General features: G+C 37.9%; 1 protein-coding gene across 1 annotated transcript; it reads right to left on the bottom strand.

The window, feature by feature from the left end:
• Window positions 1-41,415: 41,415 nt before the first annotated feature.
• On the bottom strand, window positions 41,416-141,023 carry SUPT3H (SPT3 homolog, SAGA and STAGA complex component). Its single transcript, XM_075707748.1, has 11 exons — window positions 140,857-141,023; window positions 131,039-131,065; window positions 129,114-129,198; window positions 80,254-80,340; window positions 78,952-79,042; window positions 76,914-77,050; window positions 50,350-50,425; window positions 48,142-48,254; window positions 47,412-47,519; window positions 44,365-44,475; window positions 41,416-41,505 (listed from the first exon to the last, which is right to left on the bottom strand). Exons 1-11 carry the CDS (start codon window positions 141,021-141,023, stop codon window positions 41,416-41,418), a joined length of 1,092 nt encoding a protein of 363 aa, XP_075563863.1.
• Window positions 141,024-144,179: the final 3,156 nt, after the last annotated feature.

The raw sequence follows: 144,179 nt of genomic DNA, 5'->3' as shown, positions 1-144,179 counted from the left end.
AGAAATATACTATTTCAATCAAAGTCTGAAATTTGTAGAAGTGGTTTTGGTCTCAATATAGAAAAAATATTTATCCAAGAAACTCCTACTCGGGTGCGAACATCCTACTTCTAGTGGGATTTTGTTTGGCAAAGTGCTGTGAAAGAGTGGAAGCTAATACAGAGCATGTCTATAAACAAATATATTTATTTAGTACAGATTGACACATTCACTAGAGTATTCCAGTGATTACACGTGTAAAACTATTTCCTATAGTGGTTTCCTTTTGTGATTCTGCTAATTTATTCAATCCACCCCATTTTCATGCATTCACTGTTATGAGCCATTTCAGCCACCCAGACTGAAATGCACGTTTGGAGACTACATGCCTGTTTTTTCATTTCATCATCTACACATAATTATTTGGTGATATTAGGAATTCGAGCTCAAATGGAAGCCAACCAACATTTTAATAGCTTAAAAATCATACAAAATGGTCTGCCCTGAGGTTAATGAATAAGAGCCAAATCTTGAGGCTCTCGCTCAGTTTTTACTCCTTATTCAGGCAAAAGTTGAATCAATTGTAGTTGGACTGATTAAAACCAGAAGAACATATATTTGGACCTTTCTCTCAGGTAAAACTGAATAAATTACCTAGGATTAGGCTGCAGAATGGCATCCAATCGATCTTTCACCTGTATTTCTGCAACACGCTGGAGAAGAAAATCCAAGCGCTGAAGCAGTCTAACCAGTTAAAACAATACAGTAGCAGCAGAATAAATTATTATACACTACCAGGTTTTATGACATTTATATTAGAAATAGCCCCGAATCAAAATTTCTGGTTCTCTGGTCCCTCCTGAACTTCTGAAGACCAGGATCAAATCCAAACTTAAAAAATGTTCCACGAAGTGAAAGCCAAATGCCCTTCACCTTCAAAACAAAGCTCCATCCCTAATTTGTGCTTTAACCCAGGCATCTATTGATACAGTTATTTGATTTTTGATGAAGGGAAGCATTTATAATTTAGGAAATTAGAGGTTATTCTTTAATTATATGCAAGCTGTCCTATTCCTTATGCAAGGAATGAAATGTGCCTGTAAAAAATATAAAGCAGAGCAGTTAATTCCTTTGAACAGTTAACACTTTACTTTTAATTGGTGATAATCACAGGAAGATGCTCCTCCCTTAAATAACGATCCATTTTAGTATTGGCCAGCCATGTCAAAGTAATGACACATTTATTCCATTCAGGCAAGATCTAAGCATGAGGATGTGGAAAAGAAAGTAGTATGAGGAACAGATTTCTTCAGTATAAATAAAGTGAATAAGAGAAGGAAAACAATCGGTAACAGGAATGATCTGGTCATCTGTGAACAATACCAGATCCCCTGCCTTGGTCTGTGTGACAGTGGCCCTGCTCACTATCTCCTGACAGCCTGCAGTTTGGATCTCAACGCCGAAACATGCCGAGCATATGAAGAGCTCGGCTGTGGGTGGCTTCATGTGTAAACGAGCAAGTGGGGACACGTAAAGAGGGCGGTCTCCTCCGAATCACCACTTACGCTGCAGAGACCGGTCCTGCTGCCCCAGGACCTGGGTCTCTCCCCAGCAGCTCCTCACAGCAGCTACCTGCAGGACAGACAGACTCCTTCACATATTTAGACAGGGGTCTGACAAGCACTAACAGCGCTAATGGCATGTTGGCCAGCACGTGAAGACTGCTCAAAGCCTTGCAGGCTCCTGCAGCCTGTACAGAAAAGAGCCCTTGTTGCACCTTCAGAGAGCTTCTGGCAAGTTATGAGCTGCAAGGATGTACCAAGAAACTTGGGGTCTTAATGAAGGACAGGCTTTTTTTTTACATTATACTTTTTAAATGACATTATATCCACAATCTTACGTTGGAAAAGCTGGTTAACAAGGCGAGATGGACTTCTAGTCTCTCGAACATGTGGCTCGAGTTATCCATAATTTTTCCAAATGTCTTTCTGTCCGTCTGTTCCTTATCTACCTAATATCCTGGCAAAATGGGCCATCCCAGAGACACCGGACGGTTGCTGAGAATAGCAGAATTCCAAAATGTCCTTCCTAGAATTCACTAAAAATTCCTTTTGGTCATTTCTGATTCATCGGTCTGTGGAGGGGGCAATAATATTTACTTAGTGAAGAAAATGAAATAACTAGGCGGACTCTGAACTTTCATACTGTACTTCCTCTCCATAGACCCACTTACACACATTACTTGCTATGGCACACTTCATTCAAATGAAACGTATTTTGAAATGCTAGGACAGACCAATGCCATTAGCAATATCTCGGCGGTCTGAACTATCACATCAAACTCTCTCTTCTCCAGTACTGAATCTCATCTTCTTCTTTTGTATCCAGTTTTACAGAAGACATACATTTATATGCACACCTATAAAACTGGTACTTGTCTGAAAACTAACTGGCCAGGCCATGAGATTCTTCTGGCTGATTGCCATTGTTCAGTCATTAAATATAGGCTTATGAATAGGGAGATGGATTACCCGCTTGTAACTCCATCAAGGGCTTTTTGTGATATCACAGCCCATATTTTTTTAATAACATTGAGGAATATTTAAATCCTGTATGAAAGTTTTTTCATAAGTACTTCTTTGATGTTAGAACATTTTGATTTGTGTGCATGCTGACACCAGAACAGCTCGATTACTGCATGTTCATTTATCAAAGAGTGCAGGGTCGATCCCGTTCGGATGTGCAACTATTGCATCAAACAGATAACAAGCGCTAATCGTGCTGACAGCAACACCCCCACTTCCGATGGCTGGAAATACAAGAACAGTAAATAATTACTGTAAATGAAGAGTTAGTTAGGTCTCATTAAATGCTATTGTTACTAAAGCAATAAAAGAGTTTATATTAAAAAAAGCAGAAAGGTGGTAGGGGAATTACTGAGCCCCAAACCTAGAACACATTGCAGTTCCTGGTCTTAAAGCTAATGGGACCCAGTGGATCAGGGCTTCAGCAAAGAGAGAGCGTGTTGTCTCAGTCACATTATTTATTGTAATGGTGTAACTCCCTTTTTCTTTGTTTCTCCTCTTCCCCCCAGCAGAATGGCTGTTGGTAAGATGGGAATGTCAAATCCAGGTTTTCAGCTCTCCAGTAGCTCTGAATTTCCTGCCTTTTGTGGACTGAAATCAGACCCTTAATGTCGCTTATGTGCATTTTGTTTTGGGTAATTGACATTAATTTTTAGGTTGCATCACCAACATCAATCAGCGCTGTTCTCAGAGGACTAGAGTTAAAGGGCCACAATAAAAGGGCATGATATTGTTTCTTTTGTTTTATTTTTGGAGCACTTTGACTACTCTATACTTTTCCAGTTGATGTTACATTCTTTTTGTGTGAGACAGTGTAAACATTACTGCCTGTCTTGTTTAAAAGAATACTTTGGTATTACGGTAAACAGCTCTAGAGGCTGGGACAGTCAACCCTGGTAAAAATTCAAGTTGATACCTTTTGTCTATGTTAACACTTTGAAGAAAGTATGAAACAGCAACACATTTCTTTAGAGAGAGTTAAGTTGCCCGTTACAGATGTTTTCCATATGGTAAGTGGAAGGTCGGCCCCTTCCCCCTCCACTCATCAGTGTTCTCACATCGTAGAAGGCATCTACAAAGACAACACGGCTGTAAATGATATTGCCCAGAAGCCTCCATCAGCACGTACTGTAAATGAACAAGCTGATTTTCATTGTACAGGGCAGGAACCATTGTAGCCCATTTATGGCAAAGGATTTTGACTCTTCATCTTCCCATTTTACCAGTATACTGAACAAATACTCTGGGGTAAGTAGTCAAGAGAAGCCAGACTAGGCTTCAGATGGTAAGATGATGAAATGGAAAAAAGAGACTAAATTAGTAGACATTACTGCAGATTATCATGCTGCATCAACTGGTGGGTTCAACACCTTCTCCCTCAAAACCTTATGGGTGGGAAGGAAAATTCTCTCTCACACAAGATCATGATTTTAAGGGGAGAAGAATCTGAGGCACCTCAATGAGTCTAAGACCTATTTTTTAGACATTGGTACACAGTCATATACACAGGATCACAGGTGTACACCTTTGTAACAGATAGCCTTTGGGTGAAGAATTGATCTGTTGCCCCATATTTTGTGTTGCTCCTATCAAGAGATAATAACACCTATGGACTTAGAAGCACAGCTGGACTTTTAAGAGAGCAGAGTTGTATTTCCAAATGTTCAGCACCTGTAATGGGAATCGTGTCTTCAAAAGATCTTAGAGCTCCAAAGCACCGTTTTGTCATGCTTACAGTCTGGTTCAAAAGAGTTCATAACCCTAGGCATACTCAGGATGTTTTATCCTTTCATAAATCCTGATACTTTTTTCAGAGCCGGAGCTATTCTAACACTTGAGTCTTGAATGCAGGTGTGACTTTCCAAAAGTTCAGTGTGTAATGGAGGCATTTCCTCATCTCAATCACTCCTTTCCCAAAGTGCATAATTATCTTATCTCAAAATCGGTAAACTTCAGAATAAAAAAGAACCCAAACAAACACAGAATTTGTGTTAAAAAAGAAAATCCTTTTTGCCTATTTCCCTATGCTTTTGGTTTTAGGCAAGGCATGGAACCACCTATGTTAGTCTATATTTAATTTGTAACTAGACCATTATGTTTCTTCATGCTAGCCACTCTTTGTAACATATACAGATGCTAGTTTGTATATTTTGCCATTAGTTATTAAATATTATTGCATAATAGTAATATAATCTCTAACATCTCTACAAAACAAACTCTAATGTTGAGATTTTGAAAGCCAACTAGTCGTCTTGGCTATTTCCCTCCTGGTCATTTCACCAGGAGCTATGTGGCTAAAACTTTAAGTAGGCTCAGAAATAAACCCTAAATGATATCTACTTAAAGTTTTCTTCTTTCTTCTTTGCTTTTTCATCCTTATTTCCCTCTCAGTTTTCTAAAATGTGCACCACCATTGACTCATTTCTTAGAATCTACAAGATATTCTGCAGTAACCGGAAATCTTTTCATTTCCTTCTTTCAACATATTTTCCTGTTCACCTTTTTCTGCTCCTCATGACAGCATTTTTTCCTAATTCCTTATTACCAACTCTATTCTCTTTAACCTTAATTAAATTTTCCTTCTATTTATCTCTGCCTTTGCCCCTCAGTTCAGCTTATCCACCCCTTGCTTCCCAGCCCACTCTCCCATCTTTCCGTAAGTCATCACTCTCACTCACTTTTGCCCAGCATCTCTCTCTCTCTCCCCCCCGCCTCCTGTTTTTCTTTCCAACCTTATTTCTGCAGGTCCTTGTCTCTTACTGACATCATCTCCTCTGTAAAGAAGTGAAGGGCTTCTCTGTCTTGATATAATTCCATCCAAAACTTACTTCATCCTCTCCCAACCACCTTTTGGCTCTACAACTGTATTAGCAGTCATTGCAGAAACTACAGAAAACTGGATCTACTGCTTATGATAGCTGTAGGACAGAAGAAGAGTTTTTGGCAATGCCAAAGGGGGTGTTGGGCATGCAAGAGAAATTCAGTGTTTGTGTATAGGAGCAGGAGGATCATTAACACCAATTTGGAGTAGCCAGCAGTTGGCATCCAGGACACAGAGCCCTCAAAATCTTGAGGGAGTTTTGGTACTTCCCACAAGCTTAAGTTCAATCTTGGATATTAAATATATATGAAGCATGCAGTTTTCTTTTTTTTGGCTGTAATTATTCAGTTTGCTTAAGGAAAAGAAAGCAAGAAGGAGAGGGGAAAAAAAGGGCATACGTCAGCTTCGTATGAAAGAGAAGCATGTTCGTGCCTAGTCCATTGAAGAAATTGCTCAAAACTATTTCACCTTTGTGGAAATATTCCCCTTGTGAAAGGCTGGGGATTCTGCCCCAGAAATCGTGGCCCCTAGCTTTGCACTGCTCTGAGACTGGATGAACTCACAAGCTGTAATTTCGAGCAAGCTTCTATTTTTGCTTGATAAATTGGTGTCACTTAATTGCTGTAATATTTCCTCCCTTTGTCTTTAGCTGGGCATGAGTCAACTGAAAATGCATGACTAAGTCTCACACAGCTCTTCGCAAATGCAGAGATATTATGGAGCAGAGTGTGTTTTGGGCTGATACTTATTCCTCAGGGGGAGCTGTTGATGGGGTGAACCACTGATCCTGGCTCTCTGGAGGGGGATGAAATTCATCCATCCCCAAGGAAACCACCCTTCTTTGCTATGTTACATGTAGTGCTTATGACAGGTGTTACAGAGAACAAAACTGGGGACAACAAAACATAAGCACGTCCTCACTGCAGAATAAAACATCTTGGTCCTGATCTGGAAGAGAATACAGCAAAGACAGCTGCTGATTCAGCTTTGGCTTTCGAAGCGACTGGCCAGGGTGCCAAATGGGGGTGGCATTTTTGTCTTGTGGGCAAATTTTAATCAGGCACCAGGCAGAGTCAACCAACTAATTACTCACAGGCCACTTGCCCAGTATGAAAAGGGAACAATTTTCAGTCTTTGACAGATTGGATTTGAATAGGCAACAGAAGTGAAAGCATCTATTGTCCATTATCCAGTCCAGCCCCAAGACTTCCAATTTCTCAGTTACCATGTAGCCTGTTCAGAAAAGGTTTGTCAAGCAACAGCCTCTCTAAACAAATTACATCAAAATTCCTTATGCTATGCCACATATTCAACTTGCCTTTCCAAAAAGAGCCACATAATAAGCTTCTAACAAGGACACTGGTTATTAAAGCACTCTAGATTTTCTAGGTCAAAGAGGTGAAAGGCAAAGTCAAAATAACTGAAATAAAATATTCTATAAATCATGTGTGTTTACTTACATATACCAAAAAGCAAGACATGAAGAGACCTGCTGCTATACTAACCAAAATTCAGTTAACTATTTGAATTACCATCTTCTTGATGAAAGCAAGATTTAAGGCACCAGAGTTGGTTTTTGGAAATACCCAAACAGTTCAAAACCAAAGAGAGCTTAGTAGAACCTGGATCCTTCTTTCTTTTCCCACTCCTTCTTCCAAAATGTATAAGACAGACAGAGCAAAGAAATATACTGGTAATGCATGTTGTTCCTTTTTGTACAATTAAAGCCCAAAAGTAGATACCTTTTTTCACATATACTCTTGCTTAGGTAACCCAGGGATCTAAACTGAGAAGTGTAAAATTTTTTAATGCATTTACAATGAGGAAATTTTTTAAAATTGCCGTCTGTATCTCCTGCTTCCTAGAAACATTAAGAACTGAGATTTCAGGAAAGAACTTTGTATCATTTCAGTATATTTTGAGACATGCTTTTTCACAGTGCTGCATCTTTGTATTAGTAGGTAGGAAGAGAAAAACATTTTTGCTGCAGTTTTCTTCTTTAGGAGACACCCCTTATTTTTCTACTTCTCAAATGTGTTCAAACCAATACTTACTGTGAAGACTAGAGCCATTTATCAATTTTTCAAGGAATATGCTTTGTCAAGAATACAGTTAAAAACATCTCCCATTTCCTAATTTTCCAAGTTTTTATCTATAATGATGTTTTTGCAGTGGTTGAGTGAAACTCATTGAGTACGGATGTGTATGCGTTTTATTAACTAAGGTTAATAAAATGTTGATTTAAAGAAAAAAAGAAAAAACATGAAGACTCAGATTGAGGGTCTAAAATGGGTGCAAAGGAGCTGCAACCTACCTTCTAATACAGGGCATGGACCAGCCCAGTACAAGTGAAACAGTGAAGTGAGAAGGAAGTGGCTGAGAACAGCAGTGGATGTTCTCGTTCAGTAAAGACTCGGAGCAGTCTCTGTTGGTGGGCTCCATGGACCCCCAGATGTAATCCTGCCCCCACCCCACACTTCCTGGCAAAAAAAAGAAAACAGTTGGGGTGGGCTGTGGTACCACTTGCCTGCCTTCTGGGTGAATCCAGAGGAGGAAGGGATCAGGATAAATTATAGGTCCCTGCAAAAGCTCTGTGTGTTTATGATCACGCCATCTGGAAACAGTGATAACTGCACTATTAATGGAGGCGTTACTACAGAAGATCTGCTGTGTCTATTAAAACCAGCCATGCTGTGTGCTGGCTCATGATCCATGTTTGCTCTAATTTCCTCCCTGACATTTCATTCCTAAAGCTGTCAATAACCCCTTAACCTTCCTGGCACTGAAACTCTAAAACAAAGTCCTGTTTCAGTTCTGATTTGAATCCGAATTGTGATAAGCAAAACCAAAGGCTAAGTTTACAATACACAGTTGCCCCAATCTAAATCATGCTATAGGTGGTGGGTTTTTTTCCCTTGCTTACACAAAGCTCTTTGCATCATAAACCAGGATACAACAATGTGATATCCTACAATTAATTTCTTAATTTGATGGCAGAATAGGAAATGTTCTTTAGTGGTAACTGACAGCTCGATCCTGCAGTTTTCAATGTCCAGAAGTGTCCTGTAATCAGGGGAATTGCTCACATTCATACAGTTTAAAGCCAGAAGGGAAAATTAGATCATCTAGTCTGACCTCCTGCGTACCACAGACCACAGAATTTCAGCCAGTAGCCCCTATTTTGGGCCAGTAACCAGTTTAACAAAAGCATATTTTCCAGAAGTTCATTTGACCTCCATTTGGAGTCATCAGGAACTAGACAATGCAGAACTTCAGTTGGTAGTTTGTTCCATTGTTAATTTCCTTGTGCCTTATTTCTAACTTGAATTTCTCTGGTATTACTTTTCTACATAAATACAAGTTGTAAGAACAGCAATTATGACTGTCTCCACAATAATGGTAACATTAATGTGCAAAGAACATGTCCAATCGGGACGTTGAGAAGCCTTTTGGCCACAGGCACAGAAATATTTAAGCACCGGCTGATCCAGATAAGGCCATTACTGGATTTACTGACATGTCTCAGTCAGGTACAAAAGGACACATCTATGGAAGCGTTTTAGTTTGGATCAGGGGTGCAGTTTTGAAACAAATCTCCCATTCATCCCCACTTACTGCACTTCAGTGTGCACCATGGCATGATTTCAGAGCACACTAACTGGACTCGTTTTGGATAAAACCAAATCAACAGATGCACTCCACCCACTAAAAGGCATTCAGTCAACGCGACCAGACTGGACCTAGTGCTAGAGGGAAAGTACACCCCACTGAAATGCTCATCGTGTGCATGTCAGGTCAGCATCAACTATCTGTCTTCTACACATCTGCTCCTATTTGTACTACTTGCAAAGCAGTCACAGCCTAATTCACCCTGACTTTAAAGAACCTTGTGCCAGCAGCAGCAGAGAATAGAAAATCAAGATTTAGCAAATCATTTCAGGAGAACAGTAGTTGGAGGAATCAATTTAGTTGAACAATAGCTGGGTATTAATCCATAATCTGAAGACCAATGGCAGTGATCAGAAGGTAGCACAGCCAATAGAGTTCCTTTTTTCAGTGGTATCCTTATGTTTAGGAAATAACAAATATTGTAGACTGATTCACCTGGCTCATCCTGAAAAGACCAAGTCAGAAACAAAGGGCTTCTAGGAGAACTGCTGGAAAAGATAAGGGGAGACACTGACATGGAAAAAGGACAACAAATCTGACCTAATAAATAACAGAATTCAAGATTCAGAAATGGGTATTCCACAAAATTTCAGAGACAATTAGGATACTTGGTTTAATTCTTTGTTTCCAGTCAGTGACCTTCAATATACTGTCCAAGGGAAGAAGAATAGGCATACATCTTCGAACTTGCATCCATTTACCCAGTCCAGAGATATAGGTCAATTAAGCATTTTATGCTAAAGGAGACTTAAAATGAGACATGCAATTCTACACAAGACCACTTAAGAAAGTTGTTTTTTGTGGCTGCCAGACCAGCAGTGCCATTCTCAGAAATAAGTGTTTCTGTGTGGGACAGAAACTACCAAGAAATGAGCAAAGAGCAGAAAGAAGATGGCTAGATCAACGGCCACTTCAAAATATTTTTTTTATTTTTGTTGAATAAACTTCCTGGAGAGTATAAAGGTCAATGCATGGTGATCATGGCAAACCAAGATTTATTACAGAGATCTTTAGGGAAGTGACTGACAAAGGAGAAGTAAGAACTATTTCAGTCTTAGTTCACCACAGTTTTCTCCATCTTTCAAATCATATTTCCTGTAAGTATTCACTTTCAGGAGTTGAAAGGCAGAAGAGCTATCAGATTGGCCAGTATGACCTCTTCGATACCACAGTTCCTAATTATCCCATCTTTTCAGAACACAATAGCAGCATATAACTTTTAAAAAGGGAAAACCAGTCACTAGAAATTTCAGCATGCACTTTCAGAAGAGCATAAACCTCTCAGTGTTTTCATAAAAAAAACCCCATACCCTCCTCTTTTTGCTTCTAATGTTTTCAACTTTCCAAGGGATTGATTTATTTTTTATTTCTTTTGTTTTTGTGATTTCTCCTTTCTGGGATGAAGAACTAAAGTACTGAAATATTACAAAAACAATGAAAATATTTGTTCCAACCAGTGCCAAGTACCAACAAAAAACACACAAAAGCTTTGCTCTTAGCCTCCCAGCAAAGGTCTGTCAATCCAGAAGTCTGAAATACACTGCAGAAAAGAGCAGAGTTCATGCTGATCTAATCAATGACATTTTGGGATGTCCAAGACTGGAAATAGGTGTGAAATTAAAATGAAATTTTAGGTTTTGGACTATTTGGGAAGGTACCCAATATCTACAAGAACTTTTCAAAAGATAAACTCAGTCTTTGAATTTCAGATACAACTGAAAGAAAAAAGAAATTCCCAACAAAAGGGGGAATCTGAAAAGAATAACAAGGTGATTTTGAAAACCTTGTAAAGTTCCGAGAAGTCTCTTTGGTCTTTGACTCTTTGGCTGGTGATGCTGGATATATGCAAGCAGTAATCAGTTCCAGGCCTGCAGTAGCAGTGCTCACTCATAATAGAATAAAATTATAGCTTACATAGGAACTCAGAATTGAGAAAATCTCTGACTATTTGGCAAAGAAAAGTATCAGGGAAGCAGAGGGGTGGAGAGGGAAAGGTTGTAAGGAATAAGAAAAGAAAATTATACTGTTCAGCCAAATTACACAACATAGGAGACAAGAGGGGCAGAAGGACAGCAACAGCAGAAGGATCACAAAGCAAGCTCAAGAATAAATGGACATGGCACAAGTCAAAGAATTTGATAACAGGTACGTTCAAGGAACCCGGTCCACATATCATTATCCGTGAAGAAATGTCCTTGCCACCGCAGTTAGTTTTCACCAGCATATCAACACATTCTCTGATGGACTGGCACACCTACATGACAGTCTTCAATATGAAATTCAATATACTCCTGTCCCCACTGGAAACCTCACCTTCTTACCCAGTCCCTGCTAATGTAACCAGTTGGGCCTGGAAAGATGCCATATGTGATCATCTCCTGTATTACAGCTTTCTTTGTCGATGCTGGAAATGAAACCTCAGGCATGATAATACCAAGAGTTAACACACACCAGCACTGGTATGCCAGCTCAAACCAGTTACATTTTTCTGACTCTGTGGTGGTTTTGAGTTTTCCTTCTCTCCTTCCCCCTCCTCTGATCAAGGACACACATGGCTACCCAAAAGCAGCAAAGCCTTTCTACCAAAATTACTCTCCTTTAGTAACAAGACCGCAAAAGACTGAAACACACAACACTGTCTGCCACCACCCTATTCTCGTTGATTGTCTTTTAATAGCTACAATAAAGTTGTGCAAAGGAATAATATTCCACATCCTCGACTCTCCCGGGCAGTATATGGACAATCCCAAAGGAAAGTGTGCCTTAGCTGAATCTGCTACTTTATGAGTAAAACAGGAAGTTCAGTCCCGTTTTATTGTACCTTTTTATTTTTGAAAGGCTGCCCAAACAGTTCCAAGTTGAGTTGAAGCAAAGTTATTGATGTCAAGAAGCCAAGATCTTTCGCCATGGCTTGCTGAATGAGGAAGGAAGAAAACTGTTTGTACTCAGCTGTCCTTTGCTTCTCCAGGCTAGCTCTGAGCCAAAGAAGCAGGAAGAGGAGAAAGATGAATAAGTGAAAAGGGATAATGTTTATCTTTTAACAAAATCACAATGTTCTGCTCCTAGCTCTAGCAGCCAAGACTCGCTGTTGCATCTTTAAGACAGATAGTCTCTTCTCTGAGAGACGACAGGCTAATTATAGTGCTCCTGCCAGAGGGAACTCACACATGCAAACCATTATGTAAAATATAATTTTTTTCTTTAAGAATGCTCAAGATCATTAGACATGGTTTTTTCAATGCTAGAAAATCAAGCCAAAAATGAAAATAAACAGTTTCAAGTATTTGCAACATAATTCCCTCATGCATTTATGGAAATATAGTAAAAAGTGCCTTAAAAATGTGGTTTGACATTTCATGCTGCTCTGTTTTTCTGTTTTTCCAGTTCTCAACATTTGCCCTCTTGTCCTGTATCATTTCAGTTCCACTGCAGTTTGGAAGAGATGATAGTGGTAGCCTTTGTCAATTCTACAGTGCTTTTTACTCTTCAGCTTGTTTCAACTGATGGGTGACAGAAAGCATCACAAGGACTTGCCATAAATGATAGAAATGCTTTATAAATTCTATTCTGCATAAAACAAATGTAAACTCACTTTATGCAAACACGATAGAACCGTTCACCAAGATAACTGCACGTGCAGCATTGCTTCCCTAACGATGTGTTTTGGTAAGTTAAGGCTAAAGTGATGATCTGCCTCATTTAACACAGCAATACCACCCCTTTTTCTGAGCTCCCCTTCCTTTAGAAGAAGGGGTTTGTTTCATAGACTACCACCATCAAGAGCAATCCTCACTTTAAGACAAATATGGAACAAATTCACTAAGTTTGGCTATGACGATGATGTAAAATTGCTTAATCTCTGTTTTATGTAGAGAATTGAACTCCCGCCTATCTCAACTAATTGGTATTTTAAAGGTTTTGTCTAGTTTATAAAGCATGGGACTATTGACAAACCAAACACCATGGTCTAATGGATTAAGCAAGCAACTGCATGCCACAAATTCCTCAGTTTTAATCCAGACTCTCTTGGTGCTCACCTTCTTGTTCCATAAAATTGAGATAATATTTATCCTCTACTTCATGAGGGTGTGTGAGAGTGAGTAAATGTTTGGACAGCTCTTCAAAAGGTCAGGTCCTAAGCAGGCACCTGTATTTTACTGAGGTAAACTGTTTCCTCAGATTCCCATGATATGATCATGGTCCCCTTCTCCAGAGCCTCTCAGAGCAGTTCATAATAACCATCCACATGCATAAAGTTAGGCACTGATTTGGGGTTTCAGAGTGATTTCACCTGTAAACTCATTATACATATAAATTATCCCCCTACCACAGGAATAATTCAGAAAACATAAGTGCTAAGAAACTGTTATTTTATTACTGATCTTAAGGCAGAAGCATGACAACTCCCAATGTGTTGGTAAATTGTCATTTAATGTCTGAATTGCATAAAAACATAAAGTGGAAGAAAAATTTATTTTATACAAAATGTTTTTAGAACCACTTTCTTCTAGATACTTCAGCAATTGATGCTCTATAAAGGTGTAAAATAAAAGCTTTAAAAACCCATGCTTTATTAGATGGGCAATTCCAGAGACTCGACACACTGTATAATCCCATCAGTGGTTAGTTCTCAACAAACAAGTCACACATATGGAAAAAAGACTCCAGACCAAGGCAGGAGGCAAAAAGAGGTTAAATCGGTTACAACCAGGTTTTTTCTCAGTTTTAACTCATAAGTGATGACATAAAACCCAGAAAAAACAGCTCCAACTTGAAAATGATTTAAATTTGCCAGCTCCAGTCATTTCTGGAAGTGAGCCAGCCTTAATTTGGATTTAGGCTTCTCAAAGTTTGCACAGCTCTAACTTTAACCTGCTGCAGCCTAAAAAGTCGACCTGGTTAAGAGACACAAAAAATATTCCACGTAATTCAACACAAGTGACAGTCTGTTCTCTCCAGGTACCCAAGCGCGGGATCAAAATGTTTTAGTTGCTTCGTTCCAGGAGAGGGTGGTGCCGTGTCTTTATGAGCAAAGCTGTCCACCTTAGAAATGCCTTCTGTACCGATCTAACGCTGCATAAGGATAATGCTCGCAAGAGGGAATATGACTTGTTTTCCAGGAGGGAATATTTTCAGAGTCAAGCTTGTAATTTGTATTTGCAAATCTCCAAATTCAACAATTTTTCAGCCTCTATAAACTTGCAGATGGAAAGATCCTGTATTTGGAATAAATAATGTCTAAGCTTCACCTTCATTACAGGTCATTTTCTGTCAGAAGAGTGCTACATCCTGACTCCTGGAACACACAGAAGACCTTTGTAGTAAAGCTATCGCACTGGGCTGTTCCAAGGGTGCAGCTAAGGAGGTTAGCATTAATAGTACCATAGAAGGACTGGGTAAAAAAAAAAGAAAAGAAAATATCCCGACAAGCATTGATTGGGAATGCCAATAGGTCTCTCAGGATCCTGCCCGAAATTCAAGGGTATTTTTTATTTTAATACATAGAAATGAACTTTTGTACTTGTTAAAAAAAAAAATCACAACATTGAAACATAAGTACATTTATCTTTTTACTATTTTTCCAGCCCTTTTCCCAAAATCTGCTGGTTATTAAAACATTGCTGTGTAAATAAAAAAGGTTCTGCTTTATAACTTGCCTTCTCTTTTCCCTGCTTACACACACAATGTGATCATTGTTTGCTAGATTACGCTCATTCTCATAGCAACAGGCTTTGATGTCACACAGCAAGTGCTATGACTTCATTATAGGTATACAGAACACAGAAGGATTGTGTGAAATCGTTACGAGTCTACACAATACACATCCAGTGCCTGAATCAAAAACCAACAGAAGCTTTGGAGCAGGTCCCTGACCATGAGGAACATATGGCAAATATACAGACCACATTGGGGTACGCAAGAATACCAGTTACAGCTATACAGGGTTTGATTGGAGGATCGCAAAGCATGGTTTGACGTCTGTCCTCTCAATGGCATTAAAGAAGGTAAAAGATATCCTTACAGGAAAACAAAATGGAACAAAATATGACTTGTTCGTATTCTACTTGTCATCAGCAAGTTGACATCATCATCAACATCATCTTCACAGAACCCTGAGCTAAGCGGTAGTGATACCTGCAGTGTGCAGTGAGACAGGGCAACTTTCTATAACGCTGAAGCCTACAATATGAGAGACAACGATATTCTTCTTATTGCTATTATTAATCAGCATCATATAAAAAGATGCATCAGATACTGAATGCTGTTGAAGGGGATTAACATAACAGGGTTGTGCAGTTCTTAAAGATGACTGCATTTTCTATACTTTAATAGTTAATGATGACTTATTTATAAAACACAATTGACCGCATAGAGTCACTGAGTGGAAGGCATCCTTTTTCGTAGATCAAACAGCATTCGGTAACACCACGAAGACTGCGCATGTGCCTGCTCTGAGGGCCAGGGTTTAAGACTTCAGCTTTAGAGCAGCCACCGACACTAAAACTTGACCTCAAGTTAAAACAGTCTCAGGGAATATTCCTGGGCTCTCAAAAAACCCCTTTACACTTAAATTATTCAACTAGCCCCAGGAATGCTTTTGGCACAGGGTAACTACCATTCCCCAATGCCGAGACACAGCTCAGAGGTACGTGGGGGCCACAAACCATTCTCAGGAGGCGGTCTGGAGACGGCCACCCTACTTTGGAGGACAAGAAAATTGAATAATATGGACACAGGCCATTCCATGCTTGTTAGACTCAGTGTCAGAGAGCACAGACACAGTTAATCTCCTGGTACAGACACAGCTTTATGCAGGCAACTCCCTAGGCTCCTCTGAAAACCTCAGTCCAGATAGCTGGAAAAGTGTCCTAATTGAGTAGTTAATAACTGCAGTGCAAGCAAGCATGCTTTCTAACTTAAAAGCTATTATTTTAATATCCACACGAGAAATATGCTTTGTTGAGGAAGTCGAATATGAGGCAAAACAGGTATCTTTGTGTTGCCATGCAGGCTGTGTTTATACGCTGATAAGGTCTTGTTCCACTAACGAGGGGCAAAAAATAGCCTTCACTTTCAGAAAAGCTAACTGCTTTATCCGACACAGCCTCCCAGAAAAGCAGTGTCCTTGTGCATTAGAATGGGAAGCCTGCCAGCTTGAGCTAAATTGCCTACAAGGAAGAAGACATAATATTACAGTTAATATCGGAAAACATTGTAATTTGCTTTTTGCTTGCAATTTTATCTGACAAAAACAAGGTGGTTGGGGAAAAAGAAACAACATAAGGTGTGCCTGGCTGCCAGCAACTCCTTAACCCTATCTAGCGGGGAATGCTTTGCTTGATTCAGAGCAAACTATCATAGGGCAGATAAAGACAGGATCAATAAAAACATTAGGCTGAGAAATCTGTTTGTTGGGATGAGAGCAAGAACAGCCCAGGATGGCAGAGTTTAGGGAATGGATGAATAGCAGAAAAAGGCAGAGAGAGGGTACACAGCGATCTCCTATTTCGTCTCTCATGTCAGAAAAGATGGGAGAATAAATAAATAATGCTGTTTAATCCTATCGCTGAGACAGCTTAATACAGGTATTTATATGAACACTTAGATCAGATATAGTTCTGTTACAGGAAAACCTCTTCCCGTGAAGTGTGACTTAGAGAAACACAGTCGTCATTGTACTGGAGTTATAGTTATTATTTATTCTTCCTTTCATTTTCTCTGTTCATTCTTGAATGCTATTTGTGACATTCTCTACACTTCATTGCTATAATTATAACCCATATTTGAGTGTTTCAAAGCATATGGGACTCTTCAGGGATCCAACACAGAGCCCAAATAACCCATTCAGACATGGCAGAGTCACAAAAGAGGAACAGCCAAAAAGAAAGGAAAAGAGAGTGAAGTCAAAGATGACGATAATGAGATCATTAAACACAGAGGCAAATGTCATTGCGAACTACCAAGGACTTTCTGGAGCTGTTCTGGATGGGTAGGTAAATTCTCTCTTCAGCATGGAAGAACACATTGAACTTTTCCATATTTAGATTTTTTTTTTAAAAAAAAAAAAAACATGGACATCACATTACCTGGTTAAATTGTATATTTTAGGTATATGTGTAATGTACTGAATATTTTGGTTTAAGCTGTAATTCGCAACAGGCAGTGCATTTCTGGACGATTATAACATGTCTCTGGTAGTGTTTTGAGGCATGAAGCCAAAAGGCCGGATGACTTAAACTACCCGAGATGTGCAATAATCCCCCGGAAATGCTCTGGATTGTCTTACAGCTATTATACAACGTGATATTTATATTATGCATATAAATAAGAACAGTTATGGCTGTGTATTTAGTAAGCCTTACTCACATCAGTACAGCCTACTAGCAGTAAACCTAAATGTTCAATTCTGTCAGAAATTTCTTTCAGTTTAACAGCTGCCACCTCTACAACTCTCAATCACCTTCACCAAGATGCATAAAGGTGGCTTCATGCTCAAAACTAATGGGTACACTTGTGGCCTACTTGTCCTAGTTTATTTAGCTGCTTTGGATACGGTCAGTTGTATATCCTTAAAACCACAGCTTCCTTTAGCAGTCATGACTTTATCCTCTCCCCACTCACCTTCCACTTCTCCTCATCCCTTTAGGATCTCCCTTTAAGAGACCTATTTCTTCAGTCCTTTTCTCTGGGACCTACAGTAATTCAGCCGCCTTCTATTTATCTTCTATGTTATTTTTAGGTAATTTCTGTGCCGGCTTGAGCTAATGACATGTGCACCAATAGTGCTTACATCTGCCTTTGGACTGCTCTCTCATGTCTTCTGTCTGATTCTGCCTCTCCATCATTGTCCTTGACAGCTCCAACTAACTATTTCTCATTTTAATCCACTTCACACATCTAAAACAAGACTTGCATTCATACACTGCTTAGCTCTATGAGGTTTCAAGTTCCAATTAAGAGCCTTAGGGTGTGATTTTAACAAACATGACAAAAAATGACAGAAATCTCCAACAGTATCATGAAGTTTCAAATCCATCAATTACGTCGAACTTCTAGGTGCCATGTTTTTCTATATTTGGGTATTTGCCTTGCAAGTAAATATCTGTCTATTCATAACACCAAATTTGATTCATATTAAGCATACATTTAAAATGCAGTTCTTTTCCTATCTAATTCTTGACACATAACTTGTTTAAAGGGATAGGATGTAATAACATTGCATAGAACTGCTGCTGTTAAGTAATTTTTGTAAAAAACTTTGAAAACTCTACATAGAATATTTTATGTTTCTAAGTATATTGTATGAATTTTTAAATACTATTAACATGAGATGGAAAAACGCAACAGAAAAATCAAGTTCTATCTTAAAACATTTTTGCTAATTACTGTCATAAGCAAGATCTCTCATAGCTGCAACTGAGAGACTATTCACTGAGAATAGAAAGAAAATATATTTGCCCAGAGAGGTGGTAGAGGCCCCATCCCTGGCAACATTCAAGGTCAGGTTGGACGGGGCTCTGAGCACCCTGATCTGGTTAAAGCTGTCCCTGCTCACTGCAGGGGGGTTGGACTGGATGACCTCTAAAGGTCCCTTCCAACCCAAAGCATTCTATGATTCTATATTTACATAATTAATCAAATGTGACTATAAAACCGTGAGGAAATTCAGATGCATAATGGATACCAAAACCGCTTTTAAGATGACTAATAAGTACTGAGATGCAACATAAATATGAAAATAGTATTCTGAATATAAAAATGGCATGAATTATTAATATTTTAGGCTTAATAAAACAAATATAATTTGTACTGTATCTAGCAATCCTATCATTAACTCATTACAGTGCTGTCTAACATCACCATCTATATGAATTAAAAGACATGCCAAAATCTTTTCTGCTTATTTAAGGTGCGTTCATCTCAATTAACTTTTTTCATTTTAGACCACAGACATCTCTCAATCTGAGCTACTCACCCCCACCTCCATTCGTAGTCAGTGCTGTGAAATATGCTGTTTAGAAGCACATGCATCTCTGAAAGTGCATTCTCCTATACGCCTGCATTTGGCAAGATGAATTCCGATCTCATTGTTTTGGAAAATCTGAACTTCTTTAGTCTGACCATATAAAACCCCACAATTTATCTGATTATTCATGTTATTTTAACCATGTTAGCCATATAAAGTTGAGCTTTCTCAAAAAAAGAGTGGCTAATCACGAACATTTTCATCAAATGATAAATTATTACTCGCTTCCTTTAAATATCAAGCCAGTTGTCAACAAATCAGACTGTTAACTGAAACTCCTGAAACTGTAGTTGCTTTTTTTCAATGACTGTAAAGTTCAGTAAGCAATATTCTTAAAGAGTGACTTGCCATACAAGCAACCCTCCCAGCTTACTGCACCTCAAAGATAGGAGTTTACAATATGAAAACAACAGTGCACAGATCGCTTTTTACAAACAGGAGAAATTAAGTTCCCAGAGTATAACTGTTCTGAATTTACACACCTTACAAACTGGAAAGTGAACAGTTCAGAAAAGCACACACCTTTCAGTCATGTGTAGGATGACAAAAACATTACATTTATAAAGCTTGAGGGTATAATAAGAATGCAGAGAACCATCCTTCTGGCTTTCTTAGACCACACAATAGTATAATCAAGTTGAGGCACTGGACTGCATCCTCTGCAAGTGCATCCTACAACACTTTGCTACCCCCCAAATATTGTTGTTTTTTAAAACGTATGTAACATTTAAATTAGCTGCAGCAGTACCCTCCTGTAACACGAGCCAACTGGAACAGTTGCAGCCATCTGGGTCCCTGCTGAGCCAGAGCATGTGGGTAGCCCCGCAGCCTGGTCCAGTTTAGCACTCAACACTCAACAGCGCACAATTTGGGGATGTGTTTCTGGATGGATGAGCTACCATGTCTTCTCAGGATAAGCAACGCACCTTATAGTTCAGAAAATGCCATTTTCAGCATTCTCCTCTGACAGTCCTAGGATTGGTATGAGTAGCATATGAAGACCCCAAATTAATCTGAGAATAATGACTTTCAGATAGAATCTTGAATTATTATTCCTCCCACTTTTCTGGGGAAGGCAGATAGAGAAGATATATTCTATTAATGAAGCCTGGGCCTAGAAAAGTGTACAACTAAATGTTAATGCCTTTTAGTTTGGTTTAGAAAGAAGTGACAAGCAGATAACCAAGTTGGTTCTGAAATATTTAATCCAGAAAAGATATCTCAGAAAATAACCTTGAAGCCATAAAACAACTGTTTTCCAAGCCTTGCTCCACTTTGTTATTATCACATTGACTCAGTGCTAAATTAAGAAACACGCCTCGACAAGGAGCAGGCCATACGATATGTTATCAGGTTGTAATGAAGCAACAGGCATATCTAGCCACCAGGAACAACAACCTCTTACGAAACTCACTCAGAAAAACATGTCTCAAGTTTTTAGTTTTGTAAAGGCTCACTTCTGACTGATCTTTTCTGAAACACAAACTCCTGGCAGAAGGACTGACTAAACTCTTTGTTGACCATGGATGCCTGGTAATGAAACCATGGTATGTTTTATGCTGCCTTTATAGAGTCTCTTCGTTAACGTGAATCACATCGAGGGCACTCCAGTAAGTCACCTATTGGCAAGGTTTGAAAAGTAGAAAATGACAGCAAATTCAGCCTTTTGCACGTTGGCTTGAATTTCAGACTCCATAAAAACCTATAGTTCTGAAAGGAGAGGATCATCTTAACCACATTTTGAGACCAGATGATGACAGACTAGCTGAGCTTCCGGTGAAGTCCTATCAACACTTTGGTGGTTGGCAGCACAGTTACTGTGATCAATTAGGTTAATTAAAACTATATGGCATGCAGGCTTCATGTGCAATTCCTAACATGGTTAGAAGAGAGGCAAATGTGTTACAGCGTGATTTTAACTGTAATGGGTACATCTATAAGCCTTTTGAATGCAGGTCTTGAATTCAGAGAATGAGAAGACAGAACTTGGATCTATACAATCCCTAAACATGTTCACAACAACATTGCAATTCACAGACTCATTGAGGCTGGAAGGCACCTCTAGAGATTGTCTAGTCCAACGCCCTGCTCAAAACAGGATCACCTAGAGCAGGTTGCTCAGGGATGTGTTCACTTGGGTTTGGAATACCTTCAAGGATGGAGACACCACAGCCTCCCTGGGCAGCCTGTTCCCACATTTGATCACCCTCACAGTGAAAAAGTTTTTTCTTTTTAAGCGCAACTTCTTCACTCCCCCCTAATCAAGTATTTATACAACTAAATTCCCCCTGAGGCTTCTCTTTTGGCTGAACTGTCCCAGCTGTCTCTGTCTCTCCTCATACGAGAGATGCTCCAGTACCCCAATCTTAGTGGCCCTTCACTGGACTCGCTCCATTATGTCCATGTCTCTCTTGAGCTGAGAAGCCCAGCAGCAGTGGACCCAGCACTCCAGATGGGTCTGTCCGACGCTGAGCAGAGGGGAAGGATCACCTCCCTCGATCTGCTGGCAACACCCTGCCTCATGGAGCCCAGGGTGCTGTTGGCCTTCTTTGCCACAAGGGCACAGTGCTGGCACACGGTCAACTCTGTGTCCACCAGGACCCCCTGGACCTTTCCTGCAAAGCTCCTTTTTCAGATGCTTCCCTGTGGAAAGACCCCACGTGACACGCAACAACAGAGTCCAACATAGGTTGAAAACCTGAATATAAGCCACCCTGAGGACAGTATCATGCCCCACCAACCAGGTGTCTCTAGCCCAAACAAGTAAGTGAATGGAATACGGAAAAGAGAGGGCACCATGCTGCAGACTTTTCTAACAAACTCTATCTGCCAACATAAACACAGCCACACACAATGGGATCAATATTTGCAGGCCAGTAAGAAAAGGTAGCAGACTTTCTAATCCTCACAAAAAATATATATAAGAAAAAAGAAGATGGAAGAATACCTGCATAAGAATTAGGCCAAAAAGCAAAACCCTGGGCCAGATATCTCTGAACTTGTGGAAACATCAGACACAGGAGTGAAACAGCATGACTCGCATGTCACCCAAACTAAAACTTAAACCCAGCTGCTCCAGGATTTGACGAAAGAAGGGTTTCATAGGCAGAGCTAAGCGTGCAGTGCATCAAATGGAACATTCCTCAGAATACGGAGGAAACTGGGTTCCACAGCTCAGCACTTCCTGCAAACAGAAAGCTTAGAAGTGAGGTTAAAGGCAAGAGCATGGGGACAGAGGTCTGCAATGATTCCACATACTCAGTGTTGTAAGAAATCACACACACTGAGACCGGACCTAGCAAGACGAAAGAGTTCTCCTTCATGTCAGGACCAGGATTGTTGATATTTTATTTTGATCTTGGTAAGACACACCAAAGACGAAGCTACAAATATTAGAGATTAACTTGGTTTTCCTGGCTCAAGGTTTAGTTTTCACATTGCTTATATAAAAGTATCTATTACTAACTGATCTTAATTTAAATTGCTGCTTTATGACATTTATAATTATTTATTTTAATGCAGAGCTGAGCCCATACTCACAGCCCATGACCCTGTTTTCTTAAGTACAAGAGGAATATTAAACAAAATAAAACTTCTTCCTCAGATGTTAACAATCTTCACATACAGTCAAAAGGTACACACAGAAAAAAAAAAAAAAAAGGCAATGCAAATTAAAAAATGTTCACCAGCATGAGTGATGTAAGCATGGTAGAAAAAAGGAGTGTTTTGAAGGAAGTATTTGAAGGATGGTAAGATAGTTTTGTATATATTTATCACATCTGCATGAGCATGAGGGCCTCAACATGGCATAAAGGTTCTTGTTTGGCTGTTGTTTTTTTCAAAAAGTAGTATAAGTAGACAAGCAATACTGCAACAATTAGAATAAAAGGTCAGAAAAAACCTGTCTCCCTTTTACAAGAAAATAATTCTATACACAGATTTTCCCATATACATAAATTAGTAAGGAAGGGGATGTGTGTGGGGAGGAAACAGGTCCCTACTAATTTGTTGCACTCCCATCGTCGTCACAAAATTTGGTGTATACTTTACAGACTTTTTTTTGGTGACCATTCAAGGCTTTCATCAGTGGAGACATGAAGTATGAGGTTCAGCAAGTACATCTTTGACAACTGGTCTGTTCACCTCAAATTATGGAGAAATTTGAAAATCTTTCTGGTTGTACCATTTCCTAAAGCAGTCATGGCCATCATGCTACCTGCAACAAGCAGGTGTTTGAATCCCTCCTCCTCCTCTGCCACAAATCCATCCCAGCTGGTTAGCACGGAAGACAAAATGAGGTTTAAACTAAGAGATCATCTTGTTACCTCTCCCGGTGCGGGAATATCTATCATTTTTCAGAAATGCAGCATACAATTGCTGATGTGATGGAATTTAATGTTGTTTATATACCCATTTTAGATCTACTTGCTCAATTTGAGTAAGAGAAGATTTTGGCAAATACAGAGTGAAAATACATGTATGTGCTCAGTATATTTAGCATTTACATCTATTCATAAAAAAATAATCCATGATATTAGAAAATAACACTGAGCCAAAATGGTAATGTAGTCTCTTCCACATGCCAAAAACTTGTGTGGGTATATGCATAAAGAATGTACATACTCCGAGAGAGACACTAACATCTTGTAATGCAATATGTTTCTGTTATACACACTCCAGACTTCCTAACAGCTGCATATTTTAATATACATAAACCCATACTTGAAAAATAATAAAATGTATTAGTTTTCCACATTAGGCATTTATGACCTAATTTAGGAGAGTATTACATCTTTATAACTTTTAAAAGACCCATTTTGATAAAACATCCTCATAAACAGACTGAGAAAATCAGGGTAACAAGCATCTGTTGCTGCGTTGTTTTCTTAATGGGGTAATAAAATAATAACACATTTTTATAACTTTTCACAACAATATAAAGTATTAAAATTGAAACTGATATTGAAAAATGTTCTCATGGTCCATTTTATTTTATTTTTCCACTATGTAAAGTTATAGTACTTACCATATTAATATTAATATATCTTAATTATGTTGGCATATGGAAATTTGCCAAAGACATTCAAAGAATGGAAATATCTTGTTATTTCCACTACTCTAATTAAGGCGGTGTATTTAGCCCATTTTATCCACAATATAAGAAAATATGAATATTTATAAGAATGTATAGGGATACCGCATATAGGAACGATGACCAAAATTTTCTGAGGGTTTGAAAAAAGGGTTATTCCATTTGCTTTTAAGAGCAATGTGGATTTTTTCTAATCTACCTGTTCTAATAATGAATTTTCAAAATTCTATTTCTAAAAACAAATGTCACAATTACGTAACGAATAGCTTCTTCCCAAAATCTTATGTTACATGGTTGTATTGTTTATTTTTTTAGAAAAAAGATCAGACTATGTTGTGTAACACAGAACTAATGAAAAGGTATTGAAAATTGTAACTCTGAAGTGAAATTGCTCTATTTAGAAAGGCAAATTACCACAACTTTTGCAAATTATTTCCTCTGAAACTATGCACCTGAACATCAGGAATTCAAATTGGGTAAGCTGCTGACCTGCATTCAAAGTGGATTTTCACATTTACAGTTTACTGAAGCACCAGCAAACCATGGTTCATAGCCCTTAGGGACAGAAAGGACCATCTGATCTAACTTGCTGCATAACACAACCCACAGTCTTCTTGAATCAGTTCTCCAGATCCAATAGCTGTGGCTGAACTTGAGCATAGCTTTTACAGAAACATCTCACCTTGATTTTAAAATTTCCAGTCATGGACAATCTGTCACAATCATTGGTTGTTATTTCAGCACTTAGTTACGTTGTTAAAGATATATATGCCTTATTTCTAGTTTGAATTTGTCTAGCTTAAATGTCCAGTTGCATACCAGGAGAAGGAGTCCACTCGCCTAACCTAGAGCTCTCCAATGTCAGTATCTACACACATCATCCTGTCAAGGTAGAGAAAAAGGCACTTCCACAGTGTGGTTCATTTGACCCCTTTTAAACATTTACCTTAGGAAGAGACAAATCACAGCCCAGAAATGCTTCTTTCTCTCAACTGACTAATAAAGGAAATCTAGTCATTGTGCTCAGGTACAGATGTTTGTATCTAGCCAGAGGAATCCCACCCTGAATATCCTTATAACTTTGAATGCTAGGACTGAAAAACCCTAAACCATGAGATTTTTCTTCTTTAGTGGGCTCTTAAAGAGTGACTCCACAACACTTTCTTCAGTTTGATAAACTCCACAGATGAAGCACTGTGTGTGTCTCCATGTCAGTATTTTCTTGTCTTTCACAATTTCCCCTAGATCTCTGAGCCCTCTCTAATTGCTGAGTTTTTTACTAAAACACAAACACCCAAAATGGAATGATATTTTAGCTGTGCTTGCCCCAGTACAGCAGAAAACTCTTCTATTTCCTATTCCCCTGCTTGCCTGCCCAAGGACTGCATCAACCCCTAGAGCTACAGAGCTGCACTGGCCCCGTCACGTTCAACTGATTCCTCAAGACTCCAGGACACTCTTTCAAAATCATGACTTTGCAAGATACAGCCCCAGAGCCTGTAAAGACTGCCCATTTTCTTAATTCACAAATGAAATACTTAACATCTGGCTCCTCTGGAATGAAAATAGTTTGCTTACACTTCATTTGTCAAATGGTAACTCAGTAACTCTCTGTCGCTAACTTGTCCTCTTCATTACTTTACAATCCCCAATTAACTTTTTTCCAAAAATATTTGACAAGGAAACCAGACCCTAAATAAACTACATTTGGAGAACTGGAAAGTTTAACAGTTTGCAATGCCAATTTTCCAAACCTGCAACACTCACTGTGCATGCAGAGCTCCAGCCACTCCGCCTGTATCTATGTTATAAAATACAGCAGCATCAGGGACTTTTCAGACCAACCAGCAACGCCTTATTGCCTTGACGTTACACTGCACTTGACTAAAGATTTCTTCTGCACCCTGACAAGGTATCCAAAGGTCCTAAGACAGAATATTATTCTGTGTGTCTGCTTCAAGTCAAAGTATCTATAATGATGCTGGGGCTGCCCTACCAGAATCGCATCTCATAGCATGAAATGGAGGGTGTGTGTTGAATTCAGTTGATACGTGGCTTAAAAATACATGATGCTGTTTGCACGTGCAAGGCTTCCTGGCACAGTGTTAAAGAACTACAAAGATGAGGATACCTAAACCTGGATAGCCTGGGTTTGTCCCTCCGGGAAAAGTTTCTCTGACTTGACATTAAAATGTCAGTCTTAGTTATAATGGTGAAAGTCAGTATTTCCCAATGTCTAGCACTATTCTTGGGGTATATGTCAATAAGTACTAAAGCCAAAAGGTTGCTACTGACTACAGGCAACTGAATGCTGTCACATCAGTTTAAAATGAAATATTACTTTTTTGGAAAAAGACATTATTAGAAACCTTGAACCTCGATTTCTTAAAAATAAAGTTTATGAAGTTGGGAATGAATTCTTTCCATGAAAAAATAAGAAATATAGGGGGTTGCTTCAGCACCCTAAAGGAAATTGTGCTTTGATGAATTGGGAAGTGTGTAATAAATTAGAGGAAGCAAATAATACTACGCATTGTAACCTTCGCTCACAGACATGGCAGTAAGTGTTTCTTACCCTATAATACAGACGATAAAGATTCTTGGCTGAATAATTCAGGGCTAGTTAGCTTTTCATGCCCCTCTGAGAGCTCTCATGTCAAGCTGCCAGCTCAGGCTAAATGTGGATAAACTGGAATTCCTCATCTTCTGCCTATTCCAAATCCTCCGTTTCTGTTCATCAAGAACTTTGTGACCACCACCACCATCAGGCTGTATAACGTGGGTGTCATCTCTGATACTGCATGCTTTTTATGTTCATGCTTGGACTGCAGCTATATTTTACCTTTTTCTTTCCAGATAACAATCCTAGTGGCATATAACTGCCTTCCTCACCCTTCGTCCAGATTCTGATCTTCTCACTGAGGAAGTTACAGAAACACTTATCAACCTAGCTTTGAAAAAAACCAACATTTTCTTGTTTGTAACAAAGTCATAAGGCTCCTGCCAAGCTCATTTCTCCTGCCCATCACTTCTAATCCTCCTCGCAGCTGCATGCATTACAAGCTAGCTTTCACTTCCCTTCACGACGTCTCCTCATCCTGTGCAGCAGCGCATCTACCACCAAATGTCAGATTCCAACCTGGATCAGTGCATTTGCCATCCTTTGCTGTGCATGCACCAAATGTTCAAGCCAGCCCACCTTCTGCCTCATCTTTTTGGTAGGAACAAGCAAACAGCAGACTAACTTCATCACGCACTGTCCTTTAATTCTTGAAACTCTTCTGTGCTATGACTCCTACAGAAAAATATCTTATACTAACTGGATAATTTATGTACTGAGACCATTTCTGCACAAGCTAAACAACACTATCTCCCTTTTACTCCCCCGTTTATCTTATCAAATCTTGTCATTTGTCTTTTTTATATATATACACATATATTGCAAAATCTGTTGAGCCATCATTAACTTCTGGTTTGCATTTGTGTATTACAAATAATATACAAATACAGAGGAGTCCTGGATCTCGACTAACGTTCTTACATTGAAAAGCATTAGTAATAAGATTTTTTCCCGCTTTTCTAAACTTAAATGACATTTTACTTCTGTTTTGGAAGTTGAGACTCCAGAAAAAATCCCACTTGCAGGAAATGCAATCTTTAAAAAAACACAATAAAACCAGTACTCTTTCACGTATTTCAGGCTAAGCATTCAAAATGTCTAGTCACTTTGATATTTTTGAACTAGTTATAAAATTATGTTACAAAATTAAGATTCCTTGATCACATGAATGGCTTTCAACATGTTTTAAAGAGCCGTGATTAATATCTTTTTATCAATTCGTTGAGCCATGCAGTTTCTTTGTTTTGTACCTAGTTATCTCTTTTTATCACCTAAGTATTACTGTAGTAAATTATGGACAAAGATGGACTTCATTTACCTAGTAAGCTATTAAATCCCAAATTTCTTAAAGTGGCAACAAGTATATACCTGTCTTCTGTACCATAAGCTTCTTTTTTTAAAAAAAACCTCCATGCACAATGGTGAGATTGTTTAAACTTTCTTATTAACAGATGCAGAAGGAGCCATATGCTTTTTCTCAGAAGCACCTAATCTACACTCCGAATATACACTATATCTTCTGATAGTAATTTAAGTATTGCGTCTAAACATCAATTAGAACTACAGTCTTCTTGATGGTAAATATTAAGAATTTGTCCCTCTTCTTGCAAGGAAAAAAAAAATACCCAAACCCTTCACCACCAACAAAATTAACCCAGTGAAATTAACATGTCTCACTTCCAGGCCATTTGTATTGCAATAATTCTGCATGAAGACTGCTTGCTTCCAGCAGTTTTACCACCTTCTGCAGTAAAACTTACACATGTAGATCTCTAGAGAGTCTTTTTTTTTTCCTGTTGTCTCAATTCTTTACCATCAAAAATGACAATCCTGTCAGCACATCACCACATTTAAAGACTGCCCTGTGCCAGTACACAGCCTGAAATGGTGCATTAGTACAATTTCTCCAGGCTGGACACCAGCCTCTTCCCCACCTACCTGTCATGCCAGTGTTTGCAACCCTATGCAAACAGTTATTGTGTGATTTTTTCTTATTTTGGTCTTATTCTTTATTATTATTCTTATTATTTCTTGTTCTTATTATTCTCCTAGCATTACTGGAATTTAAATTATGTGAAATTGGAGGCATATAATTCTTAGGCAGAGCTCTTAGCTGTGTAATTCACTCCAAATTGGTAAAACAGAACAGGATGGTTTTTACCCACTCAGGTATATCCCAGGTTCCATAGTCATTCAGCAACTGAAGCCTGAAGGAAACCACCTATTTGACACATGTTCTCAGGGCTTTGCAGAATAGCTCAGGATCTTTATGAAAGACCAATACATTACATTTTTATCCATGCACATGTTAATTAACATAAATACTTACAGAGACAGAAGAGTGTCTCACCAAGGAAACATCCCTTCTCATATCCTCTCTCCTGTATCCAAGTGACACGGAGGAAAGGGTACAACTTCTACCAATAAATAACTAAAGAATGTAACCACTGAGAAGGGAACTGAATTATCCAGGGTGATATAACTAGGAGTAAGAAGCTCTTGGTTTAAAAGCAAGAAAACCATCCTGACTGTGAAATTTTGTCACGGTAGAACAGTAGATACAAGAGATGTACTTGAAATCCCTGGCTGAACCTTAATAGTAAATTGGGTATCACAGTCACAAATATAAGTACAGTAGTACACAGCACTGAAAACATGACTGATACCTGATTAACTTCTTTCATTTTCTAGAGTCTGACATTCCTTTGAAGAATTTCATTTCATGATTTTTCTCTGGTTCTGCTAACAATGCAATATTGACCCAGTGCTGCATCCCATTTAAGTTTAAATCCTTTAAGTATCTTCCAAAACCTTCCAGTGAGGCAAATTATTACAAGGCCAGAAAAAGGATCCAATCTTAATTTCATCCCATTTTATGCTTATTGCTAGTACTTTCTAAGGACCCTTAGCCATCTTTTCTTATTCTGGCACCTAACTTTACAGTACACACAGATGCATAATTTGCACTTCCAGAGCTGAGCAGTATCCGTGCTTATTTTCAGAAATGGAACACAGAAAAAATAACTGAATCTCAAATTTCAGTCCATCTCTTGCTTAAACTATTCTCTCTCTCCACTAAATATATTTTTGAAACATTCTACCTTTCATCCCAGCAGGAGAAATGCCAGGATCTTGTCGTCTTCATCAAATCTACTACTGGTGCCTTTAAGGTCACCATCACTGACAAAAGAACTACAGTAAACTGGAAGTCCAGAGAAACCAAGGTGCCAGGAAGAATCACTTTATGTACAAATAAAAAACACTAAAGCTTTTTGCATGCCAAGGACTATTTTCTTAGTTTTGGTTACTAACATACATTCAGATGTAGATATATTTAAAACTATAAACGTATATTTCTCTGCATCTCTGTTTACACCTCTGAAAATCCTTTCCTCCTACAATCATCTTCCTCCACCTTTTTCTCCTGTGTGCAATAAATTTTCAAAAAGAATGTTGAAATAACAGATGAATCAAAACATGTATTACTAATAAGACTGAAAGCCTCGATTTACCATGCGCTCTTGTCAGACTGAAGGTATAGTTTAAAAATTAAGCAGATGATTGCTTTGCTGAATTGAGGTTTACACGACCTTGAAGTTAAAGTCAGAAAGCTGGAATAATGCAAAACCTCAAGGAAGGGAAGAAATACAGAAAGCCCAAACTGAAATTCATAAAATGTGTTCAGTTGCCTCAAGCCTGGTGTTTTCGTTTGATTCAGCTGGAGAAATATTTGCAAGCACTACCAAGGGTGCAGTCAGGCTCCCTGAAACGGGTCTAGTTTGGAGAAAAGGAGAACGTAGGTGTTAAAGAGATTTTCTCGGAACCGTATAGCAGTGTTGCCTTTTGCTGACTGGAGGCATATCAGAGGGACCAGGGGAGAACGAGCATCATTGCCGTGGGGGATAGAGAGCAGAGGACACAAACCAGAGGAAATGAAGATCATTTGTACCACTGTTCGCTAAACAGCTTTTTTTTGCTGTCAGTGGTATCAAAGATTTGAATGAGAACTGACACCTCACTGTGTGGGGCACGATAAATGGACAGAAACAAAACACTTAAGTCCCTGTTTAAACTTCAGAAATCTTTCACCTTCTCCCGTGTGCAACGTCTAGCTCAACAGGTGCTCAGGTTTAAGTATTATTATAGGACTTCATGAACAAGAGAGTAGGCAACTAGAATGGAAAATAACAGATAATAAAAGCTGTAAAAACTGTTTCCATTCGGTCCTGGTGTACCCAGATTATTATTTCTTCTTTTCCAGAGTTACCCTGTTAGAGGTTTTACATTCTTTGTTTTCAAAGCGCCAAGTCAGTGATGCCAGAGATGTCCACAGGTATAGCTTCTATCCAAGCTCAATACAATAGGACAAGTCTGTCAAGGGTTAGTGGTAGAAACAACATCTAAAATGGAGATCCTGTTGACGAGGAATTAAGTTCCATGCAATTTTCTTCAACCATAGATTAATTCCAACTCAGTTATATTACATGATCCTAAAGTTCTCATAATGTTTCATCTAGACAGCTCACATCCTGTCCTACAAAGCTGCGCAGCAACAGTGCAGACTTACACAGCTGCTGCATTTCACATCTGAGCTGGCTCAGTCCCTGCGATAGGTAAACTGACAGATAGGAGCAGTTTTAGTTCATAAAACACGTTTAAATCTTTCAGGGAGAAAAACATGAATGAACGCTCATTTTCAAGGGAAACCTGAAAGAATTGTACAGAATATAACTACAACAACCCATCTTGCATTATAAAATGGCATAAGTACATAATATTGTCCAAAATCTAACAGACTCACAAGAACATGAAACCTGCAGGGAGCTGCACTATTAGTCTGTGTCATGACAGGTACGAAAAAAACTGCATTGTTCTTAAGAGTCTTCAGTTTTGTTCTTAAGATTCTTCAATTATCAAGTGTCTGCTTACTAAGCTTTGTACCAGAATGCACATGCTACACGGATGCAATGTCACTATCTTTACAAAAATTAATGTAAATTATTGAGCATGGGCATGTTTATATATCTTCCCTTTGTGTAATATCTTGGAACCCTCAGTTACGTTACCTTTTTTCCCTAGTATCTGCCATAGAATTATACTTGCTCACCTTACCCTTGAAATACCTATTTACGTAGCTGTATTACATGTTAGAATGCCTTGAAGCTGTACCAGAAGTCAGATTCTCATTTACACTAAGGTCTTTTAAGCCTCTCAGGAGGCATATAAGAACGCACGCTTCATTTATTTAAAAAGTAATGTATTCTTACCCTTGGATCCTTTTACATCAGCACAACTGTGTGCAAAGTGTCTCCAGTATGTATTTGAGTCTGGCCATATAGTGAGAAAAAAATAATTACATAAGGCTTACGAGATTAGGAGTTGCTTTGTTTTATATGAGAGATTCAGCTGATTGCAAACTTCATAGCTTACTTATCTCCTCACTAACAGAGCCAGTAAATTCACTTGCTAAATCAGAATTTTTTTAATTATTAGATATGAGAAGTAATAAAATCTTACACTGTGATTCAGCAAGATGCACATGTTTCTTTTAGTACTTCCAGCGGAACATGCTTAAACAGGCAGCAACACAATGGAGTAGCAACCCTCCATGCGGTTGTGCAAACTACATTAGCAGAGTCATTTCGTGCCAGTATCTCCTACCTCAACAGAACCACATCTATACTGCCTGCAAGCCTCGCGCGCTGCTTGCAACAATTCATGTACTGTGTTGTGTAGTAAGACACTGATGTATGTGCAATCCAAGAATTTTAAATGTCCCCACAGGATATCAAATACTATCCAGACCGTTTGTAAATACTTTCCCAGTGCTCTGCAGAAAATGAGCCAGTTCTTTTCAAACCTACTTAAATGACATTTTTGTCTTATCTAAAAATCTATGTTCCTGTTTAATAAAATCATCTGGGCAACTTACTGTTTCATCAGTACTGCAAGCTTATGCCTTCATTAATAAATTCTGTTTGAGCGTTAAGATTACCCCCAGTAGAGACAGCTGGAAAACTGCAATATAAAGTCAAGCAGTACATTTAATGACCAGCGAACTTCTGCAAACTTAGTCCAAAATGATACATCATTGTGTCAGACACTCTTAAGCAATATGCAGCTTGGTCTCCCTCTTTAGAAACATGAAACCCCCTGAAACCGCTACCACAAATTGTGAACCTTTTAAATTACTGCCAAGCCACCTGCCTTTCTCCAGGAAACTTCATAAAACTCTCCAAATTAGTAATGTCATTAAGTAAAGCTTACAGAACTGTTGTTATTCTGAAGGAGTATTAGCTGTTTAGTTTAAGGAAACCAATGGGGATTTTTATCACGGAAAGAACTGTCATATACATTGTATAATCTATTCCAAATGAAATGCTTTGAAATATTTTAAAAAATGCTATTCTTTCATATTTTCACCTTTCTGGGAGAAAACTGTATAACCATATTCTCAGGATTAAACTCATATGATGAAGTTCAGTTCAGGAGAGGGTATGCGAAAGATTCTCAAACAGTTTATGTGTCTTCAGATGGTATTAAGAGCTATATAAATCAAACGTCCAATTTTGCATTTTTAAATAGCAGTGGAAGAAATAGTGCTCAGATCGAAGGGGGAGCCCGATTTCCCCTGTTCATTCTCTTTTTTGAATGGTTCTACACAGAGTGGGCAAGCATGGATTATAGGAATGCCTTCTGTCGAGGAGTCGGCCAAAACCGTACCATCTCATCTTGGAGTAATTTATCCAATAAGATGATTTAGAGGACAGTTCAGTGGCACCATTTTTGGAAGGCAAAAGCAGAGGGGAAGGAATATAAATCAAAGGTGACTGGCAGGTAAAGGATATATGCAGCAATCAGCCAAACCATGTGCACACTGGCACAAATTCAACAAGATCATTTATAAAAATTTTAAGTCAGGAGTACACAAAAGGGGGTCTGGTGCTAACTAAATCCACAGATAGATTACACGCCACTGAAATAAACACTTCCAGATGCTGGCATACAAAACCCTTTTACAGAAAGAAATGTTTTCTTTCATAAATCTGAAAGGAGGAACCTTGGGTTGGGGGTTGGGAGAGAAGGGAACAAGATTTCCAAACTGAGATTTGACTTCCTACTGGTTTTATAGAATAATAACTCATATTTTTCAAATGCACAGTGTTAACACTGTAGAATAACAAATAACTACAGACAATAGCTTCAAGTATAGACAAAGACATCATAAGTATACAACTATTTAATGAAATAAAATGCTTTTTTTTTTCTTTCAAAATGAGAAGAAACAATAAAAATGTCAGTTTGACTTTTTCTATATCAGAAAGTGAGTGTGTAATTGAAGGAAAAGTTTTCAAATGCCTTTTGACATAAATACATACATTTCATTTTTGAAAACCGATTAAGAATGAAACTCTGACTTCTTCAAAATTGGTGTCAAATGATTTTGAGTATCAGTAGGGGCAGTATATAATATACAGGACCCTCAATATCAGAGATCTTCTATTTGGTTTCTATGTACCTAATTTATTTCAGAAACAGCATTCAAAATTTTCATTCATCATTCAAGTGCTTTAGAAAAATTTAGATGTAATGTATCCACATTGTGTATACTGAAGCAATTATTGAAGATTGTATCCTAGAACTTCTCACTACTATTTTGGTCTGAAATATGCAGAAAGAAATTTCTTTTGGGTAAGACGACTAAGTTGCAGAGCAAATGTGAAGCTGAATTTTTCTTGAAGTTTAAGGCACCTAAACCAAACAGCTTGCTTTTCAAAATGTTCTGTTTTGTTCTCCACAAATATAATACTGCCACACTATCCTTTATATTTTCAAAGTTTCCTTCTCTTCTTTCCACTCCCAGAATCTGCTGGTTTAGTCTCTCACAAGCTCAGCTTTGCCAGGTCTTCAGCTACTAGTCCACAACTTTTGTTTTCTAGGGGACATCAGCAGAGTCAATATCATCTTTATTAAATTGAAATTACTAAAGGTTTATGATGAACTTCCATATTTTTCGCAACAGAAATGGATTTAAGCATTTGCATAAAAGCTGAGCTCAATCAGGATCAATAATGAGCGCTTTTAAAACATCAGAATTGAAAGCTCTTGACTAAGTATATAATTTGATTGTGAAACTATTATTTACATGTACATCTAATGTATTGAGGTCTACATGGAATACTTCCATTTATTATTTAAAAACCTATAAGAGTAGAGGCAGGGCTGTACAAGGCCCAAATAATGTAGTCTCTGCCAAATAGCATTCTCTGGTGTTACGTGTTCTTCATGCAGGGAATGTCACAAGCAGTATCATAAACATGGTTTTGTAAATATTCATTGTTTTATGATGCTTAGGCAATTTTATGGGACTGAAATGTTTAACAAGAGAAGGTTTAGACTAGCAAGTCTTTTCATACCGAAATGACTTGGAGCCTGAAGGAGCATTCTCCCCAACAAGTAAATACCCAAACAAAAGTTGGTTATACCCTCTGTTCATTCAATATGCTCCATTTACACACGCATACGCTGCTGAACAATGGCCACTGTCTTCCTCAGGTCTGTGCAGAATTATAATTTACATTTATAAACTCAGTTTCTCTTTAAGTAAACATCTAAAACATTTCATTTCAGAAGTGGCATAAACTAGAGCAGACAAAGAATCTGTTTTGGAAACATTTTCCTTTTCTTTTTGCCTGTGGTCTTCCACTGTTGTAGCTGACCACTTTGTTTTTCATTTCAGGTTAGAGGGTGCTAGCTGTATTTTTTACTAGAGTTGCTCTCTCATGCTCACAAGTACTTCTTACAAACTGTTCATGTACTGCTTACAACTGTTCATACCAAGGTTTCAGGTAATCACTATATATTGACCACAGAATAAACATTTTTAAAGAATTATTTATTGGTTGTTACTCCAACTGTTAGAAATACAATCAATTTAAATAACTTAAAATAAATTCTCTGGAGACATTATGCTTGTATTCCTGGTAAGAAATATCCATCTGAAATTTTTGTGAACACCTTGGCATAATAAATACTATTATTTAGAATAACATTCGGATTACTATTAGGATTATACCTATAGGCCCGGTCAAGACTGCAGATCAATTTCACTATGCGCTTTACAGATATGAACTTTTTAGATTAATCCAAATCTAACATATTATTGTTATTTTACTTTTTTAGCCAGTCTGTAGAAAGACTGAGCTTGTTATAATTTGGTTTGGTATTGATTTTGATCACATTTAAATCCTGAATCTTATTGAAATCAATGATGCTGCCATGTTGTAAAGTAAGAGCCCAGAACCAATGTTTCATTAAGAAAAAGGGATGTACCCAGGTCATGCGACAAGATATGGCAATTTGCTCTTTCTCAAAATGACTTTCCACGGTTATAGTCTCCATGTAAAGAGTTGTAATGCCAATACTTGAGACCCTGGGATAGACTGAGGTGATGTTTAATGACTGGGCATTCAGGATTATTCTACTCCTTGACTATCTAAACAAATAATAAGAAAAAGAACATGTCTAGAAGAGTACAATTACAAACAGATGTTATAGAAAAACATTAGAATATTCATGTATACTAATTTTATATCCAAATACAAATTCATCTCTCAGTATAAAAAGTCTGTTAAATTTATGGAGAAAAATTTCCCATTTTCTTTGACCAAGGAAGCAAGATTTAGCCTGCAATGAATTAACGCACATACCATGTCTCACTTCCTTAACTTAAATGCACAGAGCACAGAGAAATAGATTCAGGTACAGCACATGGAATTGCATCATCCCACATGATGAAGAGTTACATATTTCCCATTCCTGTCTTGCAAATTTATATGGCACTATTTTTTAAATCAATTACTTATTTCTCTGCTCTTTGAAAGTCTGGACTATGCTTTAAAGTAGGCAATACTGAGTACCACCCAATACTGTTAGTAGAGAATATATAGATAGAATACATGTCTAGACTACCTTAGACATGATACAATGCAGAATAATCTAGAGTACACTTGCTGCTTTCCATTGTGGCTTGCACTTGGAGACAAAACCTAAATGCTCTAATTAGGTTAGTCATTTTGACATAGCTATTAAGGTCAAAATAAATGCAAACGGATCATTTTCACTAGTTTAATGTTAGTTCTCATTTACCGTATGATTATAAAACTTTCAAAGTGCTCTTTTTGTCCAAACCAACATCCATCAAATGCTGCTAAAGAATAAATTACACAGCTTAACTCTTCTTCCAAAACTGCCCTATTAGGAACACTTATCACCAAATCAGACGGAAGAGAGGGACAATCATGATGAAACAGCAAAAAAGGGAAAGATGTCAGAAAATATTGCTGTTCATTCTTTACAAATACATATTAACCATCTTAAGAAAATATTCCCAAAAGAATATGTATTTTTTTAATAAAATATTCGGCTATATTTGCTTTTTAAACAGAAATAAAATCTAAATTCTATATATAGGACTGAGTTTTTCAGTAGCAAAGGATAAAACTTGTACTATATTCAGGTTTTCCATTTTAGAAGTAACACTAGTATTTTGAAGTGTTCTACAAAATGGAAGTTCTTCACATGATTTCCTTCAGAAATCTAGTCATTTTGGAAAGAAAGCATGCTTGCATCTGGCAACTGAAACTGATGGGATTCATCTCAGTTCCATCAAGGTTCAACCAGTCAAACCCAGCAAGATTCAGTGAAATGAAAAATAAAACATGAATCACATCAGTACAACTCAGCAATAGCAGGGTTCTAGCATGTATGCCTCAAACTGCAGTGGAATGCAAAATCATTTTGAACATTTGAATATAGGTCAACCTAGGTCAACTCTTTCTCAAAGCTGAAAGAATGAAACTGGCAGGAGTCCTATCTGGGTGAGGATGGTGAGACACTGGAAGAGGTTGTCCAGAGAAGTTGTGGATGTCCCATAGTTGGAAGTGTTCAAGGTCAGGCTGGATGGGGCTTTGGGCAACCTCATCTAGTAGAAGATGTCCCTGTCCATGGCAGGAAGGATGGACTAGATGATCTTTAAATGTCCCTACCAACCCAAACCTTTCTATGATTCTATGATTAATATCCTGGTGGGGAGCCTAGAAACTGTGGAATCCCCACATTGGACATAATCTCCAAATTCCTTTTTATATATGCAGAAGCCTGGAGTCAGAGAACATCCATTATCCCATAATGTGCTTTGGTTTCCTCACTACCAGAATCAGTCAGCATGACCTGCCAGCTGGCGTGCAAGTCCATGAGCCACAGGTTCTATGAGGAATTCTGTATGGCAAGGGTTTCTCACAGTCAATAAGCATCCTGGGATGCATATTCAAAGAAATTTTGCTTTGTTTCTGCTCTTGCTTTTCCTTTGTGCCTCATTCTGGTGTCACAGATTTAAGATACTATACATTGCAATTCTTTCAGAGAAAATTGCCAAACACAGCATGTCAGATATTATCCCATTAATATCAAGAGCATGTTTCAATGGATGTTACCAGCAAAAAGTTTGCAGTTTGAGATGTCCATAACAAAGGTGTTATAAAAATCCAAGTGTAATGGCAATTATTATTGCTACTTGTGCTGTTCACCTCTATAATTGGTTTAATGCTTGAAAATACTCAGTATCTCTATTTCTGTAAAAAACAGCCATCGAACAAAACTAATAGTTACCTAACTGTCTTGAAATATTTATTCATTCACTTAGAACAATATACATTATTCTCAGATAGTGACATAACTGGTTCTGGGCTAAACAGTCACCGGCCCACTATGACTGCATTTAGGTAACACACCTCCATTCTTTTGGGAAACCTATTCACACAAGGAAGCAAAGCACACCAGGACACAATGCAATAAGTGTAATCTTAGATTCATACCCAGTAAAACACTGGATGCTGAGTTCAAAATGACTTGATGTATTCAGGAATAGCTCCTTCCTAAAGTACTGAGAAGCCATTACAATTCCCTGTCACGTGGATTCTTAGCCATAATTGGGTTTTTTTTTTTTTGCATTGGCTAAACTGTCACAAAAGCCCTTTGTTTCTTTCCTCCTGGGAGTCTGAAAAAAACTGAGAAAAGACAGGCAGAAGGGAAAATATACAACCAAAATATATGTAAATCCATTACATTACAGAGAAAATTAAACTCTCCTCCTTCAAGGGCTTACTTCCTGGCATATTCACACAGTGCATGACTCTAGCAACACAGTTCTCTATCCAGACATACAAGTACACCTTTGAGTTTTCATGCAATAACAATGACCACTGTGTCTTAATTTGGTAAAAATGTAGATAGAGCACTGAGTAGCACCCTGCAATCTATATTAAAAAAGACTTCCACAACAAATACGCTTCAATGATGCCGAGGTCTGGTGGCATGTGTCTAACCAAACGTGGAGGAGATATATTAACAATCTTACAGCAGATCTTTTTAGAACGAGGTTTGGCCATTTCAGATCTCAGTAATAGGAACTATTTGACATAGGCTATGTTTATTTTCTAGGCAGTGCAAAACCTTGATATAACTTTAGATGGAAGTCTGAGCTATTCTCTATGGTACCTGAGGGAAAATCTGTATCAGAAGGATCTAAACCCTCCCCTAATATCTTTGAAGCCACCAGAAGGGGTATTTTTATGGATTAATGTAATAACCAACAGCCTGGAAGTTGTCAAGGGTCTGCTGTATTCAGAAAGTTAGTATTTGAACCAAAACTGCTAGGGGATGAGTTTTCAAACTAGAGGAAAGAAATGTAACAGTCATGCGTTATCATGCACTGAAAAAACATCCAAGGATGGGAGATGTGGAGAGAGAGCCACCAACTGCACCCCAACGTTACTCATGGAAAATCTTTCACCATTTTAAAGTTACAGACTTGAAGAATGAAAAACTTTAGTTTTCTCTATTCATTTGACTAAAATCACTTCCTTTAACCCTCTGGAGCAGTAGTGTGTAAGAAATGGAGCTAAGCAATGAGAACTCCAACACTGCAAACTACGTGGTGCCCAAGCTGTGAGATGGCATAAGGAAGACTGAGATAACTTGTCTTCGTGAATCCCACATGAGGACCTGGAACATAAGGCAAGATCTCTGTCAGACAGTTTCACTAGAGAAACATATCTGAGAGGGATCCTGGATATGAACTACTGCTTTCTTGTTTACATCTAAAATGGGAAGGTTGACTTTGGAAGTTCTTGGAATGGAATCAACCTATGAGATCCACTCACTTGGTCTCCTCCAACATCAAGCTTCAATATGAGACCATGACTGATGGTGCTCAGGGAAGAAAGCCTCCACCCAGGTGAACCTCATATTGAATGCATCCATCCCAAAGTCAGTCCCCCATACATGGAAATTTCTTGATGAAAACACCACTTTGCTGCCAAGAGAAGATTAGAGCCAATGCCTACATGTGTAAGGTTCTCATGGTCCTCTGATCTGGTGTATCTGGTCGTTCTGCTGTCAACAAAGAATGACCTTGAGAATGGAAAAATGGTCTAAGGAAAAGCCAAACAACCCCACAATGAAAGCTGCGTACTGGTAGGATAAATACAAGACCAGAAGATGACTCTCCTATCAGTTCATATCCTCTCGTGAACTGTGCCAAGGAAACAAATACATTTGATTCAGTTGAGCAGAATCAAGGCCTCATACATCATGGTCTCCATGGCAAGTGATTCAAACAGAGAGGCTATTCTGGGGAGTTAATTTTAGGTGTGGATGGGCAAGTATCTGGGTCAAATATGAACGAGTCATCACTGTAAAACATGTTAATCAAGTCTTAAAGCAAGGCAGATCCCTTCCTGTAACCCCACAGAAGAGAAGGTAGGGGAGCTTTTGGAAACCAAATAAAAAATCTCTGATATTTAGGAGACACACACACATTTTTGGAGTGTGATGTTGAATCTCGAGAAAACAAGGATGGTTTCCCAGCTGGCAATCTAGTCACGTTATCTACACCTTCATCTGTCTCTGCAATTATGTATGGGTCTTGCCACTACTGAGGCTGTTTCCAGACAGTGCAGAAATTAGTTTTAGTCTAAGAACTGAGAAGTCCTGGCTCACCAGAGGTGAGAAACGATAAGAAGGTGAGAAAAAAAAGAAGATTAAAGACTATAATGCGGGGCGGGGGGGTGTGGGGAAGAAGGGAATTGACAAAATCTGTATTTTAATATCAAGGGCAGTTAGAAAATTCTTGTCTGGTTTTGGTTTAAAATGCAATTATCCACATGGGAGTTTTCATACAAAGAACATGGATTTTATAGTATCTCACAATTTTAAGTGGGGAAATATTATCAGATCCTTTGCTGGTCCAGATTTTTATTCATTTCTCCAGATGTACTGCTGATTTAAACTCAATCCATTTGTACAGATGACAAGTCTTTCAAAAATCGACGTTCTTAAGGCACAAGCATTAAAAATGATACACAGCAAATTTTGGGGAGACTACTGAATGCCTCACACTAGGCAGCATGGCAAAAAGCCAAAAAACCAACTCTAGCTAAATTAAAAATAAGCTCCCAAATGAAAAAGAAAATGTTTGCTCTCTGCCTTGTATGACTGGCTGGAATGAGATGGAAATTATTTAAATTGAAAAAATAGTCCAGAGCTGTCCATTATTTCTTATTAATTTACAGCAAGGGTAAAAATCTTCTGTAAATCCTCCTTACTGCTGCTTAAGTCACATAACCAAGAAAATTTCAGAATAGCATAGGCCTAGAAAATGAAAATAATTTATTAAGTTCCACTAACTGTACTGTGCTAAAGTTTGTGTAATATTACTTTGGAAGACAGGAAAGCATTTAAAGTGATTCTTTTCCTTTCCCCGATCTTTTCTCAATGGTCAGCAGTCAAGAGCGGTAACATGCTCTTGCTTTCAAAAAACTGTTGTTGAAGACTTTGGATAACATATTTTGCCTGTTACTCCTTGTATGAGATTTCCTGTATGTGCCTAACATGTCATGTTATTTGGGATAGTTATGTACACTGTTAGGTTTCTAGGACTGATTCTACATTCTTCTTGTACAAGTATCATAAACTTATAATGGAGTAACATGGAATTTTGGCATTAGCAGACTCGCACTTTTTTCTTGTTAGTATTGTAAGAATGTAGAACTATGGCTTTTACTTAAAGTTCAGTCTAATTATACATTTTAGGGACTGAATTGAACATGTATATAGCTCACAAAAATGGTAGCTTCTTCAGTGATCTATATTCATTCTTTTCCTTGCTTCTGTAGTAGGACTGTTAACATGAATGGTAAACTGCCGTCAGAAAAGTTTAAATAAAATATCTGGACATGCAGAAGAATCCTTCCTCCCTACCTACAGCAGACTTTGTGAGGGCACCTACTGACTACAAATCAGAGCTGATGTGGAAGAATGATCAAAAGGCTTAAGAGGAATAGAAAAGACGATGTGCAAATGTATACTCCCAACTTCTCTACATGACCTTTAGGTTAGTTTTAAGGGTGGAAACAGCTGAAAGCATGACTTCACTAAATCTAAAGACAGATACCCACTCAATATTTCTCTCCCTGCAGTTTTTAAAGTGTCGCTACAGAATCACAACAAGCACATTGAGTAAAGCCAACTTTCCTCCTGGTTCTGTCATCCTAGGAGGTCATGCAGATACATAAAGAAACTATTGTGAAAGCAGTGGCAATAGGAGAAAGAAGAAGTCATGCAAAAGAAGCGTTGCCACAGTACTGTTCAAAATGCCTGGAGTTAATATTTTAAATACAACAGTGTGACAGTCTTCAATACGAAAAGGTAGGGTCAAAGGAAGCATCAATCTACCTTTGTGCTTTCCGCACCTGTAAGAAACTTACAGAAAGTTTGGGGTACTTTCATTTTGGACAACTGTGATAGTAATGTTCATCCCCAAAACTGCCAACGAAGGCACTGACAGGAAAAGTGGGCAGACTGACAGACCTAAATGCATGCTGTATAGTATCACTCAAAATGCTTTTCCTGAACTTTCTCATTAAAAAAGGAATCGTATTACAGCTCTACAACATCTCTATGCATCTAGAAGACGACCCAAGATTCCCTCTCTCTTTCTTGGCTTGTTTAGAGGGAACAAGATCTGCTCATCTCATCAACTACATTGACAGTAGGTAATGTCAACAAATTAAACTGCTCAGTTAGTTGCACTGTTTGGGAAGCTCACAAGACTGCAGGACATTAAAAAAAACACAGAGCATTTTATTTGTATCTTGCGGTTGCAGAGAAATTTCAAACTTTGGTTAATAATTAACCAAACCACTTTTAGTGAGGGTCAAGGAAGGAAGACTGACCTCTCTGTAATTGTTTATGTGAGCTCTTTACTTCTTTATAATAAAATTAAGTACATTTTCTGCTTTGAGAACCTATTGCCATGTTCTTAGCTACATTTCTTAGCAAACTTCTGTTAAAGGCACTTCTCTGTTTTGGACTAGAAATTCTATTCTACACTTTACAAGATACTAATCTAGCATTTGTGAGTGGCAGAAGAGGGACGTAAATTATGTAAAGATAAATCATTGCAAATATGTATCAAATATCATTAATAAACCAAACATTTACTGCCATTTCTAAAAGCATTGATCAGTTTTGACACTAGGAAAATTATAACTTCACATACTCATTTACTCTTTTTTTTTTCCTGTTCCTCACTTCTGAGGTCAAGTCCCACTATTTACTTGATATTTATGAACCTCATATGCTTCTATATAATTTTTATGTAGACGAATTTCCTCCAAATTCAGAATAATTTTCCTTTCCTAAAATCTCTCCAAAAATGGACAATTTTTTCCTGATTTTTAGGAGCTCAGATCTAGTTTGGTGGGTTTTGCTTTTTTTTTCCCTATAATGATTTCTTTGACATTCATTCTTTCCTAAATGTAGATATTCTGAGGTAAGCAAGGATATATGCCACACAGAACAGCAGATCAGAAGAAAATGACCCCAATTTATGACACTGGAGACAGACTACTTTCACATTTTTATCAGCTGAGAAAATTAAATAAAGAATTTGTTTGGCTGCTCTGAACAATGGATTTGCAATTTGCATAGAAAAAACGATGGCAAAACCTCATAACCCATCAGCGTTTTACCACAAGCTCAGTTCTATTACATTTTAGTGGAGGTTCAAAGTTGTCTAAAGAAACCATTCTCTTCTTTCTCCAACCGTAAATGTGTCACTTGAGAGTTCAACTTCCAATAGGAGCAGTATCGGACACACAACTAATTTTAGAATATAAAGTGCTCCTCACCATATTGGAATACATATAATTTAAAATAACTGTAAACCTAAACTTTGCAAAAACAGAAAATTCAAGCACTAACAAAAAAGCATAATTTGTAATTGAAAGAAAATAATATTTAAAAGAAAAAAAAACTTTTTTGTCTTTCCAAAAAGAGACAGAAATTACTAAGTTTTATTTCCCAAGAGAATTATGCCACTTTTATAAAGAAAATTACAGTCACCACAAATTGCTCTCAACAATTCCAAAGCTTCTTCATTTGACCACTTGAAAATCAAAGTTCTTTAAGATTATAAATATAACTTTTTATAACTCTGTTATTACGTACTGTGAATGGGGAAAGGGGGCCAATCTTGTGGCCATAGCGTCGAATGGCCTCTCTGATGTGGCTGGGCTGGATGGCATCGCTTTGAGCCTCTATACCACAGGCTGCAGTGCTCTGCAACAGAAAAACACATAAATTGTTACTAAATCAAAAACACACAACAGACCTACAGTGCATAAAGTATGAAAATAAACCTTTATAAAATGGACCAATTTTTTTTTTCCTGAGGATACAGATCATTGCTGCCACACACTACATTAGAGAAAAAAAGCTATTAACAAATCAAAGAGGACTTTTACATGAACTTTGCTTAAGAGACCCAAAGAACACCATATTTGTCCTCTTAAATCTTTCACCTAGTGCTGCTGTATGTTGCAATTGAAAAGAGCAGAAAATGTTCAAACTAAAATGAAAGGGTCATATAAGTCATGCTGCAATAACCACAGAAACTATTTTTAAAACATTTCAGGCTCTCATTATGATGTCAAGGGGTGGGGAAAATATTGAACAAGTACCCAAAGTGGAAAGCAATTTGACACCAAAATCACCTTGAGTAATATCAGATTGAAATTGGAAGATGAAACACGTGACATAATGGTGTTAGAGGGACGCAGAAATATTTTAATTAGCTCAAACTGGAATGTTTTCAAATTTCCAATGACTTTTTGGATTAAGGACCCTAAATAGGAAAAACAAGAATTCAGTGCTACTGGTCCACTGATTTTACAAAAATATCCCCAGGATTTTAAAAGAAAAAGTTACTCTTTTCTCTTTGTTAGTCAAACTGAAATGTGTCCATCTAGACACAGCTGCTTGCCAGAATTCAGATGACTTATCAGAATTACGGCTGCTTGCTAATAAATCAATGAAAACCATATTAGTAAAAGTACTAACAATGACAAAAACTTAAATTGTACGCTGAAATTTAAAGTATACACATACACAGCCCCCTCACACATTTACACTATATATTAATGCTTTTGAACTTCAGCTATTTTTTACAAAATGTTTTATTTTCAAGAGTGCTGCGTCCACTGGAGCCTGTGTGTGTACACACAGAATTATTCATAATACGATGGCAGATTCTTCCCTTGCTGATTGACATTCATAAAGGGAATGCGAAACTCAAATATTTTCAGCTGGACTGGGCCTTCATGGACTGAGAATAACATTCTTCACCAAGTTAACTCGTTTGTCTCAATGCCTCCGTTATAACCAGTTATATAACCAAATTGGATAAGTCATGGGAACGTTTCATTAAAATGGTGCACTTTTTAGAATATAATTATTTCAAAAGGCATTAAGTCAAACACTAGGAATTTAAAATAAACTCACAAAACTAGTGAAATATAATGTATCAAGAACTACATCTCCAGCTAAATTCTTGTTCCTAGGAACTATTACGGAAATCAGACACAGAAAAAAAAACATAATCAAATGTAATATAAAAGAAGAGGAAAAAGCAAAAACCTTCAGAGAGCTTTTTAGGATTCACTAAAGACTTTCTAAAGGAATATAATACGGGCAGAGAGAAAGTTGAATGTATTAGAATATCTACAGTACTGATGACACTAGAAGGAGAAAATACATCTTTTTCTATCTGTCATTGTAAAAATCACTGGTTAAACTCTGTGAAAAATGAGTATTTGTTGTAGGAGAATAACACACGAGAAAATCACAAGTCACCCCATTTGCCTTGCAGCAAAATAAGTACTGCTATCGCATTTTTTCAAAAAAGCCCTAAATGACTAACACAGTGCTTCCTATCCACTGTATTTCATCAAATCTACTTCCCTTGTGGTTTTAAGGTACATATATCTCTCTCAGATAGAATACGAAGGATCTACAACAGGAATTGTAATATTTACATTTCACACGAGACCGCCATAATTTACGCAAAGTAAACAAATATTTAGATTGAATGCAACCAACTGACATAAAAATAAAGCAGGTCAGGCAACGTTGATAGAGGCAAAGAAGACAGTCACCTATGGCTGCTGGGAGCAGGAAAATCACAACCACCTCTTTGCCTACTTTGCCTACTCTTTGACCCTCAAAACCTGTGCTAGCTGGTACTGTCAGAGAAGGGGATGATTATTTGGTGTGGTGTCCACTGCTTTGGCTGTAGAGGAGCAGCTCATCCTAGAAGCAGCAGTTGTCACCTCAACAAAATTCAGTTTGCAGGCATTACTGAGAAGATTTAGCCTAGTTCTGATAGAAAGAACACCAAACCACACATTTGGCCCTACCAAAACACTGGTATTTAACATGTGATATAGATTAAAATTAATATTTAAAAAGAGACACGTTGTTTCCTGAAGATGTTTTGGTTTCTTCTTTTTTTTCAGGCTTGTGCACCAAATACCTTTTTTCTTTTCCTTTGTTTGGATTTGGTAGAGTCCTGTCCAATTCCACCATTCCCCAGGACTCCTGATGGGGTTTTCCCAAGATGTTGCTGTCCTGCTGATGCTGGGGGTGTGGGTGTAGGAGGTGGTGTGTTTTCAGGAGAGTCAAGACTGGTCTTCACACTTGTAGATTGCCCTAAGAGATGTGGCTATAAAAGCAAGATGTCAAACAGCTTTTATATAATCAAATCACCAAAAAAAAAAAAAAAAAAAAAAAAAAAAAATATTGCCTTCTTAGATTTACTGTTAGAAGAGATGTAATACAGAATTAAATTTGCTCATTTTAGAGGTTACTATAATATCTGTATCACAGCAATGCATGCAATACAGCACTTATTGCACTTGCCATTGTTGACAACTTTAATCTCCCAGTCTGCAACAGAGAGCACCTTCAGAGAGAAGGAATTTCCACCCAAGAAAAGAGGATTTACATTTAAATATAAAGATGCTGCTAACAATTTAACATTTGGAGCTATAATTTAATGTCTTTCTGTCTAAATTGATAACTTCAATGCTCATAAACTGTATAACAGAAGTCTATATCAATACCGGATTCAACAACATCTACTTTGAAAGCAACAAACTACCAAATACATGTAAAAGTAAAACATAAAATGCATCAATATGTGAAAAAGCAAGACTCACCTCAGTAGAGTTGTGATACTGTATGAAGGTAGCAGATATGGCATGACTGAACGGGTCACCAGCTTTGGGAGCCATGTCCTGCTTAACCAAAAGGGCCAAGTCCACCAACTGGAGGGGCAAAACCAGCCGATAAACAGGTAGGTTTACTGACATGGTACTTACTACAAATGCCATTGTAACAATGAAGAGAGATAGGAGTTGTGGGTTGAGGCAGATTACTCTTAGTGTTTCTCAGTTGAAAACAAAATTATTCAGAGATATTTGAGCCTAAGGAACCTTTCTTTTCCACTTCTGTAAATATGTGGAGTAATCTATCTACCCAAGAGGGCTCGGCTTGGCACTAAGGTAACATTTTGTTTTCCAGGAAATCCTGCTTTTTAATCCAATTGTGCAATGGGGTTGAATGAGCCTCAGCGCACTGCCAAAGGTCACATAGCGAAGTATGTGGTTTCAGTTTGGACTTGAATAAAGTTCATGCTGGACTCCACTCTCCTCTGTAACCATTATAAAACATTTCTATTTGTGCATCAGATGGAGGGATACGGTATAGCACACATCTGCCATACAGTAAATTGAATGACAGACAGGAATCCAGTTAGCTTGGTTAGCTGAAGTAGTGACTGCATGCTTCTGAAGGGGCTTACAACACAGTCACCTGAGGCTGGAGTACATCCAAGTACTAATTCATTTTGTTTAGCTAGAGTTCAAACATTAGAGTATGCTCCCTTACCTGTGCCACAGTCTCATATGCTAAATATGCCAAAATCTCCATTGCAACTGCATTTGGCTTTATTTCCATACTGCTACAATCCAACCAGTCACGAAACTTGGATGCTTTCTTTGCTGTCAGTTAAAATCGTAAGGGGAAAAGGAGAAGTTAACAACAGGTAGGTCAAAATAATGCATTTTTTCTGGTCATAAAAAATACTGCAAATGTGAAACAAGGAGTGTGAATGTGATTTGATTGGCCAAGAAAGGAATTATCAAAATGGAATTGAGACTGTTATTTCATATACAACATTTTGGAGACCCACCAGCATCACAGAGTAAAAAGAAAAACACACAATCAATCACATGGGAGATTTCAGAACAAGAAAGGGTCCACCTCAGAGGACCATAGATGGGACAAACCTGATTTTGAATATATTACTGTAAAAGAAATAATATGATTGCATCACATATTTGATGAATGAGAGAAAGCACTAGAAGAAATTGACACAAATCTGGGCCCAAGTAAAATGATATAATTGTGTTAGCAACAGTGAAGACAAATGAAGAAGGAGAGAAGAACTAGGAAGTCCTTGTGTTAACCATGAAGGGATTAGGTGCTGACAAGCTGGCCAAAATGATTTGTAGATCAGTGCTTTTAAAATGTGCTTTGGATATAAAGAAATAAGGATAGACGTAGATCTGCAAATGATCAACATTCATATGAGAACTTCACGCTGCTAATGGATGAGATCACTTAGGAGAAAGTACAAAGAAAAATATGGGACAAAGAAACACGATATTTGCTGAGAGAGAAAAAGGAGGAACGAGAGATATCAAAGTGGAACTGAAAAAGTATTGTGGAAATTCAGGGAGAACCAAAAAATGGACAATCTTAGGTCAGTGGTGGTCAAGCTGATCACAGAAAGCTGTGCAATTGAATTTGTGCATGAGTCTCTCTTGTTACCATTTTCTAAGCACTGTAATTCTCTTCTTCTTTAATGACATTAAATTCAGTGAAAAGAACTGTATAGACATGGTCATTTAAAAACACTGCGAAAATACTGTTGAGACTTGTTCATAGATCACAATCCCCTGGTCAGCAACATTCAATTTTATTTTGCAAATTTAGGATTTCTATTTGTTCTGTCTCCAGATGATAATTTTTGGGTTTTAAAAATGACTTTATCACAAACCTCTCATTTGCTGAAGTCACCCTAATCTGAAGTATCATTTATCTAATGGCTCACAGATGTGTGATGCCAAATTAGAACTAAGCTTACAAAACATATTGAATTAGGAAAAGAAATGCTTACAAAACATGTTTTCCTACGTTTGCTGACATTTGCTGATACAGAACAGTATTTCAAATGTGTCGTTTATTTGCCATAAATGAGTCACTCTTTCTTTGAATTTAAAAGGAAGAACGAGATAAGGTCTCTCATTTAAAGACACCATTGTGTTCAAGCCTGTGTTGTTGGATCATGTGCTGTTTTGTCATGATTTTTACTGGCTCCTTCACCTCACTTTCTCTGACATTTGACCTAAAACCTTAGTCATCACTTAACTGCTTCTGTAATGATGTTTTGCTACATGATCAAGCCCATTAATTTACAGCTCATTATAGTTGTGGTCCACAAGTACTTCTAGTAAGTTGGTTTTCAGTGCTAGTAAAGCCCTAATTCTGTCATCATGTTATTAGTGTTGGAATGGCGTATACTGACGAATTTGGCTAATGTTGAATAAATTCCACAGCAGGAGCTTACAGCTTAAAATAGAAAAGACTCTTTAGTAAGTTCTTTGTGTCTCTGCGGATAGGGAAATAAAAGCAAAACTTGCTGCTCTTCTCTAATTTTAGATGCATTCCGAAAAACCTTCAACCATGAAACTTTTCTAATATGCTGACTATAACACCACCATGACAGACTTCAGGCAAGTTATGGGTGTTTTAATCCATTAACTCTTTACCAGTTCTATCTCTGCAGTCGTCCCCACCAGCACAGTATTTGAGCATATAGAAAGCTTGGTAAATATTCAAATAAAATACTCTGCCTGACAGCTGAAACTATGCTAAATTAACTGTTCCCAGGAGTTATGTGGACAAAGAATTTAAAGTTTTATTATTGTGGATGAAACAAAAATGCTTTCAAAAACCATGAGCTTCTGCTGTGTTCTCTATTACATGAAAGAATTGAACATCTTAATACAGTGCAGCTATTATAATACTTACAAAAACTCAGTTGCCGACTTTCACAAAATTCTGCATACTGGACTGAGTCCATCATTCGTGTTTGTCTTTCTGCTCTCTGAGAAAAGAGTAGAAGTACATGATGTACCTTATTCCAACAAGAACTGCATTTCACAACAGAAATTATAGCAGCAAAGCACTCCTGCCATAACCTTGAAGTAACCCCCCCAAATAAAACACGCATTGAACCAGTTAAGATGCAGAAATATAAACCACAGATTGACTATTAGTCTCATGAGTTAAATTACCCAGAGGTGCGTGTCAATTCTTGTTTTAAAAATTTGCTTGCACAGCGCTCACCTATGACAGTGAAGAGGGCTGAGTTAGGAAATGTGCTGAGCACTCTTTGCCCTGGCCGAGGCGCACATTTAAATTGAAGCACACGTAGACTGCCTACGTGTTTACAGATAACCAGAGAAGTAAAATGTTCTCCTGGACAGAGGCCAAATTGTTCTGCACTGGACAGAACTGAACCTGTGTGCTTTTCAAATGGGAGCATTAGCAGCAGTGAGATGAATAAATTCCATCACACTGAGGATGTACCAGACAGAGAGGAGCATTGAAGTGCCCTTCCCACACAGACATTCAATACACTGTAATAATTAAGTAGTAAATGCGCCTGTTTCTTTTTTTTTTTTTCTTACTGTTAATCTATGCTTGATTTTTTTATATTTCTGAACACCTACAGGAGAAGAAAGGAAATTACACCAAATTAGAGTTCATTCAAGAAAAATGGCTTAAAACGTTCACTACTGGATTTAAGAACATATTTCACACACAGTCCAGTGTAAACCTGAAGATTATATCTCAAAAAAGTCAAGGTACGAAACCTTAAGCATTACTTACACCCTCCCCTCCACATATATACTATGCCATAATTAAATTGTGGTTGAAGCAGCATTGACGTTCATGGTTAGGTTTGAGCACATGTTTGAGTTTTGTTTACTTCAACAGAGCAGGGTTGATTTTCACAAGGTAGGGATCTGGTCTCTAGAAGAGATTAAATCCTTCCCATATTGGAGGCAGGAAGCGGTAGTTAGATTAAAGAGAACGATTATCCTCTTCAGAAGAAGACAGCTTACTTAAGAGTCTCAAACAAGGGAAGTAGATTGTCTTAAACATCAAAGAAAGGAATATAACTATCTTCCAAGCAATAACTTGATGAATAAATCATCACTCCTCGTAAGAACAGAACCAAAACTAAGGATACAAAGCGGTATCAGGAGTGGCTGATGGCACCGAGACTTTACTTCTGCAGTGAGACCATACAGCTGAAGAAACCATGCACAAAGAAGGTAAAGTACAGGTGTGTTCACATTAAAGACAAAAACAAAGAAAGAAAACATACACAGAGACAAATTTTGCTCTGACTCCTCGAGCAATTTTACATCTGATGAAATTGAAACTGCAGAGTTCTTTAATCAGATTTAATGGAAAACAAGAGGGCTGTTGATAAGAGTATTTGGAGACAGGCTATACAACCAGCATTTGTTCTTAGCAGTTTCTCAAATCAGAAACAATTTAAAAAAAAAAAATCAGTACTTCAAATACACAGTTTCTTCCTCTAGTCTCTGCCTTTTAAGTCACTCTCCTATGACAGTCCAATCCATCAATTATGAGATCTTATTGACAGTCAACATGTTCAATTTAGTTGTGAACTGAACCACTAACTGTCCAGGAACATACCTGGATATTCCTTCTTTCCTTTCTTCTCTACCCAGTCAATCATTTCTACTGTATTTTGACTTTTAGCCACCAGGATAGAAAATGTCCTACTTAAGTATTTTTCAGTTGTTCTCCCATGCATGCTGCTGGCATCTTGACTACATTTTGTGGAGCTGCTGCTTCAGATAAGTAAAAATTTTCAGGCAATCTATTCCATCAAGACATTAAGTAAGTCTAGACTGATTTTGTACCCTTTAAAAATAATTGTCACAATAGATAACTTCAATCCTCATCTAGCATAACTGTAACAGAGATCTGTTTTGCCTCTGAATTAATGCAGTCATACTTTTGAAGACAGAAGGCACCACCAGGATCATCTAATCGGAACTTCTGCATAGCACAGGACACTTATCACATAATACATCCTAGAAATGGCAGTCCTAGAATTTCTTGTGTAATTTCACTATATGTTTTAGAAAGACTTCTAATTTGGGTTTAAATTTTTCACATATTAAGACATAACTTCTTCAGGTAATTTAAAATATTAAGCTTTTATGCAATATGGTTTAAATTCTGCAAATATTTGTGTCTTTGCCAGTCAGAAATTACTAGTTGGGCACACCCAGGTAATACTGAAATAATTTAACTTTAGGTAGGTAATCAAATAGACTGAGCTTCTCTAAATATGACAACATTTTCTTGAAATTTTACACGTGGAAATGTGCAGGCTCGGAGAACTGTTGCTTGAGATCCCCCTCCAACAACCCTCCCTCTGGAGGTCTCTAGCCCAACCTTCAACTTAGAAGAGGACAACTTATTGCCAACACTAGATGAAGTCAGCTATGGCTTTCTCTAGCTAAGTCTTGAAAACCTCCAAGGACAGAGATTTTATGGCTCCTTTGGGTAACCTGCTGCAGTGTTGCACTAGTCAAAAAGATTTCTAATGCCCTACTTGAACTTGCCAAGCAACAACTTGTGGTTCTTGACCTTCTTTATTCTACCCAGCACTACTAAGAAAAGTTTGGCTCTACAATTTTTGTTACTGTCCTTCAGCAGTTGTAGTCTGCTACCTAACCACCCTCTAGCCTCCTCTTCTTCAGGTTAGGTAAAACTAAGTAATCTCTCTCAGCCTTTTCTGACAGGTCATGTGGTCCAGCACCCTCAGCTCGCAGTAGCTTTTAGCTAAACCTTTCCAGTTTCTCAACATTTCTGTGGAACTCAGGGACCCAACCTGGATTTAGTGTTCCAGCTTTGGCTCAACAGCACCAAGTAGAAGGGTATGACCACTTCCTTCAGTCTGCCAGCCACATTTCTGCAAAACTGTGAGTTTTGCTTTAATATGATGAGACCGAACTGTTGACTCATGTTCAACTTGATGTTTGTTATCACCCCCCAGGTTCTTCGCAGAAGGGCTGCTACCCAGACAGTTGGTATCCAGCCTGTACTGATGCACGGGGTTACCGTGTCCCAGATGCGGAAACTCAATGAAGTTTCTGTTGGTTCAGCTCTCAAGGTTTTCAAGACCCATCTGGACTGAAGCTCCATCCATCAGTGTGCCAGCCACTCTTAATTTACTGTCATCAACAGATGTGCATTTTGCATCTTTGCCCACATTTTTGTCCACACTGTTGATGAAGATATTGAATAATATAATATGGCCCCCAGTATCAATCCCCCGGATACTCAGTTTTTACCTGTTGCCACTTATATGTCAAGCCATTGGCTATTACTCTTCACATCCAGCAGTCCCATGGATTTAAAACCCTTTGCAACAACAAGGAAGGCACAGGAAAGCAAAATGACATGAAATACTAACATGAGGAAGTATGCTTCAAAGTTCTACATGACAAAGAAAAAAGATATCTAGAAATTTGACAAGGATACTTTAACTTTTACAGGCATGCCATAATGTAATATGGAAACTGCAAAAACAGATTAATCCCAAGAGCATTTATGTTAAATTAAATGATTTAGCAATAGCTACTCTCAGCAAATACACTATAAAGCTCTGAAAATGCATACTGTCAAAGGCTAGTCAATAACAGTATGTTCACTATCAAAACATTGCAAGTTTCTTTATAAGAAACAAAAAAATACTAATCAAAGGTTTATTAAAAGCAAGGTGTTGCTGAGGGATTTTTCCAACAGGGACTCCATTTCTCTCTACAAATTGTCTACAGTAGTTGTCTAAACACTGGACTTAATTTTGTTCTTCTATAACAAATGAATACTTACACTTACTTTTTCTCTGTATGAATATGTTTTATGTAGCAAAATTACCTGCCTATCTGTGAAATGAAATTGCTTTCTCCCTTCGATTCTCCTCTCTAAAAGAAGTCTTTCTTAAAGGTGGATTCTAGAGTGATGCTCTAAAACACCACCAAATAACATAGCTTTTATGATAAATAACTGGACTATATTTTCTTCCCAATATACTTTCACAAAAAAACCCCGTATGATGGCATGGAAACTCACGGTTCAAGAGATAACCAAAGCCACGCCATCAGTCCTAGCGGTTTTAGAATAGTCTATAAACAACCAGCAAGTGCAGGAGAAATAAACAGATGGATAGCATAGGTATAATCATCTTTAAGGAAACAGCAAAGCAGAAGACAACAGCAGATCATCTTTCCCCTTCACTTCTCAAGATTATAAACAGTAATTATTTCCTGTTACATCATCCCTGCTTTGGAAAAATTTAATGTTCCCTTATCTCTACATTTCTAAGGTATATTTTTTTTTTTTATAAACTCAAAAGGAATCAATAACACGGGATAAAAAGGGAGAAGAAAGAATGAGCACATTACTCTAAACACAGTGTTACTGCAGGCCAAAAGAGTTTAAAAGGAAACAGCATTCAATGTTTGGTAAGTCACAGAAAGTTTGTGAAAATGCTATAACCTGTAAGTAATGCTTTCTTTTAAGTCTACAGAATACCCACTTGCTCTTTTTCAGTCTTTATTTTTCAACTATTTTTTCTTGAAAACAAGAAATGAGACAAGACATTTTAACTAAGAAACAACTCCAATTTTATACAAGTGAAATTTTCCAAATTCTGTTCTGGGAAGGAGTAGCAAGTCCCTCCAACAGGACTGAAGTCCTCTTTCATAAGTATAAAAGCAAGTTTTCTGGGAATCTTTCCTACATGAAGAAACACTGAAACTCCTAATGACATGCCACCTTGAAGCAATCTCAGCTTGAAACCAGATACAATAAATGACATCAATAACACTGCCCCACTGGTTTATCAAAATAATTAAAAAGATATAGTTTTTACTCCCTCTATAGCAGTACTAGTCACTCTAAGCAGTTAAGAAGCTGAGTAATGTGGCATACAGCAGAGTTAAAATACTTTGCATGCTTTCCTTGGAACATGCTGAAGGATGCAGTAGATAGGACCTGGCACAGTAAATGTATGCTTAGTCTTCCAAAAATGTGTTGCATTAGATCCTTCTTTCAGCATGAAGAACTAAAAAGGAAGACTAAAAAGGGAAAGGAAAGAAAAGGTAAAGAGTCACATGTTGTCACCAACCATCCAGGGTGAAAAAGAATCTTATTTTGATTCCATTTTAAAGCTTCCACACTTGACATATAAAGCTCTTTGTGTGGGGGGAAGGCAAGAGGCCAAATGTTAACTTGCTTACCAACTATTTTGTGTTTGAAGGAAATGTGCTGAGTAGCTGCTAAGCTGGAACATTTGAAAAACGTATGCAGCATGGCCAGACACCCCTGTGTTTGGCAACAATGTTAATGAAGAAGATGTTGGCATCCCAAACTGCTTGCATATTCATATTGTGCAGTGATTTCCTGATTTCCTTTGCTAAAGACTTCTTTATTGTGTACCCATCACAGCTTCAAAAGAGCTAGGTGTCTACCCTAGAGAAAAAAGACAAAGTTGCCCTGCAATGGCTGATATTGCTAAAAGAGTATGCTAAATAAGTTTTTTTTTATTTAGACCAGGGAATAACAGGGCGCTATATGCTGTACGAGACACCTCTTGGGTTCTAGGTCAAAAATTACCTAGATTTAAAAAAAAAAAAAAAAAAAAAAAGAGAAATAAAGCACAAGGTAGCTCAATATTGAAGAGCTTAAAAATATGCTGAAAACACATTTTTAGTCTTCTGTATGTTGAAATTATCTGAGGATTATCACTATCTGAAGCTTTTTGTTACATAACAGAAAAATGTATTTACTCTTCTGAGAATCACTTGAATTGGTAAGCAAAGAAAAAAAGGGTTTTAAGAGTAAGCATTTTCAAAGATTAAGCTTACTCAGGGTTTTATACAGAAAATAAAAATGCCACTTGGGGAAAGATCAATAGCTTCTGTAATGTAATACTTGATTTGGCTATAAAGTACAGACAGACAGGGAATTTTTATCATTTTTATCCACCTCTTATAGGACATACCATACATTCTGCAGTAACCATTAATCTGAACAAGTCTGCACAGCAAACTTGAGGCCTTTGATGTAATACTGGTTTTGAGTGCTCATGTGTTGAGTACAAACTTCCCAATATTAGAAGAAAACAGGAGGTCTGTTTCTGGCAGACCAAGATGATGCCAATTTAAATGTATTTTCACAGTTATAAATAGTAAAAATAGTTTTGCGCCTTTTTTCCTACAATATTGTTAACCCCACTCTCCCCAATTAAACATAGTTTAAGACCTTAAGAAGCTTAAAAAACCATCTTAACTGTTACAGAGATGCGAAGGATCTACAGCTGTAAATGACATGAAAGGAAGCTGTGGATGATGAGAAAGAAAAATCAAAATGGACATTTTAAAGACAATTCTAACTTTTCATTATAAAAAAATCGGTAATTTTTCTGTCCAGGGACTAAATATGGGATTCACTTGACCAAGTTAGACATCTGCAGTCTCCTAATTAGTCACCTGAAGTCCCTTTATAGTAAAAAACATAACAGGCACTTTTAGAGAGCAACTCCGTCCCAAACTAGATGTTTAAAATAGGTCAGATGAATCACATCTATGATTTTGGCTGAAGTTCATCAACTGTGGACATCACCAATGGAGCGCTAGGGACAATGGCTTAGGTCTACATGTCCACAGTACAGGATTCCTCAAAAAAGCAAGATGAATCCCACTCCGATGAGTGCTAAGTGAAGAACACCATCACGAATAGGGCAACTTCCATTTTAGGGTGAAGCAAAAGCCAAGACTAAAGAATGACTCAGTAATTTTGGTTCCTGCTCTGATCCCAAAGCAATGCAAGTATATACAAAGGCAGCTTTGTACCCCGTGTGTGTGTTAATTCCATTCATCTTCCTCAAAGTATGCAAAATGTAATCTAACAAAGTATGTACAGATAAGTAGGGGGAAGGAAGCTGGCAAGTCTATTTAAGATTATGTAAAAATTTCAAGGGAATTATGAAGAAAGCAAGCAAATGAAATTGCACAGACAATAACAAAATGAGTGGATTAATTCCCAGCAGTCATGATCTCATTGCTTAAGGAATAAATAAAACCGACCTCCTGATAGGGACTCATTGCCCCTGTAATACTTTGCCCTTGAACATATGCAAAATCTACACATACTGTATTTATTTGAACCAGCTCCATATCATATCTAAATTCCTTGTCTAAATTTATTACCGCCAGTCTGAAATGTGGAGCTGGAACCTGCAAATGAAACATTTCCATTTCATGGAATACCTTTGATTTCTACAGGAAAGTAGGGGGTTTTTTTGCTATAATAAGTATCAACATTCATTTTGTAAAACTATGTGTTAAATGTATGGCTATCGTCTACCAGTGCTTTCAAAAAAACATAAAATAATTTTGGATAAACTATGCTACTAAACTTAAGAAGTTATGTGGGATTTATTAAGATATTAAAACGACTGACCTTCCCTCACTTTTCTAGTTGAGGACACTGAAACACCTTTCTGTGGTCTCCATCTGGCTGTACATCAAAAACTTCACATACAAGGTTAATATAAGGATACCTTTATGTCTTCTGGATAGCATTCTTCTGAGCACTTACCCTGACTCTGTACCAATTCATAGATGAGGTTAATACAAACAGCTTTAGCATCTCACAAGTAAAGCTTTTGGTCATCAAAATAGGCATCACTCATTGTCTGGGAGATAGAAGCAGCAGAACAGTTCCTTTTGTGTAATGAGTTTTACTTTTTTTTTCTTATTTGCAGTCAAAATCAGCCATCGCACTCCATTTACAATAAAACAATAATTACAGAGGCTTACTTGTAAGTACAAGGAAAATATTGTAAGCCATGAGAAATTTTTAAAATACTGCTTTTAGCTTTATGACTAGAGATATGGACAGATGGATAAATAAAAGGACAGACAGCTTAGAAATGTGTATTTACTTAATATTTATATTGGATTCTATGCAAATTTCTTGTAGTTGTTATATTGTCACCTCAAAAAACCCTCAAGTACCTCTCACCCTCATAGTATTTTCCCCCATTGTTACCTGCAGATAGCTTGCATTTGAACCCAACTTAGGTACAGCCACTTGCATCCAGGATAGGTAATTTAGCACTGAATAACTAAAGAGTTGCCTTCCAAATAATCTGACTTCCTGAAACTGCACTCCTTCCCCTCCACTGAAATCCCTCCCACACTAGGCTGATATGCTGTTTGGTCTGGCAGTCAGAAACTCGTGAAGTTTATAAGTTTTTTGCTCGACGGCTGTTTATGGTCTTGGATGGACGCTGGCTCGGAGTGGTACAGGCACAACATGCCTCGCACACTTGCTCACCATCCTGGGTGTAGACGAGGCTTGGAGGATCCAGTCCTGCTCCTACTGGCCCAAGGGGGGCTGTTTCAACCCAAAGTTCACCAGTGGGAGATGAATCCCACACACAATTAGTTTCAGTGAAACTCAGTTTCCAGACATATTCTGTCTATTCACTCGATTACAACATGTCCAGAATTTTTCACTTTACAGCCACAACTTGTTAAGCGACACATCCAGTAAAGCTAGTTAAAGTGACAGTAGGTAAGTTTGGAAACAGCTAGGGACCAGCCCTCTCATTCACTGGCTTTAAATGGTAAATGCCAAGTAAGAGAACAAACCTAATTTAAAAAATCGGCATCATAAAAGTCTGTCCTGACCATCAATATATGCTTCTGAAAATACATTTGAGAGTTTTACTTATGTTAAATGAGAAATGAAGAAGGAGGAAGTCCTCAAGAGTATTGGTCTTCCACTCTTTATGTTGAAAAGAAAGGAAAGCAAAGTGAACCGAAGGTACTTACTAGTAAGCAATACCTGTGATAAAATCCATTATCTTTTGAGGCATATCTCTGTAATTCTCTGTGAATCAGGCCTGCTGACAGACACTGTGAAATTACCTCCTGAATAATCCTCTAGAGCTACACAGTAAATGGAGGAGCATAAGACAACTAAGAAAAATTTTGACTAGGAGAAACTTGAAGAAGTTTCAGGCCATATGAACAATACATATTCATTTTACTCCTGTTATCTTATTTGTAAATATTATAATTCTGTCTTTTCCTTTACCCTTAGTAAAACAGAGTTGTCATATTCATTTCCAGGGAAACACCCAATTCTCACAGTATCTGCCATTCGTTGGGATATCACAACCAAGAAATTACCATTCTGCACTGGAGACCTACAAGTACTGCAATGCTGTAGGCATATCCATGCAGGCATCCTTGCAGGTGATGCTCCTTCAATCAGAGTGGAATGAAAAAGGTTTATAACTAAAAATGGTTTTTTTCAGTTTTATTGTTCCTTGGAAAAGTATTAAAAAACCCCCAAACCCCGACTTCCAAAATAATGGCAGAATGTACATGCACAAATAAGGAATTCAAGATGCAAATTTGCAAAGTTTGCGCGCGGTGAAGCCATTATGCACGCTAGCCGTGTACACCCAGTTTGCATGGGCTGCGGGAGAAAAAGGCAAAATCCAAACTGCACAATGTGCCCAGGTATGAAGAGTAAGGAGACCCTAAAAACCACTGTCTGAATTGAAAGGCTTTGAACAAAAGCATTAGGATTTTTTTTTTTTTTTCAATTGGGACTTCACTCATGACATTGAGAGCAGAATTTGGCCCAGTGTGAATATTTCATTAGTCAAACGTTAATGACTGTGTGACACGTGCTATTTATTTAACTATGCAAAATTTTTTATGCTGCTATTCATTGTTTCTTAATTTCTTTAACTATGAGCAAATTTATCTTCAAAGTAGCACTGTGAGCATTATCTCCACTATATACATGAGAAACAGAATCATAAAAAGATTATTTTCCCTAAGGCAGTTTGTTTAATCGGCAAACACTTCTTTTTTTCCCCTCTACTTTCTCTTTTCACTTTCTAATGTTAGAGAGGAAAAGGAAAACATTAAGATTCCGTGATTTAACAAAATGATTTAGCATTTGGAATTCAGTTAATTTGAACCATCAGCTAATTTGGAACAATCTATTTAGTTAGTCCCCTACACTATGCTTATTGATAAATATACCACAAAATTATTAACTGTTTACATAAAAACAAAGAAACATATGCTGTCATTAACTCAAAACAACCACCACCATCCAAAGCCACTACAGGAGTTCTCTTATTAAACATCCCCATTCCCTTCTCCGGAACAAAAAGGGAAATCTCAAAAAATACATCTTTGAATTGCATAAAACTTTCACATTAATACTTAAAGCAGTTACATTTAATTTTGCGCAAGAAGTAGAACTGATACTTTTAGATGAAACTTTACTGATATATCATTTAAAAGCAGAAAACTCAAAATTTTAATTTGTGAACAAAATTTGCCAGTTTAGTTTGGTTAAGATCGGAGGAATACTTTGAGACTTTCAAGGCTGAAAGTCAAAGTGAAACAAACTGACTTGTGAAAAACGACGCAAGCATATGCTGGCAGCTTTTAGTATCTGAAATGTAGATGTTCTGTACCAGTGAAACCACAGTTTCTTAACAGCGACTTTCCAGTGAACTGTATCTTAAATAATCTCAGCCATTTCACAGCAAAACAAACAACAAAGCTGTTTTGGGGAGCCTCGTTGAGTCATCATAGCTTACATGGCCTTTAACAGAAGAAACAGGTCCTATGTATCCTGGCCTCTTGCCCTGCAGCACTGACTGACCCCAACATCCCTTACTAATACAGACCCTTCATACATTTATAAAAAATGAGGTACCATTACAATAGTTTTGATGGGATTTTTTTTTTTCTTTTTTTAAATCTTGAGATGAGGGGAATGGGAAGGAGAGCAAAGAGCATCTACTGTATATGGATTCATTACCATAAGCTTTACTGATAGTTTATCCTGTTTCCTAATGAAAGCAACCCCACCCCCCCCATGTCTCTATTAAAAAGCAATCAGATTTGGTATCCTGGTGACACTTTAAAGAGCACATTATGTGGGAAAACAAAATAAACATTTACCCTGGCAAATGAGAGTGAATTTGGGTTTTGACATACTTGGCAGGAAGGTAGAATTATATTCATGTCAAGCATGCAGAAAAGCTAATATAATATTTAAATATTTGCTTAAGTAATATAGAATTTAAAACAACACATTAGAAGAAACATTTTTTGTGAAATATTTTTAAGTTTTTTAGTATAGGACATGCCATGAAAGTAATACGTTCAGCTGAAATTTCAGACTTCTACAGCCTTTGTTACCCACTCCCTTCACTTGTAAAGTGGTAAAGAGTCTTCATCTTCTACTGACAAGTCTTTATTTGTATTTCCAAGACAAAGGCAGTTCTTATACTGATGGTTTAAACTGATAATGAAGATATGCAGCTTTCCAGAGAAACAACCCTTGAGAATCTGAAATCTTACAAATATTGATATAATGAGCTAATGTTAACACTATCTCAGCTAAATCCTAGAGCACTCTTCTGTTCAATATTACATGTGCAATTATTTTAAAACTCCTTCAGTTTGCAACAAGACATAATTCAATGAAGACAGACCTTTATATCACTCAGAAAGTACCTAAATTGTGCCAACGACCTCTGAAATTCTCAACTAAATTTAATACTGTAGCACTAATTCATAAATTGAGCTGGATACTGGATGCTAGTTTTAGTTCCAAAAGTAAGTATTTTGATGCACTGTCTACATATGCAGATATTGGACTTTTCTTTTTGAGTATAAATCTAAACTAATATTAGCTGCACGTACCCACAAAAATAAAATTTACCAGTGTATCCAAATTATGAATGATTATGAAGTTTGAAGTACAATATTCTGAATTACTAAGAGTATTTTAAAACATTTATTTTAATAAAAAGCTTTGCTTAATTTTATCTCATTTGGCAAGATATGTATAATTAGAAAATATTTTGAAACAATTCTAAATTGCCATAATAATACCATCGTAATTCGAAGCAACACCACCAGTCTTCATTGTAATTGTACATTGTAGAAATCTGTCATTTTAAAATCACTTGAAAAGAATTCATTTAAATGTAACCTGATTTGTAAATTTAATTATGCACTATTAAACTAACTGCTCGGATTTTCAGTTCTTCTAAATCAGCACAGCTCCTCTGAGTCCCATCATAAGAGAGCAGCCACTCTTTATTTCAAATAGGCAATTAAAAGCAATATAAAGAGTATTCAGACTGTAAAACATGAACAAAAAGTTCTAGTTTGGGGAATTTGACTTTCAGTCTTCTTGATTTGCAGTGCCCGATACACCAGCTGTTATGCTGCATTAATAATAGCTTTTGCACATAATATTCATTCATCCAGCCTGTTATAGAAATAAATTTAACAAGAGACTATTCCCCGCGCACATTCTTAAAATTGCTTGCAATGAAAACAATACCTTCCAAAGATGTTAGCACTGTTCAATTCAACATGCAAAATTTTCAGTCACTTACAAAAGAGGAAAACAGATAACATTTTTAAATATAGAAAGAATTCCTTTTTTTTTTGTTCTACAGTTGGTCAAATGCTTTTAAGAGGTAGAAAGCTTTGAATTCAAGAGCTTAGCAAGAGATATCCCAGAATCCTATCACCAGGATGATCTCCTGAAAAGAAAGCCATGTCTCCAATCCCTGTTCAAAATCAGTTATAAAGGTATGGAATATATCCCACAGTTCAGGTTGATAGTCTTATTGCTGGGCACTGACAGCTTTGTAAATTTAACCTGAAAATGAAAACAATTTCATTTTGGAAGTGTGAAAACCTGTTCACATTCTAAGGATTTCTCTCATTCTATTTAGGTTTTCTTGGAGGTTCAAACTGACTGAAATGCAAAGGTTAGGGTTTTTTTGGGAGGTGGAGAGGTGGCAAGATGAATCACAGATCTATGAAAAAAAGAAAAATTAAAAAAAAAAATCACACAGCCCTACTCACAGAATAATGGAAAAATGTCTTCAGTTCAAAATATTATACTTAACAATTTAACATAATTGTGATGCAAAGAACAATACCTTTAATAACAAGATTTTGAAGCACAGCATTGAAGGTTGAAGTCTATTTAGCATTAAAGGTGCTTATAGTGGAGCAACATTAACAACCACAGTTTGCCATCAATTACTTGACTGCGCTGTTAGAAGTTGCTGTAGTTTCTTAAGCTGTCATATATGCTGTTGGAGAAAATTTACTCTTCATTGGTGGTTGCTTGGCTTCCTCAGGGTTTCTGAATTTTTCTGACATTTTTAGAGTCAGATCTAGCATTTCTCAAAGATGCCAATGTCTCGTCAGTATTTTTGTCTCTTTCTTTAAAATACAATTCAGGGTAACAAGGTTAGCAGACACAGCAGTCATCTCACTAATACATTTATTTAAATATTGGAACTAGAAATCAGATCGCCAGCCTTGGGGTACATCAAGAGTTAACTCCCATTTTAAGAAGGGTGTGATTAGTAGCTGGAAATCTGCCTGAGTTTAGTACATCTGAGGATGCTATTACAATTTTCAGATATAAAATAATTAGCTGATGATATGAGCTGACAGCTAATACATCTACAATAAACATAAAAAAACCTATTTCCAAGCGGATGTAGAGTATGTGTTCCGTTTCTAAGCTGTTTGATATGGTCTGTGTAAGGAGCTAGGACTCGATACCAGATGCTGTATGTTCTACAAGCTTTTTCTGCAGATGTCTGCAGCCTGAGAAAATCAACAGTGCTTTGAATAACACTCCTAGTAAAAGCATCTTCTTGTCAGAGTCACTGTATGATATAGGATATGAATCCCACACAAGTGGATGAACTGATTTTAAATAATACCATCTGACAATGGTAGAAAAAACTCTTCATAGGTCTGACAAAGTCCTGGAAATGGCTGTTAGCCTTGGAAAATAAAATCCAGCCCTCTGACAGAGACTACCCGTCCTTCTTTCGTTTGATCAAATGGAAAACCAAATTTAATGATTGCTTCCGAAGTTCCAGAGGCAAAGCTTCAACAGCACTTAACACTGCTACCAAAGAGTCCATATCTTTTCCCCTTACATGTGCCACTCAAAAGAAGAGTCTGGAAAAAATATTTAAGATTTATTTGAGAATAAAATATATGCATCTTAATGTATTTTTTATATTACCACTTTAAAAGCAATGGCAAGAAAGCAGTGTAAAGAAATCTCTTTTCGAACACCAAAAGTATGGTGTGTATGATACAGATACCATTATGGCAAAGAAATTCTAAAAGCCTGCCACTACCTGCATAGAAAAGTGAAAAGAGCTACATCTTAAATCACAAATCCACACATTCAACTGAGAAGAATATTTTTTTTTCCTCAAAAATAAGCCTGTGGCCCCCCACTTGATAAAGATCTTACTGAATTCACATAAATCAATTTCTAAAATTTATTCTCTATGCAAAATCAGTATTTTTTTCTAGTGATAGTATTATGCTCTTGTCTTCCTTGAAAATTTAGGTCTAGCTGTGGATGTACTTTGTCAAGCCAAAGTGGCAGCAATGCCTAATTTTTGCTGTGTTAAAGTTAACTAAATGGGAACCCCAGATTATTAAAAGGGTCAAATGCTGATCTCAAGAATATCTGTAAGATTAAACTCTGCATGTTCACTCCATGAGGACTTTATGTAAGGTAGCTATCTGAAAATGAGAACTGTTACTGCTTTTCCTGAGTATCCAAATTAAAATAACCTTTTCCAATTCATTTAATGAAAGTGTGTAACTGTCTAGGTATCCTCTATTTGAATGAAAGACGGTAGAGTGAAATGGAAGAAAAGAGAGGAGACAAAATTGCTTGAGGGGCAAAACATACAAAAGGAAACATGCTCCCTTGTGTAGAGTTAATAAACTATACCAGATTATCACCCATGCTGTTCCGTTAGGAACGTTGTGGGTCCGTTTTCTATTGGATTGGGTAAGGATGCATCTCCCATTTTGCAACATGTAGCGCTTAAATATATTACTTTACCATTTCAACAGACACTTAAGATGCTTAAATCTTACTGCTTCTGATTCCATAGCTGCGACACATGTGTGAAGCTATCACCAAGTGCAATTTTGCACAGCAGCCAGATCATATTCTTACGGAAGAATACAGCAAGCAACATTATAGATAAAATAAACCACAACGACTGAGACAAAATGAAAGACAGAAAACCCTGTTCCTTGTATACATAAAACGTCTATTCCAGGAAATACCAGCAGTTACAGATTACAGAAAGTGCAGAAGCTGGAAAGTCCAATTATACGCTACCTAGATTTTTAAACAGTTTCTAGAAATTTGAGATGGTTTATCAACTATGTGTTTTATAAAAGCTCTTCTATTTCTACCCCACCTGCCATTTTAATACCTGAAATGGGAAACTTCAGTGCAGAATCACAGAATGGTAGAATAATTTATACCAGAAAAAGTCTGGGACCTTTCCAGAGATCTCTGGTTTGACTCTCTGCTCAAAAGAGGTCCAGTTAGATCAAGTGGCTCAGGACCTAGACAGAGTGAAGTTTGGAATAGCTCCAAAGTTGGAGACTTCCTCAAACCCTCTGGCCAACCAGCTGCAATCTTTGATCAGATTTTCAGATTTTTTTTTCCCCATTACAGATCAGTCCAAATTCTGTCCTTTACCATGCACATTCAAGCAGGGTCTGGCTCCATCTCCTCTGTATCCTACCATTAGTCAGTTGCAGACAGCAAAAAAATTTCCCTTTAGCCTCCTCTTTTTTAGGCTGAACAAGCTCTAGTCTCCCAGCCTTTCGTCATATGTCAGGTGCTCCAGCCCCCTAAACTTTTTGGTGACCCTCTGCCAGACTCGCTTCAGTATGTCAAAGTTCTTCTTGTACTTGGGAGCACAAAATTGGACACAGATTCCAGATGTGGTCTCACAAGTGCCAAATAATGGGGAAGCATTATTTCCCTTGACCTGCTGGCTAACCTCTTGCTAATACAGCCCAGTATGTGGTTGGCCCAGCAGCTGTACTGTTGCATGGGGTTATTGCATCCTACATTTCCTTTTGTTGTACTTCATGAGGTTCCCATCAGCCCATTTCTCCAGCCTATCAACAAGGTCCTGAATGGCAGCCCTGCTTTCCAGAGATTTGACTGCTCTGGTATCATGATTCAGTATTTATTTGCTACGCTATGAATTACTGCTTTTATTTAGTTTATAAGATTCAACCGCTAATCATGTCTGAGTTTAATTCATAAAGAGAAAGAAATGCTTCAAGAAAATGCAGTACAAGGGGAGGCAACTACCTTGGTTAAGAGATGTCCTATGCTTACTTTACTTCCTTGCATGTTAATTTACATGGAAAGCTGATAAAACTAAAATCACACTAACAGGCATACTTTGCCTTCTTCATTGTACTTGTGTTCTTATTCTTACTCTCAGTACTAAAACAACATCTCCTCTAAAAATCTGCCATAGGATCCTATTTTAGGGATAGTCTAAGTGTCAGGTTACAAGTGTAGTCCTATCAGAATGAGCTTTGAAACCAAAAATGCTGGTATTTCTAATATACCACTTAATTCAATAGGAAGCAATGTGTTTACTATTAGATTATCTCAATGACCTTCACCTTAGGCAACAGCTCATTTGGCTTTCCTAATGACATCTGAACTCTAGTGTGAATGTAGGTGAGAAGGCTTGGCTCCTGGTAGCTTTGCAAATGGGAACAAAAAATGACACCACTTGTACTCAGCAACTGGGTAATATGTAATCAAATCTTGTGACATGCTAGCTTTTAGACTGGAACTTACTCAAAGGAAGATGATGATAAATAGGTAGTGACTATTGAGTGAATCTAGTGATTTTTGATTTTTTGCTTAAGTGCCTGTGACAAAGGTTCACAAAATCCTATCTGAATTCAATCAAATACCATGGGCAATATAGACCAGAAGCTAGCAAAATGACCTCTTTACTTCTGAGGAGAAAAATTGCACTAGTCCTGGCTAATCCTGTTCTCAGAAGGAAAAACAAAACCCCAAACCAAGAAGAAAAGGAGAAAAGCAAAGATCAAATATATGTAAGGAGGGACAGAACAAATCTCCATTTAGCCCAGGCTCCAGCAGTAGCTAGCCATGAAGGCTTAGGGAATAGTATAACTACCAGACAAGCTTGTAATAATTATTTTCCTGAATAGTCGTACAGTACCCAGTGATCTGTGGCTCAAGCACTTCCTTAACCAAATGTACTGTCTCTGTATTCAAAAGCCTTCAATAGATTTTTTTCTCCCCATTAAGTTGTGCAATTCAATAGATCTGAGCTCATTTTGGCTATATTTAGCTGGAGTGCCGCCTGAAAATTACTTTCAGTGCTCCTATATATTGTCTGTACGCTACAAACTGTGGATGGAGAGGCTATGATGACACATAGCTTGCTCACTGTGCTATCAGAGGGTAAATGCCAATTCGAAAGAAAGGGATTCTTATTAATTTTGTAGAAGGTATTTGCAGGACTAACCCATGAGACTGAGTAAAACTAGGTTTTGGTTCATGGCTGGAGTCTAATACTGACAAAGGCAGTTATTCCCTTAGTGAATATACAGAGTAAGGAGAGGGAAAAACGGGCTTCTCTGTTATACCTGTCATGTCTAGAAATAGCAGATAAATGAACCTTCACATAAATTAAGTTGGCACTGCCTTAGGCTGAGAGGCATGAATCAGCCTCCTATGGATGAAGCAGGAAAAAACCCCTTTCCTTAGAGAGAACCACAGAGAACCGTCCTCTATTGTCTTCATTTTCTAGATCTTATGTTCTTCCACAAAAAGCTTTTTGTGATATGAATCCTTAAATGGAAGGAGAGAGAAAATCAGGAGCGCACACTGAAGCTTGGTCAAACAGTGGCTGATGACCCAAGGTGCTCCTGCACCACAGAGCTTTGCAGGTGGGAGTGAGAGAAGTGGGTGGTTGCGAAGCTTTCTGCCAAAAACACGGGGTCTCTGTGCTGAGGTTTCAGTCTCGCTCTTCACAATAGTGTCAAAAAATCTCTTCCTTGCAACAGGTGAGAAGTGGGAATGTCATAAAGTAATACTGTGTTTGAAATTTTTACATAATTTTCATTCATGTTACAACTCCATGGATTTTTGAGTTTTGTGAATCCTGTGCAAAACAGCCTTGAAAATGGTTTTATGCCAGTGACTAATTCTTTCAGGAAAGCTTGAGATGTTAAAAAACTGTTCTCAGTATAGGCCTGGTTAACATCTTACCCTAAGAAATAAACTGTTGCCATTTTGTCTTCATTCAGAAAGGACTTAAATATTAGGCTAATGGAGCTTAAAAGATGATTAATTTGCTACATAAAGGTTCGAAGACCTGAAAAAATAACTCCCCCCACCAAAGCATCTGAATTAAATCCTTTCTTGCGGAAAAGATGTCTTACCCCATCTCTGCACAACCTCAGAAATACAAATCATTATCAGCACTGATTTGTTTAATTACTTTAAAGCATGACAGCAATTTCAATAACCTACTACCAATGGCACCTTTGTCAGACTTCAGCATCATTCCTTGTTCCAAATTCTCCAAAGTTTACATAAACAGTAACTGTGTTGTGAGTACCAATACATGCTGACTAGTATATCTAAGCAACAAACATGTTAAATACAGGATCACAAATAAACACAGTATTAAAATACACTTAGAAGGAGAATGTTTCTTCAGTCTTACATTTGGCTCCTAATCAAATGCTCTGTGGAAATACTTTTTATATGTATGTGTGTCTACCTTTAATTACAGATATAAATAATATACATATAAAGTTTCCTTCCAAAAGTTAAGTTAAAATGCAGTCATTTGGGTGTCAAAAATACAAAATACAACAACCCAGAATCTTCCTCTTCCTCAGAGAAAGCAAACAGCGGCAAAAAAATACTCAAAGAACTAAAAGACAGAAAAGCAAATAACACCTTGTCCTCCTAGCAAAACCGCCTAAATTTGCAGTATGAGCAACGCTCACTAAAATGCTCTAAAAACAATATTTTACCAGCACTGAAGACCTAAACAAATATACAATTTATGTAACCATAGCAATCGACCCCAATGTGAGAAAACCCTAATAATCTTAGATTTGTAGCAACCTAAAAAGTCTATTGCTATTATTGGCTATAACAACAAACTTTTCCACTTGATAGCTTTTTCCCATTCTGACAAAAATGACACAATATTTACAGACGCATAGATAATAATGAAAAACTGTTTCTCTTTATTTTTTGTTTACTTTTAACCAGTTCAACCATTGCCCAAGAGGAACAGTGTTTTCCCAGTATCCCAAACATTCCCAAGCAATGTGTAATCAGAGAAACCATTAATACCAGGCGGCTTATTTTTATACCGAATAATGGTTACAAACGCTTTGATGCCCAGACACCTAATTTACAGCTGAGACGCTACCAGTTGTGCTATCTTTGCACTCATCTGGAAACACTGGAGTGATGCAGTGACATTAATTCCCTCTATATTTGGATTCCTCACTTTGGTAAGGTATGTTTTGCAATATTGAAAAAACTTTGCCCAGAGAATAAAGGGGTTTTTCTTGATTGATGTTCCATCTACGTTCTTTTTAATCTTTGCATCTATGCATATCAAAAGAAGTAGACAGTATATAGGGAGCTGGTGTTGACCTTATAGTCCTTTACAGCTCATCATTACACTCTTTTTTTCATACCATCAAGGTCCCACTGCATTCACAGATCTTCAGTCTCCAAAAAGAACCACCCCGGAGGCACCAGAAGTACTTTTCCTAACATCTGATGAATTACACTCAAATGTGTCTTAAATGTTTTGGGGGGCTGGGGAGGGGGGGTGTGGGAAGCAGCAAAGAAAAAGCATTTCTCCCTCTGATCTAAGAAATGAACTTCGTCCTGGATTGTTGTGCTCTCATTTCTGAGTACAGAAGCTGGCCTAAGTTACTGGGATGTTTAAACAGCTCCAGTTAAGGGAAATTCAGCCCAACTTGTGGTAGCAATGCACCGAGATCTCAAAGCAGCTTAAGGGGGTGGGAGAAGGAGGTCCTGGGTTTTTTTCATCACTGTCCCAAGATTCTAGTGTCCTTGGGCAGGAACTTTCCCACTCCTATTTGAGTACTTAGTTATTGTAAGTGCCTTTTCAAATTCAAGACAACTTCCCCTTATTTGGCCTGGACATACAGGTGAGGATGATACCGGTTTACACTTAAGGTTGCAATTATTTAGTCCATACATAAATGTATCATAAGACACGAGATTTTCAATGCTATGGCTTGTCCTTCTGTGCCCCATCACTGGGATCCCCTAGCCCATTTTTGACAATGTTGAGTAAAGAATAAGGAACCTACCCCCTTTTTCCCAAAACTTAATAGCTTAAAAAATTTAAGGCTCTAACTTGAGTTGGTGGTGTAAATGGCATAGTATTAGAAAGCTGCAATTCTATATGTGGACCAGCACAAGATCAATGGATGATAGATCTGGAGAGTATTTTTAAAGACAGCACAAAAATGCAACAGGGATTGCATTCCTATTCTCAAGTGAACCTGAGCAAGCATACGTACTTGTAGGCATATATACTCCATCCCTTTACCAGCTCCCTGAAACTCAAGCTTCTTCCACGTCTAATACATTTTGTCTTAGTCTTTCAGCCTCCACTCCCCACATACGGCCAGGATAGAAGCAGAATGGTCACTGACAGCACAGAGAAATTCTCTGCAAGATAAATACACCCAGAGGAGTCTACAGAGCTGTGTAGCTCACTGTAAAGAAGATACAGACATTTGATCAGCTGAATAGCTCTATAAACTCCACTGTTTAAACTGCCTGGGTCTCCAGTAACTACAGTGGGAGATGAGACACCTAACAAAAATCCAAAACAAATTTAAACATTTTCATTTGTAGCCAAATCTTACCCCATGATGTATTCTTTCCTAGGGCATAGCTGTTAAAATCTAAGAAGGGTTAATACTTAAAAACTGTGATTCTAAAAATTAATAAATTTTTAGATTTGGGCACAATAACATGAGATAACAGAAGTCACCACCCAACCAAATGCAAAGATTCTGTCCCAAAATATACCTTCTGTTGACAAGAATCTGAAATCAGTAAGAAAGTTAAAAATAATTCTTTCTGAAGAAACAGAAAAATAATTTTATCATAAAAATTATATAGCAAGAAAGATGTGCTCTAAGAAACAATGCTGTCATGCTTAGTAACATAAAACTTTTTAGTTTGCCTTCCGGCATGCAGTTTCTATTAAGTACGTGTTGTCTGTACTACAGCACTAAGCTTTCCATATGGGCTTTAAATCAAATTCCAGTTTGTTATTGATACACCCTGCATGAACAGATACTCCCTAAAGAGTAATGACCCCACACAGCACTTAGACTGGTATAATTTTCACCAGTGAAATGAGCACAGTAGTACTAAAAGGCCTCAAAGCTGGTTCTAAATAATTTCCTGCTTATTTTCTTTGTACAACTTTTCCAAATTAGTACAATGAATTTGAGTACTTCAACACCATCTTTCAGATCCTCCCTGAAGAGAAGAGCCCATAGGTGTTTTTTCTGAATTACCTCACCAAATTTTAGCTGTCACAACTAAAAGATGCCAGGTCCATGCCCTAGCTCCAAGGGCAGTCAGCACGGAGCAACCTGTGTCTGCACTCCTGCTCTCCAAGACTCCCAAAGAGAGTGGCCACATCCAAACTGTGCCATGGAGAAAGCTCCTGGCCCAGGCTGACTCCCAAACTGTGCCCAGGAATTGTCTGGGACAATGCTACTTGGCTCAGGTCAAAGCATGACCACACAAACGTTTTAACATAGGTGATCCTATTCCAGTAGGAAGGAATCTTCTTGGTCACAGTCTAATTTACTGCTATAGACACAACTAAATGCTGGGTCAACCTTCTTTTTATGATTGAAACAGAGCAGACTTCCAGAGCATGATTTCCTGTACCCCAAGGTGCATTTACCTGTATTTAGGTGTCTTGTCCCAACACAAATTAATTGTATCTGAACACAGACAAAATTAAATGGGAGCAATTTAACCTCATGTGAACGCAGGATATATTCCAAACACATCTACATTTTATTGCAATCTACTGTATTTTGCACAGGGCCCATGGCATTTCTGTGAGCTTTGGACAGACTTCGCACTAACAGAAGCATACTAATGAGCAGTACAGGAAAAATCACATCCACGATGAACTTCCTAGAACAATAATACGTATCTGTAGTTTTTAAATACCTAACGTATTTCATAGGACAATACACCTTAAAGAACCACAAGCTTCTACCAATCCCTTTCTGTAGGGAGGATAATTTAGTTTTAACATTTTGCTGGCATCTAGCCTGTTTTCAAGGTACTGTATACTTCTAGGGAAGTTATTTTCCCTCCACTGTTTATTCAAACTTGCAATGTACTATGAAAGCATTATGGCAGCTACTGCAACTGAATTACTGCCGTATAACATCTGAGTGTTGGAAACATATCCCTAAACTAGCAGTCAGAGTGACAGATGGATGGTGTTTCTCTTAATCCTAGGGGAACAAAAGTGAAACAGAGCATTCACAGTGTGATGCTCTATGCATTCCTTTGTATGTCAGTTCAGGTTTCTGATGGGAAGACTTCTTCCTGGTGGGGGAGGTATTGGAACTATAAAACAAATGATAAAAAATGGATATTTACAGAATGAGAGAGAAGCCAGCTTTGCAATGACATTGACTGAAGCTTTAAAATAGCTATACTTGATTTTAATAACACAGCATGGAGAATTTGATAGTGGCTCTCATACAAAAATTTAGCAGAACTGGAGTTACCATTCACAAAATCAGAGCAAAACCTGCAGCTAGTTTTACTATGGACAGGTCACCTGAGAGGTTCGGAGTAGCAAAATAAGGACACAAACACCCAAAACTGCGTCTCTACCCAAACTGCAAAATAAGGAAAAATGCAAAGATTTCAAATGAGCATGCACCTTCTTCCCACACCAATTCAGCCATATCCCACAGGAATCCTAACTCTCCCCTCTAAATGATGTTAAGAGACAGAGGAAAGCAAATTGCAATCCACTTGCAAGGTTTTCTCTCTTGTGAATACAACAGGCAACAGAAGGGAAATTGAATTCCCGAGCACCACCAGCTCTGCTTATGCCAGAGCCTACCCTGTACAATAAAAAAGGGGTGGTAGGTAGATCACCGTTACATGCGTTATACTATAAAGACTGTCAACTGTTATGAAGAAAACTTCTCTGATCTGGATAGCTCTCCTTCACATGCCCAGTTCAATTGTATATCTGACCAAGAATAGTTTATTCTATCTACACCTGTTCTTACTCCGAGGAGCAGTGTTTCACTGGTGTTTTACTGCTATCTTAGGAGGGCAAAGTACTAACTGTTATGAAGTGAGACGGAGGTGCTATTCTAGTTTTTATTTTGTTTTGATCTTGCCAATACAGTTGGCTGGTTTGCTACTATTTATTCCTATTATTGAAGTTTTTGTAAGTCATCTAATCACAATGTTTGGATAACATACTCTTGTATTATGACAAAGTAATGTGAATTTTGTTCTTAATTTCTGCCCTGTATTTTAAGAGTACTCCACTTTCCACATTGCTATTACTACATTTTAGATATAGTCCCTTTGCTTCAAATTAAAGCCACAGGATACACCAATAAGTTCTATATGCAATCCTAGAAGAATGTCCTTTCTTAATATGACAGCGTTAGTGGGTGTTTTCTAGTCAAAAGTGTAGAATTGTTTGTTCTCCTTTAGTAATGTTTGAAAGTGGCTTGGAGCTTTGCTTACTCCTGCGTGGTACGAATACGGAATAGACCTCACAGAACAGCAAGCGATCTCATGAAGTCTTAGCTCTAATTTTTTAAAATGTTTTCAAAGAAATGAGTATAAACAATATTTGCTTTTTGTATCATAACTGAAACCATACTGCTAAACAATCATATCCTGTTTAGCCCATAATGACATCAGAAATATATGTTTATCATCTGCTCTGGACAACTTAGCATGATTTTGGCCCAAGGCAAAGTGGAACTGAAATTATTTACAGTTGTCCAAACCAAGATAACCACACATTTCTGAGGTAATTGATACCTAAAAGGAACACTGCCTTTAGATCACAGCTCATGATTTAAGTATACTAATTCCTTAAAGAACACTGTTAGAATTTTTAAAGTGTCTATTGGATTTCCTCCAAAACTTAGCATGGATTAAACAATCTACTGCACAAAGAAAATGTAATACATCAGATTAGCCCATCCACTAACAACTCTTCCTTTAGGAATGGATCACATTTCCTACTACCTTTGATTCCTTTCCACCCACCTCAAAGTGACAACAAAATCCCAAACAAAACATAGCCAAAAATATGTTAAACATTTTGAATAACATGACTTAAGCAATCTTTCACATTTTGTCATTAGTTTTAAAAACTAATAAGAAAGGAAATACATAGTACTGACTTCATACTTGTATATAATTCAAGGATCTACTCTAAAATAAGTAGATCTTGATTTTTCTTTTTTTTTTTTTGTAACACGGAAACAGATCAAGAGTTCACAAAATCTTATAAAGTAGAGCAATAGAGAGAATAATTACTTTTATACATATATATATACACACACATACTACAGTTCATGAATTATAGTCTAGTGAGAAAAAACAAAGCATGTAGTCAGATGAAAGATAAATATTTGATTACAGGAACACATTCCTTGACGGACAAACATAGAGTCAGATTTGTCCTTGTCTAAGACGGGGAACTTCATACTTCTAGCAACTTGTGTAGTTTTTTAGACAAAATATTATACTGGAATGACAAAAGAGAATGTAAAGTCAAGCACATAACCCATTCATTCAGAACAGTGCTGTTATTTATTTTTGTGCATACAAGCTCAAAGGATTTCCCTGCCTTTATGCAAAACATAACATTTTGCATAAATAAGAAAGCAATGAAAAGGAAAGAAACTATCAGTTTCCAAAACACAAACAGTGGTTGGGAACAACTGTTCTACAACACTGATCCTCAGCTGGGGAGAAATGGGACTTGTTACTAGCCAAATTCTTAGAAAGAAGGGATTCCTGATAAGATTTTGAGTAATTGTAATGGGGAGAAGGAAGGAGAAACAAGACTGGGGAAGTCGCAGTTCTGAAAAGGGGCTCCATTAAGAAGAAAAAATGAGACTTACAACTAGGGCAGGATAAAAATCAGGTTATTTCTTAGAATTTTCCATGAAATCCTGAAAGTGAAATGAGGCCCTAATAGTCAAGTATTAAATACACAAATATTACTCAACGCATCAGCCACCTCAGCATAGAAAAGAAAATCAAACCAAAGTAACCAGCTTCTACCACTGAAAGGATATAAAAAGCACTCTAAAAATAGCAAGTTTCCAACAGCCGCATATACTATACTACTGAGTAAAAAGGATGGAAATTGGCCCAAACGCTAGTGTGGAATTCTGAGCGTGCTCCTGGCAGTTTTGCCCTTGACATCCAGTTGCCCACACAAGCCATGAGGAGGAACTGGGCACAAACAGAGGCCACAGACTGTTCTCCAGATTCACTACAGACAGGGCTACCAAAAAGACAGGGCAGCCCTGACCACCTACAGCAAATTTAGCCATAGTGGCCCAAGCTGGGCCATGTCACCTGCCTTCAGGGCCAGAGAACTGGCCCTGGCCTAGTTTATTAATTAGTATGGATACAGCCTTTAGATCTTATAAATACTTCAGTGTAAATGACATTCAAGAAGATGGTCTGCTGACAGACAGGACATAGGGCTGATAAGATCTATAAGGTGTACTTGCTATGATACAGTATTTTGTGCCAGTATAGCTAAACCTCAGTGACACAAAGTAAAACTGGTATCAAAATCAACTGGTATAAAAAACATCATTCCCCAGACTTCCATGCTAACACAGCTATACTGCTTCTTGCTCCCACCCAGCTTTTTGAGAGTGATATGGTACTGCATTCTGTAATGTAGACATAATTTTTCATAAATGCATAGATCAGAAAATAGGACTTGAAAGCAGGATGGAGAGAAGAGCACATACTAAAACATGTTTGCACAGAATATTTTAATTTTATCTGTAAGCTGTGTTATATGAAAAGAGTCCCTAAACGCTATTGAAACAATTTTCTCATGAGAGGAATAATGAAAATGAAAAAAATAATTGTGAAAAATGCAGGTGAAATGTTTATAAATATAATCTGCTTTCTACAGGAAGGAAATACAAATACATGGCAGACAGCAAGATCCATAACTACCCTTTCATAACCTTCTTTCTCAGCGTGCTTGCTTAGACATCAGGAAACATTTGAGGGAATAGGAAAAATAGGGAAATAGGATTCCTTTAGACCATCTGGGCAAAAGGGAAGAACATGTAACAACAATATAATATGCAGCATGAAAAAGGCATCAGACCAGCATGATGTATGAAATATTTCACTGTTTTCTCTGCTGGAGCTGGGTAACAGTAAAAGAAATTAATTACCTCCATTCGCTCTTGCTTGACATCATCAATCTCATCATCTTCAAACATGGCTAAGAGCTCTCCCGTCTGGTCAATGGAGTTGAGAAAGTCTTGAGCAAGCTTCTGCCGCTTGTTGGTATTATTACTGTTGAATTTGTCTTCACAAAGGTAAGCAAAGAACAAACTTAAGTTATCTGGTTCCTCCAAACATCAACCAATGTCCCTAGGAGGGATGTGTTTTAGAATCAGATGCACTGTGCAGAAAAGGCCGGATCTTACTGTCCTTCTCATACAAGTTGTGCTACCTGACCAAAGCGAAGTCACTGCTGTGCTGCAGTAGCACTGTAGTGAAAAATCACCTTTAGTGTTTTCTACTATAACCTAGTGTTTTTTCATAATCTAGAGACACCTAGCCTACTGCTCATACATCATTATTTCTCACTGAAGGATCCACAGTGGAGAGAGCTGTAGGAGAAACCACCCTTTGTACAACCAATGTACAAAAACCTCACTTGTACAACAGAATATATAGAGGAAATGCTCTTTCCTGAAAGCATGCAGAACATCCTCATTGCCTACAGCCTAAAGCAAACTATAACACAAACACTAAGGTGCAGCTCCACAGGTGATGGACCACGGTTCTACAGTAAAACCTAGAGAACCCTCGCAAGGTGATCTCTGCTGTTCTAAACAGAACAGCAGCTATAAAGACATTAGCTTCACAAAACAAAATTAATGGCTTCAATCACCAAAGCCTGCCAGAAAATGCAATCTTTAATTCCCAGCTGAACTGTGTTTAGGAAACATTTCATGAGCATCTAAATGGCTTATGAAAATTGTTTATTTGTTTTAAATAGTGACACAGACTTAAGTATGAAAAAACCCAAAGCTGTCAGGTAGGAAGCCATACTGCCAGACAGTTTGCATGAATCAATATACTTTCACGTGTGGTGAAAATAAAATGCCACAGGCAAATTAAATCTCAAATGAGTTGACAAAAACTAATCCACAGATTGACTAAGTCAAAGCAAGAAGTACAATGTTTACCTAACACGAATGTGGATGCTCAGAGGAACCAAACACAAGGAATTCATTGTAAGGGAAAAAAAAAAAAAAAAATAAAAGGCTCTGAGAAAGGAAATAAGTTAAATACAAAAAGTTGTGTATGGACATTGCTAGATGCTATAGAAGTATGGCAAGCTTTAGATTTGCTATGATAAGTTTTAACTTAACTTTTTACAAAGGAAATGCTAATTCTTCTATTAGTATAAATCAACAAAACTTTATACCAGCAAATTATATTGCATAAATTAATGTATTTTTAATTCAAAGAGCTTTTCCTTTAAATGCATTGGTTATAAAATCTGTGACTTAGAATCATAGAATCGTTTAGGTTGGAAAAGATCTTTAAGATCACTGAGTCCAACCGTTAAGCTAGCACTGCCAAGCCCACCACTAAACCATGTCCTTAAGCACCACATCTACACATCTTTTAAATACCTCCAGGGACGGGGACTCAACCACTTCCCTGGGCACCCTGTTCCAGTGCTTGACAACCCTTTCCTTGCTCATAGATCGGGGAAGCAAAAGTGTTTCCCATTCTTTAAATTACAGATTCAAAGTATAAAATGTTAAACCACACTGAAAACAAGCCCAGGTCATATATTAGTATTCAATGACTTCAGATTACAGATTTTTTTGTAAAACACGTCAAAACCCTTTGATAGTAATTTAACAAATGTCCATTCAATTGCACGCGGTAGCTGCTGCATTTAAATTACACATGCTGAAATCAATTAGCCTTTTAATCAGCACCAGTTTCTTACTTCAACAGAGTTCTGACGTTAAGCAGTCTTACTTATCATTCAGATGGTAGATGCAAATACTTACTTTTGAAGTGTTTAAAACAGAAAAGCAGACAGTTTTAACCAAATTACTCTGGAGACATTACTTTTGTGTCTTTAACTGTTAAGCAAGCCATTAATGCTTTGCATTGAGCTGTTCAGCACATTTATAAAATATCAAGCCTCCCCCAAATTAAGTAATTTTTTTTTCCTACCTTCAAGGAGGTCATCTTCTTCTATTCCTTTGACAATTTTAGATTTGTAGTCTCGAAAAAACATGTATTTAAGTAGCCTTCTAAGCTTCTTCTAACAGAAAAAAAAACATTTATGTTAATTAATATTATATAGAGTTATTTTTTATTTACACTAACTTTGTAACACACAAACATGCAAAAGTGTAATACATTACTCAGTAAATATAATTTTTTAAATGTTTGTAATTTTTGATTCTGCAGAAAATCCCGACATAGAAAGTACATCAAGGTCAGTAGCAATTCCACATTAAATAGTATTTATTTCAGCTCCTTGGTACTTTGCTTGCCAACTGTGAGACAAAAATGGGTTTGACTTTCAGAAAGCAGAAATTCAGCGATCAGGCTTCTTTAGGGCACTCCAAAATCTTTGCTTAGTTTGGAAATTCAAACCCACAAATGTATATTTTCATGAACTTTGACATCCATATTGACCACTGTTTTCAGTATAGCCTTATGCATTATATCAGATAAAGCAGCCGTAATTGGTTTTCATGTTTTATTGTTTTTTAATTTTGGTAAGGTTTTCGTCATTAGGTTTCACCTATCAAACAAGGAAAGAAAAACAAAGGGGAGAGAAAAGGGGGCAGAAAAGGGGGGAACTAAGGAAGAAAAGGAGATAAAGGAAGAATAAATAACTTCGATAAAAACAGTTGATAGAATTTTTTCATGATTTTGTAATTTGAAGAAAGCAAATTAACTTAATCTTTGTATGGAAATTTGTTTTTTTTTTAAATTATTGACCTGCTCTACTTATTTTCCAGAGAAAGCAAGACTATCCCGAATTTTGGAGATTTTAGTGAGATAAAGTGCAGGAAAAATATTATAAAGGAAAAATCAAGACAGGATTTACTGACAGACTAGATGACAAAAATGTAATGGTGGCACTGTCAAATGTCACATCTACTCCCTGCATAACTAGGAGGAAATTAGTATGACAGATTTTTAATAAGAGAGATATAAAGGATAAGGATCAATATTTATACCTTTATTAAGAAATTTTTTTTGAGCTCTAAGGTACAGCACCCATGCTAAAGCTAGTGAAAAAATCAATTCATAATTGAAGTTACTGGAAAAAATAAGAATGAAATAAAAAGTTATGCAATTATTGTACTGTGCACAACACAGTACAATTGCAGAGCAGCTATACTTTTATATAAAGCTATTCATGATGACGGACTCCTTTCACATAGGTTAAGCAAACACTCTAAAACACGATAAGCAGCTTACTATGTAAAGCAAGAAAATTCTGTTTTATTACTGTACCTTATCTTTGCGCATTAAGAACAGGAGATCTTCAGCAGAGATGACTCGAGCTCCTCTCAGCTGAGAAACCTCAGCTGCTTGCTGCAACTAAAATAAATTAATAACTTAGGATGGCTGTTTCTGTGTTAAAAAAATTTATTCACTAGGGTTTGTTTTAAATAAGTTCAGATAATATTTTGCATGGTAGTGCATAGCAAAATACAAGCTGGGACTCTCAAAGGTGTCACTCACTCGGCTCTTGTTAGCTAGGAAGTGAATAACAATTTTACAAAAAGACTGAAAGACTTTTGACAAATCTCAAGCAAAACCTTTTTTTGTTTATATTTAAAATGATTGCTTTTAAAAAGCGCTACATCTTTTTTTTTCTTTCCTTGCACCACGTTAGCCCAGAAAATGAACACATAATTCTCTCAGGCAATGTAAAAATGCCAGATTCTTGCCATAGCACTTTATCTGCAACTGTGGAAGGGTGGCTGATCCCTCTCAAAATTTTTTAGAATAACAAATATTAATTTTAAACAGCTTACCTAAGTATTTTTTGAAAGAAACTCTACCCCTACTTGACTTATCATTAGTACAAACCAGACTCGCATGAAGACTTTTTTAGGCATATTCTTATTTAATTTGAGAGAAAGAAAATTAATTGATAGGAAACACCAACTCTTAATAAAGTAATTGGAAAAACCTTATTGAGCAGACCAGGCCATTCAGGTATGAGAGATAAAGGTGGCATCGAGCAATGAATGCCACAAAAAATTATAAGAGGTGGCCAAAGGAGTGTGAAGCCAAGAACTGTGCTCACCTCCAGCTGACAGTGCCTCTAAAGGCCCCAGATTGTGCCGTAAAGAGCAAACATCTCTTCGTAAGGGACTCAGCATGTCAGCCTTGGGTTCACCGTCAGTAGGTGCAGAAAATTGGGCTAGTTTATACACAAATCATAGAATACAATCACAGAATCACTGAATGCTTTGGGTTGGAAGGGAGCAGGGACAGCTTCAACCAGCCCAGGGTGCTCAGAGCCCCGGCCAACCTGGCCTGGGATGGTGCCAGGGATGGGGCCTCCACCGCCTCTCTGGGCAACCTGTGCCAGTGCCTCACCACCCTCACTGTAAAAAATTTCTTCCTTATATCCAGTCTAGATCTATCCTCCTTGAATTTAAATCCATTACTCCTTGTCCTGTCACAACAGGCCTTGCTAAAAGATTCTCCCCATCCTTCCTGTGGGCCCCCTTTAAGTACTGGAAGGCCGCAATAAGGTCTCCTCGCAGCCTTCTCTTCCCCAGGCTGAACAACCCCAACTCTCCCAGCCTGGCCTCAGAGCAGAGCTGCTCCAGCCCTCGGATCATTTTGGTGGCCTCCTCTGGACCCGCTCCAGCAGGTCCATGTCCTTCTTGTGCTGAGGGCCCCAGAGCTGGGCGCAGGGCTCCAGGATAGGTCTCACCAGAGCAGAGCAGAGGGGCAGAATCCCCTCCCTCGACCTGCTGGCCATGCTGCTTTTGATGCAGCCCAGGATATGGTTGGCTTTCTGGGCTGTGAGTGCACATTGCCGGCTCATGTCCAGCTTTCCATCCACCAGTACCCCCAAGTCCTTCTCTGCAGGGCTGCTCTAAATCCCTTCATCCCCCAAATAGATCATATGAAAACCAGTACAAGATTAGAAACCAAACTTGCGCAAGCTGATGCTTATCAAACTACCGGGCTAAGGAGGTCCAACCCAAATGCACAAGAGGAGTCTATGGGATTTGCTCCTTTCACCTCACTAGCCTTTGGTTCTGGCATAAGATGATGCTGTAGAGTAAGTGGGATAGAAAGGATGCTTCCCAGCATGGAATATACCTTATCTTCTAAATTCAAAACCATTGTCCAAAAGGCAAGATTTAATCATAATTTCTTCGCTCTTATCCTTGTTAACCATCTGATGGATGGACTGAAAGCGAGCACAGTACAAAAGTTATCAAAAGGAGAGACACCTTAAAAAATTCTTGATGTTAAAACTCATACATACCTGTAACACAATCGATAAACAGAAATTTATTTTCTAATATCTCTATATTCTTCTTTCAGAAATGCATTAATGCACCTGAAAATAATTTAAAGAAATCCTATCCTTCGTACTCACACTAGCAATGGTTTCACTCAGTATCACTGGCTGAATAAGTATATTATTAATCTGAGCTCCCATGCTGCTATGGCTTGCAATAGGCCTATTCAGAAGTTAAAAAGATCAACAAAAACAGTAGCTGTTTCTAATATCCAAAGGAGGAGAGGGGGGGGAAAAAAGATTTTCATTTTGGCAAGTGTTCAGTGGGCAAAAGATTCAGTCCATAAATCATAATACTGGACTGCATTAATTTTTTTCCACACTAATCACATGCATACAAAACATTAACTGTATCTCGTATGCACAACACAAAACATACTGCGTGAAGAGTTTCAGATTTTCCCCTCAAAACCCTCTCTTGGCCCTTGCAGTCCCAGAGACCAGAGAGATTTCAGGAATTCAGAAGTCACAGTAATATAATCTTCCTTGAAAAATGTAAGAATGTGAAAAACGATAGTTCTATTTTTTGGCATAAGCAAAACTGTTTCTTATTCTGATTAGTTTGAGGGCACGCAAGCTACTTATATTTCTAACATAAAATATAAAGAGCTGGATAAAAATAAATTTACCAAGAACAAGCCAATATTCATCTCTGGTGTAAATCTATTGCAGTTAATGGATTTATGCCAAGGCTGACTTTGGACCCACTAAGCTTAAAAGTGTTACAAAACCTGACCTTAGCATGGTGATAACACAACACAGCTTTTCCAAATATCATATAAAACAATGGCAGCAATACCCGATGTGAAAGTATGCTCTAGTTCCCTAACACATACAGGACCATAACTATAATCTTTAAGGTCTCTTCCAACCCAAACCATTCTCCGATTCTGTAAGACATTAATTTTCTTACCATAAAATTCAGATATGCTAATTTCTGCGTGTAGCTGAAATACCTTATTTTTTCCAAATGATAAACATGTGACAATGTCATTTAAAGCAAAGATTGTGTGCAAGCTGCTTACAGGAACCTCCCAGTGAAGTAAGGGAGAGTAAGGAGAGGAGGCCAAATTCACGTCCCATTTGCATCTAAGTAAATCCTGAATAACACTGTTTACTTTAACGGAGTTATTCTGGGCTAAACACAAGATCAAAATCTGGAATAATATTCTCGGTTTCTACCAAAACAATGAAAACTTTATTCTCGTATTGCCTCGACTTTTGCATCTATTTTATTTTAAGGAATGAACACACAGCATTTAATTTCTTTGGCTTAAAGAAAGCAAAATACGAAAATAATTACTTCCTGTACAGTTATAAAATATGGATTATTTATCCAAACAGACCATAATGAGTTCTGCATTGGTACACATATTTACCTGGGAAACCAGGATATGCTCAGGTAAATATGTATCCAAGCAATTAAAAAAAAATTACGTACCACACAGCCGAGGTTGGGGGGAAGATGTATTTATAGTTTTAACACACACATAATTGACTCATTCAAACCACAACATGAGTGCTTTGCTATAATTAGTATTATAACAAACTGTCTTATTTGACTGTCCCAGAGTTGCCATTAATATGCAATAAGCCCCGATTCCTTAATTTCCGGAGCTGAAGGCCTTGTTGAGTCATTACCGTGGCCGCGTTACATGATGAAGGGGGACTTCAGGAAGCCAAAGAAACAATCCATCTCTGGGCACCCGAGCTTTTATCACTCCAGAAAAGCAATTTTCAGCTATGCAACCTTGAAGTCAGGAGGTCTTTCACCTTTCGCTGCAGTAGAAGCAAGGGGGGGCTTTACTTTGCGAGCAGCAGGTCTGCTGCCCATGACTCCAGGTGATAAGCGTGATACAAATGCCACAGTGACTTTTCATATGTGAGGTTACTGTGTGGCAACAGAGGAGAAGTGGAGATAGGGCAAGAATTTCCCACCATCTCCCTTCTCCAAGCCTCAGTGATATTCAGTGCCAGTCACAGAATTTGGGGCAGTAGCTGTTCCAACATACTCACTGTCTTTTCCTAATTTTTTTAATGATTAAAATAATTTAGTCCAGGTTACAAAATATTTTGTTTGGGATAATCTTGAAGAACTGCAAACAATCCAAATTATTTAGCTTTTTAAAGAAAAACAGGCTAAATTTCCTAATACCAGCAAACAATATTTGCAACCTCGGAGTTTGAATATATTTTTTTATTACTGCCAAATTATGAACCCCTAAAAGTGAAGTTTAAATAACGGAAGTGTTGAAATGACTTTAACTATAGGAGCGCAAATAGCTCTGTTAATAATTAGGAGTTTATGAAAAATAAGTGCATTTTACAATTTTTCACATTACAAAGAAGGCAGTATATACAGTAACTATATTTTAAAGTCTAAGAAGAAATGGCTGGGGAATAATATTTTAAAATGTAATCACTGGTTTAATGACTTTATGAAGTTAACTTTCTTGGCAGGATGAACTGAAGTATGTTAACAGTCACCTTACGGCTATTTTCTTTTTGCAACTTCTGCAAATTATAGATTTGTTGAAAGGAGTATTCATTCTCCTATGACAGAAGCACAGTTACTTAAATGGCACTGTCTGCTTTTTTTTTTTTTTCATAATTATTTTTTCTTCCTCTACCTCCAAAGTCAACAATAACTGATACTTCTACAAAACCGTCTTGAAGGACAAACAGACAAAAAGCTGGAAAACAAACATACTATGTTGTGACATAATCCTTCCAGTTAAACTGCAGGACGGAGTCGAAATGGTAATGTTTGCATGCCTTGAAACTGCTGGGAGCCAAGAATAATGCTTCAGGAGCTATGATTTTGTTTTCATTATAGAGGAAAATTAGATCATAGTTCACCTGGCCAAATTTTTTTCTGTAGCAGGAAGGTTGTTGTGTTATTAAATATGCATTAAAATGTCCTATTTTTTCATCTTTTCTAGATCAACAGAATGCAACTATAAAAATACCAAAGAATATTCTGATTTTAGATATAGTGCTGTAAATGTATTCTAAACAGAGCATCCCAATACTTTTTCAAAGGCAATTAAATAGAATAGGTAAACGCAGATTTTCACTTAAATCTTTCCATAGAATCTCTCACATGCTACAAATGCTGACACCTGAGCTTCTAATTCTAACACACAGAGGAAAAATACAGAATTTGTTTCCACAGGTCAGCATACGGACGTGCTTTATGCAGTTAGCACACCCTGGGAAGATAATTCTATTATGGAGTCCATCAGAGCACTCTAATAGGTAATGACTTAGGACAACCACACAAGGGTTAAACAGCATGACTAAATCGTCACAAGGTGTCTAAAACATAAAACTTTCATCTGCAGATTAAAAGACAATCAATTTTCTTCTTATTAGGTATCTGTTTTCAAATCTAAGTATTTTTTACTGAAGTCCACTTAATGTAACACCAGGTGATTATGTGTGACCTTGAGAAGATAAAGCTCTGCATCACATTTTGAGGCTTTAGAGAATCATAGAATCATTTAGGTTGGAAAAGACCTTTAAGATCATCGAGTCCAACCGTTAACCTAACACTGCCAAGCCCACCACTAAACCATGTCCCCAAGCACCGCATCTACACGTCTTTTAAATACCTCCAGGGATGGGGACTCAACCACTTCCCTGGGCAGCCTGTTGCAGCGCTTAACAACCCTTTCAGAAAAGACATTTTTCCTGATACCCAATCTAAATCTCCCCTGGTGCAACTTGAGGCCATTTCATCTCCTCGTATCGCTTGTACTTAGGAAAGGAGACCGACACCCACTCGCTACAACCTCCTTTCAGGTAGTTGTAGAGAGCGACAAGAGGCGCCCTTTCTTGCTTGACATACAGTGAATTTCAGTCCATAAAGATCTTGAGAATAAGAAAACATCAGTTCATACCCCACAGTCCCTGGCATTTACTGAGAACTTCTTTCCAAGTACATGATTTGTTGTATTTGTTTCTTCAAAAAAACCTTACTCTTTAGTCTCTGAAGCAAGATCGACTGCTTCATCTTGCCTTCTAACAGGTGGCAACGGCTTTTGGTTTCCACAGTTCAGCCAGCCTGAAGAGCTGGATCTGGATACAGAGAGTCTGCAGCCAGTTACTAGCAGCTGGAGAAGAATTACCCCAAAAGCATCTCCAGCAATAAGCACGTTACACAAGAACTCCTTCCCTTTGAAAGCAGAAAGGGTCCAATACTCAATGGTGGTTTTGACATCAGAGGTGACAAGCAGTTGATATAAATTCAAGGCCAGGTTGGATGGGGCTTTGAGCAACTTGGTCTAGTTGAAGATGTCCCCGCCCATGGCAGTGGGGTTGGAACTAGATGGTCTTTAAGGTCCCTTCCAACTCAAACCTTTCTGTGATTCTATGAAATCAGACTGTTCTAACGAACACAGGAGAAAACAGCCCCCTCCTCAGCTGCCTTCAGACTGAAAGCGTGTGAAAGCCAGTCCTATGAACTCCAATAAACAGCCCTACATCTCAGCCTGCACGTTTTTAACCATACCACTGCTATCAAAGACCCCTACAGATTAGTATGATGATTAAAAGATATCTTGTTATTATTCCCATTTCTTTAAACTGAATATTTAATATAATTTTGGACATCATCATCTCTCTTCATTCTGCTGACAACCCACATACTACTTCTGATTATAGAAAAGGTTTCAGGGTTTTTTGGGGTTTGATTTTTGGTTTTTTAGCAACACAGTCAGTATAATCTAAATAGAAGAAATGCAACAAAAGAAGGTACATGCTTATAGGGACAGAAAATAGCAAGAGCAGAACACCCTGGAACTTGCTCGAGATGATATTCTTCACGTTACAAACAAATTCCTTCTAAACATACAAAAGAAAGAAAAAAAAATTTAAAAAATGTACACAGCCTTTAGTAAACTACATGGACTCCGCCTGTGTAATGGAATGGGCTAACAGGAAAATGTGCCTTGCTCCTGGAGCTTACCTATGGTGTACCCATGTTTCACCCTGCTGGAAAACCCTGCAGCCGGAAGGGGAAGGCTTTCTACTGACCAATGTCATAAAATTGAACATTACTAAACAATTCTAAGTTAAAGAACATACCATTTCTTTTCACGCAAATGTATAAATAAAACATCGGAAGAGGCCAGACTGTATTTGGCCACCCAGGACAACTTCAGACTGTACCCTACAATGCATCTCAAATTCCCAAACCACAGTGATACATGAGGTTATTCTGCCATAGATGTGGACACTTACCAGATTTATGTCCATCTGATCCTCAAGTTTAGCAAGCTCCCACTGGATTGAAGCTCTGCCATTTATCAGCCACCCCCCAATTTAGTATTATTGACAAGGTTGTTGAGCATACGCTGTGCCACCCATCGAGGCTGCTGATGAAGACATACGGGCCTCACTACTCTACTCTTTACCAATGTCTAAGAGACTTAAGTGAGTCTCCATAGGAGAAGGGAGAGGAAAAAATAGGTGAAAACCTTTTCTCATGTGTGGAATAATTCAGTTTTCACAACGGATTCTGCATGTTTGTTCAGCACCTTGGGTATCGTGTAGTAACTCCTGCAGTTCAGTAGGCAGTAGAGCAGCAGTCCCACCATGAACTGGAATTAAGGAAAGCTGAATCCTTGTGCTCCCTATTTTTGATTTTTAGCAGTCATAAACCATAGCTGAGCCCCGCATTTGTTGACACTCTGAACCATTCTTGTTTAAAATATAAACAGGTATAATTATCAGAAAAATGGTAACTTATTTTCAAAGCCTAGACTCTACTACTGAAAGTGAAGATTTGCATCTATTAGACACTATGTAGGTTTTTTTTAAATTGTATTGGGTAGATTAAATAAGGAAAATAAATTTCCAAGTAAATGGCAAAACTAATACTGCTATTTTACACAAGATGAGCTTTAAATCAAAGTATTTTTTTTAAAAAATCTCTTCTTTATAAATAATTTAAGCTCAGCTTCTTAAATTAGAGCTTGTTGCATTTTCTGTCACAGAAAATGTCACAGGGAAAAGAATTTAATGCATTTATGAACAATAACTACATTTCAACTTAAGCTTCAGGCATGACTTTTTCCTGTTTTTCCTTCTTTCAATTCCAATTCCAAAATCAACATTTTGGGCCCAGATTTTATACCTGTAATTCTTCTACTCTCCATGAAACAAAAGAAACCCTATTGCGCACCTGACATTTATAGCAGGCAATACTGACCAAACAAAGTGAAATTATATCAACAGTGTTAAAACTATAAAGTCTCTAAGTGCAGGAAAGTATTCAGACTCATTGAATTCAGTTTTAAGACGGTCAAATTATTCTGTGGCCACATAGACTTTGTTAATTCAAGATTTGGTGTAGTGCTGGAAACGGCCACTTCCGATGCTCTCTCCCACTGCTGGTGATGATAACAGCAGGCAAGAAAACAAACTTGGAAACTTCTACCCTAGTTATTATTACAGAAAAAAAGGGAGAAAAAATAAGCTTGAAAAATATCATCCAAGGGGAAACGATGGAGTAGTGTTCTCCAGAACAAGCAAGAGACTGTGAAAAAAGCTATGTGAAGTGTGAACTTTGTAGATATGAAAGATTCATTAGCCAATATGAAACTGAAAAATTCTCATGGCCAAAAGCACTCCAACCTCTGCAAACACATCTCCCTCTTTCTGATGATGATGAGTGTAGATGCCTTCTACTGACTGTCCATGTTCTAGGGTTGTCTGGATATTCTAGATGCTGAGGTAAATGGTGCCATCTCACTGTAAATTTTCCCTGTATCTAAACTAAACAAATGCCAGTGTTTTGGAGGAAATGATAATAAAACTAACTACATTTGGATTCAAACTTTCACAACTAGCTGCTTCATTTTTACAGCAGTATCACTATAGCTATTCCAAGTTGACAATGTCAGCTATAACTATTACTTCCATCTAAGCTACATCTTTAAATGCCTTTTTGGTACTAAACGTTACTTTGAAAAAAATAAGAATGTGAAATCTTTTCAGCAATAAATGCATTCCCTTTTCCTCTAGTAAAACAAAAAAAGCAATTAGAAATTGCCCTTCTTAAGAACTGAAGATAATATTATTTTCAAATATTTAGTCTATTAACTCAGATTTATTTCCCCTCCATCAATTATTTCTATTTCTTTTCTTTCTCCAATATTACTATGGCATGCAAACCAGCAGAGGTTTACATTATACCACAGCTTCCTGTCCTTTGGTTTCAAATCCCAGAAGAAACCACCATTCAGGATTATTGTTACGCAGTTTCCAATGCTGCAAGCAGAAAAAAACTTGTTCTCTGTTGATTGAGAGACCATCTAATATAAACAGGTTTCTTTCTCCCATTGCTGTAGAGAGTAACATTTGTTTAAACCATGCATCCTTACATTGCTCACACAGGAAAATGATCATTGCCTTGTATTAGTTTCACCAGGACACTAAATAAATACTCTTCCTTTCCATATGACAGAAAATTGGAATCAGGCTTCACTGTTTGTCACAAGGAAAATAAGACATATATTTACCTATTCCGAGCACAGAGATGAAGTACTTTTAGAGCAAGCCTCAGGCTAATGAAAGAACTGCAAAGCAAATTTTACTATGAAGAACACGCAACCATCAGTGCACTGAATATCGAGAAGACAGAACCTTGACCCTCTGGCTGAACTGACACTAAAGTAATAAAAAAAAATTTCTTTGAACACCTCAAAATGAAGGACAAAAACATACTTGAAAAAATTAAATCCCGCAAAGGACATAAGCAAGACATTGCTTTGAAGATTTAGACTAGGAGACAGAAGGAGAAAAAAGGATTCAGCTTCAATCAAAAATACAAAATGGCAACATTTTCCATTAGACAGCTCTACAATTATTCACATCTCTGAAGAGATATGCCATTATGTTCATACTTGGAAATACTATGCTAGTGGTGGAAGACTTTGTAAGTTAAAAGCTATTACCTGAAATTATTCACTCTGGTCTTTCTTTGTATTTTTTATTCTCATCTGCTCAAATGCATATGTAGACCAAGTGGGAGCTTCTCAGTTTGCATGGTGACTACAACTAAATGCTACAGGATCACTCAGATTAAACAGTGAGACAAATAATACATTTAAATGACTACTGGTTTAAATGGTTTTGGATGGCAGACAGGCCATACGGGTGTCTGGGCTCAAGGTAAATTATACTTCCTGCAGAATTTTGACAGACAGGTAAGTGTCATCTTGCAAGATACACCCAAATTATCAATAGAAAAAGAAAACAATACTAGAACAAAAAGAAGTGAAAAACATTTCATTTTAATGCTTTTTCAACCACAGTATATGCATGGAGTGTGCATTATGACACTAGAGGAAGTCTCAGTCTGTTCTGTAATCTTTAATCTTAGGGAAAATCACTTGTTAATTGGGACAAGGTATAGTCAGAACATGTAATAAAATAGGAAGTTCTATGAAATTTTTCTCTCCTAGCAAGAAATGTCTCTCCAGTTCATTTCAAAATGGCTTCAAAATCCTAATTCTATAGCACCTTTCTTTTAAAGATCTTCTAATTGAAGAGAAAGATAAAAATAGAGGGAAATTTATGAAAACAATAGTTGCAGTCCAAGGTAGACCAGTTTTCATGTAAAAATGAGAGGAAAGGAAGTCCAAATTTTTGTATGTGTGTGTTGGTTTGCTATACTTTCTTTTTTATTTATATGAACTACAATTCTCAGAGCTTCAAAAAATACAAGGTCAATTGTCCAGATGATAGCACGAAGATGAAAGATTTTCACTTGGGAAGATGAAAGAAAGAAAAAAGGAGAGAACTCTTGCTCAGAGAAAGAAAACAAAGCAACACAAAGGAGCATAAATGTAAAATCTGAACAACAGATATTTGTGTCTGAAAAATGGCACTGATTTCCTAACTCTTATTTAATGTTCATTCTTTAATTAACATTCATTTCCCAAGGACATAAGTTTGAAAAGGCTGTTTCACATTACTTTAGCACGAAGAGAAAGAATCACTTTTAAGCCATGAAAAGGCTGGGGAAAAAAAAATAAACATGCCTTCTGAACATAATTTCCTCTTTATTGCTACTGCAAAGTTATGAAATGAAATCTATTATTTAATTACATTGGATCAAGCAACAAGAAGAGAAGAGAGTGTTTGAGTCACAATATCCCTGTAAGAATAAATTATACACTTCCTCTTACTAAAAGACAGTTTTAATGGACTGAAACTGTGCAAATGGTTAAAATCAAACTATTGGGAGGTAGGAAGATCTTCTTGCTAACATAAAAACCCCATAAAACATACTCTGAAATTCCTAACAGAAATATCGGTAACAATAGGGGCGAAAAAGTAGCAACATTTCTGCCTGAACATCAATAGTGTGAAAATTATTACATCTATTCAGATTCTCTCCAGAATCTGAAGATAGTTTAAAAACTATACAATAGCTGCTGGGACTGCTTTGTTTTATGCTTTGCATTGGAGATGTTTAGATAATCTATTATGAAAACTTCAAAATTTATCTGCTATTACTACCAAACTTTTATTAGCCATAAGGGATTTCCCTTAGCTGTGCTTCAGTAATGTTTACTAGATCCTTCAAATTGAATGCAACTGTTGGAAAAGTTAAAGCATTTTATTTCTTAAGCATGTTCTTGGCATAAAAAATCGGGAGGGCTTTAAACTATAATGAAAAGATAGGCTGAATTCTAAAATGTTGGAATAGATAACTTGGCAACTGATATAAAGTCCACAACTGGGATATAAATGTGCAAATGCTGTGATCTTTTACATAATTTAAATTCACATTGACTTGTGTGGAGATGCTCTGAACTAACCTTTCATGGAAATACTATATTTTCTCGAAACTAGAATACACTAGATTAAGAGGGTATTTCGCAGATAATTTGAACAACAACGGAAAGTATCTTTGAAGTTGTTCAGGAAAGTTTAAGGGCAGTATGGGAGAAAGCATTTCTTTGAAAAAGCTACCCTGGAGGCAACAGAGACTGATTTCCTAGGCCCATCAGAGACTGAACTGACCTCTCAAGATTGCAGGATGGATGACATGAAGGAGGTGAGTATAAGCCATGACATTTTTGACGAAAGATGCAGAGACGTTTTGACAGGGATAAAGGAAACAAAATAGAAAAAGCTGTTTGCAGAAATGTTCTAGATCAAAGAATCTTCACGGTGTCCTACTAGTAATTTGGTCCACCTACTTCTGAACTTCTAACACAGTCTATGAAAGCAGTCATAAAATAAAACCTTTCAGCCATGTGTTGTCTCACAGAACTCCATGATTGTTGCATTTTTTAATGGAATTTCCATCTTCAATGGAAAATGTTAGGAGGCTACCATGACACTAATGTATCTAGAGAAACAAGATTTCGCCTGCTGAATGTAGGAAACCAAGAAAATATGCCATGAATCTCATCATACATGGCATATTTCTTATTCTCCTCTTGAAACTCAAGTTATTGGCTACTGTCAGACTTCAACTGCCTATGGGGACATTTGGTTGGATTCAGTTGTGTCTCTTGTGAATATTTCTGCACAAGCACACAGTTTAAAGGGTGTGCAAAAGGGGAGATATTGCTCTAATTATTAGAGGTATTCTCTGCAGTGTTTATGAAAATAGGGGGAAGACTATGTAAGGCTAAAGTGCAATTGGTGAATTTCTAACCAAAAAACCCACCCCCAAAACACATGGAAAACAAATGGAAAAGTACCTTCATTCCTCAAAAACAATGGAACACTTCCATTTTTATCACATATTTATAAGACAGTGAACTCAAATATCAGTCACAAACTGATAACTATGTTTACCAAAAAAGAGTGAGAAAAATCAATACAGGTATCACAAAGATAGAAAGAAATCTCTGTTCTCAGAGTGACAGAGGGGATGATGCTTTTCAGAAAGACGTGAGGAAGGAGTGATCCAAAGTGAAATGTAGTGTGGATGAAGAAAAGATCAAGGCTGGGTAAGATTTAAGAAGGAACACTAATTATTGAGGGGATTTAACAGGTCAAGAAAGTAGGGGATAAGATTACTAACAATAATAAATAAAGCATTCTCCAGTAATACAGATCACTCCCTTTTTGGGTTGCTTTTAAGGTTGATTTCTTTATTGTGGAAAAGGTAGGTTACCTACATGAATTTTACATTTTTGCTCATATGACAGTGTTATCTGTTCTACATTCATTTTACAAATAGGCAAAATGAGGCATGGAACAGCTCACTGCGCATGGTCAAAGACAGGACCAGGAGAAAAAAAATCCTCTGTTTGCCTCTCACCAACCCATTAGCAGCACTCCTTCACTGCTAAAAAGTCTTCTCTAATGCAATAGGAAACATCTGCAAAATAATGCAGAAATATTAAAAAAAAAAAAAACAACAAACCCAACCAAACCTCTTCTGAGCTTTAACTTCTGAGATTTTTGTATCTAAACTTGTATGCACTCCTAAGCAACAACTATAAATACTTCCCAGTCCCTAAAGCTGTGAAATGCAGAGGTGATTTAGCAGACACACAAACCATAAAAACTGTGCTCGATATATTTCTCTTCTAATTTAGAGTAAGTGGGCCAGCTTTATATCATATATAATCATAATTCTCAGTGACATTTAAACCAAAACCCAAGTAAACATTTAAACTAAAAAACTGCAAACCTCCATAAAATTTTACAAATAGTATCAGTCATTTTAATATAAAGCTAAGACACAGTTGCATAAACAATGTCAACACAGTCACTAGTTTGCAGTTTAGAACCTGGACCTAAAATATTATAAAAGTAAATCCTAACATTCACAAAAAAACACTTTTCAATCAGTGGCTTTCTGAGGAGGAAAAGGATCTGCAGCACGCAGTAAAGCCATACCATTAGAGATCAAGAAGGATAGGAATAAAGAACTGCCAAAAGTAAAGCTTAATTAGCTTTGCAAGTCAAATTAAGAAGCAAAGGAAAGGAGGCTTCAGAAATAAAACAGTATGAAGAAAGATAATCTGTGCAGAATGAAATAGAGATGGAAAACCTAAACATTGTTCCAAACCAGGAAAATAATTTTCACTGAGTGTTAAGAAGAACTGAGATTTTGAGCATAGGAGCAAAGGTATGACAGCTCAAGGAAGACGTATATGGAAAGAAATTATTTCTAATGTACTGAATGGAAGCAAAACTCAAAGATTTTAATGCACTCCAGTAATCAGCACTGGATATCTCAGATGTGAATGAATGCTAATATAACTGAATGTCTGCTGGTATTAATATTCAAATAAATCAGCTAAGTTTTGGGAAGCTAAAAGGATCAAATAATTATAGGCTGCTGCCTACAAATACTTGAAGAGCAATTAGAACAATGAGGGATCCAAATTCTTCTTGGTGGCGTCAGATGATATAACGAGGGGCGACAGCCAGAAATTGCAATTTGGAAGATTCAAGTAGAATGTTAGGAAAACCTTTCTCACAGGGAGGATAGAGGAGCACTGCAGCAGGTAAGCAGGAGAGGCTCTCAAAAATTCCTCCATGGAGCTTCCAAAGCCTGAGCTGGACAAAGCCATGGCTGAGCAGATCAAGTACTGGTGACAGTCCTCCTTTGAGTAGGTTGGACTAGATGTCTCCAGGAGTTTGACTGTTTCCTTTCCCTCCATATTTTGTATATTCTTACAGAGTTTTTGAGTAAAGGAAATTGTTTACTTCTTTTTGTACAGGTTCCAGCACAACAGCCACCCTCCTCTCCATTTGGAATGGGGCCTCCGATCTACTGCTACACCAAAATTAAAATTCTTATCACAAATAGTGTGTCAGCAGAGTAGAAGTGCAGAAAGGCAGTCCTGAGGACCCTGCAAAAGACAGAGAACGCAGGTGGAGGTGAGACAAACCTCAGAACATCTTTGAGCTGCTGCTACAGCTGTCAACTCAGAAAATCGGCTGTAGCCAGCTCCCCGACATCTATCAATCACAAGGAAAAGCATGCAACGGCACTGTAAGAAGTAAAAGAAATAAGGTCTGCTCCTTCTCACCAGCAGTCCCACTGCGCACTGAACAAGACGTAGGACAAGATGAAATTTGCTGACTCCTTCAGTACAAACGAATAAATACAGAAAAATAACGGTTTCATTCACAGCAAGTAGTCTAGGCTGATGAATGGCAGTTGTGTGTAAAACGAGTTGAGGAAAGTTATTGGGGTTTCTTTTGATACAACTTGAATGAAAATCAGCTTCTATGATGGTGTAAGTATTCCCAGAGTAGATTCCTTAATTATTTGCAGCCTTGGTTCATTCAGATAAATAGGCTGTGCTAATACATGTTTGAGCTTCATTTAGGAAAAAATAGTTATTCATTACAGATGTGAGTATCTCTGCTCTGCATACTTAGCCACATACTGCAACTAATAATAAAATGCAGAGTGGCTGAGCTCATACCTCACAGTTAACTTTATAATTTCATCTAGGTGAGATTTGCCTTCTTAAAATCCTATAAGCTAACTCCTAAAGACCTAACACAAGTTTTTACAGAATAGCTCCAGAATTCAGACCTGGATTCATGTAAACAGTGATTTATAGTCCAAAGCTACTATTGTTAATAAACTTAAGGGGTTTTTAGATTGTCTTTAGATGTATTTCCCTTTACACCTTACAGAGGTGATTCTGCCCCTCTGCTCTGCTCTGGGGAGGCCTCACCTGGAGCCCTGCGCCCAGCTCTGGGCCCTCAGCACAAGAAGGACATGGACCTGCTGGAGCGGGTCCAGAGGAGGCCACCAAAATGATCCGAGGGCTGGAGCAGCTCTGCTCTGAGGCCAGGCTGGGAGAGTTGGGGTTGTTCAGCCTGGGGAAGAGAAGGCTGCGAGGAGACCTTATTGCGGCCTTCCAGTACTTAAAGGGGGCCTACAGGAAGGATGGGGAGAAACCTTTTAGCAAGGCCTGTTGTGACAGGACAAGGAGTAATGGATTTAAATTAAAGGAGGATAGATCTAGACTGGATATAAGGAAGAAATTTTTTACAGTGAGGGTGGTGAGGCACTGGCACAGGTTGCCCAGAGAGGCAGTGGAGGCCCCATCCCTGGCAACATCCCAGGCCAGGTTGGCCGGGGCTCTGAGCACCCTGGGCTGGTTGAAGCTGTCCCTGCTCATGGCAGGGGTTGGGCTGGGTGGGCTCTGAAGGTCCCTTCCAACCCAAACCATTCAGTGATTCTATATAATAAACTGTAATATATCAGCTAATGAACAAAAGAGGACATTTGTCTCATGAGAAGGCAGCAACACAGAGAGTGTTTCTGCTTTTTACAGACACTTGCAGTGAAATTGGTGGCAAGGATGATGGAACTGAGTCTGAGGTTCCCCACTCCAGGACAAATTTCAGGTTGTTAATAAACAGCACCACAAAACATATATACTACACTGCCCTTTTCTAATGGTCTCAGAGTACTTTACAAGCAAACTCAGTAACGTTATCCCCATTTTTCTAATTTAATACCTGAGACACAAAAATAAACATTACTTCATCTAAGGTCACTTCACATTTTACTGATTCTGAGTCATCATTTCACTACCTGACCCCATCCTGAGTGTGATCCACCAGAGAATACTTACAACTTTTATCCGCTACTTGTCTTCAGAGACAAACCATATTTCAGGTATTTCCCTCCAATCATCTTCAGTCTAATCAGTATGATGGCAATCTGTGCAAATAATTCTTTAAAGCACTCTGTGATGTCCACCTGTTGCTGTGATGTCCACCTTTTGTTGTTCTACTGATAAGTTTAGTGACATCTAATGTCTAGTCAGTTGATGAGCCCTGAATGTTTTGTTAAATGATATTTAATGTCAGATAGATATAAAATGATAATTTGATATGCTGATTTCCCATAACTATCTCATAATGCATAGAAACACGCATCTGGGTGCTTCCCATTTCTTTAACCTTCAGTCAGAAGTTCAGGCTTGCACAGTCAACGTGAACAAAGAGAGAATCACCAACAGAATTCACGTCCCGTGTCTCCGTGAAATGCATCATCCATCATGATGCTAGTTTAAGATGTACAATCAGGTTGCTTAGTGAATCTGCATTTATTCTCTTGAAGACTATATTCAACAAAATCAAAGCAAGACTAAATGATTTTTTGATGGATGACGTTTAGCCCAAACACAAAGTGGAGTGTTGTAGCAGTCAACGGGAAATTCTTTGACATGCATTATATCCAGACATAGGATGAAACACTCCCTAGTTTGAAAATCTAGCTTAATTGCAGTGGGTTCATATGCTTAAAAGATAAACATATTTTTGCTAATAGCTTCTTATAATGAAAGGGGATTTTAATTAAGTAGAAATAGTGTTGTATTCTATCAAATACAGACTAAAGTAGTGGATCTGATTGTATTAGTAATATTATCTTAGAAGTAAAGTGACAAATTCCTCATCTAAATATTAATAAGCAGCTTCGACTAATACTGTGCATTATCCATTCCGTGCATACAATGGCACTTCAGGCTTCAGTACAGTTATGCATACCTGAGACCTAGAAATTAAATGTATTCATTCTCAAGATTTCCTTTTGCACCTACTTCCAGTGTGTAAATGCCAAGTCTTAAAGTAAGTCTATAAATATTACTTTCATTTTTAGGCTTCATAGTTATGTCAGAAGGAGTTTCCTGCAATCCAGCAATGCACTTGAACTCACACTTACCTCGTAGAAAGTGAACCCCCTTGGTCTCAGCAGAGCTAAACACTAAATTATTTCCTGTCCTGGTCTTCCATTTCGTATTTATTTTCTGCATCATTATTTTATGCAGGTGTTATTTCTGATAGACAGATTGTGCTCTAGCGCAAGTTCACTTTTTGTAATAGTGGTGTAGCCAGTGGTGTGTGGGAACAGCTATTTTATGGTTTTATGTGACAATTTCAAGTGTCCCATTCTCCCCATCCATCTAAACCAGAATAATGATGTGCCACACAGTTTACCTCTCTGTCAAGGAAAATAATCTCAGCGGCGTTCACTTCGACGGAGGAATAGGTAACCAGAGCACTCCCCTTTCTAACTATTTTTATCTATCCTGGTTTCTCTCCTACTCGTGTTCCCACTTCCCACATCAGTAGCTGTTTCAATAATGAATAAGATTAAGGGAAAACCGAGCTGCGCGCTTCCCTTTCACTGCTGGGACCACAATTCGAACCTGATCTAAAGTACTAAATTAAAACAGCACCTGATTTTTAGCTGCCATCCACTTCACAAAATACCCTGTCCATAGTTGACATCAGTGGCATCCTGTGCTCAGGAAAAGACGAGCACAGCGCTAATTATCACTCGAGCCTAAGCCAGGGTTGTGGTCTTTGGTGAGGAAGTGTGGGAAAAGGGACTGCGCTTGCGTCTCACCTCTTGCTCTTCAAGTTTCTAGCACAGTTTCCACAAAATGCAGATATTAATTTTCAAAAGGTCATCTGTGTTTTACAGTATTCTTAAAATTTTCTACTATTTCCTCCACACATCTTTTCCAGTAGCACCATTGCTGGCTAGTAAAATATCTCTATTCAAAATCATTCCATACTCCTGCTTTTTAGAGAAAATACAAAAAAAAATACAACTATGTGTGACTGGATTTGTATGACAGCTTAATTTGAATGTCCTTTCACATTTATATATTTTTTTTAATATTCTAAAACTCTTTGCCCTCCAAAATCTACTGCTAAGTTTTTAAAAGCAAATTTCACTATAAATCCCTTTCTCGCTTACTCTCATTTTTCTGTAATTGGCTTTTCTTTTGCCATGTTCTATGCCCAATTTCAGTTAAGAAAAATGTTTTGGTTTGAGTATGTGAAAAAAAAGCACTTGGTCATTTTCAAGTTAGCCAAGATGAAAATAAATTTCTTACTTCAAAAGGCTTATGGGTTTTTTTATGTACTCAAATAATGTGACTTCTAAAAAAGTAAATCTTCAATGAAGAATCATCACAAAAAACTAATAAATTTGCAATTAAGTTAGAAATAAGCAAACTAAGTAATTAATCCAATTTAAAATTTCACTTTTTCCTGTTTTACTGTTTTTGTTAAGAGGCTAGAAAATGGATGCAGAGTAAATGCTAAATACTGTTGAGCTGAATGAAAGCAGCAAGTCTGATTTTGATCACAACATTAATATTCTTCTTGACCTACAAAATGGTCAAATACTTCTCTAAAAATATAAAGAGGAATGACTGCTATCACATTGAACACGGAAGCAGAGGATAGTTTTGGCAATACAGATATGAACATTAACTATCTAAAATATTATGCTGAAAAAGTGGCAAGATTTAGGTATGGCCCAGAATGAAGATACACAGAAAAAATAGGCAGAAGGCCCCAGGTCACAGGGAACATTGTGGTGTTAATCGACTCTCACAGAGTAAGAGAGAAAAGATAAGGAGCTTGGTTTTGTCATTCCTGAATTTCAGTGGATAAAAAAGTACTTCTAGGGAAACATGCCAAAATGCAGTCCTGGGTAAACACAGACGAGTCGAGAGTGGAGGGAGAAATATTCAAAACAGCAGTGTTAAGATGACATTGAATCCTTGAAAGCACATGAGGCTAGAAATCCCACTGATGAAAAAGAAATGGGAAAGAACAGAAATTAGTGGGAAGCCCAAAGAAAGTAAGAAAATTCTGTTGAATACATTGCATTCCATCGTGGAGGGAAAGGAAGATTAGAAGAATCTGGTGTTTCTCCTTTGGTTGAAAAAACCCTCCACTTTAAAATAAGATTTAGAAATTAGGTAACCCCTGTGAGAAGAATCACTTCATAGTTAGGGGACCGGAGATCAAGAGAGTCTCAAAAATAGCTCTCCCCTCCACAAGCAAGAAGAGCCGCCATATTCTCCACTGCTGATGCTTACTAGTGTCACAGACGTGGTGCACATCATGACCAGCTGTCCTTTCTCTTTATCGGTTCATGGGGTAAGAGTAGGCCCATTCATTAGAACGTGTATTTCTGATGGAAACTACCAACCCTTCTTACAGCGCTATACTTGCTGAAGTGTTATACCGAATATAAAGTTCCATATTACCTTTATCTTCTGTTTGAGCTAGTACAGAGGCAAACTGTTTTGCACCTGCAGCTTTTATAAGGCAGGAGTGGGATTTTAAAGGAGCTGCTGAAGTGACTGAACACTTTATGTGTGAGAGCCGGCATGTGCTCTACATACTTACATTTGCTTAACAAATCATTATCAGCCAAATTAAACTGAAGTGTGAAATACGGCACTCTGAAAAATGACATATACCACTTTTGCCCACTGGTGGAAAGAATAAGGCAAGAAAATAGGAAAAGCTCTCATGCCATTCACTGGACTTTGAGCTTTAAAAGACCAGTCATAGAGGTGCATACATGAAAACGGGCTCTATCAGAGAAGCAGCAGTATTTCTTAGTAAAGTCATGTCTAATTCTTCTAATCACACAGTGAGTGGGTTCAAGCACCTCCATCTCTTAATCCATTCAAGAGGACTACGCATTTTCCTAATGCTTTAGCATTACCAGTTCTCTTCTGAACCATCTTCAATTCAGAATTAACTACACAGAGAGCTCTCTCTTCAGTGCATATGAATAAAAAGGCATGTAAAGCAAAATGCAAGGCTTTGATGAATTCATAAAGAGCAGGAGAACTACTTATACGTATAAGTGTATGCATTGTAGCAGTATCTCTTTACAGCTGGGCTCACGGTATTCTGGAAAACTGCAAAAACCAAGAACTTTGCCACAAGAGTGCACAACTGCCAAACTGGAGCAAATTAGCAACTAAGTGTAGGGTATAACGAATAGGGAAAATGAAGCCAGAAAGGCCAAATGAAGCTTAAGTTGAATTTGCTACCAATTTTCTGACAAAATGCATTTTGTTTTGAAAATAGTGATTCTCCAAAACTTTCAAAGGAAACACACATACCAGACACTGAGACCAGCCATCACTACTGAATGCCAAAACTCAACTATGAAGCATGGGCAATCTTTCTCATTCTCTCTTTCAAGGACTCCTTTTTGTATCATACTTCCTCATTTTATTTTATAGGAAACAAGTGTTGTTTTTTTTTTTTTTTAAGCACATCATACATGAACCACCAGACTCTGGTGGGATAAGGACATGGTCCCTGTCATTCTACTTGGCCAACAGACATTTAATTCTTCCCCAAAAGAGAAATAGCTCACAGAAGACAAAAATGACCAAAAGAGAATCAGGCTTTTATGGATCTCATCTAGGAGAGAGAAAGCTGGAGTTAAATTTCCTTGCCTGAATTGGGCAGAAACTTGAATAGCAACCTCCTGTGTATTGCCAGGGCAAGTATGCAAAACACTGAACCTTGGTGTAGAGGAGGTTCTTTTCTGTATTTCAAAGAAAACTTCAAGATATTTTAGTCTCATTCAAATACAGGACAGGTTTCTTTTCAAGCCTTATAATAATTATTGTTCTGGAAACCTTATACCATAAACTTTAGGCCTGATGATCACTAAGTTCCAGTGGAAACATGGATTAATTCATTTCTCTTAGGCTATTCACAGAAAAGAAATGACTTGCCTACAGTCTGTTTAGTCAAAAACACCTGTTCATCACAATGCAGATACTACACGTAATGCAGTATTTTGTCTGATGAGGTTCATGTCAGGCCTAGAAGAAATGAAAATCTAAGTTTTTGCTGTTAATGCAATGCCATATATATGCAACGTACATATGTTCAGTCACCTCTGACGTTTTTCTGCATCGTCTTTTCCCACCAAGAGTCATCAAATGCACATTCAGCAAATCTGGTACTCAAAAATAAATGACACACATAGATACGCATTTCCTGAATCCCTACATTTACCAGCATGGGTTGGAAGGTTCTCAAAACCTTCCTTGGGTTCTTAGAAATTACTGCCACCTTCAATTTTATTATCTCAAGATCTTTGCCACCTCTAGTCGCAGAGATATGAATGATGAATCATTGAGTTGACGTCCCGGAAAGGATTATCTGTCATCTGTTAAAATTGCAGGCTATGGAGGTAAGGATGTCTGCACTTAAGCATAGGCCTGATGTGCTTTCTGTAATTTTGCTTTAAAACATTTGAGATAAAGTGCAGCAGAAATAGCTCACTACTTTACTGGCATTGTTTAAGGAAAAAAAAATATTTTTGGTAAACATTAAAAACTTATGCATTGATTTTTTAAGAATTATAAACATCTTTATTCTGCTGAATGAAATGTTGCCCTCATAAAAAGCATTTTGCAATACCTGAGAAAAATCAGCCACCAGATGTGGTTGATTGGCCTTATGAAAAAACTGTATTTGCACATGCCCGTGGATAATTGTTTGGAATTCAGAAGCACAATCTACAAAGTTTCCATCCGCGGCAGCCAGAGGGCTGGAAGTCGAACAGAATTTCCCCTACAATTTCTTCTCCTGAAAGCTCTCCCTGGCAGCTGTATCTAGCACTGGGCATATGAAATGAAAACAGAATGAGGTTTTTTTCTTACGTTCTCAATACCTCCCCTTCTGTTCCCCCGAGCAGCCATCTGAGTGGCACATATGAAAGGACAGGTGGGAGAGACCTCTTAGGTGTCTCCTCCTACCTGGATGCTTAATGATAACACTATATAAATTTTACTTATGGTTTTAAAGACATAGAAATATTCCTCTCTATAAACAGAGAAATGCAGTTCAGAGGTGCAGGGTAATTTGCGTGCACCTACACAATCAATAAATAAGGAAGCCCGGTGCAAAACTCTGGAAATTGGTTCTGTCTCCACACATACGAGACACAGCTCCATCTCACCAGCAGAGGAACAAATATCACAACATCCTTTCTTGCGATTTGTCGTCCTACTCTGAGTATCCTGAGGGATTATCAGAAGAGGCAGTGGAAGGCCAAGGACAGAATAGTTCAAGATCTCAGCTAATTAATGGAAGGAAAAAAGATGGTCAGTTGACAAGGGAAAAGAGCCAACTATTGTTCTGATGGTGAAAGATGCACTTCAATAGGCAGGCAAGTTGTCTCCACTGTTCCATTATAGCTCAAATAGTTTTGTTGGTGGCTCTAAGAATTCAATTGTTACAACAATATGTATCTTCCAAGGACAAACAAAGCAATAAACCCCTACCTTAAGAATTTTAAATCTGAGAATTTTATCTTTTCATGCAGCATTTTGAGACAAAAGACAATGTCTTTTCATCAGACGACACTCAGTCAAGCACCTTGAGAGATCAGACTATCAATGAAACCAGAAATAATGAACAGGGATAATGGGAAGGAGGGAGAACATAATAGGAAAGTTCATGACAGAGAAAAAAAAGGTACAAAAAACTAACTAACAGTGTGATGAAGCATAGCATATGTGTAATATCATTACCCTGTTGGGGCCTGCACAGATTTTATTTTTAATTAAAAGCATTATTCATTTTAATTAGCAGCCATGATTTATAAGTGACGCTTTCTTTGAAAAACATATTGAGCAATGATTCTAGACTATTCAGTCCAATTTATCTGTGATATAGCTGGCATACAGTTCAGGAACAAACAGATAAAAATGTCCTGTGAATAAATAAATAAGGCAACTCCTCCACAGGTCAAGCGTTATATGAAAGTCACGTACATTAACAAGACATTAATATTTTAATATTATTTTCAGTGGGACAATGAGCACAGTCATTTTCAAATCATCATGGACATATCCCCATCCAGTTCTAAAAGATCTGATAAACAAAATTTGTGCTTAAATTAATTCAGCTTTAATAGGTTTGTAACCATGGCATCTTAAAAAAAAAAAAAAAAAAAAAAAAAAGGCTTCCATTGACCCATGCTGTTAAATTCAGGGTTATAATCCAAAATCAATTGTGCCTCAGCCAGCTTTCTATCAGCTGAGTCTTTTGTTTGGCAAAGACTCAACTCAAAATGAAGGGAATTCATTGGGGTGATAATTTGCTGTATGAGCACCTATAGGGTTGTTAAAATAAAGGTGCTGTGCCATATGCAGGTGTTCCAACATTCTTAAACAGTTCGTCCAGTATCCCCAATGCACTTGCAATTACAAAGTAAGCAAACTTGGTAACAGCAATTCTTCATCTAGCATTTAGTTTGGAGCCCCGTCTGGCAAACACCACCAATTCCTGCTTTAAAGCACATCCTTTCTGTTCAAATGATGAGGATGTACTGTAAGGAGTTGCATTAAGGTCTCGGTCAAGTAAATTACTCCAGCTTCAAACTGTCAAGTAAACTTTGCAGCTTTGCACTTCATATAGTACAGTTTGTGATAAAGACACAGGAGCCCCAGGCTGCTGGTTTTGGCCATAAAACCACCCATTGAAGTAATCATCCCGTTCAGTATGTGATGGGGGAATATCATTTACACAGCAGAGACACACAGTTGGAGAACTGATATAGTTCCAAACCTACTGAAAATTGCTTTCCCCACCTACCCTGAAAATCCTTCCTTCGAAACCTTGAAGGGACAGAAATCTGGGACAACTTCTGTCCTAAGATGCAATAACTGCCCGATCACAACTTTGCCAATTGTATTTTTAAAAATAATTATCTGCTTACATTCCTGTTAGTGCTTCAGTAATCCTCCAAAATTATGAGACCGTGTAAGCCAAGCTGCTGGAGGGATCTATAGTGTTTATACATGTATACAGAGATATACGTATTTACATATGCATAAGTATGCGTATTTATATATTTTCCACTAGCACCCTTTCATCCTGATCAGCCAAAGAGGGGAACGGGATGAGGCCCAGGGTGCTGTCTGTGTTTGCATGAATTTTGTGTTTTCTGCCTGCGTTGATCTTTCTGGCTGGTCACGTGTATAACTATACATGTAGTGTGAGTGTGCCTATGTACATGGGCGTAGCGTGAGTGTGCCTGTGTACATGGGCGTAGAGTGAGTGTGCCTATGCACATGGGCGTAGCGTGAGTGTGCCTATGCACATGGGCGTAGCATAAGTGTGCCTATGTACATGCGTGCGTGCCTGGTGGGAATCTCCGCTCAGCCTCGGTACTGGCCGGACCTGGGGACGCGCATCTGCAGCAGCCTTACTTCTCCCAGGCTAGGAGATCAGTCAACTCCAAACACCTCATGCAATAACACAGGCAAAAATATTGAGCTCTCCGCGAGCAAAAGAAATTATCGTAAGATATTTTGTCTTAAGATATGGTTAAAAAAGAGCATTATTTGTTCTCAGTCATTTAATGAGCTATATTATCAGTGCTGAAACACACATTCCCGAGCAGGCTAGTAAGATAAACTCTGTAAATCTCACTAGGCATGGTACGACATGTCTTTTTATTTTTCAAATGATAAAACACCTCATTGCCTTTTCAGCACACAGATAAGATACCAGACACTTCTCAGTACGGGTAAGGCCACTAATTGATGAAATGGAAACTGTTCATGTTAACGTTGTTCTCAAAAATATTTTTGTGCTGATCCAATCTCCTTGAATAAAAATAACTGCATATACGTACCATATTGTTTGCTCCACTTACTTTTTTATGAACTTTGGTAAAAACATAATAAAACCAAGTCCTCCAGCCGGATGAAACTGCTTTGGTAAAAGTCTGCATGTTAGAGATGAGAACTGCCCTTGGCCATTCAGCCTGCATGGTATTTATGAGCAACACTTCATTTTCACAATCTTAGAACACTTACAATAAACAATAATGATAATAATTTTCAAAACACTTGCTGAATTTCAAAATATTTTCCCAGGGAATAATGTTTGCCTTTCTCTGTTTTGATATGTGCATCTGAGTCAGTATGTTGCATGTAGCTTTGGAAAGGTAAGAAGTTTCTGCTTATGATATTGAACAGTAAATCTTGAGCATTAGCCTCTTAGATCTTTAAATAATATTTACTATTGTAACACATGGTTTAATAAGCTATTTTAGAAAGCGATTCAGAATATGAAGAAAGTACATAAACTTTTTTCAGCTCAGCTGCGAAATTACAATTGCATTCTCACTCTAACTACATAAATAACACCTTTCTCTGTCAGTTCTGGGATGCACAAATCCTTCCTCTCCATAAAATTTACCAACCTAATAAATACTCACCTAGAATCAGCAGTTTTGGTATTTACTAGGGACTCTAACTGAATTCATAAATCAACATAATACCTAAGTGGGCAGTACTACAATAATTTTATATATTCTATATAACTATTTCACATAATATATTTAACAGTCAGAAACATTACACATTTAGCTGGCAAGTCTCTCCTTTACCATTTAATAAATGCCACACTTTTACATAAGAAATTGTATTTCAATCTAATGTTTATATTTTGACTGCACCTAAAATGTGCTTATTGTAGCATACTGCATCAATAAATGAACAATTATTTCTCAGTGGCATGTAAAATACATAGTGATGTCAGCAGCATTAAATTCTAGTGCCAAGTAGGGAAACAGTTAAATGTAGTTTAACTATAAAATTAATATTATACTAATTTTAATAAAAGGAAAAGATTTACCTTATTATTTGCAGTTCAGACATGCAGTCATGTGCAAGGTAATTCAATACCCACTGTATAAAATATGAACTATGAAAATGTTTTACAGATGTTTTTAATCAGCTTCCTTTGTTTAACATTAGACGCTAACCTCCAGAAGATACATACAAGCTGCACATCCTACAGGTAATGCTATCCAGATGGGATGTTTTCCCTGAACATCATGCTTAATAATATAAGAAATATGCTGTGAAGAAAAAGCACCTTGGCAAAAAATTTCTAATGTCATTTCGTATTCAGTGGCACGACACATCTTTTCCAGCTTGCCTACAGTATGTCTTGTGGAAAACTCCCAAAACATACAGCATAAAAATGTCTTGGATTCAGACAGCTTTATGTTGACTGCTCAGCTCTAGCAAATACTAGATACAGTAGTGATATCATCTTAATTATTAACTCCTTCCTTTGGTTAAACTGTACAACTTTCCAGCTGTTAGATCTCTGGGTTATTCCTGCAGTCCTATCCCATACTGAATTTTCTCAGTCTACAGCAATTTCTTCAGGAAGATGCTGTTGCAATGAGTGAAGCAAGTACATCTTTCTTGGCAACAAGAAATGAGCTTTCTTTGCCTGGATGCTGGTTGGCAGGGAGGAATAAAACACCAAGCTCTTAAAATTCATTATTCGGTCATGAGTAAATAGTAACACTAGTTCAGAGAAGAGGTGACCAGCTAAGGCATCGCAGTTAAGTGGTGAAAACATTCCTTGTGTGTTACACCACTAGATGCCTTTGCTGAACATCGTTACCTCAATATCTCATTCAAGTATTATCTACTTCGGAAGGGAAAAGCCCCCAAATGCCCAGACAACTCCAGTGATTCTTGCAGAAGTGCACCCTGTAGTCCTTTGCTCTGATGACTTGAGCAAAGGAAGGAAACAAAAACTTCCTTTAACTGCTCCAGAGAGACAACTCAGGCAGAGACTATAAACTCTGTAAGGACTTAGCCCATATCCATAAACATCTCATTGTTCCTCAAGTGGAACATGGGGGGAATTTAAGCACATATATTTTTGCCAGGAATGTCCACTGTAGCTTGCCTAAGAGTGCCACAGCGCCATCATTTTAGTAGAACTGAAATGTTCAGGGTCCGACCTGTCACCTAACAACTCTCTCCCTAGGAGTGTTTAGTCCTCTAGATACCCTCAATAAACATGGAGAGCACTGAGTTTCGCACAAAATTCTAAAGCAGGGGCACATCAATTAAAAAAATCCATATGCAAACAAAGACACTCTGTAAAGTGAGTCCCTTAAGGGTCATCACCTGGGGATCAGAGCTGTCACCAAAGAGATGAGTCCAATTCCTTCCTCCAGCCGGTGGAGATCCAAATCCAACCCTCAGCCCTTGGGGTAGTGTTCGAGGCAGGAGCCATAAGCCAGCCTGCGGAAGGGAGATCTGCACCCCTGTCCTGTGACTACATTTGCACACGAGGATTTGATATTCGCTGGATCTGAAGGAGAGTAAGAGGGAGAATGACCCCGCACACTAGTGCTGAGGGGACTCGGTTCAGACAGGGTACCTCAAGGTTAATACTGCTACAGCTAGAACTGTTTGTGCATGTAATTTTATGGCTGGTTACCTGAAAACACAGGAACAAGGGTGTAATTAGAGGAGCAATTACAGAGAAAACAGTGAAATCTACAGGTTTAACTTAATGGCTATAACTCATCATTACTCATTATTTTCTCTCTCTAAAACACCTGAGCTCATATGCTCAAGTGAACAGAAATACTCACTTTTATGAAATAAATATGTTAGATATTTACTTTAAGATGAGAGAAGATTTCCATCTCACTGACAATAAGGTGAGCATAAACAACTATCTCAGGAACGCAGGTCTACCTGTGTGTCCCATCAACTCAGTCCTACCACTACAAAGTACCATTGAATTCTGTCACCTATTTGTAAACATAAAGGAATGACACCGGCTTGTTTTACAGGGCCAAAAGAAGCCTTTGCTCAATAACGACAGCAGCAATGCCTGTAGAATATGAAGAAGCCCAAGAATGAGGATGTCACTGTTCATCATACACTTCTTCACCTGGAGTACTGTGTTCAGCTCTGGGGTCGCCAGCATAAGACAGACATGGATCTGCTCAAGTGGGTCCAGAGGAGGCCACAAAGGTGATCAGGGTGCTGGAGTACCACCCCTATGAGGACAGGCTGAGAGAGTTGGGGTTGTTTAGCCTACAGGATGCTCCGAGGAGACCTTATAGCAGCCTTCTAGTACTTAAAGGGGGCCTACAAGAAAGATGGGGAGAGACTCTATCAGGGAGTGTAGTGATAAGACAGGGGGAACGGTTTTAAACTGAAAGAGGGTAGAATTTAGATTAGATATAAAGAAGAAATTCTTTACTGTGAGGGTGGTGAGGCACTGGAACAGGTTGCCCAGAGAAGTTGTGGATGCTCCATCCCTGGAAGTGTTCAAGGCCAGGTTGGACAGGGCTTTGAGCGACCTGGTCTAGTGGAAGGTGTCCCTGCCCATGGCAGGGGGTTGGAACTAGATGATCTTTAAGATCCCTTCCAACCCAAACCATTCCTTCACTTCAGAGGTTTGCAATGGGTATTTTAGGGTAGAATTCAGCTGGAGGTTGACACCTGAAATTATGCACATATAGTGTATGTAGATGTCTAAGCTCCCAAACAGTAAAAGGAGCCTGGCGGCTATTCAGGTGACTGGACAGTAGATGTTTACAGAGGTGAATAGCTGACTCTGCTGCAGTGGCTACAGCGGGTACTTAGATATCTGCAGCACACATATAGACGCACACATATAGATCTGATTTAGGTATCTGAATCCAGACCTGAATCCTACCTTTCTATCTTCGTTATGAAATCATGCGTACCCTCTCCTGCCAACCAGGACATAAAGTATTTCATTCCAAATACATTTCCAACAGCCCATCCACCAAACACAGGTTGAAACAAACCATCAGCCCAGGCTTGCAATACAAAAAAACTGAAAAGGAACCTGGGGTCAGAGGAAAAGCCTCTGACACAAATATATTTTCAAAGAAAATGTATGTAAGAAATAGATGTAAGAAACGGCATTTTCCATCAGGCAACTAGATCTTCCCAGAAAGGGTCTTGACATCAGTATAAGAGCAGATGTGTTCAGGGTTTCTGCGAAAAGGCATGGATATCTACAATAAATACACTAGAGATCATTTTTTTTTTGAGTGTGTGCAATTGTTAGTCTACAGTCAACAAAACAGACAGAAAGAGATCTGCAATCCAGTGCTCTTAAGTTGACTCAAGTCTACCTTACAGGGTTCACATCCCTTTGCAGAGCCTGGCTGGGAGTTCCAGCACACCTAATTACTAAATACGAATAAACATTAATTAAAATGTTTCCTGCACCTGAGAACGGTAGCAGCTCTTGCATAAGAACACAGTCGTGTCTCCCATACTTCTACTACTGAAGCATTTGGAAGTTTAATAAAAATTTAGATTTGAAATGGGTTGTGACAGGTTAAGATTAACATGCTCCTACTGCAATTGCTTAAAAGTAGGGAACTGGCAAGACACAGGCTATTTTTCAACCAGACAGGCATGTTTCTACTGACAATGACAGAAACATTTCCACAAAATAGCCTCCTGCTGTCTCCAACGCTAATGAAACGCACTGCATACAGTGGCATAACGGCAATACATTTCCCTCAGAATATGAAATGTAAACTCTGTGTTAACCATCCTCCAGAACTGCAACATATCTATAACTTTTGTATAACATCAAGTCTTTGTTAGATTAACTACTGAAGGGCCTGACTGCTCATAAAAAAACACAGAGCCCACCAAATAAAACAACCCCAAAGTTATGTGATAAAGAAGGACTTGATATGGAAATCCAACTAGACATACCTCTTACCAATCTTTTGCATGTACAGGGTAAAAAAGTCTGCAGGAGCTGTAGTTAGCAGATAAGAGCAAAATAACTAATTAAATCTACGAACAAGGAATATCCCATTCCTGCTCCCCAAAACAGGTGTGTATACATTTTCATGACCGCAAGTATACATATTATACATACAAAATGCATAACGGTGAGATGTAAACCTTTCATTACCATGATTTTGAGCAGCTGTTTCAATCACGCATAGTCCTGCAAGACAGAGTCTTAAGTAGCTTAGACAGCTTAGTTGTATTACACCATAGTTATACCAAAACACCACAACAAGGGCCTACCTGGAGTCATCTGAAGCCCTTAACTTGAAACTAATATCTTCAAAGATGTTAAATTAAACAATAAATCCCTTTTTCATTTATTTATTCATTTTTATTAAGTATTTATTCAGCTGTTTATTATTTATATTGTAGCAGCATACAACATGTGCTACTGATACTGGTGGGTCACAGGATTGCAATGTCGGCCATCACAGAGTCACATAAAAAAGAAGGACATTGTCACATAAAGCTTACGGTCCAGGATGACAGATAGAAAACGACAGACAAACATAACATGCAATGTGAATAGTAATAGTCTTAGAAATTCAACTGCTATGGACATTTTTGCAGATATTAGAATAGATGGGAAGTTCTGCAAGAATTTTGAAGAAGCCAATGTTTGCTTTTTGGAATTAAACAAGGTGCCTTTCCTTCACAAGGATGTATAGAAGAAAACAAACTTTACAATACTGACTTTATTCTAATGGAGAAGATTGACAGAATTTTTTTAATGGAGGTCACCAACCCATGATAACAGAGTATAGCAGAGAACTGTGACAGACTTCAAACATGCAAACATGTAGTATTGATGCAACAAGTCCACTGACTGTTTTTGGACAAGAAAGAACATTCATTGTTGCCCTCATATTCGAATTGCTCAGATTAAGTTTTCTGCATAATGACCTCTTCAAAAACTGTCCTAATATGAAACTACGGAGAACAAATGGAGTGGCAAGAAAGCTCTCCTTAAATGAGGAAACATTCTTCTTTATCTATAAGCAATATCAGAGGATTGCATACGCTAAGAAAAAACATTCCATCACTAGATCAGACTACCAATAGATATATCTAACATTGAATCATATAATCTGTTCAGAAAACACTTTGCTGCATTTGGTATTGTATTATAATAATGTAACAGATTTAAACCTGCAAAAGGTTTAAAATAACTTTTTGTAAATAATGAAGTTCACCACTAATATGAATTAATTACCATTAAAAATGAATAAACATGAAGCAGACAAGCTTTTATGAAACGCTGCAGCTATAGCTGAAGCAAAAGATTTATAAAAATTAAGCTGAATTTTTGAACTACAAAAAATCACTATTAAGTATTATTTTGGATTAAATGCACATGTGAAATATATGGATACAAATAATGAGCACTGGTCAGTACCTTGAAATATTTTTCCATTGGAAAAAATCATATTTCTTGAAACACATGATTTTGTACAGAGGTATTGAGCAATACTTCACAGGTTCATGGTTAAGAACATACAGAGAAATAATGACATCAAAAGATGCATTCATCACTCCTGTATCATGGCACTCAGCGCATGGGACACTCAGTTTTGGGTTTACATTCTTCTTGCAAGCAGAGACTTAAACACAGGTCTTTCCAATGCTCTTGTCCTACCCACCCAACCCCCTGGCTAGATCAGATTCTTAATCTCAGTAGATTTTTACAAAATTTTTTTAAAAGCTTTTAGTTTTGTTCTGCTGCAAAAGTAAAGCAAATTTCAAAACCTCTACATTTTTCAGGAGATGGAATTCTTGTTTTCCAGCCAGACAGAGTAATTTTAGAGATCTCTGAGCAGGACATGATCCCTGTAATGCTTGAGCAAGAGCCTGAATTTTAGGCTTGCAGCATTTGACTGAGTTCAAAATCAGGCATCATTTGAATCAACTCTAACAGCAATATAATAGAAATGCCACCACCTCCTATTGTAACTGCTCCCATACACAGAGATTTGAAGGAGTTTCAAATGTATGGATAAATATTGGAAAAGGACCAAAATGAACACAAAGGAAATTCAAGTCCTAAAAGCTATACTGAAGCAATCTGAAAGGCTTGCTTTAAACCTGTTAGAGGAAGGAAATTCACAGTTAAGACTGAAAATCCTGGCTGAAACTCCAGCCTTCAAATACATATACTGCTTTGCAGAAACAAAAAAGGGTAGGCAAACCATACAAATCAAGACCACAGTGTCAGACTGGATTTCCAGTTTTAACTATGATTTGTGACATATTAGAGAACACTTTATTTCATTCTGTTTCCATAAAGCTGTAGCTTTCAGATGGACAGGCCAAGAATAGTCAAACTAGCTGAGCGTTTACTACAGAAGCAAAAGCACTACCTTACTTGAGGCAGTGAATACAGTTCTTGCTACAGGTCCATAATAAAATAAAAAAAAAAAAAGGGGGGGTGGGGGAGAAAGGAAGCAATACTTCCAGAAGTCACAACACTAGATTTAACAGCATTGCCTTTCCCAGTATAAATTTCTTTGTATAACTAGTACTTCCCACAGCAACATCAATCATGATATTCTGTGCAAGTCTTTCAAAGCAATTGCTGGTAGCTTATATCAAACTTTGATTTTGCAGTTATCCATAATTCTTCCAAAAACGGGACTTGATTCAATAAATAATTGTATATATACACATATATATAGATACATATCCATATATGTGTATGTATTTAAGAGCTGTCCTGAACAAAGGCCAAAATTAGTTCAGGATCAGAGATATGGCTCAGATGACCTCTTGAGGCTCCTTCCAGCATAGTTCTCCAAGGTTCAGGACTGAAATTCCAGAGCAATCAGGGTAAAAAATGTGTCATTAACCAAAAGGAAATGCTCAATTTATAACTGGCATGCCACAAACTCAGCATGTAGAGAGGCTGAGGATCAGCCTGGGTAGTGCAGACATGGAATAGGCAGACTAAGTCCTAATACAGGTGTCAAAACCATTACACAATTTTAGGCAAGTCATTGAGCTCACTTTTCACATGTGAACAGGAATGACAGTGAAATTCAGGACTAGTGTGAGGATTAACTAGTTATTATTGCAAAGTGCTTTGAAGACAACAGGTGCTAAGTAAAAACGCTGAGTATTAGTGGGATGACTAATAAAAATTGTTAGTTACAAGGAGCAAGAATCAAAGGCGAAGGGGGGTACCACAGAAATCCAAGACATCTGGGGAGGAAAATTGGTGTAATAAAATGAAAACAAACCAAAACCGTGTTATTTGGCAATCCCACATGCAAACCACTTGAACTCTACACTTCTGGAGCTTATGTCATCATTGAGCCACCACCTTCCCACTTTGAGAAAGCTGCAGTTTAGAGAACTATTATTTTAAAGGATACTATAAAGCTGGAATGGAGCAACTATTCAAGAAAAAACCTATCAGATTAAGTCAAGTCACTAATCAGGACACTGTTAAGAGTTTTCTCTCCCCAGAAATTAATGCACCTCCTCCAGCATTTATAAGAGGGGATGTAGAAAACCACAAATACTCCTCAAGACTTCAAGAACCTCTGGTATATTAGGAGAATGAAAGCGTATTGTGTATTAAACAAAGAAATGATACAAACTTTTAAAATATCATATACAGCCCTCCATAAATCCCACAAACCCTCTCATTAATGGTTATGCTATGATTAATGTTTGTACTGGGCCATTTTAATTAGTTAAACAATTCAGAGTTCTACCTTAAAAAGCAGCTTTGTGAAACTGCAGTAGTTGCAGAATATTTTACTCCTGGGCTTGATAAAACACTAAACGAGAAACTGCTTTAAAATAACTGCCTGCCACAGCACTTTTAGCCAACTTTTGCACCTGGTGCCGAGAGAAAAAGCCAAGTGAACTTTCACTCACTTGTTGCATGTCAGCTTCAATGCGATGTCTTTCTTCTGTTGTGTTGAGGTTTCTAACTGGAAGAGACAAGTAAGCTAAACTAGCAGCCAATCAATCCCTAAATTCTAAGAACGCAATAAAATTTGATACCAATAAATCTTTTCTTTTAACAGCCAGAAGAGACTAAAAAAAGTTATTTGAAATTTTATCCTCTTCTGTTCTTTCAATAGGACGATTACCTGACAATCCTGTTGAATCAAATAGCAAAATTAAAAGAGACACAATTAAGCTTGTATATACATAGGAACAGGATACGCATTTATGCATATCCCTAGTAGGTCCTCCATTATTTATTAGCCTTGATGTATTTTTCTTCCTCTTACAATAAAAGTTATTACACCTTTGGATTGTCAAATAAAAATCCAATTGGCTGAGACATACACCATCAATATAAAATAGCTTTGCAGAGTTTCCCTCTCAACTACAACTAGTCGACTTTTTTCAGCTCTGCCATTCGTTTCATGTCATTGAGAAAATCCACTTAGTCTTCTTCGTACTTTAATTTCTTATCAGTAAAGTGATCCAATTTTTCTCCCTAATTTGGAATGATGATGGCAGAATGTAAGATGAAAATGGCAAATGATGTAAAAACATATTCAAGAATCAGAGATTACAAAAAATGTAGTTACTGAGTACTGTGAGAATGGTTGCTCAGAGCAATATCTTGTGAGTCTACTGAAGTGGACAGGCTAGCATCAGGCTGTGTATCACTATACAAGCGCTCATTATAAGTGTGTATATATATATATGCATATATGCTTGCATGTATGTGATGGTGCAAAGATGCATGCATTCAGACTTCCACATGTATGGTGATGTCCACAGAAGAAGCTCTTGTCACAAGACTTTTGATTTTACCATGAATTCTTGACTGGGATGTAAAATCTGTCTCTCCCTTTCTTCTTAGTCCTGTGCTCTCCTTCATGGTGACACCAATGGCCATGTTCCACCTGTGCCATCATTATCCACCTTTCTCGGGCCTCACCTGAGATTCAATTTGGGAGCAACACATCTGCCGATTCTCACTCCATTTGCTACTTCTTGATGGCTTCCCTGTCATCAGCACTTAATGTCCTGTAAAGCCACTTCCCAAACTCATTCTCCAAACCAGGCCTTCTGCAAGCTCCAATGCACCAGCCACAGTTTCTCTTTCAAAACTCCCTGCCTCTCATTTCAATTATTCCTGTTCTCTTGCTATTGAGATTATTCCTACCTCTCTTGCTCCTTCCCCTACAAGTTTGTTTTCACCTTTCTTTATTCTACTTCTTTAAACAACTCTTTCCTGAATGTCGGGCTTCCTATTCCTTATTTGCAACCTGGCTTCCTCTTTTACCTCCATATTTTTTCTGCTACAAGAGAGAATATAGGCATTCCCCCAAAGCTGCACATAGTTTTTGTTCCTGAACACCTTCTCTTGTCATAAATCTCTGGCCTTTTCCCCAACTCTGATCCACCTCAGTAGATGCATCATATCTTGCCTACTTAATTTTCAACTTTTCTTTGCTCTCTGGCACTTTTGCTTATGGCATGCAGAATGCTACTCTCTTTAAAAGAATCCATATCTCAATCCAGCCTGTCTCTCCAAATCTTTTCCCATTTCTTTCTCTCCCTTCATCTGTAAAAAACCCACCATACAACATGAAGTTTCCAGCTAATGCGCAGACTTCCCCTCTTCTAACTCTGTCTTGGATCAGCTCCAACCCGACTTTTTATAAATCCCCTCCCTTGAAACTGTTCATATATGGGACACTACATGCCTCTTCCCGGACAGAAATCTGGGCCTCCAGTATGTCTTTATTTTCTCTGACTTCTGCTGCTTTTGACACTGTTCTCATCTCCTTATGCTATCAGAGAAGTTCCAATTATCCTCCTTTTTTGGGGGACTGCTTCGAGGCTTTTGTCATCGGGACTCTTACCACTCTCAGGTGGGAGTTTTCCGACTAAACATAGATGTCTACATCTGAGCTGGTCACCCAAGGCACCCTTTGTAGTCACCAGAGACAAATCACCATTCTGGGCACAAATTCACCTCACCCTGAAAATAAATGCCTGAAAAGTCAAACAAATGTTATGCTACAAGTAACATTTCTCCCTGTTGTCTCTGATTATTTCTCCGATAAGCACACTATGACTGGTTCACAGGAACGTAAACTATTGACAAGCAGCGATGTAGTATAGTATCTAATATGCTATGTGCACACAGAGAAGTACAATGCCTTTACCCAAGCTATAAGAAAATGGGCAGTCTAAGCTGGTAGATTATATGTTGTAATTTAAAGGAAGAGTGTATGAAAAGAGCTATCTGAGTTTGGGAATATTTAGATAAATCACAGATACGAGTACTGCATGGAGTCCACTGTACTTAATAGTTGTGTAGAAAATAATTCAGCTGAATTAGATTGACTGTAAAGCATATACTTTTTTGAGAGGATCACCCCTGTATCAATTGGTACAGAGCTCCTGACATGTTTTCTCAAATTTATTTCCTTTACGCCCTCCTCTAAGCCACTAATTCCATCACCTCATGCAAAAAAGTGTTGAACGAGCCACACTGCTCTTTTAAACAATTATTTTTCCTTTAATTTTGGGTCTTAATAGCACAAGAATCTACAGACTGTGCAGGTGATGGGTCTGGAAGGAAAGGGACATCTCTGGAGGTAAAGCTTCAGCCTAAAGCAGTAGAATTAAACTGTGACATCCGGCTAACAGAGTTTACCAAAGTTTATGAGAAAAGAACATTTTTATAGCTAAATTCTGGCCTGTTAGGAAATTGGGTAAGAATCAAGGGCTTCCTCAAGAGGAAACCATCGTCTAGGTGGGTGTTCAGTGTATCGTCACTGCCTCCTGGTTCTCCGAGAAGGCAAGGTAGGAAGCGTATAGGAAACTTAAAACACGTATGACTTGGTGCAGAAAGGCAGCTTTTTGGTGCACCTACAGGAAAAGTCATGAAAAGAAAAAGGGAAGAATGATCAAATCAAGGATAAGTTTAATATGCATTTTCTCTGCCTGAATATGTTTCACTTTTCTGTGTAACCCATCACTAAAACACAAAAATTCATTGATACTTTTAGATACAGCCACACAAAATTCTTAGTATGTTATCTTAAATGATGAAAGGTCTTCAGTTAACATAGAGCAAAATCACATATATAAGAGTTTTGGAGCAAATTTTACACTGCTCGTTGTCTTTGTGAGGAACGGGTTACAGTCCATACTTGGATTGCCCCATTTATTTGCAAGTCTGAGATAAAAGACTGTTTGTGCTAGTATTTGTGTATAAGTTATCTTCTGTCCACTCAAGGACTGTGCTGCCATCAACACTCCTATCAGGTAGAACTCGTGGCTTGAAGATAAAAGAACACAGAAATAAAAAGCGTTGACATCCCCCACAATTAAATAAATACCGATCTAAGGGTTTCTGCTGTTATCACTGTTTTTGTTGGCCAGTGACACTTACAGACACAAAAGAGTTCTATTTGCCAGAACTAAAGCACTTAAATATTAAGAAAACAAATTCTGCAGTGCTTCAAGAAACAAAATAGCTTCTGCCAAGTTTTCCAGTAGTGGTGTACTATTTGTATTTCCAAAGTAAAATTTTTTTGAATGATGGCAACACCTTTGCCTTCAGTTCTTGTTTTCTTTTGAAGAAGAACAGAAATGGAAGACGTTGACAAAGGTGGAGAACTTCAGTATCGTATCGACAGCTACCTATTAATAACAAAGTGCACTATTAGAAACTCAAGACCTCTGAACACTAGGTGTCAGTGTAAGAAATGGAAAAATATCAAAAACCTGTTGTTTCCAATCAGGTGGATTAGCTAAGAAACCAGAACCAGCTGTGACCACATTTCCTTGTAACTGCATAACACTGTTAACAAGCCAATCTTCCTAAAAAATGTTATTCTGAACCTATCAGGTTTGCTTGAAATCAGATAAGGTGATTTTAAAACTACAATGAATTTGCTCTGTTAAACACTCTGAGATGACCTTTAAGGTTTATGAGCTAAAGACCATGCAGAATTTAACACTACTCTTTTTTCGCCACAGATATCCATAAATCACTTTGTGTCTTTCATGACTTAAAGTTTAGTTTTCTTTGACAGAATCAATGAAAAACAAAATATCAAAAAATACAGCTAGTGCCGAAAGTCACAGAGGTGAGATGCTTCTCGCTTCACTTAAGAAGTCCAGATTTTAAGTAACTACTTTAGGAGATGAAGAGTCACATCCTAAAAGTGCCCATTTATCTCCCCTGACACCAAAGATGATCTGGCATCATTATCTCAGGTATAGAAAAATATGTTTGTTTGCCTTTATGTTTGTTCATATGTTTGTTATGAATCCACTCAGGATTTCAGAGGAAAAGCAGGAGGAATGTTACCCTCCACCAGGCACTGACAGTTAACATAACTGACAGTTAACATATTAACATAACAATTATTTGAAATAAAGCAAGTAAGATGATAAAAATAATAAAGAAAACCCCACTGTTTATTGGATTCTGGAGCTGATTTCAAAGATATCCAGCTGCTTTTGAAAGTTAACTTGAGGTCCATCTTCCTAACCAAATATCCACGTACTGCACATCATTGATACATTTCAGATTCTTTTCATTCAGTTTACTAATTGCTGCCAGAATCAGACTACTAGATGAGATGGGTATTTGCGTGCAGACACGGAGTTTATACGCATGTTCATATACTTACAATATTCAATTCACATCATACAAACAAGTTAAAGAAAGAATGAAACCCTGAATATCAGGTTTTCATCTGACTTCTGAAGCTTGGGACCTAATTATGATTCTTCACAGACAGAAAGATTGCTCCTTCATTTCAGCCCAGCTAAATGATTTGAGACATTTTTTAGGCTACGTCAAAAATAGTCTCGGCAAAAGCCTGTTCAGTCATAAACACTTTCAGTAAAGGAGATTAGAGAGTAAAACTATCGACAAAATACTGATTTACCAGAGTGCATCATGCTGTGCAATAAAAATCTAATGATTACTCTTCAATTTCTTAACTTTTTCATTTGTTCTTTTCTAAAGAGCTAATCACCTAGAACTTCATAGGGCTCCAGCAAAATAATAACTGATATCACTATAAGTAGCCAACACACCCCGGACAGAGTGCATCTGTACACTGGACGTCACAGCTCATCCAAGATTTCAATAGCTATTAATCTATGCTGTGCTCCTCACAGTATGTATAAAAATTAAACAGAGGTTGTATTTGTATTTTGGAAACTCAGGCTGGGATCAGCTTATCAGTTGATTCATAAAAGTCCCAGAAGCCAAGGTAATTGACTACATATATATTTGAGAATGCCATAGATTCCAAAACCCCCATGAGTGAAATTTCATACATACTTAATTCCTCTTGCTCAACAGCCTAAACAGGAATCCAATGCGTTAACAGTGGAAAAACCAGACCTGTATATATAGACACATATATATGCATACATGTACAACTCACATAAATCCATGTCATTGTTATTAAAGGCCCAAAAACTCATATAGAAAATTAGGAAATACCAGGATTATAGCTGCCTGCACTACCTTCATTCTTTGTATTTCATATGCGCTACGAGACAATCTTTAACCATTGATCACATTGCTTTTTCCATTCAATCTAGTCAATGGTTTGATTTTTTGCTTCACTATTGAACACATTGCTAAAATTATGTGGGCATAATTATTCATTTCCTTCTGTTTGGGTTTTTTTTAGGGTTCATAGTAATAGCAACTTAGTCTGTCCACTCTTTAGATCAGTGAAGTCCATCACCACTGGATGCTGAGCAGCATCTCTGCATGACCAGGCAAAAAGCAGCAGCTCTGTCTCATAGCATGTGTTGACTCTGCAGAAAAATCCATGGGAAAAAAAACATCTGACCAAGGAAGAGCTCTCTCATCTTAAGAGAAAGCACAGAGAGAGCCCAGAATCCCTGATGGGACTCCTGAACTGTTTCCTGAAGTAGACTCTGTGCTTTAGAATAAATACATCTGAATACGGTGAACAAGTCGCAGCTAATGTTAGAGTAGAAAACTCAGGACATCACTTTTCATATAAATTACCAATGAAGAAAAGGCAAGACTTCATCAAAAGTCAGACAAAAGACTTCATTGTTTCTAATTTAAATTTCCATAAAACACCTCCTTAAAAGACATTTTACAATACTCTAATATATTAAAGGTGAAATGCTGCCCATTTGCTTAAGTAATCTAAAGCCAAGTCCTTGCCAATCAAGAAATATTAGAAAAGAAAAAAAAGTTCTTTTTTTAAACAAGAAATTGAGAAAACAGTGTCTTGTGCCTCATGTGGCACCAGTGCCTTCTGCACTCAGAAACGACAGACATACTGTCACCAAGCTCCTTTGGTACAGGAGTAATAGCATCTGATCTCTCTAGAATTGCAGTGAATGGGTTGAGTCTATTCAAATTTTTTCATCGTAGAGAAAAAAATATACTCAAAACAATGAAACCTACTCTACTAGTAGGTTTGTCTGTAAACTGAACAAAAAAGTTTTTTTTAAAAAGAGCCCTTCCTTTTGGTCTCGGACAAAAATCTTTCAAAAAATTAAACAATACAAATAATCCAAAATCAGTTTTGAGAACAGCAACTGCAAAAATTAATGTCAAAGATAGTATTTCATTTAAAAAACAAAAAAACCTTACTTCTACTAATGCAATAATTTAATCTAAATATTGACCATGTTTAAATGAGGTAAAGGCACAGAGAACAATTAACAATTGCTTGCTAGAGACAAAGTCCCTTCTCTTCCATCACACATGGGAAATGCTAACAAATGAGCATTCCTAGAATCACTTAAAAGATCTTTGAGTCCAACCTAACACTGCCAAGTCCACCACTAAACCATGTCCCTAAGTGCCACATCTACAAGTCTTTTAAATACCTCCAGGGATGGGGACTCAACCACCTCTCTGGGCAGCCCGCTCCAGTGCTTGACAACCCTTTCCATGAAGAAATTTTTCCCAATAACCAATCTAAACCTCCCCTGGTGCAACTTGAGGCCATTTCCTCTCATCCTATCACTAACTACATGGGAGAAGAGACCAACACCCACCTCACTACACCCTCCTTTCAGGTAGTTGTAGAGAGCGATCAGGTCTCCCCTCAGCCTCCTCTTCTCCAGGCTAAACAATTCCAGTTCCCTCAGCCGCTCCTCATAAGGCCTGTGCTCCAGACCCTTCACCAGCTTCGTTGCCCTTCTCTGGACACGCTCCAGCACCTCAATGTCTTTCTTGTATTGAGGGGCCCAAAACTGGACACAGTATTCCAGGTGTGGCCTCCCCAGCGCCGAGTACAGGGGGACAATCACGTCCCTGCTCCTGCTGGCCACACTATTCCTGATACAAGCCAGGATGCTGTTGGCCTTGGCCACCTGGGAACACTGCTGGCTCATGTTCAGCCAGCTGTCTACCAACATCCCCAGGTCCTTTTCGGCCAGGCAGCTTTCCAGCCACTCTTCCCCAAGCCTGTAGTGTTGCATGCGGTTGTTGTGACCCAAGTGCAGGACCCGGCACTTGGCCTTATTGAACAGTTGGCCTCAGCCCATCGGTCCAGCCTGTCCAGGTCCCTCTGTAGAGCCTTCCTACCCTCAAGCAGATCGACACTCCTGTCCAACTTGGTGCCATCTGCAAACTTACTGAGGGTGCGCTCAATCCCCTCATCCAGATCGTTGGTAAAGATATTAAACAGAATCAGCCCCAATACTGAGCCCTGGGGAACACCACCTGTGACCAGCTGCCAACTGCATTTAACTCCATTCACCACAACTCTTTGGGCCCAGCCATCCAGCTAGTTTTTCACCCAGCGAAGAGTACACCCATCCAAGCCATGAGCATCCAGTTTCTCCAGGAGAATGCTGTGGGAAACGGTGTCAAAGGATTTACTAAAGTCCAGACAAACAACATCTACAGCCTGTCTCTTGTCCACTAAGCGGGTCACCTTGTCACAGAAGATCGGGTTAGTCAAGCAGGACCTGCCTCTCATAAACCCATGCTGACTGGGCCTGATCACCTGGTTGTCCTGTATGTGCCACGTGGTGGCACTCAGCATGATCTGCACTGTAACCTCCCCCGGCACCAAGGTCAGGCTGACAGGCCTGTAGTTCCCCGGATCCTCCTTCCAGCCCTTCTTGTAGATGGGTGCCACATTTGCTAACCTCCAGTCAACTGGAACCTCCCTGGTTAGCCAGAACTGCTGATAAAGGACCCAAAGTGGCTTGGTGAGCACTTCTGCCAGCTCCCTCAATACCCTTGAGTGGATCCCATCCAGCCCCATGCCTGGTACCCAGGAATACCCATTGCTGGTACCCAGAGAATTTTTTATATTACAGCCTTATTTTCCAGTTTGATTTCTTCCAGGGCAGGTGTGCCATGTGTTTGCTGCAAACATATGCATGTTGTTTAATTTACTCTACAGTAGGAACAGAATGAATAGTCAAAGGATTTTTCCCAGATGGTTTTTGTGAACTCCTTTATCCCATTCATGTAAACACACATCGTGTTCCGGTTTGCTGAGCTGTATATACACCCTATGACTTAGTACAAAGTCTGAATGTTTAGTTAGCCAGAAGATTGTTTCCATCCTGTGATTCATTAGGTCCCTATGGTACCCTCAACTTCCTTTATTTTGTACAATCACAAATTATATTGGTTTGTCTTATTTTGATAACCCCTCTAATTAATGTCCTGCACAGGAAACTTTATTACTCTTTTAAAACAGACTCATAAAACGAGGACTTTTCCCGTTACTAGGGTGGCATGAGTGACAGTTGCATATAACTTTGGGATCAAGAGTGAACAGGGCTTCACACTGTTTTTATCAGTGGGCAATTTCTGTTAATGAACAAGCTAGTTTCAATTCTTTCTTTTTTAAAAGGAATGTCAGAAATTCTACATTTACGTATATAAAGGTTACAAGTCTAACAGTTCAAAAACGTAGTAAACAAACCTGGAGCTGTATGATTTCAGAACAGCATAGAGGATACATACATTAAAATGACTAATCCAGTTTGTGAATGAATAACAAGTGTGATTTGGTTTTGAAAAAAAAAAACAAAAAAAAACACCCAAACCTGTAGGGGCAGGCTGTAAAGAACCAAGAAAGCTCTATCCCTGTTTCTGTTTAAATCCTCACTTTTTCCTACTATTCTCTCCCATTGCCATTGTCGTATTCTCTGGATGGGCAAGTGAAGGTGAGTTTTCCCCTCCTCCTTTCATTTTAAACTGTAATAAAATGCTTTTAACAGCTGCAGGAATAAAGTTGGGAAGCAAAGAAAGCACACCATGTTCATCCAGAAAACATACAGCCCTTTGAAGATACAGAATTCACCCTGATCATGATTAAGTACTTAGCATTTCATATCAGTAAACCTATCACTATGCTTGTGTCTCCATTTTCACCATTCTTTTTCCTAGTTGTGGCAAATGACTACCCAATCTTTATTTAAGTCCCTACTATAAAAAGCAATTTACTCCACAGGATGGATTTACTATGGACTTACTCAGGACTTGACATACTGCTGAATCTCTGCATCTTGCTGTAAGTGTTCTACCTATGAATTACTGCCACAATTTAAAATAATCTATGTATTCCAGTATAGATTATTCACCTGCTGACCTGTGTTCTGTGCTTCAGTTGAGCCCAAAGGAGTGATTCTGAATTAGCTATATTATCTGTGTAAGAGACAATTAATTTCCAATAGCAATAAACCAGTGAAAAATTTAATTATCTATGCATATACATGATGTGTTCATATATGCATATATGTAACACGAGACCTAAATCATGCTCCTACAAAGGAAGCAGGAGTGAAACGTTAATAAGTATTAGGTAGCAGCACAAGTTGTATGAAATCAAATTCTTCCATAGGAAGACAAAAGTAAGTGATCAAAAAAATATCAACAGATATCATGTACAACATGATTTTGGGCAACTGAAGTTCCTTTAAGTTGACACTACTGCATTCTAAAAAAGCCAGCCAAGTGGGTTTGACTTAAATCATTTGACATCAATTGAAGAGATCAGAGTCCATCTTCTAGCAGACACACATTAGCCGACAGGGAGTAAACCACAACTCTATTAACATGAATTCTATCATTCATGACAGTCTCTGCGATGACTTATCACACTTTACAAAGAATTCCAGCGGAGAAAACATTTAAAGGATGCAGTCCAAGGCTGTTGCAATGAGCTTTGGCCTTCCCTTTGAGCAGCCAGTCTCTCCTGGACAGATAAGGTTACTCACCAGTAGGTAAGGACTTTTGTATTTTTGGTGTGCATATGTGTAATTTTTCATACCCCCTTGCTGAACTTTTTACTACTGCTAAAATGCTTTCACTGGGGAAAACCAAATCTACTCTCTTCCCAGACGCCATTCGATATCTCAGACACAAAACATAAAGGGCTGAAGTTCAGATCTAGTGCTAAATTGAATAACGAAATTCTGTGAAAGCAGGCATCAGTACTACTACTACCATATTCAGAATGCCTAGAGAGTAAACTGCTGGTAGTGCACTGTGATAATAAACGCCCAGTTGATACATTCCCAGCACAAGGAAGGTGACTCCTTAATAGCCTTTTTGATTTAAGTAGTACATCATGATCTTATTGTCTATTAGCCTTTGAACATGACATCTGGAGCATGAATGTTGGAGCTATGGCCCTATCAAGAGATGATACTAAGAGCTCTTTAGTTTTTAATATTAGTCCTATGATCCAGCCCAGTATGACAGAATTCTGGACAGAGATGGTCAAGGTGAGGAGAGACTTTTCCTCTTTCTTAAATATTACATGAAACAATTTCCAGATGCTTTTACACCCGTGTATGTGCAAGACTTCAGTTATTTTGATGTCAAACCTCTCAACGGTGGTTTAATAACCAAGAAAAATTCCTATTCCATTTCTCTTTAGTTACAGCCTCTTCTTCTTGACAAAGTGCTAAATAATATTGATTTGTCCTAAAGCAGGATCGTTGAGTTCCCTTTCTAAGGGTCTGAATAGATATCAACAGATTATTATAGAAGATGATACTTCAAAACCTACTTACTGTACATGCAAATTGTATTGGATATGATGAAAGAACGAACTAAAAGAAGCCTCATTTCACTTCAAATATTAAGCAATTTAAAGGCTTGTCCCCTTCTGATTAACATCTTTTTGCATGCCCTGTTGAACCTTTTTTGTAGGCACAATTTTCCTTGTAACGGGCACCTACTGCTTGTGCTTAATCATAAATAACAATATAGCTTTGACTGGAACCTCTAGTCTTAGCACACATAAATAAATACAGTTTTAGGGGTAATACTAAGGCAGCTATAAATATATATAGATCAGTTACTAAACAAACACTACCAGGACACAGTGAATTTGATTTCAAATTAAAATTTAAATTCATTGTGCTCTTCAAATACATTACGCTTGAACAAAAAATGTACAGAACTGTCTCACTCAACAGTGGGGGTTTTTTGGTTTTATATTGCTTGATATGCAAAAAACAAAACATTTATTGTAATTATTATATATGAAAAAAAATTCAAACTCATGCTAGCATTCTGACACAAACTGGATGGAATTTATCTCTCAACTTTTATGCCTATCTCCTAGATATTCAATCCCCAGCAAGCCACCAAAGGATCCCCTTATTAGCCAGCTGAGGAAATAAATTCCTCAAGAGATTCATCTCATATAACTCAGAACCTAATTTCAGGATGATGTGAATCATCCTCTGGAGATGCTCATTTCCTTAGATACATTGCTACATACTTTTAGCAGAATTTAACTTAATGTAAAGCAGTGTACACATTGTTCAAAACACACACACACACACAAAAAATCGATCATAAAATGTGATACAGACTTAAAAGTCTGTTTTTCAAGAATTTGACTTGTTAGTGCAGTCATCTGCTATAGCAGCCGGGCCTCATGAAGTATATAGTGGTTTGAAGCAGTGACCGTATAAATCTGTCCAAACCAGACCCTGATTTAATAGAGTTCAGATCAACTTTGAAAATAGAGAGCTGGAACTATAAACCTCTGAGATATCAAAAGTCAACCAATCAAAGGTAATCACACTGGCAACTTATTTTTTAATTCCGAAGCACAAACCTGGACTTAATCAACCAGTATGAGCTCTTCTTACAATTGTTTACTATGAAAGATGTATGCAACGTGCCAGCTTTATTGCAGGCATAAAAGTAATTTCTACAGTTTAGCCTTAGATATGTGTTATGGATGGCAAAATGAACATGAATTTTGAGAAGAAATCATTAAATTACATAATGAGAACTGTGTAGTCCATTAACATGAGTAATACGACAAAATCCAGGTAGTAAGCAATAAATTTATATCTGCAGTCAGCTTCAATTATAAAAATAGCTTTTTTCTAGTACTGGATATATACCCACACCAACACCCACATCTAAGCGAAAATTTAATATAAATACATAATAACAGCTCAATAAGGACGTGCAGTTCTTAAGGATGACGAATGTGCAAAAATCCCTATCAGAAGTCCGGAGCATGTAAAAAGCTCCTGATTTAAGAGTTCCGGCATGTGAATGTCAGAGGTCAAAGCAATGAGCTATTAAGGATACTTTCACTTCCTCAGAAATAAAGCACTGTCTTGGGCTCAGAGGGGAAAGGTTAGAAAAGCTGTTTATCTGCTGCTCCGTTCCCATTCTTCCTTCTGTCAGGAAATCGGACATGCTCCTGCACCCCACGCAGGGTTAACCCCGGGTCACGGTCATTCCCCAAGTAAGTGCCCGGCTTTGATTTAAGTGCTAAGACCACATGGCCGCAGGTCGCGTTTTCTCAAAACGCACTGTTCGCATGTAAAGCTCAGCTCGGCTAAGCCTCGGTGGGACGTAAAACCCAGACTCTTCACCACATGACTGCTAAAGGAAGAGAGGAGCGGCAGCCATCGGTTTGCAGAAATTAAAGGGGGTCGTTAACAAAAATAAAATGTTATTTTGTAGCAGTTAGAGCTAGAATAAGAATTGCAGACGTAAGCCCGGAGCAGCACATTTAACCGGTGGGAAACCTCCGGAGAGCGGAGAGAGGCTGTCCCCTCCCCAGGAGCCAGAGGACCCGTTCAGGACGGAGCTAGAGGAGCACAATAAGCAAAGAAGCCCCAGCACAAAGACTCCGGGAGCCTGCCGGGACAGGGACGCACCACCGGGCTTCAGAGGGATGAGCAGAAAGGAAGCACCCGGGGCTGGACGGGACCCCAACGTGTTTGCTGCCGTGCAGGAAGCCGCCGAACGGTTGCTGGATTAAGTGCCAAGCTGAAGGAAAGCACCTGCCTGCAGGCAAACAGTGGGCAGGGGGAGGTTGTTATATTATATTTTTATTTTAAAATATTTTATATAGATAAATATTATATAGGATATATATAAAATATATATAAAATATAAAAGTGTGTTTTATATACACATACACACACATGTATATTTATAATATGGTCTGTCCCATTCTGAATTTTCTCAGTTACCAAAATTTTTTCATTCTAGTTAATGTAGTAAGAGAACCTAGCTTGAAACTTAAAAACCCTACTTATTGCTGGGAGGGCTCATTATAGATAAAAGATCTAGGAACTCACAGCTCAGAGCTCTGGCTGATCCGGGGGCTCATCATATGTAACTATTAGATATGTATTAGTATTACGTGTATACATTAGTTCCATATAATGTGCATAGCCATACATGCTGATAATTTCATTTGAAGAATCACTATAATAAGAAACAAAACATTTGTTACGCTTCCTAAACTACAGGTGACATATGAGAGTACACCATTGTGTACAAAATGTCAGATGGCAGATTCGGGTCACAGCGTAAAATGCCACTGTTGGTTTCTTAAGAGCTTTTAATTAAAGTTGAACTTTAATTAAAAACTGTGGAGAGGTTCAAATTTAGAACTACTTCTGACAGACAAGATTCGAAATAGCCTTATTTATACAACACTTTGGCTTTCAACAAGGAAAAATATTCAATACTTCTGCATTATTTTTTGACAGAAATTAAAACATCAAATAGTAAGAATATTGGAACATAAATATTAAGCAAATAATGCATTAACACAAATAGTAGAACAGAAAAATTAATGAAGTCTTCAAATGACTAGTCAGTTTTTTCTTTTTAACAACTTGAAGTTTTTAACAAAAAAATACATCAGCTTTATTCCCAAGGTTAGGTGGGGTTGCAGATATCACACAAATACAGTATATATCCATAAGCAAAGTGCACACACTCTATCTGCAAGTCTAACAGTAGCTTCTACAGATTATTGAGGACAGAACATCACCCTCAGTTTCTGTGTTTTATCTGTTTCTAAACCCAGAACAATCTGTTATTAGTCGTATGATTTGATCATGAAACTTTCATGCTGTTTCAAGGCGTTTTAGAGTGAAGTTTATTTTATAAGCTATTTTCTTACCAAGTTTATCAGCTGAGTGTGGACGATGTCTTCCACCAGTATTGCTGTTTCATGGAGTGGCCTGCGAGCATCTCCTAAGGAAAACCTGAAACAAAGAGGTTTATTGCAAGCTTATGAAAATGCGTTAAAAAGAAACAAAGCAGGTGGTCTCCAGAAAAATAAAAAGAAAAAAAAATATGAATAATAATAACAAGCTTAATACACTTGTATGTACAGAAATGGATCACTCAGTGTGGCACAAGGAATATAAACCAAAGTAATCTGGTTAAAGGAACAAGAGCGCTGCACGAATGTATACTAAAGCACATGGTGAGAAAAACCGAGGAAAGAGAGGAAAATTCAGTTTGTAGGAACATTTGAAAAAAGAGTAGGCAAAGCTGTAGCATGTGCGCTACTAGGAGGAATTCCGTATTTGCAGTCCCCTACACCTAAAAAAATTACCAAATAACTATTTTAAAAGGTAAAATGCTAACAGGTATTTTATCTCAAATCTAAATGCTCATGCTAAGATATGGAAGGAACCGCTATGAATTAAAGATAAACATTTTTATACATAATAATATGAGCGTCTCTTAAAGTCTACACTGAAAGATTAAATGACAAGAGATCATAAAGAGACGAGAGCATTCACATAATATTGCAAACAAAAGGCAAAGCCCCTCCAACAGGCATCATTAAATGAGAAATTGTGACAATGGACTTTTTGCAAGGCTTTATCTTCTCTACGAAATACCAGAAGTTGCTCCCTACACCTGCCTTAACCCCTGGTCATTCAGCTAAAGCCAGTATTGCTCCCTGGATCTGGGATGGCCAGTGGCCATCACCAGCCTATTAAAAGAGACTGTAGATGCTGCAGAAAATCTGAATGCTAGACCTCCAGTTTGTAGCACCTCTGACCCGCTGCGGAGCCTGAGCATTTGCCACACAATGCCCCAAAAGCCCTGTGGAACTACTCATCCCAAACTGGGATGGTGTGCTTCAGCTCCAGACCCAGGCAGAGTACACGGGCACTTCATTTGAAACGCCTAAGAGATCCAGGTGGGCCTAAAAGATTTTTTCACTTGTTGGCAGCTGCACTCTTTCAGAGAGGCAGTTGAAGACCCCGTAAAGCTCCTTCAGCGTCCAAAATGACAAACTGCAACCAACCCCCATGCCCAATCAGTGCAGCTCCGTGAGTCTAGAGAGCTGAAGCCCTCCCTAAGCCCTACCTCCTTCTGGGTAGCTGAACCGCAGTCTGGAGAAAGGAGAAGGCCTCTTGCTCTATGCAGCTTCCCTTCCTCACTTAAAGCGCACAAAAGATGCTGTTTGGTTTAGTTGACTACTGTCTGTTCTTTGCTTCCGAAACCTACATTTTCAGTTCAGTCTCACACAGCAGAAATGGGATATTCAAGGATTCTAGCTATGGTTATATACTCTGAAACCCTTCACAGATTCCTCTGTTACACACAACTTTGAAACAATTTCTTAATGTATCAACCATACTACCTATTCAAGAAGGCTGCTATAAGTAACACCGGTTTTGCCTGTCTACTCAGGCGTTTGTGTAACTGATAGAGGATTCAAGAACATCAAAACCCTTCACTTTCTCACTTTTCCTCAAAAACTGACTCAAGCATTCTCATAGGATCCGTAAAATTTTGTCCTGCTACCTGCGCATGAAGGACCAGAGAAATGTGACTGTGATGGTACAAAGAAGTGATATGAGAGCTCTGGAAAAATGGGATATTCCTCTTGCCATATATCTACGCCTCTCTCCCTCGGTGACAGCAAACCCCCCTGGTTTCCCAGAACAGCAGCAAACAAAAATCAGCCAGAGTTATGGATAAATTACTTCAAGAAATTTGCTCAGCTGACTTCCTCCATCACCTATATGTAGCGCAAGGCTGGTGGACAGCTATGGTCTATAGTTACTTGGACACCTGCACATCACAGCTTTCAGGAAAGTTGAATCTCTCGATCAGAACAACATAGCTCAGGTCTAGTATCTGGTATTTGCACTCCAGCATCCTCAAACAGGCACAGTATTTTTGAAATAAAATTATCCATCAATGGAAGTCTCATGAAATCAAAGCCATTAACCATTCTAAAGATTTACTTGTTGCTCTACTTTTGTTCCCTCTGTATCTGACTTTTTGGCTATATTATTTTTAAAACTTAAACCCGTTAATTCCAAAATGGTCTCAACTGGCCCCAAAGTTGGCTCACTGAAAATATCTTATCATTACAGGCATATCAAAATAAAAAAATGCTATTCCAGTCTTTCATCATTGCAGTGAAAGACAACTTGCTATGCTTTCAAATATTTCCCCAAGGTATTTCTAAAAAAATATTCTCTCTGCTCCTAAACCTGAGCTTTTAACGTAAGAAAAATGGTATAGTAAAACATATTCATTGAAAATGAAACAGCACAGGCTAAAAAGAACACTATGGTTTCTTATAAAAATAGTGAAATTTTATTTATAAGCAAGATTCAAATCTTCACAAGTGAGAGAATGTATCAATTATTTCCTTACAAAAGCATTCTTCTATCCTGCAATAAAATAAAACAATATTTTATCTATAAACAACTAAAGAGTTATAAGGTAGGTTGGGTTTTTTTTTTTTCCTTTACCTAATAATGAAGTTATATCTAGTATTCTTCAAACAGCATTTGAAATTCTAATGGTAATAAATTTCAGCTTGATATGTGTAAGAGCACAGGAAGGACGACTCAGGCTACATCTGAGCATAACCCACTGTGCTATACTAGTGAATGAGGAAATTACACTCTGTATTTGTTCCCCATCATTTGCCTCTCTTGTTGAGACTATCAGCATCTTAAAGAGATGGTCATGTTCTATAACGTGTTGTACAACATCTCTAAAATGAGCACAACTCAAATACTTTTTTCTCTCTTATGCAGGAGTGCTCATGTACATGAATTATAACAGCAGATACTTCCTAGGACTGTAAGCACAGCACAGCAAACAATCCAGATACTATTAAGTATTTTATAAACCGCAAATATAGGAATATATATAGGAAATACATATATAAATAGAAATATTTATTACCATATCACACCGGAATGTAAAATAATATTAAAACTATCACAGATTCACGACAAGTACTCATATAGGATAACACTAAGGTATTTCTTAAGTAAGGTGCATATGTAAATTAACAGGAAAACTTACTTTTTTTCCTAATCACACAAGGTATATAAAACCAAACAGAATTCAGTTATCACAACTATGATATATTGTTCATTCTTACTTACTGGCCTTTTAATATTTAAAAGTAATTTTTCTTTCTTTCTAAGACCTAAAATGCAAAATAAAACAACTGTGCAAGAGAGTAGTAAACACCTGGTTGCCAGCATTATCATCTTGAACATAAATTTATTTTGTTCACAGTTTTAGTACCTAGCATTCCACATATACAAATGAAAAGTTTTTGGTTTTCTTTTCTGAAGACAAAGTGCAAGAACAAAACTCTGGTTCCGAGGCAGGATGCTGCCTCTACACTGAGATGCCCTCCCCGTGTGCATCTAGAAATCTCTCTCACAAGTAACTATCAGCTCCCTAAATGGCACGAGAAGTAGAAGAGATGCAATCAAGATGCAGCACATTGATCTGAGAGGAGACAGATATCAAATCTTTTTGCTCCACTCTGATGCAAAAGGGTATGTCAGAGCTCATGCTGAAATGTGAAGAGGAGAGATGCAAAATCAGCTGCACCACTTGATTACACAGAAAATCAAGTTCCAGGTGTACCTACTTTCTTCCTCCCTCGCTTACACTCTTTCTACCTTCAAATGCTATTTCTATCTGTTTGCCTTCACTGTTTTCCCACGTAACTTCTGCCAACTTCTTTCCCACAAACAGAAAACTAGATACTGGCATGGTGGTTTCAGCAAACAGTGAAAAACACCACACCTACGCACAGATGCTTCCTTTTTCCTTGCAATGGATACTGGATTTTTTAGACACTAAAAAAAATGTAAAGCTTCGATCCTTGTTAATTGTATAGCATTTGATATGTTTCTTGACGTCCGCTCTAGATTCTAACATGCTTATAGGATAATATTCTTTAAGATATCAAACGCAACCTTTTTTTACCCCCTTCTGCTACCAGAGGTAATAATTACAAGTGCACAAGCAATTAAAGTAGTAAAATATTCCATTTTCTTCTTCACTTTTGCCATTGTATTTCTCCATAGCAGAATAAACACTAAACTAGGAGTCAAGGGGCTCAGATTTTTGCCAAGTTGCAGACTATGAGGTAGGTTAAGAATCAAAGAAAACCCTAAAAAAAGGAAACCAAAATTTGGTGCCCTTGCTTCTGGGAACTGAAACTGAACTTGATCTTTTAATATAACTTACGAATTTCATTTCACGTGTGCTTTGCTTTTAACGGTTCATTAGAGAGTCTTTTAAAGAACCTTCCATTCGCTAGAAGTATAAATAAGTCTTCCTATAAAACACATAAAAATTCTGTTGAAAATAGAAAAGAGCCGTTTCTCCACAGGTAAATACTGAAGAGGAAATATATATATATATATTTTTATATATATTCTCATATATATGATTTGATATATCAAAATATATCATTAGCAGTGCATCAAAACAGTAAAACGATATGGAAGACCGTCCTAATAATAGAAACATGTACCCATTAGACACGTCATACAATAACAAAGCCTTCTTAGAAGATCCAGTTTCAAAGGTTTGTCTGTTTTAAGGAAATATTTTTACAAGGGGGTGATCAACTTACCTGGATTTTCACAGGAGGATTAAAATAGTAGCACGGAGAAAGAAAAGACTGCTGCAGCTCTTTTATTGTTTACTTTTAGCTTCTATTTCTACTTTATTTAAGTTCCTGTAATGATGTTTCCAGGCTCATCAGAAGGGATAAATGTCCAAGCCACTAAATGCCTACATGAAGTATCATGGCATACTACGTGTAAACACACACACACACACACTTGGCACACGCTAAGGTACGACAGCTACTCATGGTGCAGAGACCTACATTTGTAAGAACCTCAAAATCTTGGGCAGTTACAGAAATAGATAAAGCACTTTCTTTGCTACATTTCTTGGGGTTTTAAACGCCTGAGAAAGGTATTGGGCCAGGCACAGCACAGGCTTCCTTCAAAAACGCCGATGCAGAGCTCTCCAGGTGGCCAGACCACCAGGAGAGTAGACCGTGGAGACAGAAAGCTGCTGCGATCTCCCATCCTCCACAGCCTTGAAAAGCTGTCCTGGCCAGAAAGGAAGTATAACCAGGGTGGCTGGGAGTGCACTAAGCTAGAATAAATAGTTTCCCTTACTGGGGCTTCTATTGAGTTCATACCATAACAAAGCTGCCCCAACTCATGTGGAATTTACCACCTTGAATAAATTTGATGAATCTAGTCTAGGAAAAGCATAAAAGCAGCGAGGTAGACTGGTGGGAAATATGCTTTTTTTTTTTTTCCTTCTTTTCTAGCAATCCCTAACAATTTTCCTTTTCTGTTTCTACATGAAGGATTTGCAGCAGCAGAAATGGGACCGCCAGACTTGAGGGTTTTTTATGCATCTGAAGATCTCACATAGGGCAAGCCCATACTACAGAGGTATTTATTTGCTCCTGCCTGCAACTGGAGTAGGACTGTGGGTCACAGGGGTCAATGTGCCTGCAGTGCCAGCAGAGAGACCTGAGTGGGTGCACATTGTGCACGTGGGAGTGTAGCCAGTGAGTAGGGTAAGAGGTTTGGGATCCATGTATGAAAGTGGCCATAAATCTGTGCTAGATACTGGGGAGACCAGAGGGCCTGCGAGCTGGCTACTGAAGGAACCAGGAGGTCCACACCAGCTGCTGGGGAGACTGTGGCGCCTGGGGCTTGTTAAGAGACCCGTTCGCGTGTGTCTCTGCACGTGAGGACTGAGGCTCTCCAGCACTGAATGACTGAGCTTGAGGCTACTGGATTCAGCAATTCCTAACTTACGGCATGTGTTGAAGTATCAGATTCAGACTAGCTGTGTCTGTGGAGGCGAGTATTTGCACATGGAGAAACACACACAAAAATATACTGAGGAGATCCAAAACAAATCAAAGGAGCTTGGAAGTTGTTCAGCCAACACATAATGGGAACCTAGAGACTAGACTTAACTCACACGTAGACAACTACTTGCTGACATCTGAACCTGGGTGTCTGTACCAGCAAGCTGACTCCTACCCTGCATTTTTATCTGATCAACCAAGCCGAATATGATCAAGATATAATTGCTCACCACATACAGAACCAGCTAATCTACTGTCAAATCTAAAACCAGGCAAGGATCCCATAAAATCACAGAGGACAAATCAACTACTAGATATATTTGGACTGGATAATATCTGGGCTCACGTCTCCTCAGTATTGTAAGAATATACAGTAAATTTCTTTTCTGTCAGCTGTTTGGCTGGAATGCATTTGGAATATGCAGCATATTAATTCTCAGAGATGTTTCCATACTATAAGCAAGTGTCCTCATAAATACATGAATTATTTGAGACCTGACAGCCAGGTGGTGACACAGAAAATCAGTTTTACAGTACTGAGCACAAGAACATCCAGAAAACTTCCAGCAATTCAAATATCAGAAGGACAAGAACTGCAAATCACTAAAAATCAATAACAACAAACTTTTGAAAATCAGTAATACAATACATTGAAGTAATTCAGCTTGGTACTGTAAGAGGCTGATTCTGAAGACAAAGATAAAAATATTGAGATCTGGTCCTTTAGATGACAGAAAATGGGGAAACTAAAAGTTTCTTTTTGATGAGCAAGGGAATAAGCCTGTCATCGCAACAAATGTCCCAGAGAAAATAAGATAAGGATAGCACCTTTTTCAAAGTCTCAAAAGCTAAAGCTAGCTCTTCTCTCTCCATTTTGTTTGCCACAGCTATTGCTGAACAAATTAGGCAGAAGTAGAGTCTGAAAGGAAAGAGATGACTGGTGCCAAACCAGAAAATTGATTAGACACGCACAGGAGGACACATTGTATGAAGAGTGGAAGAGGAAAGAAAGAACAAAATCTGGGAGGAAGAAACTGCCCAAAGTAAAAGCATGATTGCAATAGGGGAAACAGGTATCAACAACGAGGTCTCAAAATTATTCCTATTTTATGTTAAGATACATTATATCAGAGAGAGATGATGTGACAGGTTGTTGTTTTGTAGACATCGTTCCTTCCTAATATTGTCAGTGAACTTAGCAAAGGGACATTAATTTAAAAATTAAATAATCTTGCTTGCTTATGGCCTTAGCTTAATGAAAAAGGGAACAATTTAAAGCGTTGAGTTATATTAACTAACCAGCACATTCCACCAGCGCTACCTGAAAAAGCACTGGAATTTATATTGCTATTTATGTTTATCTGCTCATCAGGTAACTTCCACCAAAGCCGATTTAAGAAGAAAAGGTAATCTTAATTCCAATCAGAGTTCATAGTTAATATATTTATCTGCTTGGCTTAATGAAACCAAGTCTACATAGGTTTCATATGTCACACTGAACATACATACTTTACCAGGATTCAGGGCAAGTATGAGAGAGATGAAGTCAAACTGCAAGTTGTAGTTATGTTAGCTTTTCTTTTAAAGCTCAGAAAAATCATGTTACAATAAAAATAAGCATTCAAAACCTACAGTAATTTTAATACAGAAATTACAAAAATTACAGTTATTTTCCTAATTTTTTCTGCCAAGACCTTCAGTGGCTAAACTTGGAAGAAAATACTAGCACTCTGCAAGAAGAAATTCTTGGAGATTCAGATTGTCTTGTGCTTTTTAGTACATCAGTAATCACCTGGTGGTGGTTTTAAAAAGCCTGTGTGGCAACTTCTAAATAACCTACTTGCACTTTACACCATCATGGCTCCAGGGCTCCTTAGCTCCAATTGCTGTGCACAGCCCCACCAGTCAGATCACCCACTCTGGGCAAGACCAAGGCAAACTGCACTGCACGTACTGAGTCGCGTTTGGGAGAATTAGACCAAGCAGTCATTTGGTCCATCAGGAGAAAGGGATCAAATGGAAGAGTTCATTTCTCCATTAGTTTTGACTTGTTGGGAGCGTTTACCAACGTCCTAGCTGAATCTGCTCTCAGCACTGAGGGGAGTTGTCCTAAATGTGAAGAGGAAACCAGAAATGCTGATTTAAGCGATATCACAGACTTCAGTTTGTGCAGTCCGTATGCTCTATCATCAAGCAAGGTCTACGTTAACATTGGCAAATACAGCTTCTCCTTCATACAGGGGTGGTGTAAACTTACAAAGAGGTTGCACTAAGCCCATTACAGAAAAGTACTAACAAATTTAAGTGCCAAATTACATAAAGACAAAGCATACAGATTTTTTTACATCCTCACAGTAAGAACAGCTGAAAAAGTAGACTCTGGATATTTTGAGAGTCCAATTTACTCCAGGGTGGCACTTTTCCTTGTGCTAACTTAAGAGCTGTAAGGACAGATAATGAGGTCCCTTATTCTCAGCTGTACTGAGCTACTCTGTGTTACTCTGATCACTTCAGGATGCCACCATGCTGATGTAAAACCCAAGAAGTGATGAGTAGAAAAGCCTCACTCTCTAGTATGAAGACCCAAGAGCCAACTGTGACTCATGCTGCCTTTTAAAATGAACCTATCTAATCTATATGGTTAGTCCACAATTAATGGAGAATGCAACAAGGCCCACAACTCCCAATTTCAAGCAGTCCTGTCCAGAGGACGTTGGAAACCATAGGGTATACGTTTGTCTACATACTTTGTACGTAAGCTGCAGGACCTGGGAGCACTCCTCAGTGCCCAAATCTGGGTACTTCCTCCTGTCTGTGACAAACTACATGGATGTGTTCTATCAACTACTGCAGGGTTTTACAGTATTAAACTCCCTAAGATATGTCTTGGAACAATACATACAAAAGCCTAAATTTCCTATAGCTGACGGAGAGATGTGGATGCACGCAGAAGTGCGTGTATTTTAAGCACTAAATTCAGTGTCTTAACTCCAGCCAAAATCCTGCATTGTTAACACCGTTGCCACTGACTGAAAACGGTCCCAACTGCTAACCCTGCATGTATTTAAATAAGCATCACTGACACAAGACTAGCACCCGCTCGTACATATACAGCTGCACAGACTAGGCAATTTCTGTATCAAAGTAGATATATAGATAAGTATATAGATAACTGGCTATATGGTATTCAGCTAACTGAATAACAATCATTATATTATTTTGCATACGAAATTGAGTTAATCACTATTGACTTTGAAGTCTCTTCCAGCATTGCTTCCTCTACCAGCTCTTTTCTGTCTGTCCGTCCTATCCCATCACAACGCCCCCGGGTAGTATTCCTGTATCTCTACAATGCTTGAAAGCGTTATTGATACCTTCTCTAGCTCCTGAAGGGAGACCATGCATTTTCCTTTCTTAGACTTACACTTTGCTAGACAATTAGTCACATTTTCTTGTCTAATAACTGAGGAATGTATCTCACTACCTTGATACTGTGAACAGCAGTAACTCCCCACTCTCCTACTTCTATGAAGCCAAGAGAAGCTATAGGAAGTTACTAAAATTAATTACCACCTACTTAATCAGCAAGTGGAGATGTCCTATTCACTTGTTTAAACACTCTAATATTAACTCTAAGAATTTGATTACTAAATTATTGAATCTTTACTAAAAGGAACTTAGTGTAAGGAAAATGCTTTTTCCAAAATGTGTATGGCAGTGAGAATGGCAAGCACAGGAAGTAACAGAAATGTCAGCTACAAAATGGTTTTTTTTAGTATAAAATTAAGCCATGATGATGTCTGCAGATATTGGAAAAACATAAACAAGAAGAAGAGAAACATTACATAATAGCATTTAATTATTCAAAGGTACATAGTGAAAAGTAAAGGGATAAAATTTAGAAAAGGAACATTTCGAGCAAATCAGAAGGAAAACATCTGAAATAAAGAGCTAAAACGCTCTGTAACCATCTCGGAACAGAAATTTCACTGCTGGAAACACTGAAAACTAAGCTTAACGAAGAACTGGGGGGGGTCTTGTGATGTTAAACAAGTACACAAAAAGAAATCTTGATTACGTGACTTGAAATACTTAAAAATGAGATATCACATTCTAAAATGGTATGTCACCTGCAACTAACAGACGGTTGTTGGAACACTGTATTTGGAGTCTGAAATAAGCTTCACCGATGCTTATAATTAGTAAAATTCTAAAACCGGGAAGAGACTTCATAATTAGCAATTATTTTGAGCTTATTGAAAACATATTAATGCTTACTTAACAGTCTTCACGACAGATACTTCTCAACTACTATGGTGGAAAGCAACATCCAAAAGCATCAGTCAAGTTCATGGCTCCACTGAGGTAAGATCTAAACAAGGCAAGACCTTTGCAAGAGCAACTTTGTTTACCTGAAAACAGAAGTAGCTTGTTTACACCATGAGTTTTTAAATGGTAAGGCCTGCCAGACAGCAGGATTAACAATGTCTAACATCTTGCCAAATGAAAAGTCCAATTCTTCTCACATAAAGACAAACCCTGTCCTCAGTGACACCACCATAAATCAAGAATAACACAAGATCCTCAGGGAATAACTTTCAGAGACGCTAAAGTCTCCCAACTTCGGTCACTCTGTCTTAGCTCAATAAAGTGTTTTGTTTAAGCATGAACCTTCTGAATCTTGTTCTTAAGCTGATCTTGAATGTTTTAATAACTTGTGGAAACCAAAAAATATCCTAATTTTTCCCTTTAGAAAGGGCAACTTTTGTTAATATTTCTTTAAATACACTATAATATATGCAGTAAGAAATTTGTATCCAATTTTTGCCTTAACAAATTCATATTCACATCTGGAAAATTACTGTCTTGCAGGACAGAAGGTTAAAAAAAGAAGATACCACTATACCACTGCTACTCCACGGATCACAGACAGGTGAGGTTGCTAGGAGACACCTAGCCCGATTCCCCAGCTCAAATAAGTTTCCCCAGGGCTGTGTCCAGTTGAGTTTTGAGGATCTCCAAGGATGGACATTCCACAACCTCTCTGCACAGCCTGTTCCCACACATTTGACCCCCTTCACAGTCAAAAAGGTTTTTCCTTGTGTTTAAGTGGAATTTCCTGTATTTCAATCTGTGCTCACTGCCTCTTGTCCTGTCACTGGCCACCACTGAAAAAAGCCTGGCTCTGTATTCTTTACTCCCTCGCATCAGGTATTTATGGACATTGATAAGATCTCCCTGAGCCTTCTCTTCTCCAGGCTGAAGTGTCCCAGCTCTCTCAAGCCTCTCCTTGTACGAGAGACGCTCCAGTCCCTTAATCATCTCAGTGGCCCTTCACTGGCTCGCTCCAGTATGTCTGTGTCTCTCTTGTACTGGGGAGTCCAGCAACAGACCCAGCAACCCAGCTGGGTCTCACCAGTGCTGAGCAGAGGGGAAGGATCACCTCCCTCACCTGCTGGCAACAGCCTGCCTAATGCAGCCCAGGATGCTACCAGAAGAGCACGTTGCCGGCACCTGTCCAACCTGGTGTCCACCAGGACCTCCCATGGCCTTCTCTGCAAACTGACTTTCCAGATGGTCCGCCTCAAGCCTGTCCTGGTGGCTGGGTTTATTCCTCTCCAGGGGCACGACTTGGGATTTCCCTTTGTGGAACTTCATGAGGTTCCTGTTGGCACATTTCTCCAGCCTGCTGAGGTCTCTCTGAATGGCAGCACACCCATCTGGCCTATCAATCACTACTCCCAGTTTCGTATCATCAACAACCTTGCTGCGGGTGCACTGTGTTCCATCGTCCAGGTCACTAATGAGGACATTATATGCTATTGACCCCAGGATCAACCCCTGGGGTACACCACCAGTAACTGGCCTCCGTCTGGACTTCATGCTGCCGTTATCAACCCTTTGAACCCAGCCCTTCCGTCAGTTTTCAGTCTTTCTCACTGTCCATCCATTTATCTACTTCATCGGTTTGTATGAGGATGTTACAGGAGACAGTGTCAAAAGCCTTGCTGAAATCAATGTAAACAGCATTCACGCTCTTCCCTCATACACTGCACCAGCTATTTCATCATAGAAGGCTATCAGGTTAGTCACATATGATTTCCCTTTCGTAAATCCATGCTGACAACTCCAAATCACCTTCTTAGCCTTAGCAGGCTCAGAAATGGTTTCTAGATGATCTGCCCAGGGATCAAGGTGAGGATGACTGGTCTGTCATTCCCCAGATCCTCCTTCTTGTCCTTTTTGGAGACAGAAATGGCATTTGTTTTCTTCCACTCCTCAGGAAGGAACTTCCCCCAGTTGCCATGACTTCTCTTCATGAGCAATATCATACATCAAATCAAAGCAGAATACTGTATATTATGTTATTGGAAAAATAAGTATGTAAATTAAAGTCTGATTTCAAGCATGAAGTCTTGTAAGATTATCCATACTTAAACTTTTATGACTACAGTTAAGACATGAAAAATGAATTCATGTATATAAAAACACAACTTAGAAAACGCATTTGAGTAAACTGTTTCTAAAATATTTTTCCTGCCCCATGGTCTATTACTTTATGAACTGTCATTATGCAAAATGTTGACGATTTTGATGCAAGATGCTATACAGGTCTACTTCCAGCAAACTATTTATAGGTACATATCTTTCAGGGTGAGTGAGTATGTCTAAATTCCATCAAAACCTAGCTTTCTAAGTTTTGCTAAAAGCTCTACAAAATAACCTTTCTACATGTGGTTTCACTGAACTAACTTGGTTACTCTTTGCAAACTCTGGTAAGTACAAACCCATTGGCTGAGAATGAGTGTGATTTTGTAAAATAAGTAAATGCTAGAATATGGGCAGCTGGGTTATATAGGTGCTTTTAAAAGTCCTGCTTATTAACAAAAAACAATACACTTCACCCTGGTTTGTTTGGGGTTTCTTTTTTTCTCATATACAGTTGTAAAAACTTTCTAACTGCTGAAAATCAGCAGATTTGTCCGAACACAAAGCTGTGGCAAGAACCCTTTTCAGTACCATTGTATACTAATCAGAATACACCAAACTCTAACAGTTAAGTATCTTAAACATAAATTAATTTTACAAATCCTTATGACTGGCAAAGGAAAAAAGATGTAATTTATTCCAGTTGTATAACATAATATGTTCCATTCGCTCATTCACAAAGGGTTTCAGTTTTTCAGGAAATAAATGAGACAACTGTCTTTCTAGACTATGCAGACTGGACTATGATCAGTCATTTCTGCTCTAGGAAAAAGTTCATCTCAACAATATACCCGAACACAAATGGAATTTAACAAAGCCAAGAGAGATGAATTTTCAGTCTGCTCTCATGAGGACAGGGCGAAAAAGTGATGAGGAGAGCAGGAAGTCAAAACATCATTTCACTGTATATATACATTATAAGTGTTAACCAAATGTGGAAATCCCTAGCTATTTTAAATCTAGATTAAAACCACAAGACAATTTAAACTAATCCACAAGATACAAAATATAAATGAGGATGAATGTTTTATGCTAATTTTTAGAGGAATAATATTATTCTTTTTATATTCTCCACAATGTCAAGACCATTTTTCATTGTTATACAAGTTCACATCACAACTTTATGAACGAGATCTTTGGGTGTTAAAGGATGATAATTATATCCAATTCTCAAATAACACACTTCCTTATCAGATGTTAACACATTTTGTGACACCAGGTTTTTTACTTTACTACCCTTCCTGAAGTCGATGCCTGGAGAAGAGAAGCAACTTGTCCACAGTTGGTCCGTGGCAGAAAAAGCAACACTTATCCCCCTATGCCTCCCATTGCCGGGTGGTAACAAGTGCTCTGCTGACAAATCAGGCTTTGCAAATTAGATTTATTTTAATAGTACATTAGCAAGTTAGATTTATTTTTCATAGTAAACCAAAATAATATGAAAAGTCCACCTATGCATGCGGAGAGCCTGTATTCTCATTACTCATCTTTGCAGTACTTGTGTCAGACAGATGTTACACTACTCACTGTAATAATGGGGAGAAATATAAAGAGGTGTCAAAAACCATGACCTATCTCAAAAATACTGAAATATTTGAGACCAAAAGAGCACTACAAATGTCAGCACTTCTCACAAACACTGTAAAACCTAACTATTAAATTAATATTTGCAGTATTTCTAGATTTTTTTTTTTTTTTTTTTTTTAGCTACTCTATATGTAACAAAACCACTGTAAAATACTTAATCTGACTTTTGGATCATCAGTGTCCACAGATCATAGCTTGGAAAGCTGTGCTCTAAATTACAGTTGACAACACAGGGGCACGGCAGTTCATGCCTTCTAGACTAATGAAGCACCACAACCTCCCAATTACCAGAAAGCAAACCCACTCTGAACTGTTAACAGTACTTACTCCGTGTTATCACTGAACCTGTGAGTGAAAAATAGAAATAGAAATTATTTCCACACTAGGCACAGATAAAATATATCCACTAAGAAGAAAAGATGCACAACGATTAAAATATAGAATAATTCTTTTGAATAGCTGGGTTTTAATTTAGGTTTAACTTCAGAATGTACTGAACACACCAATACCCTCATTTTTTCTGAAAGTAAAATTCTGCCATAAGATACATCAATTTCGCTGAAAAAGGCCATGCTTTAAAAATGTATTTTATTTCAGAAATCAAACTATGCAACCTTTTCCTTAGAGTCAGAAACTGGAAGTTCTGTGATAAAAATCTTTTCTGGAAAGTCAGTGCAATTTCATATCAATGGTACGCTCTTTTTCCTGCTTTCAATGGATTACTTAAATGTTTTAAAATGTTATAACCCACAATAATCTGTTCCAGGCACCAACAAAAAGGAAGAAAAAAATTACAGAAGTCAAGATGTCGCCTGGAAGCACTTTATGGCAAACATTATAAAGATAACACAGAGCAGAGAAGCTCTGGTTCAATCCATTATAAATACCGCGTTCTTCTTAAAATCACAAAAATGTATTTATAGTAAAGAACTCTTACAGGCTTTTTCCTCAGAAGACTTCATT

This window comes from Pelecanus crispus, chromosome 3, assembly GCF_030463565.1.
Source record: "Pelecanus crispus isolate bPelCri1 chromosome 3, bPelCri1.pri, whole genome shotgun sequence".
Classification (NCBI taxonomy): Eukaryota; Metazoa; Chordata; class Aves; order Pelecaniformes; family Pelecanidae; genus Pelecanus; species Pelecanus crispus.
Note: the sequence above shows the minus strand (reverse complement) of the source record. Positions and strands in the feature narration are given on the sequence as shown.

Coding starts and splice junctions, on each gene's coding strand:
- SUPT3H (XM_075707748.1), bottom strand. CDS start 141,023: ATGAAGTCCAGACGGAGGCCAGTTACTGGTGGTGTACCCCAGGGGTTG. Junction 77,051..78,951: donor AGAAGATGACCTCCTTGAAG/GTAGGAAAAAAA, acceptor ACCTTTGTGAAG/ACAAATTCAACAGTAATAAT. Junction 47,520..48,141: donor CATATGAGACTGTGGCACAG/GTAAGGGAGCAT, acceptor TTGCCCCTCCAG/TTGGTGGACTTGGCCCTTTT.